The sequence below is a fragment of the Rissa tridactyla genome, chromosome 3, assembly GCF_028500815.1.
Source record: "Rissa tridactyla isolate bRisTri1 chromosome 3, bRisTri1.patW.cur.20221130, whole genome shotgun sequence".
Lineage (NCBI taxonomy): Eukaryota > Metazoa > Chordata > Aves > Charadriiformes > Laridae > Rissa > Rissa tridactyla.
Genome location: NC_071468.1, coordinates 45,203,110 through 45,347,288, shown reverse-complemented (window position 1 = coordinate 45,347,288; position 144,179 = coordinate 45,203,110). Strand labels below are relative to the sequence as shown.

At 41.9% G+C, this 144,179-nt stretch overlaps 1 protein-coding gene and 1 long non-coding RNA gene across 3 annotated transcripts; both read left to right on the top strand.

Annotated features, from left to right (window-relative positions):
* The first annotated feature begins 29,162 nt into the window (after positions 1-29,162).
* On the top strand, positions 29,163-67,074 carry KCNK1 (potassium two pore domain channel subfamily K member 1). The gene is made up of 3 exons (XM_054196704.1): positions 29,163-29,572; positions 58,109-58,504; positions 61,347-67,074. Exons 1-3 carry the CDS (start codon positions 29,218-29,220, stop codon positions 61,604-61,606), a joined length of 1,011 nt encoding a protein of 336 aa, XP_054052679.1. The 5' UTR covers positions 29,163-29,217; the 3' UTR covers positions 61,607-67,074.
* Positions 67,075-76,460: 9,386 nt separating this feature from the next.
* LOC128907702 (uncharacterized) lies at positions 76,461-88,766 on the top strand. 2 transcript variants are annotated; one of them, XR_008465703.1, is made up of 3 exons: positions 76,461-76,521; positions 85,536-85,600; positions 88,478-88,766. It is a non-coding gene; the product is annotated as an uncharacterized LOC128907702 (long non-coding RNA). The 2 variants fall into 2 exon arrangements; XR_008465704.1 differs by having other exon boundaries at positions 85,536-85,659.
* The last annotated feature ends 55,413 nt before the right edge of the window (positions 88,767-144,179 follow it).

Genomic DNA, 144,179 nt, shown 5'->3' with positions numbered 1-144,179 from the left:
GGACTGAGCCCCGTGGATACACTTCTTGGGAGGGGAAAAAGTCACAGGCAGCAGAAGGTACAAAGCACTGGCTGAACAGTCCCCGTTTCCTCCCAGTTGGTGATATTTGAGACGAAAAGCAAATGTGTTATGTGTGCTGAATACTGTGCCTTTGTGCATGCATATGTGCCTTTTCTGGTTTATAATATGCCAAAATTTGGAGGAGCAGAAAATTGTACAAGAGTTTGAAAAGAAAAGGCTGCGACAGTAACTGCAGCGCTCCCAATGTCTGGGTGGTATTATTCTCCACCAAGAGATCAACTCTGTAGCTTGCCTTTACAGTCTTTTCTTATAACAAAAGTCCTGAGGAGGCTGAACACGGATGTGCTTCTCCACATGACTGTGCTGCTGGCTGAGGCCGCAGAGCCCAACCTGTTCGTGGCAGGAGGATGCTGTTGTGGTGACCCTCCTGTCACCCCCTGTCGTGGTGGCTGCTTGAATGCATGTCCTGCTTCCAGCTGTGGCCAGCAACAGGTCTTTAAGGAAGAGCATAAAAAGCACGACAAAGGCAAAGTGGTACCTTCCCAGCTACTGAGCTAGAGGTTGCATCCAGACAGTCACGTTCCCTCGCCACTGGTGGACATTCATGATTACATGAATTTGTCTGATCCCTTTTTTAATTCATTTGTACATTTGGCCTCTGCAACTTCCATGAGCGGTTCGTTTCACAGCTTAATTAGATGTTATGAGAAAAGGTATTTCTTTCTTTTTGTTTTAAACCCGCTGCCTGATAATTGGGGTGCCTTCTAATTCTCATAGTGGGTGGAAGATTGAGTAATTGTCCCCTGTTTACTTCAGTTATCGTTATAAACCTCTATTATCTCCCCTCTCAGCTGTCTCTTCTTTTCAGCTGAAGAGTCCAAGCCTAATTAGTCTGTCCTCATTTCAGCAAGGCTGAAATCCATCTCAAAATAATTGCCAAGTGCAATCCTAGCACACTTGTCCAAATCACACCTACAAACCCTTGGAGGCTATTGTGCTACTTATAAAACCAATGGACATCTTTATAAGACCTGCTATGAACACAAAGGGCACGTACAGGGTACTCAGAGCAGAAGGATAAAACAATAAATATGTAACACTATTTCACATAATGTCACTTTTGATGAGCTACTATGGGAAAATGGTAAAGATTGGGTGCTTTTGTGTATCCAGGAAACTCGCATCTGGCACAGAAATGACTGAGAAGATGCCAAATAAAATATGCTTCAATTCTGATTTCTGCAGAAGGGGAAAAATTAGGAGACAGAGGTCTTTAATTGGCACAGTTCAACAATGGGAATTCTGTGGTGGTCTGTTGTTTTCTGACATGGTTAATTCCAGCTGCCAAGGGATGGGTTGGATCATCGTACATCAAGAGCTAAGATGCTTTGAAAGGCACTTATGAGCACCTGAATGTAATTTAAAGCTGTCAAGATTATATAAAATCGTGTTACTAAATGAACCACGGATAGCAGAATGAGTGGTTTAGATATGCTTCATTTGAATTAGATGAATATCAAAATCCAACCTGGTTTTGGCTAAATCACAAGGAAGAGTGTTCTGTCCTTTCATTATATTCTTCTCCATGTTACAGTATGTGTTCTTTGCAAACTAATCTTCTAATGTTTGCATCCATTACAGTATGTAAAAAAGAGCCAGACTCACTGCACTTACCGTACTCAGACGCTTTAAAATCTATTTATAAACCAGATTAAGAATGAGATTGTGCTGACTACAAAGGATTCTGCAGGCACGAAGCTACCAATCTGCTGAAATATTCTGCACGGATTTCAAATAAGGTGGATTTATTTTACAGTTCATATGTACGCATGGCACTGCAAGGTACTATATATTCAAAATAATCTCAGCAGTCACAACAACTCTTTGATGAATATTATAGACAAAATTCTGTGCAAAACCTGATTAGTGTCTGAACTTCTGTTCAGAAGGCACTTTTCCATCTGACAGTGGTTGACTCCCACCCCCCACAGATACAAACTCTGTTTTCACTTCCCGGACAGCTGTTGGGGATCCAGGAGCTTGTGTTGGTCCGATGACAGGCAGGGCAGTGGCTCTTTGGCCTCCCAGGCTCCACCCCAGCGTAGGCTGTTCCCTTCCAGTTTGTAGAAACGTTGTAAATACCAGGGGACTGTTTGGAACTGGAGGAAAAGCAGATTTTGAAACATCTAAGTCTTCTGTGAAATAAAACTATCTTTCTCTACTCAGCTCTAATTATGAGGCGGATGTCAACTGAGCATTTTATGATGTGCAGAAATTTAATAACCTTTATAAACCAGCGATTTAAGTTCTGTGATGAGTCCCAAAGTTTCAGAAGACTTTTAGAGTTAGAGCATGAATATTGTCAGGGCTGCGTAAGGGGGATGGAGAGAAGTTCCTGGATGGACATGTGGTATCTTAAAAAGATAGAAAATACAAGCTGAACACACAGCTATGTAACGAAGAACAACAGGCAAAGAAAGCCAAAATTAGCAAAAATAGAAGGTGTGCATATAAACCCTGACGAATAATGAACTGTTCAGGTCTTGCTGTTTTACCTATGGAAAAATAGGACTTGAAGATGCAGACAGGCACATGAAGAGTGATGCTCCGCTGGCCTTATCCTTGCTCCTCGTGGGCCTCCTGTGCACAGGCGGAAACCGGGCAGCGAGGAGTAGAGTGGCCCATGTCTGAATGCCTTGACTTTGTTCCCGGAGGTGCTCAGTCCTGGCCACCTGGAGCAAGTAGGCATCTTTCAGGCAATTTAACTTAACCTTGGCTCTTCTGGTTTAAAAAACAAAACAAAAGAAAAAAACTGGTCATACTGCCTTGCCTTGTTTCCCTTTCATGGCCTTGCACAAATCAAGTGCGGCTTCATCCAACTGAGTTATCTCCTAGCTAGTCAGCAGCGCTTGGAAAAATCTTGCTACAGCCAGCATCTTTTGAACTGCTTAGTATTTTCCACATTGTGAAGGTTATTTGACCAGTGACTGCCACCTGCCTCCTCCTTATTCTTTTTCTAAACTAATAAAAATCATAGCTATTAATACATTCAAGGAACCTGGTCCTTCCTAGGTTTTTAAGAGATATCATGCTGCTTGGTTATGGAAAATTGATTCTCAACCTCCTGAAACTGAGAGAAAACTCCCTAGTGCAACAAAACCAATCATCCAAATGTTCATCCAACAACAAACTTAAAATTAATTCAGACTTTGGGACAGAGCCCCACACCACTGTTTTCTTGTCTGCTTTTCTAAAAGCAAAGAAATGTGCTAATTTATCTTAAAGTAACTGTAGTAACCTTCCTGTTCTGGATCTGGGATATATTTCAAGGCACACATTTGAAGAAATCTAAATCCTGATACGTCATGGGTGGTGGCCTTTTCAGTCACCTTTAGGATTCAGAAGGCTGGCACAGAGGGCACCAGTTCTCCATGAGGCCAATCTCTTGAGTAACCTACAGCTGAACACAAAAGCTACCTCTTGCAGGTAGCTGAAAACAAAAATCCTGAGGTTTCTGAAGTGTGGGGCTACGAATGAATGATACTTGATGGCAGATAGAAATGCATTGGTCTCGAGCTTTCATCTGCTTATTACTTATAAGTGCAAAATGGATTTGCAGTGTAGCTCAGGACAAACCAGTTTTACAAACACTGGGCATAGGCGTAAGCGATTACCCAGGCTGGGCGTTAGGAGGAAACAGATACCAACGTGGCAGCAATTTCTTAACCCCTCCCTTCCTTTCTGCTCACCTGGGTATCAAGGAACAAACTGGGATACATCAGTACCCTCCCCAAACTCCATGAAAACACCTTCCATCTTGTACATGCAGTGCTGTATTATGGAGCTGGTGACCTGCTCCCTCAACCTCTATTTTGTTTTGTTTTTCATGTTTGGAATATTAGAGGTGTGTTGCACAGTATAACTACTGAGTAAAGCAATAAGGGAGGAAAGCATTAAAGTCAACATGTAGAAGTAGGAAGCGCATGTGTCAGGGAGTACGCCTTAATCTTCAGCAGGTTGTGCTTGCATTGACGTTTGTCAGCGTGAAGTGTATGTTCTTACATGCATCTGCGTGATTCCTGGTTGTTTTTATTTTATGTGTCTGTACAATGACGTTGTTTTCCCTGCAGCAGTGTGCCCTGGGTAGGTCTGATCCTCCAACAAGGAGCAGAATTAGAGACGGTGGGGCTGTGTCAATATAGCAGCAGACATGCTGGGGTGGCAGGATTGTTATCAGCAACTGCTCATCATGCAGCAGGGCAACTCTCAGAAACGCCTGCCGAGTGCCAGGCCCCGAGAAAGCTGCTTCTAATATAACCTGAAGAAAGCAATAAGGCTTATTTTGGTCAGTCTGTGGCTCTTGTAACTGCAGGTGATTCTGTAATTTTGGAAATCAGATATCCTCTTTATTAAAAAACCACACAACTGTTCATCAAATACATACAAAGGTCTAGAAATGGCAATGTGGAACACAAAGTGCTAGAACATATAACTTTTATATTGTGACAGTTTTGTGTATTAACGATCATGAACTTCTGTGCACTGAGAGGCAGGTTTTCCTTGCTGTGCTTACTGCAGATCTAGCACAAGGAGAAAAATAACATCTATTGATTCACTGATCTGGTAAGTAATAGATTTTTTGGGCAACATCCCCAAAGAGAACAAGAAGAAGAAAATGTAATTTATTGCATGCTAGAGATGCAATGCGGAGACAGTAGATCCAGCAGACATTATTCTATGTCTCTGTTTCTCATTTTTAACAGCTACACATGTATTAGTAATTTAAAAATTGAGGTTTAATGAACTGCATTTGCAGTATCTCACCTTTAACTCAATTACCCACTAATTAGACCTTCCATTAAAATATGATCAAAATCTCAGGAACTCATATAAATTTAAAAAAAGTAAACCAGATTTCACTTTCTATTTACATTATTTCAAACAAGTGTCACAGGATAACTCAGTCACTGGATAGAGTCAGTTGAGTCTTAATATGAAATGCCAAAAACCTGCTGTAATTTATCCACAGATGTGACAGGGGAAACTGGGAAACCTGCCTCACATCCATTTTAAAGGCTCTGTGTAAAGATTCCCACACTGTGGTCCATGTTACAGTCACTGGACACCAGCGCCCCTCCACAGAGCTCACAACCCTGCTCCCACTGTAAGGGGTTTTCTGGCTCATGCAGATCACTAATACGTGGGTCAGTCCTCTGACCCATCGCTTAAGTGAATTGAGGGATCAGTTCCACTGTGGCTGAACTGGTGCTTCCCTTCCTCGTGGTATGCTGGGAAGGTAAAGGTCCTCCATGAGTAGATGGGACACCTCTGCAGGCAGGGAGCATCTATACACACCCCTAAACCAGGCAGGGCAGAAGCTTTGAGGACTGCAGTCTTTCTGCTGCCAGCGTTTGCAGCGGTGGCCACCGCACACCACATTGCAGGGAAGTTCCGTGCAACTGCACGGCCTCTCCTCCCCTGCCTTCCCACCCCAGTCCTCCTCTCCCTCCTTCCATCTCAGCAAAGACCCATCTTCAGAGGAGGCCACTGGGGCTGGTTCACTTCAGTAAGTGAAAGCAGAATTGAGTCACCAGTTTTTCAAGGGACTTACCCATGAAAATTGCTTTGTTCACGTCAAGCTGCTGCTTATGCTCAAAATGTATAAGCTGAAGAGGAGCATTTTTCTGCAGCAAGCTCTGGCCAAGAATATACTTTCTTCCTTTGCAGATCCCCCTGGATCTACTCCATTTCCTCCTGCTCATTGTGCAATTAAGAATTGATCGTTCGACCCAATACTGAGGTCTCTGTGGACGGGCACTTCATTTCTCTCGTATCTGTTGTAATGGCAAGGCCCCACATCTGTTCCCCCGGTGCACCGCCGTACTGCGCTGGTGAGAAAGTCATTACCCTTCTCACGGAATAGCTACGTGGCGTGCAGTTGTCGAAGGCCCGAAAAGACAAAAAGCTGTTACTTTTGAAACAAGAAAAAAAAAGAAATGGGAAAGCAATTTTTGGAAGCTGCAGCAGTTTTCTCAAGGACAGCTGTAAATGGCACTTGCTGCATACAAATAGAAGCCAGCAATGATGACAAGAACGTAACAAATAAACAAGTCAACAACAATGCCAACAAAAAAGTATTCTGCTGCCAAGAAAATACTTTTTCTCATTAGCGTAATTATTGCTTAGAGTTTCAACTCCAAATGCCACAAACAATTTAAAAGTTATGTTATGCTTAAATATTTTGTCATTTTTTGGCAAGAAGGCAGGCTTTGGGAGAGCACAGTATGAATGCCGTTGCTCCCTTGTTCTATAAAGTCATCTCCCTCATTTGAGGAATTATCCTCTTGCATTGCCAGGCTGATGGCAGCTCCAAACCTGATAGAAACCAAGATGACCCCCCTGAAGTAGAGGGAGTTGTGCCAAGTTGCAGCAGTAGAAGCTTTTAGATTTTAAGCCACCTGATGCTGAAAACAGAACCAAGGATTTTCACCAAAGAGAATTTCATAGTAAACATTTCACTCCCAGAGAAAGGTTGGGAGAGGCCTAGGGTTAAGATCTGGTCAAGGAAAAGTCCTTAGACTTTGTTTTTCATAGATATTGCTTCGTCTGCTTCTCAAGCGTTATGGTGTATGTACACACAACCTAGGGACCAAGGTGGACTGCGAGCAGAAGTTTGGTGTCAGTTCGGAAGGAAGACCAAGAGTGAACAGCTGGGATTCCCTCAAGCCAGAGAAAAGAGGGAGGACAGCATCTCACAGTCTTCCCAATGCTCCCCGACGCACTGCGTTCAAGTGTGTATAAAATTATTGCATAACCCTCCAAATGTAAACCTCAGATTTAGGCAGTGAAAAATCTACATGAAGACAGTAATTTTTACCTAGCCTGATCCATTCCCTTTATCTAGGAACGTAGGTACTGCTGTTTTGAGAAGGAATGACTTTCTTGAGTCTTTTAATGAACAGCGTATTTCTACCTAAATACTGCACTTGATGCTCTTAAGGGTAGTCCACACCTTTTCCAACATAAATTTAAGGGAGCTTTGCTGGTAGCTTCCCTGGGATTAAAGTCCTGAAGTTGAGCGAGCCATGTATAATGGATCCACCTTCTCAGAAGTCTCATGACTTAAAAATCAAGGTACGCTGGAGGAAAGTGCTCTGGCAGCGGCTCACCATCTGAAGGACCTTTTGGAGTCAAGTCCACCCTTGTTTTAGGGGGCTGCTGGGGCATTACCTTTGAAAATCAATTCTTAGGCATGACAATTGCTTTCAGCTGAAAGAGCTATGGAGTGTGGTAGGCACCGAATTGCTGCAATGCTGCTGTGGCTTTTGTTGAGTCTGTTGATAGCTGGTGGCTATAATTAGCAGAGCCCTTTATGCAACTGTCATGTCCCTGAGAGAAATCAATGCTGCAGCATTGTTTTACCTTCCTTCCCTTACCTAGACTTCTGTAAATTAAAATGCAAATGCAGCCACGAGCAGCAGACTTTGAACCATATTTTATAGAGCTTCACGAATGTATTACAATGCTTCAGCTGTAGTACAAGATGGTGGGGAATAAAGATGTATGCTCATATAATTGCCTGGGGAGACTTCAGGATTGGAAATCTTTAAGAGGTTAGACAGATGTTTATCAGGTATGGTACAGGATCATTTATCCAGTTGGTTGGTCTTGAAGCTCTCTGGAGGTCCCTGTTTTCCTTATTGTGCAATGATTCTGTCCGTGTGGGATGATCATGTTACTTACGAATAGTTTGGTAAACTGGAGGACCAATAAAGCTTAACTGGGCTCCTGTGTGGATTCCCTTACCTCTAATAAAGTGGATGGTGCTTACAATTCTTTCAGAAAAAGCACGTACAGAAAATTCTCTCTCCATGTAGCTTTCTGTTGTCATAAATCTTATAGGACCAGAATACCTTTGAAACCTCCTCAGATTTGATTGAAATTGGCTGTTTAGTACAATAGTTATTAGACAAGGGCTGACACACCCACATGCAAGCAAGCGCAGAGAGCGGTCATGCAAGCCTTATTACACCATGAGATCAGGTTGAAATGCAAAGCTGATGCAGCAACCTTATCTGGCAATTTAACAAATGACCACTCTGGGGGGGAAGCAGGAAGATGTACATAAGGTTTTAATTATACTAATTATAGAGTGGATTTTTTAGTGCATTGAAGCCATGATTTTGTGATAATCAGGCAATGCAAAGCCAACAGAAGCTCTTCTTGACATTTTCTTATTTATTTTGTGTCTCTGGATTAGAGTAAAGGAACCTGAGTGTACCAGTGTATCTGATTCCTTTATAGTAGGCATCACTTGTAAAACAACTAAGGGATTGTAATATGCACTAAAGGCTTATCAAGCGGGATTAAAATAAGGCATGGATTAGTAGCGTGAATTTTATGTGGAATTGTGTTTTCATATGCTTCAACGCTACCTACACCTGAAGGCAGGATGAGCACTGCAGGTGAAAAACTTGTGCATGAGTTCAGTGCTGATGATTTCTACTTACAGACAGCAGAAGTCTTGGGGTCGTATTTGACCTTCTGTGTAACGATGCAAGAGCATGCCCACTCTAGCATCTCCTGTCAGAAAATCACAGGAGAACATACCAAGAAATGTTAGTTACCTGTGGCAATCTCTCTCTCAATAATGAAAAGTAAATGCAGGAAGCTGAGTAGGAAAGTTCTCGGAATCTCAGAGGTTGTTGCAGACAATCACTAAGAAGTGGGTCTGATCCCTGAAAACATGGAATAGGGATCACATCAGGGAATGCATCCTCATTAGGGCAGACATTAATGCATTTTGCGTCCCGTGGAAGAAGAAACTATGCCTCTTTTCCCACATCTTCTGCTGACGCAAGAGGGAAAGCCAGTAAAGTCCCAGGAATCACACTGAGATCGGGTCAGAGGAGCTAATGGGACACTGTGTGGATCTAGCTAAAGAAATACAAGGTATTAAACCAAAACTAACTGACAGATTCCAGTTTGTCTTTCTGTTGTGGTCCTTGCTTTTCCTAGTTGGTGCACTGATGGTTTTCTCAGTGTGCATATATACAGTTTCATGCAAATCGGCTCCCAGGGTTTCTGAACAAGAAAGGTGTGGATGACCAGCCAGTGTTCATGGCAGAAATAGGTGGAACTATTTTGCTCAGCTATCTTTCATTTGCCTGCAGTAGGTCTTCCCTTCTGACTAAATGCCACAATGCTGCCTGTAAAATAAAAAATGGGATGTACATGGGAGTTCAAGACTGCAAACAGGCTAAGGAAAAAAAAATCTGCCACTGGTGGCTGCTGGAGAATTTTCCGGAGACGCTAAAACTGTTAAAACTGCCACTCAAACTTCTCCTGCCTTCCTTTGCATGCATGCATTAAGAGGAATCAACCAGGGGAAGCCACTGCGATTTGATGTTCTTAGGCTGATTCCAGCTGATTTAATGGGTAGGGTGGAGGCCAGTGGGAGCAGGCCCTGGAAGCAGAACTTAAAAAGATTATTTGCCCATTCAGTGGCTCGGGACCTTCTGTTGTCCCACCTTACCCACTGAGGGCTTTTGCTGGTCTCTGAGATGGGACGTAATGATTCTATATGCATGTTTCCAGATTGAACTGGGTGCCTGAGATCTCTACCCTTGCTCCAGTTCAAAACGGTGAGAGAAATGTGCTGCCTGCCTGCTACCCACCCCTTTGCCCTTTTCTGGGATGTTTCTGAGGAGCTGAAAGGGTGGACACAGAGAGCTCTGTCCCAGCTGGGCGACTTAGGATGGCATGACAGCCAAGCAAATACTTTCTTCTGGGTTTTTTTTTTGGTATGTTTGTTTTTAATTAGCAGTCTATCGCAAAAACTGTATGTAAAATAGGTTTTCCCTTGTTTTCTTAAATTCCCTGGTGCCACCCATTGATAGCACATGGTGTACTAACGCTGGATCCAAGCCCACAGTAGCCAGGGTAGGTAGCATTTTAATATTTCATAGATAGTCTGCTTGTCAGAGCTGTTTTCTCTCTTTTCACACCAGTACACCAGGGCTTTCCTTATGTGGCGACTGGAAAGCTCCCTCCAGACTACCTTGTGAACAGTCACTCTGCACTGCTTTCAGAGCCCAGGCAGGGAATGCAAATGATCAAGTACACGTAAATCTTCAGCAGTGAGGGAAGAAGGCAAGGCTGATACGCCATGGAAGGATGAACCACTGGTCCGTGGATATCTTACTGTCTTGTCCTCCCCTGGCTATTTTAGCAGATTGGTCCTATTTTAGGAGCTTTTTGAGGTATACCAACTATGCAGTTCTCTGCTGGTTCCTGTTAACAAAAGAGATTTTTGCCAGGGATCATTTCTGTCTAAAGGATTAAGGCACAAGGAGAAAATCAAGAGAGAATCACTTTTGATTTCCTAGTCTGTAGATACATGAAATATGTTTTCTTAGCTCTGGAGTCAGGAAAACCATATCCATGCTGATGTGTGTTATGTTTGCTTCATCCAGCTGGTGAAGAAAAGAGGCTTCGCTCCCTTTGAAGTTCACCCTTCTGAGCTTAGTGCTGGTACAAGCAACTGAAGTGGCAGCTTTGCCCTTTGAAGATGCCTCATTTCTGTCTCAGAGTTTCCTTCATTTTTTCCCTTGGAAGCTGATGGAGTTAAGGGAATACAGAGCCAGTGTGAACTCAATATCAGTAAGGCTCTTACGCCCTGGTAATAAGAACACTGTAATAACCTGAGTGGAGCAGTAGCATCAGCAGCGGCAGGTTTCATTACATCCATTGCTGATGGAAAAAGGCTTTATTTCCCCTGGTCTCTCCACAGAGTGTTGCAGTGTGAAACAAAGCAGGACTTTCACATCACCTACATTGAGGCATGAGTTCAGATGCCCAGAGGAATGGGTTGGTTCCCCTCAGAGACTCCAGGATCTTCATTTATACTATTGTCTTCTGGAGTTGACTTCCCCACCATGACTACAGAGGGATGAGTTTTGTAACTTAGTGCTGCCATTAGGTACGTAAAGTCAGATACTGCAAACACCCTGTAGCACCCCATCAAATCCATTCAGACTCCTTAATTCCTCTAGCTCCTTTGAGATATGTATTACTGGAGCCATTACACCATATATTTTACCTTTTCCAATTACTCTTTCTGTATTCTTAATCAGCAATTAATTTTGCAGCATCATTCTGACTTCCTGATTATTCAAACTTCTTTTCTTTATTTAATACACTATAGACAAATGTAAAAAAAAGAAGTTAGCCTCTCCTAGCCATTTGAGTCATGATTAATTTCATCCATTTCTCATTTTTAATTGCACTGTTATCTCTCTACTCCATTCCCACTCCAATATATTAAGAAAAAAAAAATAACCCAAACCAACCTTCTGGTTTCTCCTCGCCCCTTTGGCTAATGATAACTCATTCTGGGGTTTTAATTGCATTTTTAATTAAGGCTGCTACAACCCTATTGGCTCCAAGCCTTCCATCATGCTCAGTATTTTTCAGCATGGAATGCGGTGCAAGCTAGTCGGCAGGGACAGCCTCTCACAGAGGCTATAGGGACAGAGCGGAGCACATAACGCTGTCTGCTTTAAGAACCTGGGCAGGGAATAAAGAGATGTTAGTTAATTTCTTAACGTTTGGGTTTAATTTAGTCACCTCATTGCTCTTTCAGTTCTCTGCCTGTAAGATATCCTCTCTCTCTTATCAGCTAGTTGCGCGATTTACCAAAATCCTTGTGCCTGGGTTTAATCACCCTGCCGTTAACCATCTGCCCTCACAGAAGCACAAAGCAGCCTTCCCCTGCCCCCAGCCCTAGCACTTCTGGCATTTGCAGGAAGCCAGGAGGGCTTCCTTCTCTCATGAGCGTGCCACAAACCCACATCAGCCGCCTGCCCGTACCTGAAACCTGTATCTACCGCACAGAGCCTGGGAACAGATGGAGCGATGTGGCTGCTTGTCCGTACCTAAACCTCCCTCTTCCTCTACACATGTTTGCACATCCTCCATGTGAGCCAGGATGGGAGTACATGTTCTCTCCTGCAAACAGAGAGAAAACCTGTCCTGTCCCAGCTGAGCGTTGCAGTTGTACCACCTTAAGCGGAGCAGGCATACATCATTAACGCCTAGCTAGTCTAAAGGACACCTATTACAGGCGGGTTCAGTGATTCACTGTTACTGCACTGCGTATGACTCATCTCTCTGACCCTGTGTTAACATAAAGTCCAGGAGTTGTGTTTAAACAGTTGTAAGTGAGCACCCCTGACACTGCGGTCATTAGAAATGTCATTATTTCATTTCTAAGAGCACAGAAATTTTGGCTTTCGTATCCTGGCCAAATTCTAACTTGGGCATTTACGTTTTGCATCTCAGAATGGTTTCTGTAATTTTTACTGGCAACTACAGTTTCACTTCCTACCCTAAACCCTATTGAGTTGCTCCTATACTGTATATAGTGCGACATAGAGTGGAGCTTTTAGGTATTTGTATATTCAGAAAATATTTTGAGAAGAAAAGCCAGTGTGTAATGTTCAAATAAAAGAATATTTCTTATTAGTAATTTACATATTCTTCCAACTGTTCTGAGAGGTACTGGCACTTATAAAACGCTCTGCATTTCTCTGATGAAACATGAGCTGTAGGAACAGTCACTGCTTTTAATCACAAATGAACCTGAAGTGTCATAATTACTCTGGCTCCAGATTCAACAGATTTCACAATGCATTAGAAAACCATAACCAGCTATATGACTGCAGGGCAATAAGTTCAGTAAAAGCAAGATGGACCTCTTGTAGAACAAGCTAATATACTTAATTTATTTCAGCTTCCTCAGGAAAATGTATTTGGGAAGAAATTCATTACCTAAGTTTCTCACAGGCAGCCAGGAGCTTCTGACAACCACCGAGCCAGGAGCTGACTCAAGCACAGCATTCAGGGCACTGGTATCACATGAGCCTTTCCCATAGCGAAGCCCCTGGCCAGACTCTGAGGAATGAATGCTCACAAACTGGATCCCACAGGTTTCCCCTGCCCGACGGGGACAATCCCAACAACGAGAAATGGAGCAGCTGCACCGAATAATTCTAGGAATAATTTGTAAATAACTTTCAAAAAATTGTTAGCATTTCAAAGTTCTTTTCCAGAGAAAGCCTACCCGCTCTGATATGGCACCCGGCAAAGTGTATTCCTGTGAATCTAGCTCTCAGAAGATGTTTAGCCAACAGAAGTGTCAGGAACTAGACAAGTCCCAAATACCAAATTTTCAGTGGCTGATGTTATCCCCTGGAGCCGTTAATATTCACAGGCTTTCCCATGAATAAAGGGACATTTTTCTCCAAGCAAGAAATTATATATCAATAACTGTAACATCAGTTCTTTCTCTTTCCCTTAAACACATACAAGATCAGACAGAAAGAGTTTCAAAGCCCAAACAGACTTTCTTCAAGGCAGCAGAATATCAGGATACAAAATGTAAGTGAGGCTTATCCATTCATCATAGCTAGTTTTTCTTAGATTGCATAGACAGCAGGCATTTTATCGTACTTTATACAATCATGCTTTGTAAGAACTTACTCAAGCTACCACCTAGCTCCCTAAGTTCCTCACTGAGAATCACCACAGAAGTACAACCTTTAAAATTTCCTTCCCAACCAAAAAAAAAAATAAATAGTTGGTGCTCTGGGAAAGGATGAGGAATACATAATTATAGGCAAACTGCCCTCTTACCAGAAACCAAGCATTTCTGTACCATGAATAAGGCTCAGAGACTATAAAGCAACAGATGTTCATGGTGTTTTGGCTCATCAGACTTGGTGCTGCAGAGCAGAAACATATGAGGTGAGCTGGTTTCACTTAACATCTCCTACCAGTGCACTTGCAGGTCTTACCAGCTCAGGCACAAAGCCCTCTAAAAATCATTATATTGCTTCTACACCCAAGCTTCACACCTATATACATACTGTTCAGCAGGAACCACAAATCAATCCCTGCACTGTTGTCCAAGATGGCAAATCCAGATGACATACAAAGAGCTTTAGTCTTGGTTGTAAAGAATACTTCTGCCTTCTGAGCTTCTGGGACAGATAAATGGCGGCAGTATTTGTAAGTAAAATTTTTGCCTCTATAGCTTTGGGAGGTAATTGAGACAGTTTAGTGGTATTTCTTAGAACTTCACCAAGCCACTTTTGGAAGCTTTTAATGTGTAATTGTTTGTAGATCCCTGTTGGTGATTCATTAATGTCATTAATTTCTTTATCAATCCTTCAGTTCCACAATATTCACATGTACTGATACACGCATACTAAATTTTCTCAGCTGCCTCCTTTCTACTTTTTCTTGATAGCAAACTTTGCCTTCTAAGTGTTTTTTTTTCTTTTCGTTACTTTTTTCTTTGAAAGATAACTTTAAAAGAACAGTTTGATACAACAATATTTATTAGAAAATGATGACCCTTGCAGGCTTTTGAAGCACCCTGTGGAGTTTAAAGGAGAATTGCATTTTCTGTAGGATGTTAGAGGAAGTCTCAAGAGTATCGCTAAATAATATTCATAACAGTTCAGAGGTTTCAATAGTAATTTTCAGTTGAGCCTTTTGAGTGTGTCTATAATTTTCTCATAACTTTAATAAGACCTCTTGGGACAATCTTAGCTCAGTCTATTTGTCGAAAGATTTGTTTGTGCTCCTTGAAAGTTTATGGTCTGAAGGCTAGATTGTTATATGTCCAAGACCCTTCCCTTTACATTATTTGGACAATATTAATGGTCCTTAGCATGAGCATATAGGCCAAAAAAGGAAATTAGGTACGTCTGTGTTTGAGAAGACACAAATGATGTGTCTGAGAGCACACAGATGAGACTTTCAAAGTCAAGGGATGGAAGCGCTTCCTTGGTTTCAGTGGGTGTTGAGCTAGGCTGTTTCCAGAAGAAGTTTCTTTTCAATTTTTACACCTTTGAGTAATCTCTGTAAACTTCTCTTAGCTGCTTCCTGTCCTTTGGATTTTCTGTGTTCATCTAATTTGAAATAACTGGACAGACACACTATTATAGTTCAATCTGTTCTTCAGTATTGATTTTTTAGGCTGACATATGATTTGCTCCCATGGCTGCTTGCAGCAACGGATCTTTGAAGCCAGGAGTTCTTGACAGAAGAAATGGTGTTGTTTCATCCAGCCGCATCACCTGGGAGCCAGGAGGGCCAGGCAGGCTGGGTCACCTGCCCTGCTCGTGCTGGAAATGATGGCTCTACTTACATGACAATTTAGTGGAAGTCCACTGTATATGTCCTAACTAGACTTGAAATATCTGAACTCGCCATTGTATGGTACAAAATGTGCTAAAATGGGAGATGCTGCCTTATCTACCTAATGTCAAAAATGACAATGTTCTTTTTTCCTTTTTATGCCAGAGTTTGAAGTTAACACTTTAATTACGTTAAAGTTTCAAGTACAGTCAGAATTCATTTGGGCTGAGGTGTGATTTTTACAGTTCATTCCTGGCTAACACGGGGAATCATTTCTTCTGAAAATCAGAGGTCCTGAAGGGAAAATATTTCCAGTGCGTTATATTTCTGTTGGTTTAAACACAAATCCATCAGTAGCTGAGCACCTGAGAACGAGCAGTACAGGGTGTGGGGGGGTGTAAGCTCTGCTCTTCTCAGGGGTGGAGGTACCCACATCTAAAATGCAGGTGAGATAAGCCATCTGCATTGGTCTTGTTTACTCTGATCAATGCTGGCTAATGATCTGACCTTGTGCATCTCTAGTCCGCATCCCCTCCACTCCCTGTCACTGCTCAGAGACCGATTTGAGGCCATATCTGAGCTGATCAGATGTTAGAAGTGGACTGGAAGATGAGGGGGAAAGGATGACGGAGGCTTCCCAGTGCTGTGGCTGCTACTGTAGGAGTGCACATCACCAGGACACATGGCAGAGGGCCGGGGTGGCCAGGGGACGCCACAGCCATCTCCTGTCCCTCCCCTCTCCCTGGCTGTCCACCCTGTTCACACATTACATGCTGTACGTGTACTCAGAAGGCATTAAAGCACAGCAATGTCTTTATAACTAGACGAAGTAGCAATCTGATGTCAACAGTTTCTTTAGGAATCACTTCTCACTCTTCAGTTTCTTTTTTCAAAGCAACAAGCCTCTATTTGGAAACAGCCATCACAAGTGGATGAGTAAAAAACCAAACATTTTAAGTGAGGGCATTATTCTGGTATAACAGATAATGAAAAAAAAACAACAACAGCCGGTCAGTTAGCATCTTTTCTGCAAAAGCACAGCCATATAAATATCTTTCATTCCAAAAATGTTTTTTCTTTATTTGTACAGTACAACCACAAAACACAAGAAAATATTACAATTGCTGAAATTCCACCGTTTAAATGGAGTAAATAGCATTTCATACATACAAGCATCATTTGTAAAATATAAAATACAGACATTTATAATAAAATTCTGTACTATCCTTAGCTACAGATGAATCATTTTCCTCCCAAGCTTACAGGACACAAAAATACATAGAGAAAAGCAAATGATAACAAATTATGCTACTGGAATGAGAGGCAACTAGTCAACAACTGCCATCAACTGTTAGATTATCTTTTATAGCTAATACAAAGACATACTCTCCTTAAAGCATGCCACAGGGTGTAATTTTCATAAGAGGAAGGCTATACTCTAAAACTATATATTTCATAAGGACTATAGTCTGCAGAAATGCTAAAATGCACTGAAAGGAGTGACATTTAAATCTAATTATGGAAAGATTTTCAAACTCAGCAGACAATGTAATTTCCTCTGTAGTTTAGTGAAGCTATATTTAAGATAATTTTCTTGATTATTCTACTTTCACAACCGAAACCATTTCAATATAAAATGATGAGGTGAAAATTCAGTTTTCTGCTTCAACATCAAGCAGAAGAAATATGTCTTAGGGAGTTCATTTGGGGGGCTGGCGGGGAGATCTTTTCCTGCTGCAAAGCATTGTGCCATTTGTCAACAACTTAAGATATTAAGGAAGTACCTTGGGAGCAAAGTCACAAAGGTACATTGCACAATTGTACTTAAAATGCCATGATATATATTTTTCATAAATGTTTAATTCTTTAGGATAGTTAAATCCAGATTTTCTTTCAGTCTGAACTTCTCAGAAGACAGGCAGGATTTATACGATCCTGGGGTAATAGTACATTTTGTTCTCCGGAAATAATGCCTGTCTATCTATCACACAATATGAATGGGAATTTCTAAGCAGACAGAAGCCTGTGGCTAAAAATTTCGGAGTGCCTACCTTCAAGTTTCTGAGTTGGTGTTTAGGAAACTAACCACAAGCCACTTGGCTTCCCTAAGGTGCCATGCTGTTACAGGTCCTTTTGCATAGTACTTCTTCGGGTCTGCTGTCCCCTTTGCCTGGGCAAAGAGTCATACGTGGGCCACAAATTGCCATACGGAGGAGGCAGCATGCCAGCAGCTGGGGTATCCGCGGCATAAGTCTCCCATTTCCACCACAGCCTGGATGCCATGGTAAATCGCTCAGGCCAGTTCTCCCAGAAGCGTTATGCTGGAAAGTAAGAGCTGCACAGCAGAAGGATTTTTCATCCATTGATACTTCCACTGACAACAACTGCTGTTTCTTAGTGGGGGATAGTGGTGGGAGACGCCGCATCATCAGCAGGGGAGGGTGTCACATAGAAAGGGCCAGTAGTGACTGGCAATAGAGCTGCTGGGACACGGATAAGTTTTGGACATGCCTGCGTGCATACAACCATCCAGAAAAGCCTGCAAGAAGTACTAACAAATAAAGAGTGTGGCCCAGAAAAGAAGCAAGGTAAGACCCCATCAGGGGACAAAACTTGCTGGCAGAGGCCAGCCTGGAAATTGGACATCCCTCCCACATGCTGTTGAAAAATACACTTTGCCTGTGCTTTGTACATAGACTTCTTTGCTGGCAGCAAACACCTGCTTCATTGTTTTCTCCTCCAAGCAGTGCCTTGGTGATTAGAGGTTTAGGAGGCAGGAAAGTTCTTCATGAGATTGTAAAAAAGTACTGCTATGAACTGTACATGTCAACTTCCTAATGATTTTAGTAGGTTTTGCTGGCACCCTTGACTATGTTATTAAATGCCTGTCTGCATTTCATGGTGACTGGGCTTCAAAAAGTGATCTTCTGTTTCTATGACTCCATTTTCCAGATATAAAATGAGGAAAACAGAATTTCCTCACTCAAAGGCTGTTGGGAGATTAAAAGCACTGAAACTTTCTCTCTTTTCAGTGCTCAAAATCATTAAGCTGCTCAATAATTATGGCACAATAATAGAATAACTTAGACAAATTTGGTGGCTGAATACATTTGATAATAGCATGAGGACAGAATTATGCGATAACAGGCTGAGGACAAAGTTCTTTGCAACCCTGGACCTAATTGCTACGGTTTTGTGTGGCCAGAATAACCATTTTTCATCATCAACACAATCCCTTCCAACTTCTTCCATTCTGTGATTCTTGTCATTATTATTAGCTGAAAAGTAGTACTTCTCTTCTAGGTGCCTTAAACAGTTTAAGGCAACTTCGCAAGGTCCTTTCACTGGTTTTGGCTAGGGCAGACTTGTATTCACTGGTATTCTGACAGAAGAACATTCAGCCTCTAGCTGCTGGGTGTATGTTCTTCTTGCCTTCTCATGCTTGTTTCCTTTGTGTGACTGGACTGAGAATCCTTTGGGGACTGAGGGGTCTATTCAGCACTAACCTAAATGCTTCGTATCAGTGAAGCTTAACGTTTAATATATATCACCATGCATCATTCCTAGATATATCTTGCTGAAACTTTCTTTTATTACAGTCTGATTCTTCTCTGTTTTGGCTCCTTGGAACGTTCTATGCCTTATGTTTTATCATTGTAATCAAACCTTCAAATTAACTAAAGAACAGTATACAATTCAGTAATGGATTTTGGATGTACTGAATTTGATCAGCAGATTCACTTTTACTCACAAACACTGGTTTGCACTGTTGCAGGTAAATTGTACTCTACAGATAAAGCTTTTTCAAAAAGAAACATTTCATGTGGTGTGGTAGCCACACGGCATATGAAAACCTTTGTATTTTATAGTCAACCTAGACACAGTAAGATCTTAACTGTAGTGAAGTAGAAGACATCAGTACAATGTGAAAGCGATTTATTTGTCCCTATTGACTAGTAATATTACAAGTTATTCTAATACCCAATAATATTAGGGGTTTCTTCTTCCTCTTTCCTTCTCTGTGCACTGCCTGGAGAAATACTTACCTTTACTTAGTAAACACAAATAAGAGTAATTGTCATTGTGGCAATATATCTGATTACTATTAATTATAACTTTAATATTAATTATTAGTATTTTGATTGTTTTATGTTGATGAGGGATCTGATACTGACTTGAAAACAGAGGTCCACCTAAAGCATAAAGCCTATTGGAAAGATTGTTCCTAACACTAAGTTGTATGTGTACGGTCCCAAAATTAATTTAATATCAATTCAGTTTCATTGGAAAAGCTATGCTAATGGTCAATTCTGCAGCCTGGTTTAAGATTTTATTGTTAGTTCTTTACACTGAGGTAATGCTTAGGACTTCATTAATGAAAGGACAGCTTGAGAAATATACATAGTGTTAATTTTATTTCATTTTCCTATTTATGAAAAAATAGTCTGAAATTAACTTCAGGGGTTGTGTAGGAGAAGAGGACTTTAGCTAGGAGTAAGAACAGTCACAGGTATTGTTAGTTTAAACAAAGAAGTGGGGGAAGTAGGGAAAATCATAATGCAGCATAAAACCAGAATCCATAGTTGCAATGTTCAAAAGAGTTGCAAATGTTAGTTCCTAACCCCATCTTCTCAAAGCATTTTGTAGATCCGACTTAAAATCAGGTGTGAGAGATTAGAATAGAAACCGTGGCACTGTGAGAGATGTTTTTTCCCTGGAAACTGGAGTTTTCAGTCTTTTATTCTCTATTCCTGGCAAGGTTAAAGACTTGTTGGAAGGATAGCAGGCTGGATTCTGGGGAAGAGATTTCAAGAGGAAGGAAGGAACAATCTTCTTCTAGCATATGTTGTAATTGTTTCCCATATACGTGTCATGAGCCAGACAGAATAGGATCAGGTCACTGATACTTGTTTTGCCACAACAGCAAGAAAAAGGGGTTGCTGTTGTTGTTTAATCACTTCATGCATTTCTGAAAGTACAGGGGAGAAAACCTGTCAGGTTTTAACTGGGTTTTTTCTGGACAGACCTACAGTTTAAGCCATTTCTTTAACCAACTGTAGGCCAGACAGTTTTTATATTTCTTTCTCAGCACACATTCCCTCATGAACATCTGGTAAATGTTACAAGGGTGTACAGTACACTTTGACAGAATCATAGAATGTGTTGAGTTGGAAGGGACCTTTAAAGGTCATCTAGTCCAACCCCCCTGCAGTAAGCAGGGACATCTTCAACTACATCAGGTTGCTCAGAGCCTCATCCAGCCTGGCCTTGAATGTCTCCAGGGATGGGGCCTCCACCACCTCTCTGGGCAACCTGTTCCGGTGCTTTACCACCCTCATTGTAAAGAAATGGATAAACCAATGATACTATTGTGTTCTATTTAGAATTAATCAACCCAATAGCATCAAATCCCCTCACATTAAAGTTTGCTTACTTCACAGAACCTTTTCTCTCATGTCCTCTGATGTTCTTTCTATACAAGTGTATCTTTTCAGGGGAAAGTGTAGAATTTGGCCTTACTGAAATTGTAATTTTCTTAAACCTTGAAATATCTCACATGACTCAAGATTTGCAAAGGTAACTTGGCCCGAGTGACAAACTTGTCCTTTTGTACTTCTGATAGGTTTGTTAGGTTGATTGAGAGTCAGTGGGTGAAAATAGGACTCAAATTCAGTTTTGATTGATGAGTCAGATGACACAGTTGAGAAAAAGTAGGACACTGCAGCTTGTGTTCCTTCTAAGTGGATAAAAATAAAGGACTAAATTTTCAAAAGATTCAGGTCACTGAAGTAGGCTTTGGTATTCATTATAGCAGGTGCATGTGGCAATAGTACCCATGGGCTGTTCCAGACGTTTCAGCACGGCAATGAATTGCACTTATTAAAATTTAACTCTGCTGAGGCAGAAAGGTTCCCTGGAAAATGAACCTGTCCAAATAGCATAACTAGGTGGGAGTATCAGAGATTGGATGGTTTTGCTTGTACTTCCTCATCTGTGAATAGTAACTCCTGCTTACTTCATTGTAGTAAGGTGGGCCTTCAGCGATGAAGAACAAAGGCCATGGCTGAGGGTTTCTGGTATGGTGTGTTGTTTTGTGCTGCACTCCCCATGCAGAGGTATTAGACCTCAGAACTACCAGGACTGACCACTGGAAGAGGTGGATTTGTTCTGCAGGAATGAAAAGGAAGGGTGCCTGCTTCAACGCTCCCTGCTACCATGTGCTGGCTGTAAAACGTATGCCTAGGGAAGGAGTTTGCCTGGGTTCTCCATCCTGCTAGGACAGTTGTAGGAAAATACTGGAGCTTGTGCCAGCCTACAGATAAACATTAAGCTCCTTCAGGTTGTAGGATCCGTTCAGCACAGGAAATATCCAAGGTCAGACACAGGGATGTTTTCAGGATAGCTGAGGATCTGGGTTAGAGCATTTTTTGTGTATTAGAGACCAGCAATGATCTGTGAGATGGTTCTCTCTTCAGAATTTAAATTCTCTAGGAGTCTAGAGCCCTGAAAAACCAAGTTGCCACACATCCTAGCTATCAGCTATGGCTGCAGCAGGAAAGAGAGATCCTTTCCCAGAGTTTCAACCCTACTCCTTCCAGGATCCCTTACTTCTTGGGCTGCATCTGGGCAGCATCTGAAAGTCATCCAAAGAACCTGCCTTGTGGCCCCTGCATGATCCACACACAGGCAGACACATCTAGGACCGGACTTCCCTACTTTAGCAAAGTAACTTGGCCTGGAGACAATATGTAGTTACCACAAGGTCTTATATGGGCCAGGATGTTTGCAGGCATCCAGTAGTTCACTGTTACAAACAACAACAGCTTCAAAAATGTCTCCAGCCACCTGAGCCCAACTGCCCAATGCAGAGTCCAAGAGCAACCAGGCTTCAGCATGCCGACTCAAGCGCATGAAGAAGTCCAAGTGCGCACACTGTTCAGTCTGAACTCATTACCCAGGTCAGGGAGGCCTCGGAGAGCAGTGGTGCGCTGTGTACACACCCTGGGGCTGAAGCTGAAAGCTATTTTGGCAAGTTAATGTGACCTTTCCATGAATGGGCAAGAGGGTGTGTTAGCTGCCAGTGAATATGTCACCACTGGTGAGTCCGGGTTTACCTCCCTACACCCCGCTGTAACACAAGTCCAACTCAGCCTGTCGCATAAAATTGGTTATATGAGTACACAAACTGTAAGGCAATGCAGACTGAATTAAAACAGGCAAAAGGACCTACCAATATTCCCAATGACTAAGAGACTGGGCCTGGGCCTCAATTAACCAAAACCAGAAATCATGGAAATGCAGCCTAACTACTGAAAAAATTAACTACGAGCAGGCCATTTGGTGAGGAACCCTTTCTGGGGCTGTGTGTTTTGAAAGTGACCCAGAGAAAGCTGGTGAGCTTTGATGGCACCATCATTTTCTGGGTGCCCAAGAACTACCACATCGCTGAGACAAAACCGAGACTGATGCTGGAGGTGAAGAGGAGGCAGGCTTGGGCACCCACAGCTGTTCGAGTCCACCTCAGCTACTACATTCTTTTATTGCCTTCCATAACCATCTTTAACACCAGAAGGGGGGAAGGAGTAGTAAAAATTCTGCAGAGTAGAAAGAAGAGAAAGAAAGTATTTTGTGAACCCTTATTTTCAGTACTAAGTATCTTAACTGGTTCTCCTCTTTTTGGCATCTTGAACAAGAGGTTAAAAAGACTGATTCTGCTGGCTGACTGCCACAGGACTTAGGAGGGCAAGGTCACTTTATTTAAAACACTGAATTTTATTTAATGTAATGCTCTAATAAGGTCACGTTGACATCCTGAGTTCTCTGAGCTATTACATTCCTTCAGCGTTAACACAAACCTACAAATCATGGGTAATTACCTTTCTACCAAGATATGGCACAACTTAGAATATAACAGTGAAAAGTCTGAGGAAGCACACACTATATATAATTACATGCAAACATATATGTATATATATGAATGTGTGTAGTTACGTACATATATGATGCCCTCATCCCTGTTGGACCTATACCTCTTAGAGTGACCAAGCTCCTTTTTGGGTAACGCCATTGGGTAAACCTGACAGCAAGTATACATGAAATTACTTTTTCCATGGCACAAAATGCTTATCTAATTAAAACCGTCATCTATCAGTTATCCCATTTGGACAACGAAATCATTGGGTAAATATGAATACTTATTGCAATGCTAAAGAAAATTACATTTACGCTGAACAAGGCATGAGTCACTCCAGAAAGGAATTGTGCCTGACCATGCATATAAACTTTCTTGATTCTAAACACTACTACTCCGTGACGTAAACCTTCCCCTAAATATAGCCCCGAAACCAGGCACATTCATTCTTTTGGTATCACAGATCAGTGGTCTTAACCTTTGTGGGCAGTGTCGCACCATTAAGTTAACGGCATAAAATGATTTTTTTTTTTTTTTTTTGAGGAAGCCACTAAATCTCAAGCTTTCTCCCCTCCCTCTCAAGGAGAATGCAGCCAGCCAGGATATTGGAAATGGCACGGGCACAGACTTCGCTGACTCTTTTTCTTCCACGACAATATTTCTACTGTCACCAGCTTGCTTGGTGATAAATTTTAAAGACCTAAATATGTCTGTACTCTCCTATCGCATCTCCATCCTCCTGCCACATTAAGATGGGAATGAATCCCCTCTTCAAAGACTACTTTTTCCTATTAAGTCAGGCTGTGTTGTTTCAATTTTTATAGGATTCACATTATTTGACCCAAATCTAGATGACTCCCTTTAGCCAAAACAGAACAGCTTACCCATCCGAAACAGAACACATGGCAACCCATCTGACTGCTTCTTAACTTGACTACGTTTGTGTTGGTGCCTCTGAGGATGTGATTCTTACAACTCCACATCCTGCCCGCCCACGGGGGCACGACATTCAGTCAGAGCCACTCGATGACCTTATATTAACTTTTGCAAAAGCCCACAAATTGAGTGTTCAGAAACAATTGTTCAGATATATTTTATTCTACAGAGGAAATGTGTTATGTTCCAGCCTTCATTTAACAGATATAGCAAATTATGAAGGATTCCACTTGTTCTCAGTTTCATTAAAAAAAATATTCATGGGAAGTTAAACGTGGCAGAATCCTTAATGCAAGTGAATTCAGAGAATCTTACATTTATGGCTATGTTTCCTCATGTACGCATAATTTAGGACAGATCAGTCAGGCTTTAGACTTACTATAACTGCTGAATTTATACTCATGCCAAATACGAAGAAAAATCCTGAAGGACAAATCAGTTCCCTATTGCTGTGCAATATTCAGCTGTCAGGGTGACACAGCGTTGATATTACTTCATGTTCTCCGCACGTAACTGTTTACTGGCTCCCACGCTGTCCTGGTTCATCCCACTCTTGCCCAGCACCACCACCTCCTCTGTTCACTGTACTGTGAGCTCAGGCTATAGATATGCCAGAGCAGAACAGGTTTGGCAGGACGAGTATTACCTAGTAACTGATTTTATTTCCCCTGCTTCTCAGGACTTAAGGTTCTTCAGCATAATTATTTATACTTTTTTTGAGAGGAACGACATTTTCTTCTAAGACTGATGTCAAAATGTTTGTGAATTTGCCATGAGACTACTCTTTCAAAAAAAAAAAAAATCCTTTCAGTCAACTTCAAACTTTCCGTGTATTTGAGCCACTTTCAGTTATTTCTTTTTGGTCATGAAAATATTTTATAGTCTTGATATTAGTAACAGTGCCAAATGTGGGTGTTTCGCCAGACTCATTCTCCCCTGAGGGTCTAGAGCTCAGTGATTAGGGCAGCAGAGCCCCAGCACCAAGCCTCCTCTTTGCCATATGCTGTTCAGGAGAGGCCAGTCTCTGGGCGCTGGAGCACTGTTGTGAGCTATTCTTGCGTTTCACTGAAGCTACTATTTTTGTCTAATGTCATTTACATCTTCTGGAAAAAAGACTAGAGTACTGTGGTCCCCCTCTCTGGTCACTGTCTGCCACCAGGCTGTCATCTCCCTCCAGCCTGCCACCATCTCCTTCTCTTCCAGTGTTTGGAGCGCTTCAGCGTTTCACTGGAAATAATGTGTTGGTAACAAAAGATTTTTCTAGTTAACCAAAAAGCTCAGATAAGAATAGGCTGCCATTAACACAAACCCTCTTTATTTCAATTTCACCTCTCCTAACAGAAAGTGTGATTCTCACGGCTCTGAGAGGGCCTTACATTTTTTATGTACGGGAGAGGATTTTCTCAGCCTCTGGACAATACTAGAGAAGCTGCTAACCCAGGGATGTGACAAGGGAACTGTCCTATCTCCCGAAGCAGCAGAGTTAGAGAGTACTAACTTCCTCTATGGTTTTATAGCACCCCAGGACACAAACATGATTTCTGTCTCAGTTCTATGGGTGAATTAGCATGTCTGTCTTCTACCCTTGTAGACAGGCAGCTTGTACGTGCATTTTGTGTACCCCAGAAGGGAGTTTGGTGCAATAGAGAGCACCAGTATCTACCAATAGTGGGTTTCTTCTCCCTGCTAGCAGCTGGACTTCTGTGGCAGCAAGGAGCCCAGTCCTCACTGGGCGTAGCTAGTGGATGAGTGATGTGATGATGTGGTACGCTTTATTAACTAGATTCATGTTTTATTAAGAGGGATCATCACAGCAGAATGAAACTTCTTCTCGAAAAAGACTGTTCTGTAACAGCCTGCTCCAGAATTTCAGTCAATCCTTGCCGAAGTGTGTTGTGACTTTCTGTTATACAGTACATAACCCTGAATTCAGTACACTCCATCCGTGACTAGCTTGATCCTTGACTAGCAAAACAATGTGACAATGGAGCATACTCCGGAATGACATAATTGCATTCATATGTAATGTTATCATGGTAAATACAACCACTTGAAGTCAGAAAACTGAACATTATGACACCTTTCTGTACATCTATCCCAATGAAATCTGTAATTTAATTATCAGGTATATTAAGGGCTTTGAGTTAAAACAGGAACATAAACAATGGTGGCTGAAACTCAGACTGTTCAGGTGTTTGCTTTGGAAACAAGAATGTGAACACTTCCGTGACACAGCTGCACTGCTCTGCCGTTGTTCCCCCCAGCCCACGCCTCCAAAAACCTGTGGGGGAAAAATTGAGTTATAAAAGCAGTGCGGGTTCTGTTCAGCAGAGTCCTCCTTTTCTCTCTAGCCCAGCAAGCCTCCAAGTGTGAGAGACTTCTAAAAATGGAGAATGAGTGATTCATAAAAATGGAAAACTGAAGGAGGCCAGTAAATAAAACTGTCCAGCTACCCAGCCACCGTTTCCTATCACTGCTGAAGAGAGGTGTGTTCTTAGGCAAGTATTTTCTAACCTTTAAACAAATATTTGGCTTGTAGGTTGGGAAAATACTGTTTTATAGCAAAGACATGCCCATTCCCTATCACGACGAATGCAACTCTACCTAGCAGATGTTGCCACAAATTAGATCGTATTATGAAACTTATTGTATCTGGCAAGCCAAGTACACTCGATCAAAATAGAGCCCAGTATATCACACGTATTGTTTTAAATGGCTTTTCTATTGAAGATGGGGGATACTCAGTCATTTGGAATTTGAGGGGACAAGTGATTAAGTAATTGGATGGAGTTAGCCAAGCATACCAAATTGGTCAATGAGGTTGCTTGACCTCTTTTTCTCTAACAATGCTTAAATGCATGCTGTCTTAGTGCGATGCAATAAAACATTTGTTTGGAATACTCCCTTCAAAAGCCTGTCTGCATGACCATCTTCCAGACGGTATCCGTTATTAATTGTCATTGCTATTGATTTAGACCGCCTTTTTCCTACACATCCTGGTTTACAGCAAAACCATACATTTTAAAGATACACTGATGCTGATGAAAGGTGCTGAAGTGGTGGTGTAGGGATGCGACAGCTCTGTCTTTGTCCTTCTGTCAATTAACTTCTGGATATACAGCATAGATTTTCTTCAGTCATTCATTTCAAACCCTTCCCCTAATTTAATTATGCTGCACCTCTGTACGGTGCTACAATTAATATATACGAAAAAGGCACTTTGGAAGCATTTACCTTGCAACATTTCAGGAGTTCAGCTGTGGGGGAAAAGTTTATCTTCCTACCAAAACACCCCAGTGCCCATGGTGCCCCCCCTCCCCAGTTGTATGGTCGAATGTGTATGCAAGAGGTGCACACACACGCACACCACAGACACACACGTTCGTAGGCCAGAACACGTGTGCTGCACGCCTGGCATGGCATCAAGGGGCTGCTTGCTGGGCCTGTCAGGCGTGTACCTACCACAACCCCCAAGTGTGCTATTAGACCATGCCTTCAGGCACCTGCTTTTTGCATGCGTGAACACATTTGCATTTTGACCACCCAACAAGAGGAGGGGAGTGGGGAGGGCCTTAAGCCTCTGGAACAACTCAGCTGTAGCTGGCAGTGAGGAATGGGGCCAGGAACTGGATGCGCCGTTCTGCCAGGCCAGATTCATTCCACAGCCCAGTGTAGCTTTTGTATAAAAGGAAATGTTGACACATCGTTTTAAGTTTCCAGCATGAAAACTTTTTTCGTGCCTTTCATTTCTGTACTTTTTTCCCATTTTAGTCCTTACAGCTTAGAGGGGTACCTCACAACTTAAGATACGTTGCCGGATTTGATAAACTCTGTCCGAACTCATTGGCTCAGCCCCAGGAAGTTTCTAATTTACAAGCTACCACTGTGTTTCTGTGACTGTACAAGTCGCCATCAGCCGAGACGTGAAAGGGAAGCGGCAGAGCCCCACAGGATGTGACCAGGGAATCTCCTCTCTCTCGTTTTCCAGAAGCTGCCTTTAGTCACCTTAAGGGACACTCTGAGAAACTACAATTTTCACTGCTCCCTTTCGTGGGGTGGGGAACTTCTTTGCGGGTTAACTGTACGACTGCTGGCTAGAGTTTGAGACGGATGATGAATGAAGTGTTTGAAGCGAAACGTTGAGAAGGCTGGTGGTTGGGACCACGCAGGGGGCATTTGTATTCACCGTGGGCACTGCTCTGAGCATTAGCCGGCCACTTTGTACCATTAAAATGTAAGTATCTCCAGGAGCGCAGGCCTGGAATGAGTAAAACTAAATAAGTGAAGATAACTAAGTAACGAGTAAAGACTCATTCCGCTTGGATGGGGCTTCTGGAGGTTACCTGCTTCAAACCGCACCCCCCGCAGGACCGATTTTGAAGTTATGTCCCAGTGGAGCTGAGAGGGAACGCAAACGCCTGCCGTCAGGGTTCCTCCCGGAACACATCCCACCCCCGAACCCCGAAATTCAGCCCCCTGCTTCGCGCTGCTCCGTCTCCCGCGTTATTGCCTTCCTCTGCTTTGGCCAGCGCCCTTTCAAACGTGAAAAAAACACAACAAACAAAACCACCGGAAAAAAAAAAAAACCCAAAAACAAAAAAAAGCCCCTAAAACCACCAAAAGCAGCGGAAAGAATTGCAGTTTGGGGGGGTTTCTCACCGAGGGGGACGGGGGAGGGGGCAGCGAGGGGAGGAAATCTCCAGGCACTTTTGCCTGACAAGGGGAAGAAACCCCGGCGGGAGGCCGGGCCGCCGAGGAGGGAGCGTGGGGGTGGCTCTCGGTCGGCTTCACCCAGCGTCAGCCGGGGGCCCCCACGCGTGACTCGGTGAGGAGAAAGAAAGAGACAAAGCGCCGTTTGGCCCGGCGGCAGAGGCGTGAGGCGGACGGGCCGGGCCGTGGGGGCGCTGCGCCGGCGGCAGCAGGCCGCCCCTCAGCCGCGCTACCTGCGCCGCCCGCCCACGTGAGCGCCACATCACCGCCGCTCCGCGCCTTCAAAGTCAGTGCCCGCAGAGAGAGACAGGACACAGAGGGCAGGCGGCGGCCGTACCGGCCCTCCCCACCCCCGTTACCTCCCCATCCCCGTCCCCTTTCCCCTTCCTCAACCCCCTTCGGCGGCCCGGCCCGGGCGCCGTCTCGGGAAGATGCTGCAGTCGCTGGCGGGCAGTTCCTGCGTGCGGCTGGTGGAGCAGCACCGCTCCGCTTGGTGCTTCGCCTTGCTGGCGCTGGGTTACCTGCTCTACCTGGTGTTCGGCGCCGTGGTCTTCTCCTCGGTGGAGCTGCCTTACGAGGACCTGCTGCGCCAGGAGCTGAGCAAGCTGAAGCAGCGCTTCCTGGAGGAGCACGCCTGCCTCTCGGAGCGGCAGCTGGAGGAGTTCCTCATGCGGGTGCTGGAGGCCAGCAACTACGGCGTCTCGGTGCTCAGCAACGCCTCGGGCAACTGGAACTGGGACTTCACCTCCTCCCTCTTCTTCGCCAGCACCGTCCTCTCCACCACGGGTAAGGAAAGGAGGGGCGCGGGGGGGGGGGGGGGGAGGCGGCCCGGAGGCCTTCCGGGGAGGCCCGGACCCCACTTCTCCCTCAGGGCCGCGCCGGGGAGGTGGAGGGGTTGGTGTGGGGCTGGCTTCCACGGAGCGTGGGGGCAGAAGGGCCTGTGTGTGTGTGTGTGTACCTTCTGCCCGCCGCCCCCCCCGCCTCACGCCCAGGGCCGCGGGGCTGGGCGTGAGGGGGGGGGGGGCGGCGGTGGCAGTTGGCCTCCAGAGTAATCCTTACTTTCCAAACTCTCTGGTGTGAAGGGAATATTTGATGCAAGAGGCAGCACCCGTGGGTTTTAAGCCCACCCTGTTCATCATTAAGAGCCGGGTTGCGAACTTCCCCCTCCCCACCGCCCTTGAAAATGTGGGTGCTTTTGAAAAGCCCGTGGGTGCCCGCCTCTTTCTGTGAAGTTTTTTTTGTTTTTTTTTTTTTTTTTTTTTTTTTAAATGGTTTTAGGGGTGTCTCTATTAAGCTCTTGGCCTCCTTTGCGCTTTTTTCAATCTGAAGGGGGGGGGGGGCTGCTAACCTGGGTATAATAGTCAAATTTCGGTTTTTCAGTTTTGTATTTCACCTTCAGTTTCTGCTTAGTACTTGGCACGTGAAAGACTGAAAGATAAGTCAAATTTGCTTCCCCCGTAGCAATTTTCATTGGTGTGTTGAAAAGCTGGAGGACGCATCCCCTTGGCCATAGTTTTTTATAAGCACTTATTTTTCCCACAGCCGCGGTTTCCCATAAGATTGTGGCGGACAGCCCTCTTGCAAAGGATGAGTGCGGGCATTTGCGCTGGGCTGTGGTGATTTGAATGTGGCTCACTGCGATACATAACAAAGGCTTCTCGAATAAGAAAAGCTTTAAAAAAAATAAAAATCGCCTTAAAATTAGTCCAATCAGAGGGCTGCGAGTCTTGGCAGTACATTGATGCAACTATGAAAGATGCAGTGCTTCCCCCCCGTAAGCATTCTTTCTATTGTGGGAAATATAATCAGCTGATATCAATAATGACATTGAATAATTTACTTACTTGATCTTATTTTGGTGCTTCCTGACTGATTTCAAACAGGCAGCGCCTGTCCTAAAAATAGTTGTCACTGAGTTTAGAGATCAGGTTGTCTGCTTGTTGTAAGGAGTTGTGGGTTTTTTTTAAGAAGTGAAATAGGGTTATGGGTGTCCCTGTAATACCTCCCCTCTTGTTTTAATAACTAGGATTTGTAAGAAGAGAGAAAGTGACATGCTTGTGACAATTAAATGCTTGTAGTGAATAAATACCTAAGCTTTAGTCAATGTATAGTAATAATGTTGGTGAGAAAAGCGTGAAATTTAAATTCGGCGTTTAAATCTTTTTTAATTTTTTTATTTTTCCCTTCAGTAAAACTGTAATGGACCTTAAGGTGCTGAATTGACCTTATGATGCCTGTTTCCATTTGACCTTATGATGTCTGTTTCCATTCCTTATCAGTTATACTTGTACTATAAGATGTAAATTATTTTGTCCAAGAGCTATTTTTGTATTCAAGTTACTTTTTCTATACAGTAATAACCTGCACTTTGAAAAAAAGGATATTAAAAAAGGTCCTGCTTTTCTATTTGGTCTTATACAGCATGGTGTATGTAATTCCTCATTTTTTTCATCAGACAAAAATCTAATTCACAATCCCTGTAGTTTATTATTTTAAAATTTGGCAATATGCATTTCAGAGATGAATCAATCAAAAAATGGGAATGGGACTGAGTTGGTAACGCTTTAGTACTGCCTGTTAAAGCATAGGTACAGGATATTTGTATTTGGTGGTACAGTTCAGGCACAAACATCTCTTTCCCACTGCACATCTGCTAAAGGGCAAGGCATAACCTGGCCCTGCATGCATAGCTGATTTGATCATAGAGGCCCTACAAGGAAAGTACTGAAAAGACAAAATACCATTGTCAAATTGAAAACCTTTTAGAAAACTCCACTTAAAAGGCATATGCTTAGAAAACACAGAGGTCTGAAATGCACGTGATATCATTATTTCTGTGAATTTCAGAAACTGAAGTTCATCTAGTCATCACTGACGTAATAGACCACGCATTGAATGATGGTACTTCCTTCTATGTCTGATAGTCCTTTGGGTTGGGCCTCTTTCAAAGAAAAAAAAAAAATCCATCAGTTTCTTGGTTTGTGCAGTGGCCTTTAGCTTTACTTGTTTCCTATTTAATATAAATAATAACTTGTGCAAGTAGACAAGTGTAAATCCAGACCAATATAGTATGTCCAACACTTGTTCAAACTCTTCCCAGAGAGCACAGATTTCTTGAGGTGTGTTTTTTTGCCCCCCAATTTACTCTGCACCTGTGCAAGAAATTTTTCAAATCTTTTGACATGATCATTAAAGTGAAAGACAAGCAAGAAACAGAACCTGCCTCGTCATCTCAAACAGCTGTCTGGAAGTGTTTGAACATTCAAACAATGCTGGATTATTACAAACTGTACACCTGAAACACGCTCTCTCTGCCAAGTACGGTAAGGACAAATGCAGAAAAGAGAACCCTGGTGCTGATGGTACCAGCTGAGGCTTGCTTCTCTGCTAGGATAAGTGCAATGAAATTGCAGGGAGCACTGGGATGTTCCTTGTGTTCAGCTGACTGAATTTGTCATTCATCATCTAAATAAACGCACACCTACCCTTTGCACAGAGGACAAGGCTTATTTCACAGCCTTTTAGTTTTCTATATAAGGAAAGTGTTTAATTTTAGCATCCCCAACTCCACTTCTTCCCCTCCTCCCCCACCCCAATCCTTATTATATTCTTTGGCTTCTTACTAACTAGAGAAAATCCTCGAAGAAAATGATAAAGCCAGTTAAGAATTTGGAAAAAATTCTTAAATGGAGGGATCTGGCTGAATAAACATAGTAAGACAAACTGTTAATTGAAAGCAATTTATATTGCTGCACACATGGACTGTCACAGGACAGTCACAAGCTGCTTGAAGGACAGGCAAACAAAGGGCAGTGAAATGGACTGGGGCTGAGGCTTCAGCAGATAATAGCAGTGGCTAACAGCAGGTTTCTCTTCTAACAACTTTATTCCTCCCTGTGCAACTTAAGCAGTCGTGCCATATGAGCAGGTTGCCATATGAGCAGTGTGCAAGAGGAAGCAATTTGGTCATTAATCATTGACAACGTAAACAGTAAGAATGTACAGTTGTGTGCATTTAAATAGCATCTGCCTTGGAAACTCTGTAATTATGACCTTATGCACATCTGTGGTCATAGCTTGTCTCAGTGCTAGATGTCATGAATGAGCTTGCTGAAGCAATCATTTCTGGTTGGCTTTGTTGTGGGGCCATCTGTACAAATATGTGTTTTATTTCTAACAATAAAAATTAAGTAATTCTTGTGCTAGCTTTCCCAGGTAGTGTTTTCACTGTTCTTGGTGTGCTGTTAGGCTCACAGGTCTTATCCCATAATGGTGCAATATGGCAATACTGCACTACAGGAATTGTAAGCAGAATGGAGTAAAAAAAGGGATTTATATTGGTTGTGTTGCAAGATATGAAGGAAGAGTAAAGGGGCTTCCATTTGTTGAAGGAAAGGAGATGCCAATTTATGAACTTAGAGCCTGTATTTTTACACTTGTTTTTGGAAAGGGTCGTCTCACTGTAAGGATATCCCACGGCCTTTTATGCAAAAGGACCGTAAGTCGAATTCTGACTGTCCAGCTTTGAGTATTTTTGCCTCCATCACAAACATGACTGTTGGTTTTATTTAACACTTGGATACCAGAGGGATGCTAAGAGCTTGGATCCTTCTCTGTTGTGATAGAGTTGGCAAGACACACGTTACAAGGAAGCTAGGATAGACTTGTCCCGATTAGGGATTTACAGAGGAAGAGTGAGGAGAGTTTGCATCTTCTATGATGGCAATGCATGTTTTTCATTTTTTGGTTAAGAACAGGCTGGACTCTCAACTGAGCCACAGGAGTCAAGACAGTAAGAGAAGGGAGGAGAGGGCTGTTAGTATGCCACTGCTTCTGAAGCCCATAATGTGGTTATCTGCAACGTGGTTAGTGAATATCAGCATCTTCTCCAGAACTTAGCCTGTACCAGTTTCAGTGTTGGTGCTGAGAATGGGTATATTTTGCTGCGTTACAAGGAATGATGCCCAAGATCCATGATGTACGGAATTCCGAGTTCTGCTTGATGGATTCTGAAGAGAGTAATGAACATCTATGCAGTAGTTGTAGCTAAATGCTGACAGTGGATGTTACCTTGGAACTGTTTGGTTGAAGGACTAGTAAAGAAACAATATGGCTTTCAGGAAAGTTTTGCATTCAAGTTAAATTGCTTATGTGAGTCTCCCTGCCAAGCAGTATGAGGAGTTAACGTTAATGCATATACAAATTGATTTGTAAGGGCATTCTCTGTTAGGTCTGATTCTCATGAGCATTGTTACTGATGATTTGCAAGAGAAACTAAACTATATCTTTATGAAAGACAGCAGGCTGGGAGATTGTGCTGGAGTCAGTGGATGTACTGCAAAAGAAGGTGCAGCCTGTATGGAGAGACTGGGGAGAGAGAAACCTGCCAGTCTCCATCACTTTCTCCATGTTCTTCTGTCAAGAAGTGGTCTTTTTAGCTTTTCTTCCCCCTCAGGGGAACAGACTCCCCATCCAGTGCATATTTAGTGTGCAGTACAGATCCTAACATATCCGTGGAAGATTAAGAAATGCCGTGAAAGCATCGTGATGTCTTTGTAATGCTCCCTTGTAAGATTCATATGCTCTTACAATAGAGCCCTTCTGGTGGAAGAGGCTACTCGGGTCTTTCATACCTCATGGAAGAATGTGAATTTAACTTGATTAGAAAGAGGATAGTTCACAGAGGCTTTAAGGAAAGCAGAATTTTTTGTCCTATACTTGAATTTAATGTAAAAAGCATATTTTATTTTGGTGGCACCAGAATATGTGGCCTGCGTCCCTGAGGTTGCCTGTGTTAGCTCATTAATACACACTGAAGTGTATTATGAAATACACATTTCATAATTCATACCAAATGTATGTCTAGAGACCTGTCGTAAGATTCTCTGTTGCCTCTTGTATGAAAACATACAAGCTTTGTGATGGTTTAAAGTCGCATCAGTCTCGCTAGTTGTCACCTCTGACTCCAGCAGAAAACTAAACTTCATTGTACTACTGCTCTGCCTGTAGCACTCATGGATCATTTAAATAGGAGTGACAAATCGCAGCTATTCACCAGGGTGGGGATGCCAAACTTTGGGAAGGGGCTTTGTTTCTCTTTCCAGAGTTGTTTGTTACTTAGCAACGACATGGACAGGAAAAGGTGATTTGCTGGGGATGATCTAGGAGACAAAGCGAGACTGTGCCGAGCTCTGCAACAGAGTGGTTTTTATACTGGAGTGCTCCTAAGAAAAGGAAAGGAAATGAAGAGGTAAGTTTAGAAAGATGCCAGAGGAGAAGGATTACATTCAATAGGCCAACTGTTTGGGCACTGACTTAGTATGTGAGAAACCACATTCTTCTCCCTCCCTTGCTTGGAGGGATTTGAACCTGTGCCCCAGTAGAGTGGTTGAATGCTACAGGGTAGTCATAGCGACTGTCCCTGAGACTGTCCCCTTCCATATAGATCAGTAGACTGTCCTGGAACTGGGCGTCCCACCTCTCAGATTAAGCAATATAAACACAAAGTGAAAGAGTCATTCTGTCTGCCTGTGTGTCTGCTTTCCTCTCAGGGAAATTCCTATATTTTATACACTGTAGAACAGCTCCAGACTTGCTGCTGTCATATTCTAGTCTGGCCCCAGGGTTAATATGCTGTCTCCTGGGATGAGGGAGGTTTCAGTTGAGTTCGGCTTAATGCCATTCTCAGGATGAGGATTTGAACTAAGGTTTTCTAGCTGTCTTTAGGAAGAGGAGATAAAAAGACTACCATGTTACAAGGAAGCCTGTAAGAGGAGGCAAGATGAAAATCTGTAGGCAAGTACTGAGAGAGTAGGTTGGATGCTTCTGGTCTCCCTGTCTTAGAACACAAAAACATGGGAATATTAAATTAAATTAAAAGAAAAAATAAAATTTAAAACCAGAAAAGAAGGGACTTAACAAGTTTTTAAAAAAAAACCAAACCACAAACAAACCCACCAAAAATCTCTTGTATGAATATCTCCAAAATACCTGTACTTGTCAAAATCAATGACAGTAAACTTTTGGGGAAGTATATTAGGCTCTGTGCTTCAGGATGCAAGTCACTCTTTAGTTGCCAGAGATGACAGTTACAGCCAGCAGACCAGTCGGTCACATTCTCTCTTGTGTGTCCAGGACAAAGGGACGAAGTTCTTGTTTTCCCTGCTGAAGTAGGTGGTAGCAGAAGGGGAATCTGTGTCTGTCCTGTCATGTGTTCCAGGCAGGGTGGCAGTTGCTGGTTTCTTATGTGAGTACAGCAATTAGCTGTGCCAAACTCCTGCTTGTGCTTGCTGAAACAAAGGGTGGCAAGAGTAGCTCTGATCCAATGTTTATGATTAACAGGCCAATGAGTAGTAAAAACCATCTCCTGGCAGAAATTGGAGAAGCCATACAGTAGCATGACCGTATTATTGTTTGGAGAGGTGCTGGCTGCTGATGGATGGAGTGTCTCTCTTACAAGCTCTGCCCTCACTCCTGTCTCGCTGTTCCACCTGCCTTGCAAAATCCCCAGTGACGAGGAGCCAGCGCAGCAGCTCTCCACAGGTGAAGGCCTGCAACCACTGCCTCTGTAGTCCTTCTATGTCAGATCTAGGGTCATTGTTCCTCTGCTGAAATACACATGCAAAAAAAATTAAAAAAAAAAATAAATCACAAACCCAGTCCATTGAACTCTGTGTGATACACAGAGTGTAAGTGGGGTCAGGACTGACTTAATGGTGTTTTGCCCTAGGCTTATTGACTCGCTTTTTGTAAGTGTTAACTTTGCTGTTTCTCTGCGTTTTTTTTTCTAATTTAGCTATGTTGAAATTATTTGCTGTTTGTCACAGGTGGATTCCATGGCCTCCTGTTACTCTGTTATTATTTTTAATTATGACTCTGGCTTTATTTTGTTCTGTGATATTTACATCTTTATTGAAAGGAAGAGAGTAGTCTCTCAAAAAGTTGCCTTTCATTAAAAAGTTTCTATTTGTAATCCTTTTGCAAAGCTGGATTTTTTATTACCATTCTACTGACATCTCCAAGTCAAATCCTAAGCTAAAAGTTATATGCGCTTTCAGAGCAGGACTTCTAAAACTTAACAATTAAATCCTGCAGTTACTGACCATTGCTAAGTAGGATTTTCACTTCTATGTGAATGTAATTTAAAATAAGTCTTCTTTCAAATCCATAGTTTCTCCTGTTTTCATTTATTTGTTAGCTGTTTTTTGTTCTTTCTTTGTTTTACTTTGGCCCACTGCATCATCATTTTAATAATCTGTGGGGTTTTTGGATGGAAGAATGTCATAATGGAGAAAAGTCTACTTTAGCCGCTACTCCAGGTTAATTATAAAGTAGGCTACAGACTGCTAAACTATATGAAGACCAGGCTATTTCTCGCCATGTGCAGAAGTGGAATTTTAGCAATTTGTGAAAAATTGGGATACCTGTGAGAGTTTTGATGCCTTCAGGATTAAAGAATAGCAATAAAAAGTTTCTTGGGAATTGGCTATCTAAATTCCTCTGTGTTTCTCTGGATCTGATGTCAGCTGCTTGATGGTTATGATATTTGTACAAAATTCAACCAAAGTCCTAGAGTAGTCACTGATGATGACCCAGAAGGCCTGAGGAGAAATGTGTCAGTTTGTTTTTCAGTTAAGAACCTAGCTGAAACCTTACATAGATTGTGTTTCTTATGAGGACAAAACAGTGAAGTGGTCCTAGTTAAGACCAGGACTGAAAGGAATGAATGAAGCAAAGCTTTTCAAGTGGCTGTGCTTCAGAAAAATATCAGGGTGGCTTTTGCAAGAACAGATGGATTTTCTCTCCCCTGGAAAGAAAAAGATACACATTCATCTCTGAAAACAGAGTATGAAAACTTCCTTGCAGGAAAAGCACATATGAATCTAAATGGTACACCAGCTGTCACCAGACCCCAAACATTTAATAACTGATGCTTCTTCCTAGGTATTACCATAGTCTGTACTCTAAGCTGATTCTGTGCCAGTAGCTAAAGCAGCTTCAGAAGGTATCACAGCATCTGTGAGGAACTGGGGGCATGCAGATGCAGAAGCAACCATGTCGCTTAGGCAATATTCCCCAGCAGCGGCTGGGGGGGGAGGAGGTTGGTCTGGGAAACAGGTTTTGCCAGCTGAACAAGCCAACCCAGTAGTCTTCTGAGTACTGCTGTGCTTGTGTGTGAGAAAGTGAGGCTGTGCCCTCTGACAAAGTTACATACTATTTACCAGTAGAAACTTTAACATCATTTTTCCATCTTTCTTCTGAAAATTGTGAGTCCAGACTGTTGTACACTAACAGGGTGCAAAGGCTTTCTGTGTCTTTTTACTTCTGAAGTAAAAAGTGAAAACTTCTGGAGTAACCAGAACTTTACAGAATGTTTTCAAGCATAATTTAATATTGTCTCAAATGCGGCTTTTGAGAGAACTAGTACCATGAGAAATGGGGTTTTGTCATCTCTCTTGCTCCTTGAGCATTTCATGTTCCACACACTGAATGTATTTTCTGAAGGTGTTAAAAATAACTCCAGAATCCAAAATGAAAGGTTAAAACCTACCTCCGAATTTCATGCTATATGTAGTATCCGAGTACCTCCTTCTGTGTCTTTCAATTAGTTAAAGACTTTTAAAATCAAATCAGCTAAATAACCTTAAAGTATTTAGCAGTAGCTACTTCACAGATGGTTTCTAAGAGTAGAAACATGAGTTGGTTGAAGGGTGGGGGGGACCAACCAGAATTAAATATTGAAATGCTAGGGTTAAGACATACACTGTACTGTTCTTTACCCTTTAATTTTTTTATAAGCAGAAGCTTAATTCTAATGATAGATGAATCTAGCTTCAGAATTCTGGCTTTTGCAAAAGAAAATTCATTCCAGGCAGCACTTAGATTTTTGGGACTTAGTTTCTTTGTTGTACTGGCTGTATGATATTGCTAGTTGTAGTATGCTGAAACGACTGTAAAAGAAATCCTTTTTCCCACTTTACTGAAAGTATTTTATTTAGAGGTTAAATATTCTTCATTCAGTGTTTACAGTAAAGGCACTGCATTTAGTTGATACAACTATAAGCGATTGAAATAGCAAGTAAGTTACACATTTGTTTCAGCGTGTTTCCCGCAATGTTCATAAAAGCTGTATACCAGGCTTTTCATATAGAAACATGCAGTGAGAGTAAAAGTCTGAGCACGTGATCTGTTGGGAAAAAGAAAAATAGTCTGCCCTACAGAAAAACATATAACTCTAAAGCCTGCTGGGAATTCTGGCACAAGTGCACATCTGCTTTTGCATCTTCTTGTCTGTAAAAGGTGACACGAGTATCCTGAAGCTAAACTAAACACAGAACTGCAGGGAAAAGGTCTCCTGCATCAAGAGAAAAGGAGGCAGCCAACTCAACAAGGATTGTAAAATTTACTGTTGTTTCAGAAACTTCTTCTCCCTTTTTGTTACACACACGAGTTAAATACATACTAAAACTACAATTATTTCAAAATGTGAGAAGATTTCTCAGCATTACGATGCAACGGTAATCCTTCAGAAGACCTCAAGTGATGGCAGCACTAGAACACGGAATGGGGCTTATGCATGTTTTTATTTTAAAGCCCATACTGAATTGTCTCTTATGTGACGCTTGGTCTTTTACTTTCATTGTTATTTTAAACCTACGTGGCACAGTATGGACACATATTTCGCTTGGTCATGCTTTTAAAATGTGATTGGCAGGCTTAGACATTGCAACATGCAGTAGTAGTGCCAAAGTCCAGAGGCAAGCTAGAGTAGGTATCCATCCTCCTTTGTTTACAATATAGTTTGAAAAGGGATTTGTTACTTCAGAGTCATCAAAGGCAAAGCAAACATCCTGATTTCACCTCTTCTCCCATAGGCTGTGATCATACTAAAGAAGGCTGTAGTGAAAAACACCCTTGTGTTCAGAAAGTAGCAATGTGTTCAGAGATCTGCTAAAAAATTAAGTAGCTTGGATGTTTAACTCTTGGGGACTTCATTGTACAATCTTGTACATCTCGCTTCATAAAAGGAGGACAGAAAAAAAAGCCCTAAAAACTGCTTGTTGTATTTCAGATTAATGTGAGAAGGCCATGAAATCTCTACTCTGTATATTATTTAAGTTGCTATTTTCCCACCTGCGTGCTGTACAAGAATGGCATAGATCTTTCCCTTTGAAGCCTATAGCCTACAGGAAATGAGAAAACCCTAAAGCAAACCGCAGAACTTCCATCTCTTGTATAGTTTTGGAATCCCTAGGCTGTATGATTTACTAATGGGCAATTAATTTTTAAACACTTCATAGCATGTCTTGTTACTTATTTTCATGGCTGTATTTTTATTTAGTACTGGAATGCTGACTCAGCAGTATAGCAAAAATGACTAAGGCTCAAAGACCCATCATTGTGTTACTCTTTGAAAGTCCTAGCTACTGTAAACTGTAGGAGTGATGCACAGAAATGAATGTAAAATGCTGTAAATCATTTGAATGGTTAATAGTTGGCAACGAAGCGCTCTCATGTGAGGGTAAGAGATTGTTTAATTTACCTATGTGCATTTGCACGTCTGTAGAGAAGTCCAGGCCCCCAGCCTGGCTTCTGGTCCACTGCTGCAAGTCCAGTTGGGCAAGCAAAGAACTGTGAACAGTACATGATGTTACATTGCGTGAATTAACAATTCCTGTCAATAAGAAAAGAGTAAATCTAAGGGCAAACTTCTGCCTTAGTTCATTATTGGAGTTATTATGCATTTACATTTTGCCTATCTGTAGTGCAAAGATAAAGATTTATCTTTCAGTCATGTCTTTTAGTGCAGCTATTTGTGCTAAAGGAAGCCAGCTGAATGTTCAGATCATGCTTTCAGGGGGTAATTGCCACCTGACAGAATTTTGGACACTGCTTCGAGGAAAGTGTGCTTTACACTAGAAGTTATTATTATCCATGAATCTCAACCAAAGCAAAAGACAGAAACTCTCTCAATATCTCAAACAGAAGTTTCCTTGCATTATACCGTGTCCTGAGATGCCATGAGGGAGAAGGTGATAATCTCTCCCATTTCTGTAACACCTCATATCAGTAGATCCTGAAGCAGGCGCATACCAGGAACTTCTTTACTGATTACAGCGCTTTTATTATCTCCTGCATGTTGTGAGATTAGAGTGATATTTCCATATGTATTTTTGCAAAAGGATGAACTAAGACAAAGAGAAAAAACAGTTGTGAAAGATCATGTAAGAATCATTAGAATGGTTAAGAACAGGAACCTGTGAATTTTGTCTTGCGGTTCTCCCCTCACGCTGCTAGGCTGCGTTCCCATGCAGTAAGCTGATTTCCCATCCTGTGGATGTGCTTCAGCAGGCTTTCATTTTCTTTCATTGAATATTCTTTTTTCTTTTCCTTTAGTAGTAGTTTTTCGGCTCAGCAATATTAGAGGAAATTGCAGCTGCTTGAATAGGTACTTGCAGAAGCCATATCAAAGTGTGCAATACACACTTCTGTATCTTTCCTTCAATGGAGACTCCAGAAATATTGCCACTCCCTTCTTAAGGTATTGTTTCATTGTGTATTCTGTGTAGAAAACAAACCAAACATCAGTTAATACAGGCCCCATAATTTACCAAATGCGTGAGTAGCCTTTGTGGGAAGGCAGTGTTTGCTCTGCTTTAGCGTGCTGGTTGCCTCTCCTTATACCTAGTGAAATGTTTGCTCAGGGTGATGTTAAACAAAATGGGCTGAGCCTACCTAACAGCTCTGTCAGTGAAAGGAAGATGTCTCCGACTCCTGATTGCCACCCTATGGTCCAGTCTTACTCACTGTGCTAGGACTGTTACCTGCTGGACCACAACAGTAAGCCAAGTCAATTTATCAGACTAGAAGAAAAGTATTGCTGCTGGATTGGTTTGGTCTGAATTATTGCAGCCAGAAAAACAATCAGTGCGAGAGGGGGTAGACCCAGACCGAGAAAAGGATCTTCTTTCCCAGCAGTAACTCCAGGATTAGGTTAGACGTTTCATGTAACAACTTGGTGAAAGCATGGAAAGAATCAAAAATGCATGGCCAAATTAACAACAAATGTAAGAAAGGAGCTGGCAACGTAAGAACATGTTTCCTGTAATGATAATGTATCCGACAATTGCTCGTTGCCCCTTGTAAAGGAGCATTGTTACAAGTAGGAATAAAATGACAGCTAGCAAAGCTGAAAACAACAGGTCTTCTCTTCGTTAATACAGATGCCACCACTAATCTGTCCAGTATACCTCAGGTAAACACATCTCAAGGAGAACTTTATTTTTTCCCACTAGGTAACTAGTGTTATGTGATAAATTGCATCATCTTTGAAGCTAGTAAGGAATTAACGCAGTCATGTTGTTGTGTTTAGTTACTGTAACTAGCTTACAGATTCTGATCATTGACAATTACAAGAAATTGGATGCGTTCATAGGGACAGATACTTGCAAAGATGTGTTAATTATCAATTTACACATTGCTGCTCCAGGCTATTCAGTGCTAAGCCTTTATTTTGGAATTACCAACCATTTTACATTCCCCTTCCTTTTATATTGAGGTCTAAGAGGTGCCACTTACAGCATCCCACTTTCCCTGGAGAGTCACAGGTTGCATCCATCCAGACTTTTTCACGTTGGTCACAGTTCTCAAACGCAAGCACTGACGACAGGAGGGTGCTGAACATGAGAAACCTTAGTATGATTCAGTCTTCAGCCTGAATGATTGCTAAGCGTTTCTGATATGTGTGCTACCTTAACATAATGGGATTTAAGGAAATGGACTCAAAATCATTGGTGAGTGTTGACGGTGCTTGACTGATATGTTGGGTCCGGAATTGTGACTGAGCAGTTGGTATGTTTTTGGTGAATCGTCCTACTGATTTAATGCTGCCTGCTTTCATTATATGCAGGGCTATCTTATTCTGTCCCTGAGAGGTTAGAATTATATATTTTCACTAGGAAAATCATCCTATAGCTGTAAGAATTTGTGGAAACATCAAATACCCCACCAAGAGATATTTCTCTAACAAACTGAAGAGAGGTTCACCATTTTAAAATAAATTATCATTCATCTAAACAGATAATAGTGTTTGAAAACCGCACATCATTTAAGTTGCCCTGTATCTTTACATTGCTGGCTAAATATCTTGTATCTGTAGTTTGCCTTTCTAAATGCTACATTGCTATTTCTAAATAATTCCTAGATAAGCAAAACCATCTACGGTTCATCCTCTTATGAACAGAAATAGTATGTCCAACTACAGAGCTGTTCCTTTCTTTTCTTTTCCTTTCCCTTTATTTATTGGCAGGACATATAGTTGTGATTATCCTGGGCGTCCTGATTCCAGTGTAACTAATCAAATTTATGGTTCCCACTATTAGTGTTCGCTATGTGGATGTCCTAAACATGCGAATGATTCCATAGGACTAGTGTATCTATAAAATTTGCTTATGGTTCAGTAACAACAGTTGAAGTATTTCCCCGTTGGGCCTTGCAAATTAATGTTCTATTTTGAGCATGAAACTGTGAGTGTATTTAGATGGCGGAGTACCATCAAGCATCATATTTAGGACTGTGATTTAGAGTTTAGAATAAGTCATCGCATCAGAAAAAGTGTCTCACTTTGGCCCTTGTGTAAATATTGTCTCTTAATTTCGCTTAATTATTATTTTTAAGTTAGAAATGAATATTCCAGATGGAATGTGTCGCGTGTAAAAGTGGAGACTGATGCACTTCAATTCTGTGTGTTTTTGTTAGTTGCTTTAGTTATTTTTGTTAATTGTGTTAAATTGATTTGCTCCTATTTTGCCTTTACGCTGTTGAATTCTTCATGTTTCTGAGAAATAGCTGTTAGAAGACAGAACTAGGATTTATTTGTATGCAAATGCATTATGATGTTTGTTTGATTTACATATGAAATATTGAAGTATCTTACAAAGATAGGTAAGGACTATGTATCTTCCTCTGCCAAACAAGGGAGCTGATGCTAGTAATTTCCCTGAGTTCCACATGTTAAATCAATAACAAGATTAGAAGTATAAATTCCTATTCCCCTGCTGTATCTAGTAGATAACACTTTCTTCTATGTGAGGTTGCATTTTAGTGCAAAGATGCTGCTTACAGATTTGATTTTAACTCCACACCATGAAATGGTCTAATTTCTTAATGTCGTGTGATGATTCCTTACTGCCCACAATACCAGTTCATTCACTGTTTTCATGCTCTGTTCTTTCTGATGGTGAAATAAAGCAACTTTTATTTCAGAACTGGAGGTGGGGAGCGTACTAATTTGCAGCTGGCTGTTTCTTTTTATTCCCAGATGGTAGGAAGAACAACTGTGGCTCATTTCAGTGCAAGAAATGATAACTTAGCAAGACTAGATAGGTATTCTTCCCTAATTGGATACGTGATTAAAGCATTGCGGTAAGTGCCACTGCAACACATTCAAAGCTTTTGACACATCCCAAGGTGCATTTGGGATGGTAACAGGTGCAAATTATAAATTTTTTAGAAACCTCTTTGCAATAAACCCACACCAGACTTCAAGTGGAGTACCATACTGCACAGGTGCTGGGCTCAGCAGAGGCAGCTGGCACATCCCTGTGGTACACCATGCATAAACAAGGTCTTTCAAGTGGTGGAAGCCGAAGTAATTGATAGAACTTCAAAATCTGTTGCAGGAATGTTAGGGGAGGCGGGGAGAGAGAAAGTTGCAGCATGACATGAAACCATGGTTCCAGGCTTTTTCTGGGAGGAAAAAGCTCCATCCAGTCTCTTCAGAACGTGTGTGTCCTCTCAGCTTCACTGCCAGTTAGGTGCTAAATGCAATTTACCTGCTAAATGAATTTTCCCATAGGTGCAGACTGTCATATCTAAAGACAAAATCTGAAAGTTATTGCTGTTTTGTAAGACATATCACCTTTATTCTGCGGTCAATAAAGTCTCATCAAGCTTTAGCAAATTAACAAAAGAAATGAGAAGATCACTATCATGGAGAATCTACTGGCTGAATTTAGTTGATAATGTTATTTTTCTCTTTCCTGATCTCTCTGCCAAAATACCTTTCAGGTTAAGATTTTTTTTCCTACATTGAATATTTAAGGATGTGAATCCCGGGAAAAACTGCAGAAGGGCTTTTACCCCTTTCAATACCTTGAAGTTGGTTTTGAGTTTCATAAAAAGGTTTTTAATGAACCTGTTTTATTGATTGCATGTTCATCTTTGTGATCAGTGGCTTTAAAAATCTGTTATAGTGTGAATGTTGCTAAACATAATGGTGCAAAAACCCATAACAAAAGACCAGCACAAAACCTTGTATTGTTTTCTAATGCTTCAGAGGACTACAAGTAAAGCTTTCCTAATAAAGCTCATTCGTATTTCTCTTTTATCAAATCTAAGTTTTTGAGACTTACAGAGTTTGTTCTATCAGGAAACATTCATAATAAAATAGTCCGATGCTGCAGCCCCTACTTTGATACAGATTTTTGACCATCTGTTGCCTAGCGGGCAGTTAAACCAATAAAGGAATAATTGGAATGTTCCTGGCTGAATTCTCAGAGGAGCCCTCAGGAGGTCTCACCTTGCTTTTGACCTGTTGGGTGGATTTTATTCAGCAGACTTCTTCATTTTCATTTTTTCCATTGAAAAATGAATCTGAGATAGCAGGGAAAATAACTGTTGAAACAAGATACGTGTTTACTTATGCTAAATCTTTGCTAGAGGCAGATCTAAAGATGTGATGTTTTTGTTTTGGAGTTTTGGATAGGTATTTCTAGAGATGTGTTGTTATTGAGAGGTTTGTGGGGGGGAGGAAAAAAAAAACCCAATACCCAGTCCTGTTTTGATTGCAGTTTAACCCTTAAATCCAGGATAACACTAAAAGGAATCAAGTTCTAATATAAAGACTTCAGGTTTAAAAAAAATATACATAGTGCTGTTAATTTTGAAAAACAACAAGAAACCCAAACAGCAAACTCAGAAATGCATGCATATCTCTTGACTATCATCTGTGATAGAAGTAAAACCTGAATGCGTTGCCACAGAGGTTTAGCAGACCTGTGTCTGCTGAATGCGCTGTCATGTTCAGTCTTTGCTCCCACCTCAAGCACAGTGTGAAGCCATGCAAACGCAGGGCACGAAGTCTTTAATGGCACAACGCTTCAAAAAAAAACATGACTGAAGTTGTCATGGCTCTGTGGGAGCAGAGGTCCAGCCCACGTGAACCTCATGTCAGGCTGGAGGTTTAGCGTGTCACAACAAAAAGGAGTTTCTCAATGGACAGTTTGGTAGGAGCTGTGTAGCTTACAGCTAGGGTTTGAAAAGTCTGCTCTTGCAGGGTAAGTGGGAAAGCTTTGCCAGCTGAGTGCCTGGAGAACCCAAGCTCTTCCTGCAGAGAGCATGCCTTTTCTAAAGACACGTTTACTAGCCCTGGAATGGAGTATGTGCCTCACCTGAAGTCCTGCCACTCTTGTCTTGCACATGGTAGGTCCCTTTTTGGTGGCGAGCAATGCGTGCTTTCGTGTAGACTGTGCTGGAAGGGTCTAACAGTTCTGTTGGGTTGGTAATATCTGCTTTACTCATATATAACGTATCCAGGCAGCATTAGCAAGATCCAGTGTCAGGCAGTGGCATGGAAGAACGCTCTCGTTTTCCACTAAACGCGATTCTCTCTTCAGTTGTATTTCTCTCTGATACAGAAAAGATAGTATTTTACCAAACACTTGCTGATAATCATCTCGGATGTGGGAGGGACATACTAATTTCCGTACTTCTTTATCTGTGTTTGATTCCCGTGCAGTGGATTCCATCTACCGTTGTGCTGCTCTAGTACAACACATCCTTCTACTATGCAGAATCTGTACTGAGTATTCCTACTTGCCTCCTTCCCCCCCTCCAAGACATGGATCTTAAATGCTGGTATGGTATGGTATGACTTCATCATTAGCATCACTGCTATACGGTTGTAATGTTTTTCACTTCCTTCGTTAACTAGTAACTATGGGTAAATACTGGCTAAAACAGCAGTCACTATAAATGGTCAAAATGTTACTGCTTGCTAGCCATTCAGTATGCCCGTCAGACGATAGTCTTTGCATCTGGCGTGCATTGCTTTGCATGGCGGTGTGAGCGAGACATGGATGAACTTTCTGATGAAAGGAAGAGTATAATATCTGGGTCAGAATTAGAAAATATTAGCATTTTTTTGGTTTGGCCCTGAGTTATGTCTAGTTTCCTTTCCCTTCATGAAGCATCTTTGTATGTTCTTGCGTTACCTGTGGTTCAGGTAGCCTCACAGACTGTTAATACTGTCATCACTCATCTTACTGAGTCATGGCAATTCAGAAACTACAAGTGAAAGTCTTTCCTACAAAAAATCTGGAGCCTGTCAGGAAGAGGAAACACTTCATGTATGGGGACCTGCAGTTTTAAGGCACTCTGGCATGGCCCTGCTTGAACGTGAGTGCAGGAGCTGATGCTAGAGAAATGTTGTTGACTTCTATTTCGGACTCTGAAGGCTGCCAGATTTCTTGGTCCTGCAGTAGTGTTTTAGTTCAGATCAAAAGTGCACTGCTGAAACAGATCTCCATATCATTCCCAATTCTGGCTCACACTTTTCAAGCATATTTGGAGTGTGCCGACTGGACTTCTTTTCTTGGAGAGCAGTGAAGCACACCTCAGCTATGGCTGGGCATCCAGTCTTTGAGAACAGAGTGGAGCAAATCTGAAGTAAACCCTGGCTTCCCTAAATATAACAATGAGTTTAGGTCCGTGCTGCCAAGTATTCTATTTTATGGATCCACATTTACTATGCTGTAATACTACTGTAAACAAGGTGACTATGCAATCCTTTTTTTTTTTCTTAAATTTTCATTTATTTTTTTCTGTTGCTATACTTTATATTCCAATAGTCAAAATAATTGTTTCTGGGCAGGAATTGGAAGATACTTGATCCTTTAAGTAATATGATCAAATGTTGCTTTTTTTCATTACATTCAGATGAGGTTTTCAGAATGACATCTCAGTTCCTGTTGCAACCAAACTATTTTCATATTTTAAAGGACTAGTTTTGCTGACAAGTCCAACAACACAAAACCTTTTCTTTTTTTTTAATGACATCTTGTAATATCTCCTACTGCCTCTGTGGGACGTGAAGATTATTGAAAATGATCGTGTTTCTTAAATGGAAAATTACCATCTATAAATATATAATTTCCAGGGGTCCCCCTTCACTGACTGCATTTTTTTTCTCTTCCTGATTGAAATGACAACAGAGTACTTGTACTGCTTTATGTTTTGTCACTCCAATTGTATTGAAAAGTGTTTTTAACATGCATTTTTATATTAGTGCTTTTGTATCACAAGAGCAGCAAACTCATAGGTGGAAATAGGGGGAAACAAAACAAAGCTATTCTTCATAATTCTTCATGAACGTGTGTTGGGTTTTTTCCTAGTTTGAAAAGACCTGCCTATATTTTCATCTCTACATGAGAGAAAATATTTATAATAATTCATATGAAAATCTGTCAGAATTTGAAGACAGAAATAAAAGGTTATTTGTGCTTTATTGTCATTTGTCTCGAATATTTAAAGTGACAACAGTTCCTCCTGATGCATAATTGGTACATTAAAAAAAAAAAAGGAATTATAAAGACATGTCCAGCCACAACGTCAATATTCTCACCTCCTATATCTCACGTTTATATATAAAGATGCATAGCAATCTTAATATAGTACCAGGATACACAAATTTCTCCTTGAACAGACAATTCTCCAGTATCGGCAGCTAGGTTGGAGCAAAGGCAACAACCATCTTAACACATTTCCTAGCTGGAAAGAAAAAAGAATATTCCATGGAGATCTTAGAAATGGGTTAATGGTAAACATGAATAATGTAAGGATTTCTGTGTCATAATTTTTGAATTAAAAAATGTTTTTTGGAACTTGGGAGTTCCCAGAACTACTGCGCTGCAGAAGGGGACGGCATGTATTACTCTAGAAAATTGTAAGTGGACTTATAATAGCAAAAAGGATACAGGAGTTCTTGTTATAAACAAATGGCACTGTAATCTGTCTATAGTTAAGAAAATAAATAGATACACAATATATGGTTTTATTCTGGTCCTGATTGTTAAACTCATCTGAAAAGACCTAATGCACTTTCCATTTTCCTTGCATAATTGATGGCCAAAGGAGAGCCAGCAACGTGACCTAGTGGCAAAGAGGGCTAATGGCATCCTGGGCTGTATTAGGAGCGCTGCCAGCAGGTCAAAGGAGGTGATCCTCCCCCCCTACTTAGTACTGGTGAGGCCACACCTGGAGTGCTGGGTCCAGTTCAGGGCTCCCCAGTACAAAAAAAGATATGGAGCTACTGGAGAGAGTCCAGCGAAGGGCCACTGAGGTGATGAAGGGACTGGAGTGTCTCTCCTATGAGGAGTGGGAGACACTGGGACTGCTGAGCCTGGAGAAGAGAAGGCTCGGGGGGAACTCATCAATTTCTATAAATATCTGAAAGGGTAGGTTAAGTATTGATGATGCAGGTGGCATATGGCTGCTGTTGTGTCGCACGCTGCCTGGTGTCATCTCGTTCTTTTCCATCTTTCCATTCGTGTTCACTGGTTGCCTTATATTTTATATTGAAGTTACATGTTTTGAGGGCAAGGAAATAATTTTATTCTGTTTTGGTAGCACAATAAGTGTACAATAACTTAAAAGAATATAAACAGTAGTGATATTTATTGTGGGATATATGAAATACTTCCATACGAGTTTTAATTTAGTTTTACATATTCATGTATTAAGTTCTAAATCTTTATTACATTTATTTTTAAACAGTATTATATACACAAAACATTTGTTAAATACTGAATTTTAATGTATTTTTATATGGGTAATTATTTATTTTATTTCTATAGAAGTGATTTTTCCACCAGAAGTGCCACCCCATGCATAGGTCCAGATCAGTAAGAGCTTTTGCTCTCTCTTCATGTGGGACTCACGAGAAGGCATGGAGTTGGGATTGGGTTTATTGCAGGAAAGGGGAGATAACTTCTCAGAGGCCTAAGAACATACTCACTAGGAAACTGGAATCATTACTACTACTGCTCCCAGCATGAGATGTTTGGTTTATTTATACAGTTAGTTAGTTTTGATTAACAGTTGCTATGCTTTCTGAAAGTGGATGTGTTGCATGTCAGTACGTAGCTGTATCCACTGTCACACTGGTAGTTTAGGCTGACCCAGATCACATGAGTCAAACAGGAACTGAACATCAGTGTTTGCCCAAGGATTTGTACCAGTGCTGGCAAGTTTAAACAATACCAAATATAAGACCATAAAGCAAGCTGTTTATCTCAATGTATTCACGTAAATAGTGTGTCAGTATCCCTTGTACTCATACAAACATTTTCCACAGTTTCCTTTATCAGCGTCCCCTTTTCCCAGTGGCTGTGGATGCAGTTTCTAGCTTGGTTCCTTTGGGCAGGTAAAATATTGCTTCCTATGCAGGAATGGATGTAGCAGACTTTATATGCTTTGCAAGATATAAATGTTCCAATGTACAGCTGTTCTGGTAGAAACTGGTTTTGAAATTGGCTTTGAATGCAGAAGCCAATATATCCATGCCATTGGCTTGTTTCTTGGGTTCAGATGTTGCTGACAGCCAGCCAAATTACTCATACAACCTTATTGCTAAACCGACTGTGTTCAAAGCCATTTCAGTCTTTCTTGGTGCAGCAGGTGACACTTGTGAGCTGATTATATGAACCTGTTCCTTTTCAAGGCAACTCAAAACCTAGCTAGCAGGACATAGTCTGAGGAATTGGCAGTCTTTGATAACTAGTGGCAGCAAAGGGCAGTCTCAGAAGGAACTGAAACCATGTACCGTTAGTAGCTACACACAAATCAATGTTTTGGGAATACGTCGTCTTTTTTTTTTTTTTTCTTTGGAAGTCCCTTGACATTAGAAATTGGTAAACCAAAACAATTCTATTTTGAGAAGTGATTAGGTGAGAGATTGTTACGGGGAAGACCTAATCCCCATGGTTAATTTAATTGTTTAATTGTGATTTTAGCACTTTTATTCTAGTGAGGTTTAAGGGATATATTGTTATTGAAGGGAGCTGGAATAGTACCATACTAAATCACCTCAGCTGGAAGTTTAAATCACCCTTACTGGTGCTGTGTGAGGATGGACCTAATGAATGTTTTCTTCAGTGGGAAAGCTGGTTTAAGAGGTTTCTGCCACACCCTTTGTCGCCTCCCTAATTATCCCCATGCAACTCTTTGAGGACTGCCTGTAACCTTTAATTAGTGAAAGGAACTAAGTTTCAAACAAATCTCCTCCTCACTTTCCCTCCTTTTTTTTTTTCTTTTAAATCCAGATAACTTCATCAGTTCAGTTTACAGCACCTCCTTATCTTCCTCCGATGCACACAAAACCGGTTCCATTAGCTCAACTGAGGAGGCAGCAAAACATAACATCTGAATAGATTTCTTCTGCTTAAAAGTGGAATTTTTCCTCCTCTTTTCTGCCATACAGGGTAGCTTATCTCAGCCTGGTTGGAAATCAAAGTCCTCAGGTTTGTTTAACAGAACCATGTTGGTAAACTTTTAATTTTTACCCCTTTTTAACACATAACTCTAGTTTAATGTCTGGTTTTAATGGTATTGCTGTGTCTCAAACCTCTGAGTAAGAGCTCTGAAAAGTCTTTTCTAGCAGCACAGTGTGCACGTTTTTAGCTATGGACCAGTTGTCATGCCTGTTTATAGTCCTTTATGTTCTTTTTTCTATCTATATTGCAGGAAAGAAGGACTTGCGTGCAATGATGTGCTAAAAGGCTGCTTAACTACCTGCCTATCAGCCATCTTTAAACCTGGTCCTCCCCAGTGCACACCCTGCAGGAATAGAAAAAGCAAAATACTTTTTCTGAAAGAATTTGATTCTGAGCAGATCCTTTGGCACTTGTAGATAGGCTGCATAATATAGCACATCTTATTCTAATTCCTTTCATTCTGTATGGTAGGTGACCTTTGCCTGCAAATTTATGGCCCCATCAGCTGCTGTACTTTACATAAACTTCCTAATCAGCTACTTCAATCATGATTATGTTGGTTTGAACTCTGTAGGGTAAGTTTCTGATCACTTTGGTTACTGCTGTGCTCTTCCTTGCAATAGAAAAAATACTTGAGACTTGTAATCTTTCTTGCCACATGGATCCACCATCACCTGACATTTTATTTTTAGAAGATAAAATGTCTCCAGCTCTTGAGACATTCAAAACCCGCCTGGACGTGTTCCTGTGCAACCTGCTGTAGGTGAACCTGCTCTGGCAGGGGGGTTGGGCTAGATGATCTGCATAGGTCCCTTCCAACCCCTACCATTCTATGTGTGAAGATAATAGACTGGTTATGAAGAAGGATGCATTTCACTGTTAAACCCAGTGGAAAATGTCAAAGGTTTATAAAAATAACAGTGTAGAAATTATGTAAATAATATCATTGACCTTCATCATCATCATATTCCAGTGAGTCATGTTACGCCTGGGATGAATGAAAGATTTTTGCATAACTTTAATATATAGCACATGCTTCATTTCATCTCTTGGGACATTTTGAGACTATGAGCAGACTTAAAGGGCTGGCTTCTCCTCAGGGACGCTGAGTCAAACCAGCAAAGGGATAAGCACGCTTATCGAGTTGTGCTGCCACATTGATTGTGTGTTATGACTCTGCCATCTGAAGGGGTGGGTCGGGGAGGACACTGGATATGCCAAAGATAACCCCCTCCCTGCCCTGAGAAGCTCCGTGTTGCCACATAGGGCTGGTGGTGTTGCAACAGGTCACCTGGGGCTACGGGGACCTGAGGGAACAGTGGCTTGACATATGGATAATGGTTCCCCTTCAGGGGACCAGCCCACGAGAGCAATCACGGACACCCGATGCCCTGGGAGCGTAACAGAGGGGTAAGAGGGGCAGCCAGTTCTGCAGCCTGCATATACACCTCCCAGGCTTCACCACCATAGCTTGGGAGAGGCTGTCTGTGGGGAAACTTTCCCAGGGCTGTGGCACCTCTGTTTGCCTGTTGCTTGTCTCACCTGATGTCAGATCCATTTATGACATTCAGACATCTGCTCTGGGGACTTCCGTGTGGAACCGGGCTGGGTTATCACAACACAGAATTGCAGCACCTCTGCACTCTGGCATTAAATGCTGGATTCAGGGTCCCAAAAGACCTGTAGGAAGGCCACTCTTTCCTAAGAGGGAAGACCAATTAATGAGCTGCAGGAGGGACTGAACTATGAAGAGACAAAGCAGTGATGATACAGAACTGCTTAGATTGCTCAAAGCAGTATCTGAGAAGGATGAAAGGAGCAAACACCCAGTGCCACGCTAACACAGGGTGGAGTAGCGTGCGCAATGCTGGGTTTCGCAAGGGCTGTTTTGAGCTGGTCATTGTTGTAAGCTACCTAGAGACTCTAGAAAACAAAGTGTGATGGTATATAAAAATGGAGGGAGAAAATATATCTTACCTGGAATACAATGATCAATTCTGCATGTCTGTACAAAATGATCTAACAGAAACAATTAGACACAGGTAAGACAGAAGAGTAAATAATAATAACTTGCACAAGAGGGATACAAACTACTGAAAAGTATAGAAAAGTCATGACCAAGCCTTTTTCGAAGGACTTAAGAGCAAAAGACTAAATTGAAAGACAGCAAATGGAAGAGTAAATATTTTATAGAACACATAATTGACCTGTATAACTCACAGCACCAAGATCAATGTAGAAAGATTTAAGAGTTTTAAATGATTTCAAAAATAAGCACTTTAGTAGACTATGATGACATTCAAAATTACATCAGAACGGATAAAGACATTTTGTATATTTATGTAAACTTATAACAGTAGAAGTCCTCCAAGTTATAAGAGAGTAAATGACCTTTAAGGAAAAAATCCCCATATGTGAACAGAACTGTAAAAACTTTTACAAAAAGAAAGCTAGATGGAGTATTCATCTTATTTAATTTGGCAAATCCTAGGCGTCTCTTTCTGTGAACTTTTTTGAAGGAATAGCACCTCTAAGCTATGAGTAGACAATGGAAGGGATTATATGTGAGTAATATCCTTTGATCTCTGGTGTCACTTTGTTTCTGAGTTGTGGGCAGGTTATCTGAGGGTTTGGTTTTTCAAAGGTCACTGCTCTTAAACGGGTGATTGTTATCTGATATTTGCGTTATAGATATGAAAATACAGCATTCAGTAAATCTTGTCTGTCTTCATAATCAGTAATACAGTTATTGGATATGCTACATGGGTAATTTAATTCTAGTCATCCATAACAAGTCTCCTTGATAGAATAAAGAAATGTCTTCATAAGTAGTCCCTTTCTTGTGAGGATCCTTGTCTCATAACAAAAAGAATTTCTTAGGATGGCAGGGATTGCTTCTGGACACGGTAGTTTCCACTGGAAAGGGCAAATCGGCATACGTTTTATTATCTATTATTTATGTAGAACTAGCATGTGCTAGGCACTTTATGGAGGATTATAGAAGGGCATTTCCCTGAAGAGGTTACAGTGCAAAGAAGCCATGAACAAGGTGCAGAGATAGGAGGCAATAGAGCGTAAGGGTCTGAAAGGAGGCATGAGTATCTCCTGCCTCAGATCTATAATTTCCTCTCTTTTAATGTCACTGCTCTAGCTCAAGCTTCTCAATATAACTATTCCCAAGCAGTGACTCTGTATCCTGAGTAGCAAGCAAACATTGATTGCTTATCCATTGCTTTTGGAAGATGTCACCATCTTACTGCTGGTGGTTGAGTGGAGCATATATTCTCTCCTCGGTCTGAAACTGTCAACACTCTCTAGCATTATAGTTCCTGTAATTGTAAGCAGCTGAGGAGCAGATACACAGTCCGCTCATCTACCCCTTAGTGATGTGACAACCTCACTAGAACGGCAGAGCAGACCTTAAAGGTAGCATCTGCTTCAGGCACCTCAGCTATAATTCTGCGAATTAGGACAATTTCTGTAAGGGTTAACCAGGCAAGCTAGGCTGAGCACCCAGTTTAATAATAACCTTGTTGCAAATGTTCCTGTAGTAAAGTCTTTCTCATTCTGTACTTTCCTCTGTGTCTGGGTACATACTGTGTAGCACCTCTAGGGATAATGTCTGTCCTTCAGAAGGAATTATGAGAGAAGTATTGGGGAGGTAACACAGAACCCCTCCTCACCAAGGAATGAGCCGATTGCTGCCTGGGTCAGTGCAGAGGCTGGAATTAAATCACCATCAACCTGCTCTGTGCCTAAACTGACAAGTGTGTCAGATTTTTTTTTTTTTTGTACACGATACGTATGTTTGGGTCCAAATTAGTGAAAGCATGGATTAACTGTACAATGCAAGCATATGTTAAATTTAGGAACCTGGAGCTTGCAAGGGGGTTTCTACGTCTGCAAGCTCAATTTCTGCTTGTCGTGTATGGCCTTGTGATATTGCACCATCCGTAAAGTTACCAAGCTTCGTCAGGCTCTATTTAAAACATAAAAAACTGGGTTCTTTCCCCAGTGATGACAGTGGATGGCTGCTCCAAAACTCTTCTCTGAAGCTTAGAAACCTCTTTCTAATTCTTAGGCTAAACTTATTCGTGCTACATCAAAGCTATTTGTTTGTGTGGCAGTATTATTCTTCATCTAAAGCATTTCTTCTCCCTTGGTAGTACTCATATGCTGATGCATTAACATGGAGATGATACTATATCACTTTTCAGCCTCCATTCAGCTGTGCTGAAGAAGCCAAGCACTTTTATCTTCCCCTCATAAAATAGTCTCTATTCCCCTGATGGTTTTGTAACTTTCTCTGCTCTTTTTCCAGTGTGAATTTGTTCTGTAAGTGTGGATATACAGAATGAGGTAGATCAGTCCAGAAAAGGTCTGATCTGCATCTTACTCAAATAACACACCTCTAGTTCTGCTTTACTGAAGACACCTTGATGTGACGCAGTGTTGCAGTTGCTTTTTTTTTTGTTTGTGTCATGTGGGTCAGTTTTAGACACCCTATAATTTACTCAAAACACACATCTTTCTTCTCTTCCAAACTTTGAGTTGATTTTCTGTCATAAAATGCTTTCAGGAAAACTAAGCAACTGGGGTTGGTCCTCATATGGATGTGAGATTGCGGAAGATAGAAAAACAGAGTAGGAGAAAATGGTTAGTTTTTGAAGTAGTGATGTGTCACAAGGGTTGTTCCTTGGAGGCCTGTGATGGGGCTTGTGTTGTTCAACCTAATTAATAAATGACCTGAAAGAGGGAGGTAATGGATACAAACTTACTTAAGGCAGTAAAGGTGATGGAAGATCTGCAGGGCAACTAGGCAATAAAATGGCACTTGAAAATGAGTGCAGATAAAATGTTAGGTGATACACACAGCGAAACCAGTCATAGTTTCTCATATGAAGTGATGGGAACTGCACTAGTGGATTCCCAGATACCTCTGAGGGGCAAGATCCTGGGGTTCTGGTAGTCAGAGCCAAGAAAGCGTCAGCTCAGTGGTAGTCAGAAATGCCAGTCAAATGTCCAGTGTTACTAGGGACAGAGTAGAACACAGGGTGAGAAACCTTCTCTGCAGCTTCATAAATCTGATCCAGCTGCATCTGGTGTGCTCTGTGCAGTTCTGGTTCTCTTCTCTCAAAACGGATTAACAGAAGGTGAACAAGGAAAAAAGCCATTAATTAATATGATTTTCTGGGGCTCAAAAGACTGAGCTTGGGTAAATTATGCATAAGGTCATTAAAATTCAAATACAACTGAAGTTTCCTGTCAGGTTAACTAACATGGAAAACTACACCTTAGGCATTTCTTCTTTAAGACTTTGTACATTGTAATGATAAGACATTTTGCCCGTCTTTCATTTTCTGGAAGTGTCTCTATGCATCTTAAATAAAAAGAACATTTCCTTTTCTTACTTCACTGGAAAACTTAGAAGAGCAATGCTTCTACTATCAAATTCATTAATGTAGAGGGGAAATCTCTCGTGTCCATGTAAAACCCGAAGGGGCTTGCAGAGCAGCAGGTTTCACAGGGGAGCGGGTGGGGTGTTGGGGAACGTCTGCCTGGTGCAGTGCTGCAGAGTAAGCCCAATTCAGAGATGAGAAGCAGCGTTGCCCTGTACACACTGAGCTCTGCCTGGGCTCCTCAAGATAGCTAGTTGATAGATAAGATCGATAGCTCTGGAAAACGCCTCGTTGTACAGCACTAACATAACCTGAATGAGTTGGCAGATTTGGGGCTGGAGAATTACTAGCGCCTGTCTGCGCTTGCTTGGTTTGATATCAGTGTAAAGACTGCCCAAACTAGATTTCAAGAGATTTCCTCTTCTCTGCTGCAATGAAAACAAAATACTTTTTTTTTCTTTTTTATTTCTTTTTTTTTTTTTTTTTTTTTTTTTTTTGGTTGGCAAACAGAAGAAAGCATTCCTGGTTTATGCTGGATTTACTGTTCTTTTCTGTGCCTCTGATTTACATTTAGAACCAGGCTGTCTGGCAGAGTGTGCTTTTGGCAGCATAGCTGCCTGCACTAGGTACAAGTGTAATTGCACACATTTGTGGAATTGAGATTGCTGGCCATGGTCAGCCTGTACAACGGTGGATACATTCCTGCACTCTAAACAGATCACTACTGATAATTCTAATACATAAATGGCTAGGCAAAAATCCAGCCGCGGTGGTTAGATCCCAGGAGTTTTGCTGTGAAACTGTTTGTTCTGCTTTTAGATATCTTGGATGGATTATCGTCTAAACACCTTGCGGAAGCATAGAGGTATATTGCGTGGAAATGTGATTATAATACTTCTATATAATTTAAATGATTTTCACTAAAGGTCTTAGAGTATTTTACTACAAAGTAGATCTAGGAACATTTTTCTGAAGTATGGATTATTCCACTTGACAAGGTGGGTAGAAGTAGTTACATCACTTTGTAAAACTAAAGGAAAAAGGTCAGCAGGAAAACCCAGAATAAAACACAGTGGGCATAAGTTCCCCCTCCTGACTAGGCATTACTTCCTTCTTCAAAATAAGCATTTATACAATTACATTCACAATTTTGAAATATAAAACTATTTATTTCTTTTTACTTGCTTATTGCTAGTACGTAGGCTTTGTTTGCCTCCTTGAAACAGACCTTTGAAAAACATTTGTCAAGAATAGCAGAATTAAGAATTAGCAATAGTGAAGCAGTTCTTTATCTCCCACAATACATCCAATATCGAATTGGTACGTGAGCTCCCAGCTTTAGCTCAATCCATGCCTCCTCTGCTTTGTTGCAGGTTATGGACACACAGTGCCTTTATCTGATGGAGGAAAGGCCTTCTGCGTCATCTACTCAGTCATCGGGATCCCATTTACACTGCTTTTCCTGACAGCGGTGGTACAGCGCATCATTGTATATGTCACCAGGCGGCCTGTACTTTATTTCCACATTCGCTGGGGCTTCTCCAAGCAGATTGTTGCAATCATCCACGCTATAGTCCTTGGGTTCATCACTGTCTCATTCTTCTTCTTAATCCCAGCAGCAATATTTTCTGTTCTGGAAGATGACTGGAATTTTTTGGAATCTTTTTACTTTTGTTTCATTTCCCTGAGCACCATTGGCCTCGGAGACTACGTGCCAGGAGAAGGCTACAATCAAAAATTCCGAGAGCTGTATAAAATTGGAATTACATGTAAGTGTCAAACTAACCAGCTAAATAAAATGCATTTTATTAAAAAAAAAAAAATCAACTTTCCCTCTCCATTCTGTGGATATTGATTGCTTTGTGAGCTGTCAGCTAGCAAACTGGGCATTGTAGGTAGTTGTGCAAAGAGGAGGAAACCTTTCTTAGTTAAGAAAGAAAAGGCTAAAACCAGAATTCCATTGTGCTAAACCATAGCTATGCACTCTCTTAGTAATAGTGGAAAAAATTGCTCACAGTACTATTATGAAAATGGTTATGAGCATTTTGGGCTAAGATTTCAGTGTATCACAGATCCAGGAAGATGATCCTTATAACCTAAGGTCATCCGGTAAGGTGAGATGACAGGTGGACAGAGATGAATCAAGGAGCAACAGGAAATGGGGCAGAACAGGAAAGTTTCTGACTCCAGTCGTAGCAGAAGGTAGCTGAAGCTGGCTCTGGGACTGTCAAAGAGAGGCAAGTAGACTGAGATGATAGCAAAATAAGACCACGAATGTTAAATTTAAATGGTTTAATTATGTTTGACACAGAAGAGAGGCCCAGTGATCAGTGATTCGACCAAAGAAGAGATGGGAAAATTATCCTTGTCTTGGCATTCTTAATAAATGTATGCTGAGGGCAGTATTCTCCAATGGCAGTGTTTTAAAGCATCCTGGTTTCTGATAGAGCTTCACGCTGGGTCATCAGATGCACCGGTTAAAAGATCTGAACGGCCAAACCAAACTTCCCATCAGGTCCATTTCTTCAGCTGGTATGCATTTGTCTGTGCTCCTGTGCGTGATCCAGCAATCTTTACCTTCATTAAGTGTCCGTTAACTTGGTTCTGTATTTTACCTAAAGAAAGCTTGGGCCTTGAATGTTCATTCCTTGAAGCAGAGCCTTGAACTACCCAACAATACACTTCATTTTATTCTCCTGTCAGGCCTGTTGTCACTGCAGAAGATTTCCCCCTCTACCCCATCGTGTTTATGTTACCAGCAGTAGCTTTTAATTATTACCCCGCTGATCTGCAGGGGATGCTAAATGATGAAGTGAATGGAAAAAGTCACGCATAGTAAAGGTCTTGTAAAAATTCTAGCTGGTCTGAAAACTCAAAAGCAGAAGAAAGCATTATGGCTCAAATTATCCTTTTTCAAACTTTAGAATGCTTAGGAAATAAATTGCAGAAAATACTAAAAGGAAAAAGTAGCTTTTAAACAAAGTTATGATCTTAGAATATTTAATTTCAACAGTTTTTAAGGTCATAACTTTTAAATTGTTCTTTTTCCTTTCACGTGAACAATTCAAGGAACCAAACAGGAATTATAAAATGTTTTCTCTTGCTGAACCTAAATTTTCTTCAAGAGAAGTTTTAGAGTTCTACATCAGAAAATGCTTCATGAGTGCTACAGGCTTGTTGAGAATTTTTAGGAGAACACAAGTCCTGTTTTAAATCAATTGGTGATCAGCTGGGCTGAGTTTCAGAGGTAATTACAAAATTCTTAGTGCAGATTTATAGATGCCTTTTAATTGGCATAGCTTTGCCACTTCCACTTTGTGTTGAGGCATAGCTCCCATTTGATGTCATGAGATAAAGCTTAAAAACAATCCATAAATTTTAGCTGTAGTGCTGATTTAGATCTGTACCTGGTGTTGCAATATTGATTTCATGCTGCTCCTGGAAGGAAAAGGAGAGTGTTATTGCCAGTGAATAATCTGTAACTACAAGTGAAATATTTATGCCTTTAGGTAACAGAACAGTGACCACAGGTAGATTATAATAATTAATCTGTGTTGATCTTTCAGCACATTTAATGTTCAGCCTTTGGATGAATATGTTATACTGATAATTATACACTTAGCTTCTGCTTGATTTACTCGTTGAAATGAAATAATATGCAAGTAGTCAATGCTCCTTGTTAAATTGTAGCAGTACCAGGGATCTAATGAAACACTGAGATTAAGAAACGCTCATTTTAATACCTTCCCTCAAATGCATATGAAGAGGAAAAAAAAAAAAGGGTATAGTGAGCTGTTAACCATACAAAGCTCCATTTCCAAAAGTCTTAGTCTGTGACAGTTGACTATTACCTTTAATAATCAGAGTCAGTACACCACCAAAGTCATCAGTAATATCGTTTACATAACACTTCAAGTTTGGATACTTTATGTATATTAGTAAAACACTCCAAATAATCTTTAAGGTGTCATCAGATATAGCAACTTTGTCGGGTTTTTAAAGTATCAGCAATAATTTTACAGTAAATTTTCACTTTGATTTTATCATTTTTGTACAGATTTCTAGCTGCTTTTTTTTTTCTACTTACTTCAGGGTGTTGGATGTCATCTTGTAATTTTAAAGGAAAAATACTTCAAAAGTTTTCAGGAAACATAAGTGATTTCTCCTGCTAAACTGTTACAAACAACGAATAACCATAATTAGCTGCCATATTTTCACCTCTATTTGTAACATATAGGAACATTAAGGGAAAAAATCTTTTGAAGAGCACTTAATCTTGAAGGTCATAAGTAAGTGGGGGAGTGCGCATGTGGTAAATTTTAGTGTTCTGTTTCATTTAATGCCTTTACATATTTTTCTTTTGTACAGTTGTAACAGAATTAGAGCCACTAGGGTTACGTTTTTGATTATGTGGGATCTTGTTGACTGTAGAATGAAAAAGGAAAAAAAGGATTTGACAGTCCGAAGTGGGTTACAGAGCTCTGAAACTGGGTCATAAAGAAAAAACTGTTTTTTCTGATGACAGGTGGGAAAAGTTACAGGGTTAAAACTGTGCTAGGCCCACTTAAATTGCTAATAATTAAGCACTTTTTTTTTTTTTTTTGTACCCAGGTTATCTGTTGCTGGGCCTTATCGCAATGTTGGTAGTTCTCGAGACTTTTTGTGAACTCCATGAGCTCAAAAAGTTTAGGAAGTTGTTTTATGTGAAGAAGGACAAGGAAGACGACCAAGTGCATATAATGGAACATGACCAGCTCTCCTTCTCTTCCATCTCAGACCAAGCAGCCTCCATGAAGGACGATCAGAAGGCAAACGAGCCTTTTGTGACTTCCCAGTCCCCAACTTCCAATGACAGCTCTTTAAACAATTAATACAGGGGTATCCATACTGTTGTTTTGGTGCATTTATGCTACTTACCATAAGAAATAGAACGCCTCATATTTTTTTTCTGAAAATATAAAACCTGGAAGACTGTGCTACTTTAACAAGGATTCATCACTTTTGACATAGAAAAGACTTCTGGGAAAAATGTGGGAGCCACCCTGGGAAAAGGGAAAAAACGTAGGGTATGGCTGGGAATATTAGGCCATTTTGCTTGAGGGATAAGGAGTTAGGTGTTCCACTTTCAGATGTGCCAGAGAGAAAGGCTTGCACAAGCAACAGATATTGTAGGAGAGCAGGCCTTCACTGGCGTCCATCTCATTTAGTTGCACGCCCCATCTTGCGACTGGGTGACAGAGCAAATTTTGGGATGTGCACTTTTGACTGTCAGAAGCGTAGTCACAGGTTTAATCCAAACACACCAAACATCTTAATCTGGAAAACATCTATAGATCTGCTGGAGCAGGGGGTATCTAGATCATCCCAGTGATTTGCAGGTGCAAGTAATAATTCTAGGAATGAAAAAACAAGGCTCCAGTCCTTCCTTTGCCCGTGCCGTTTACACTCAAGTTTCCTACTTCCTTAAAATGTCCCTCAATCACAAGAAAAATGTTGTCCTGAAGAGAGTGTGCCTTGAGTCTTCCATGCTGTTTGTCTTTGCATGAGATACTTTTGTAAACTCTGAGAGGTAGCGAGACCAATTTAAAGTGCTGGGTGAGATGGGGCTATAGGGAAGGGAGACAGCTGCATTTCTGTCCTCCGAAATGGGTAGGAGTGGGTTTTTAGCTATGGCGTGGAGGGGAATGAAAAAGAGAACTGAAATTCGGCAGATGCCATGATTGATATAGTCATGTGCTTATGGCATTCTTCTAGTAGATGGTTGAAATCTGTTCAGCAGAAGGATTCAGTGCTGTTTCTTCCACAGTCCAACCCAATGTGTGCTCTCTGCTGAGCTGATTGATAGGTAAGCGGAGGAACAGAAATAGTGTCACCTTTGAAGGTAGCCCCTTTTTCTTTTGCTTTTCTAACTAGTAGTCAGAGCATTTTGGAGGAGAAGGGAATGTTTCAGGGCAAAACAATTTTTCAGTTTTTCATATGGCAAGAAAAAAGGAAAAATGTCACATTTGGTTCGGATGGAACCGAAATTTTTTCCCCTTGGGAAAAGTCACTAAAAAGTGGAGATCTCGCTCAACTTCTGAAGCTGGAACCTCTGTGGCTGTAACAGGAGAGGTGTTTTAGTCCAGCTACCAGTCACTGTGCTGAATGCAGGGACCTCGGAGTGAATTTCAGTGAGCAGGAGATGAGGCTTAAGTGGTTGCAGTACTCTCTCTTCTGGCCTTAAGAATCTACGATATGGGAATTTTGATAATGCTTTGCAATGAACAAAAGATCTGGAGCACAAATAGCCATATTAGGACAGCCTCCCACATAGGAATAGTGTAGAGGAGAGCCTTTTCCCTGCAGCGCAAGCATGCCAGATTGCCTGTAATTTGGCTTTTAGTGTTTAGAGCTGAATAATATTTTACTGTAACAGAAAAAAATGCAGTGTGTCTAGATTTAGCGCACATGGGAAAAATACTTGAAAGTAAATAACCCAAAATATACTGTGTTTGAGCTTAATTACAGTTCGCATCAAACAGATTTTATATCTTTACTGGAAAAACTGACTTTATGGTTAAATCAGCTGAAAGTCTTCAATTAAAATTTATATTTATAGAAAACCAGAGGTTGTTTCAGATTTTATAGATTAGGTGAGAGCATACTGTGTTTGCATGTTCCCAGGAAAGTGGCTATTTTTATACTGCTTAACTTAACACAGTTCTATTTATAATGAATGTTAACCAATGTATATGTACATATATACATAAATATATTTATATACTGTACATATATCATAAATCACCAGAGTTTAACAGACTTAGGAATGGCATTTTAGATAATTTTTTTCCCTAGGCTTCTCTTTATACAGTCAATAATTGAAAACTATGGCATTAAAATGACACTGACATAAAATTAAGAGTACTGTACTACAAGAAACATTTATACTGGCTTTTTTTCAGTGGAATTTTATTGATTGTTTTCAGTACCTTAAAATTCAAGATTTCTTTTAATTTCAGTGTAACATTGAGCTCTAAAGAATATGCACAGATGCTAAATGATTTACAAAGTTAATTTTGCAGCGTGTACACAATTGCAAAATGTAGACACGTTAAATGAAAGCACAGAATTAAAAGCAGAAGCGATAAACTAAGCAGTGTACTGTGATGTAGGTGAGTATTTGTTATTTTAAACTTAAATAAAAAGTCTGGCTTTTGCTTGCCTGCACTATGAAATGGGGAGTATTTTCTTTAGTGGTGCGTGTGTGCGCACATACTGTGCAAAAATCCTGCCTGCCTTTGTCAAGATTGTGCATCCTTTAGTTAGCCTTCCTCAACTCGAAGAGGGGCAATTATTGCCAGATTGTGTTACTTAACTTTTCTGTTAATTGTAGCTTAGTGTTGCATTGATGATTCCTATAGAAAAAAGCATTCCGACGTGTGTTTGTTTCAGATGCTGACTGATTGTAGCAAATAAAAAATAGTGGCATGACATTTATCTGGTCTTTATAACCAATACTTGAGGAAATCTGAAAAACTGTCATTGCAGGTTATCGGAACCACTGATGAAAATAATGGCCTTCATTTCCTACAGCTTTTACATCTTCATGTGAAGCTAACACACAAGATCAAATAGTTAAAACTGGAATCCAGATTAGGAGAAAGATTGTCGTCCAAGAACCTTAGTATAAAGTGTGTATCTTTCCCAGAGATGAACTGTGAAGTGGGTGCACATAAACCCAAATGGAGAGCATGGATCGTAAAACAACAGTGCTGCAACAGAAGTGGCAAGAGAGAGTTAGAAATGTGAGCAAATGATTTGTACGCAGAAGAGAAGTGCCTGGGTCCTGTCCTCACTCTCCTGTCTTCGATTGATCCAGGCATATATCCCATTAACAGCTTTATTCCTGTGCTACGTCTGACATTTGCTGTCTTCTCTTTGTCTTTCAGTCATTAAATATAAATGTGTTTTATTATTATTTCAAGGGAAAGAACTGGCAGGCCATTCAGTTGTGTTGGGGGAAGGAACCTGCTTGAGTTTTGATCTTGGAGCTGAGCAACAGCCACGTTTGTCCCTTTGAGAACATGTCCTCTTCCCTAAGAGTTTCTTCCGAAGGTTCACCAATCACACTAAGTAGGTAGCTTCAGAGACTTGGGTGGTTTGCAGCTTTAATGCCAGTCCTACAAAAGTTGCCTAGTTGGGTGTATCTAGGAGGTATGGAAGGTCGGTGTAGCTGTGCTGCGTAGAAGGTGTGGTACACGGATGTGCGTGCTCTGTCGTGGTCAGTCCTGTCCTGCACCGGATCAAATGAAGATGACCTCTTTCTTTCCCACAAAGCAGTTTCAAGTTAAGTGCTTTGCAGTAAGCAGGCCGGGTAGCACTAACACTGTCACTGCATGGGATGGTCTCCTGAAAAAGGGAAGAAAAGAAGGGGAAGTCCTTTTATGTGCTGTTACTTGGAGATGGTTGTCCTCTGGGTGGACCAAACCTGTTTGCTGATGCTAAATCTTGCAACTCCACGTTACCGTTTGCTTTGTAAATAGTAGTCAGAAGTATGCTGAGATGAACCATAAATTGCTAAAATCATTACTGCCCTAATGCTATTCTGTTTTATTCATTCTTCTAGATTCTGCTTTCTGCTGAAGCAAAAGAAAGTTACTATAGCTGGAAGCAGTGTTATTCCAGGTGCGCACTGGTACAAACGAACAGGGTTTCTGTTCTCTGCAGAGAGTTCCGCTAGTAACCGCTATTATCATAATAGGTATCGTGAAGCTCCTAGATAGCCAAAAAAGTGTGCATCTTCATATTGTTTCTTTCAAAGAGAAACAGTAATTTTTGAAATCACCGTGACTAGCTCTGCAAATTCACATGCTCGTTAATGCGTATTAAGCACTTGATGTGTGTTTTAATGCCTACAGTGTTAGTCACATCGCTTCCTAAGTTACCATTCTACTTGCTTTTTACCATGGATTTCTTGTCCCAATCACCTTCAAAGGTCATCGTGTTACCACTGATCATGGGTGCTGTGATGCAGAGTTACTTTGCTGGTGGTGATGCCGGTTTCTCAGAGCCATTGCCTTAGCTGACAACAGGACTACCTCACGTGTGGCAATTGGGGCCAAATGACAGATTTAGGTAACGAGGAGGGACAGTGTGGCTGGGAGCAGGTGCACGGGCTGACAGCCAACGTCAGGACAAAATCATCCTGGCAGACTGCTAAGTGACAACATAGTTTTCACCAGGATTTGCTGCCTGTCGCTAGGAGTAAAAGGAAAATGCTTCCAGAGGAAGGAAGGAAGGACATTGCCAAAAGTCATCTGAAATGAAGTTCAGTGGAATTATGCTTTTTGACAATTTGTCTATAATCTGTGGCTCTCAATTACTTCAGTTGCACTGTACGTACCATGAATCAGGAAAGCAGTTTGGCATTTCCCTAGCGTAGATGGTCCCTGTGCTCCCTGAAGCAAGTTATACTTGTCATCATAACAAGTTTTTCTGTATTAAGGTCACTAAGTGTTCAGGCCCATGAGCAGGAGCGTAAATCAGCATCACCGCTGACACTTTCCAGGGGCAAATGTGGCTCAGGGCACTGCCTGGCCCTGGGGTTACCTCCCTTTTTTAAAGGCCAGGCTGTCTGGAAAGCGAAAAGTGAAACCTCTATCTTAAAAAGTGAGAAACCCACTCTGCTGGGAGGCTCAAGGCTCCTCAGACCCATTTTGTGCTAATCCCAGAGGTCTTGTAGTTTTGCACATAGAGTATATATCTGCAAGCATCCAGCGTAGCACATAGAATTGGGACTTAAGTTTCTCTATGCCTAATTTTTTGAGACTGATCAACCCGCTCAACCTTCTGAATTTATCTTCCCCATTTAAGAATGTGGCTCTCAATATTCACTGATACCTTGCTGGGCCGCTTCAGCAGGGGGTGAGGTGAGACCAAAAGGGACTCAAATACCACCTGCCCTAAGGAGGAGCGGTGATGGGAATAGGCGAGGGGACAGCTGGTCACTGGGAGAGCCCCATCCCTGCCCATGAGGATACGTGGGCTTCAGCTGCCGCCACCACTAGGTGCACCAGTTCTTTATATCTAAACCGTGTTCCACCGTCTGGCATATAAGGACTGTACGATTCACTCGGCTGCACTCTCTGTACGTCAGCCAAAGTTCATGCTGCTGGTAACGTAATGACCGTAAAAACTAATAGCTCATCTAGAAGAATTAAATTATTTTATTTTTCTTTTTAAGTGCATCATGGCTGTGCTTCTGGGCGTTATTTAGACTCTAATTTTATTCTGGCCTGCAATGCCGCATTATCCTACAACTGTAAAGCTCCTGTCTCAGTCACACATGGGCAAAAATTAATTGGCATGCTGGCATAAACAGAAAACAGCAAACTGTAGTATCAGTTTAAATGGAAATTAGCAAATCCTAATTCTGCATTCGTGGGCTGGTTTCCTGATTATGGGCAAAGATCTGTTAAATTTGTTTAGGAATTGGCAGTTGTGATTTGAGGCATGCTTTCTGAACGGAGATGCAAAAAACATTGATGTCCAGTAATAAAGTACAATATCACCTTTGGGATTAAGTCTCCCAAATGTTTAGTTAGCTGCTTTTGCAGATTAATCCTATTTGCATGGGGTAATAAGGCCTTGTTTGAAATTTATTGTGCAAAAATTAAAATCCACACTCCGTTTGACTCAAGCTTCCTACTGCATGTTCAGAGAAAAGAAAAAAAAATCAATGCAGAAGAAGAAGATGGCCTTATTTCATACGCCGCCTCCCAGGAAGCTTGACCTGGTGCTGCTGAACCGTGACAGTCCCCTGGCTCCCAGGCCCGTGCAGGCAACCTTCGCTCCAGGAAGGCTTGCAGGCAACATCCCCAGCCTTGAGACGATGGGGCAGTCCAGGATAGCGGCAAGGGGAGAGCAGCATCCCTGGGATGCAAGAGGAGAGACTGCAGCTGCTCCGAGGCTGAAGGTAAATAGCAAAGACGGACAGTAAAGGAGGGGACACAGCGGGACTTGGAGGGGGCAGGGGCAGAAGCCTGCCCAAGCCCCTGGGGAAGGACCTGCGCCTGCTGCAACGCGAAGGAAGGAGGAAATAATTTGATGTATCAGGATTATCAAAGGGAGCGGTGTTGCTTTTTGAAGTTACTTAACTTCTAATCGTCCACTTTGAGTTGTGGGGGGCTTTGAAGTGTACTGCAAAGAAACAGAGAAGTAGAAACTAGTGAACCCGTAAAAATTAGGAGGTGTTGAGAAAAAAGATGCACTTCTGCCTTTTAAAGGCAGAAATGACCCTTGTGATGCCCTTCCCTGACCCCTTACAGGACCCAAGACACATCGGCAGTAGCTGTGTTAGGACAGATCAGATGTCCAAGTCTGATAGAGACTCTGCCCAGCTCTTGTCCCCTGTCCCAGAAGCTAATTACCTTCTCTGTTAAAAATTTCCTGCTTCCTTTGTCTGGCTGCACGATTTCTGATGAATCATTCCAAAAGCAGCATTTATATAGGGCTTTGTTATGTTTTTGTCTGCTAGGTGACAGACCACATCACATTAGCTATCAGCTTGCCCTGAGAAGAATGAACATCCCTCAGTGTCCTCCTTAATAGGTGAAGCAGGCTGAGCTCCTCTGGGTGCTGAACACCAGCATCTTGTCAAAAGCTCGGCTCATTCCTGGTTCAGTTTTTCAACATGCATTTTTCGGCGCAGGCTCTGAAAGCAGGGTGCCACACTCCTGCCAGTATCCAGGGTGGTCCCTCTGCAGAGGGGCTGGGCTGTGGCCATGGAGCAGAAAGGGGAGATGGCCATGGCTGTGGCCATGGAGCAGAAAGGGGGAGATGGCATTAGCCACCATGCCCCCACCACCCTGCTTTCCATCTCCCTGTTGACCCCAGGTTTCCCGTCATCCCCTCTCAGCTGGCACAGCTCGGGCTGCGGTTCAGGAGATACTTGTCCCTACCCCTGCTAATCCTGGGGGAGATGCATGGGGATAGGAGAGAGGCTACGGCAGGATCAAGTCCTCTCTGGCCCAGATGCTCCTAAGTGTCTGAAACAGAGACATTGATTTTAAACACTATTTGCTGCACCCTATGAGAGCCAGGAGCTTGGTAACCCCCTCCCAGCCCATCTGCCCAGCCTGCTGGGCAGGAGCTGTTTGTGTCTTGTGTTGAACCTCAGGATGCCAGAGGTTGCCGGAGCTCAGAGAAACATCGGCTGACCTGCCGGAAGGGGGAATTACACATTTGTTTCAGGCAGTCTCAGAGCACTAGTTTCAGGCAATAGGGGTAACTCGTCAACCCTCCTGCCCTCCTGGCAGCACCTCGGGCATCAACAAGGTGCTGAGCAGGCGCATCTGAGAGTATACACTCTCCCTTGGTAGGCAGTGAAGCACCTTGCCGGCAGGGCACTGCAGAGACAGGGGAGATGTGTTTTTATTAACTTCAGGGTACAGCTCAAAAAAATAGTCTCTTGCGTTCGCTGGAGCTGCTCTAGGGCTGTACCGTGCCCCTGTGATGCGCACTGGAGACGCTCGTGCTGCGACCCCCCTAGTGAGGGCTGGCTTTGATTAAAGTGCAGCTGAGGCTGCAATTTCCTTTTAGAGATGAGGCAAGAGCCCTAATTCTGGGATACCGAGGTGGGTAAGGCAATGTCCCGAGTCAGACACCGAGAACCCACCTCCAAACAATCCAAAAACTTGTGAGTATCTGCCAAGTTAGTGGTTATTTTGATGTTGCAAGTATTGCTATTTCATCTTCTCACAAAGGAGGCTAAATAAGGTTTACGTTTTTTTCTTTGCATGTTATGCATTGAAACGAAAGCTAATCTAAAAACGTCAATAGTTTTTCCAATGGTTTTAGTCCTGAATGCCCGTAAACGTGGATTTGGTGACTAAACAGAATGATGTATTGATCTGCACACAGACAGGAGACTGACGCTGAATGCTTGACCAAAAATAGATCCGCTGGGCAAACGGTTACCCAGGACTTTCTTCCCCAGCTGCAAAATCTAAGCCTGTGGGAAACTCCCAGAGATGACAGCCGGAGCAGAGAAGCAGGAATAAGTAGAAAGCACACAACGCCAGTTCAGCAAGACCCCGGGAAGGTCCCTTTGCCGCATCCCAAGAAAGAAGGGGATGCATGTGCACCAAACTGACCAAGCGGGATAGTTAACACAGCCATTTGCTTCTGCTATTTTTCTACCTTGTTATCGCTGTTACGCTTTGCAGTCATCCTGTAATCCAGGAGGTACCACCCTTCTTGAACGCAGTCCAAGTTTATTTTGAAATTATTTCTAGAGGCATTGCATCAGCAACATGGTGGCGTCCCAAAGCCGGCATGCTGGTGGCTCCATGAGGCATTCCCCGAGGCCACGTGGTCAATCTAGCATTTTAATAGCCCCTCACGTCTTGTGAGATATAAAATCAGTAGAAAACCCATGTGTGGAATAATACAAGGAATTATCGCTCCAATTTCAGCCAGTAGTTTTGCACCTCTCTCAAAAGGAACGAAGTTTATCTCATTTATTGATTTTACAAACCAGGCTGCTGATAGATCATGGCTCTATCTTGCCCCAGAAATGCAGGCAGATTCTGTCCCCTTCACATTTGTGCTACTATTTTACCAGAGATTAATGTATTGACACACAGAGTTTATCCGAGAATCAGAAATGTGTGTGAGACCTGGGACTTTTCCCTCAATCCCAAGAGCCCAAATTCAGCTCCTTAACAGGTCTCTGAAGGACTGTGAGGAAGCAGGAATGGGCATTCAGCTGGGATGTGAATTTCTGCTCCTCTCTTGCTTAAATTCAATTCGTATTCTCGGCCCCACGCAGCAGCCACGGTACACGCTCCCATGGGAGCTTAGCAGTTTTAATGTAAATTTTGCCTGTTTCGCATCCAAACTTTAATGCTGCGCACGAGGCGTAGCATTAATAGCTCTTCTTCTATATGAAACTGTTTAATCTGAAGCTCAGCTAAATGGATTACAGGAAAATATTTGTGACAGGCTGGGAGGTGCTGGATAAATATTTATCATCTAGAGGGGGACAAACTCAAAACAAATAGAGACTTAGGCTTCATATCGGCTGTAGGCATGTATTAAAGCCACGGCAGAGCTGCATATGTTTTTAACAGGTTTAAGTCTTACTCAGTTATTGGACCTCTGAGAGATGCTGCTGTCAAATGGTTTAGTCTAAATACATCCAGTGTGGTGTATTTGATGGCACTGGTTCTGAAGGAGGTTTGGGGTGAACAGTACTCCTGCTGAGCTAAAAAGGCTTCGTGCCCATTTACGCTGCTGATTAGCGGCTGGGAAATATTCCTGGGTGAAAAATATGCACTTTAAATAACAGCTCCTTTGGCTGTGTTTAAATGGGTTGTTACCTCTTAGGGAATTTATATGCAATGTTTTCTATTTGGTGTCACTTCATAGGTGTTCTAATAAAATAAGAAAGCCTGGATGAGCGTTCAGCCTGGGAAGGGTACAGGTTGAAAGCCCTACTTTACAAATACTCGTGGTTTCCGTAGGTAAATTTCCCCCAAAATCAGAGGGCCTCTCCCAAGCCAGATGTACTTATGTGTGGAAATGTTTGCAGGACTGGACTGAGCCCAGGTCAGAGGAAAAATTCCATCAGTTGCAAGGATTTCTCAGTTGCAGATGGCAATGCCTTTCTTGATTATATTCTTTCCTTCAGTTTCATACTCTGTCAGCTGCCAAACATGAGAGTCTTCCCCCATCGTTTCTAATGCAACTCAAAATTTCATGGAAAAAAAACAAGCAAAATTGTCTCAGCTGACCTGGACCACTCTGGGGCCAGGGGGGACACCAGCTGGTGGGGTGCCTCAAAATGGTCTCTGTGCCACTGAGGCATCCACACACCTGGACCAACACCCTGTTGCTGCCCGCAACAGCTGTAGTGCCCTAAGGAAGAGTAAAAATCAAAATCAAAATGAACAACATCAAGCAAGAAGGAGAAAATCTATCCTGGAGCCTGAGGATAACCAGGAAACTGGCCTAGCATGGGATCGAATGGTTAGACCTAGTGTCACAAACACACGTGACTGTCTCCTTTCAACTGGAACTCTGAATAACACTAAAGGAATTGAAACCCCATCTCTTACACCATCATTTCCAAAAACCGAGAACCATCCCTGTGTTCACACAATCTCTTCCGTAACCTAATCCAATGTTATCTTGTAACAGCCAGATACCTTCTCCCAGCATCCCTGTTCAAAGGCTGCTCCGGCACTTTATTTCTGAATGTTAAATCTCTTCTTCCTCTTTTCTACTCAAATTCTTTCAGGGTCAGTGTACAACTGGTTGATCTTGTAGCAGCTTTTATCTGAATGGAAATAATTCCCCTCCCTTCCCGTATGTATTTCTTAAATGTAATCCAACCCTCTCCCAGTCTTCTGTTAACACAGCTACACAAGACAGGCTATTTAATCTACCCTTAGGAAACAGAGCCAATCATCTCTTCTTTCTCAGTACCTCTTTTCCCATTTGTCTGTGTAAAAAAAATCATCTTTTTGAAAGGCAGGCGATGAGAAGGGCACACCAACAGCTCAATGAGGCTGTTGCGGTGCCTTAGCCAGTACCGGAGCCTTCCCTGCCATGGTGGAAAACGTTTCACCTGCCCCCTCTGGGATCTGCTACCGCATCCTCCCTGGCTGTTGGAGCAGGAGGCGAAGCAGCAGCAGTGGATGGTTTTGCAGTGCACGCACATCACCCTCCTCCCCAGCATCCCTTCACACCACCTCAGCCCGCAGCAGCAGACCTTCTTCTTTGACCCCAGGTGAATTATCCTACACTTTTTTCCCCACCGCATTTCACACTCCTACCCAACTCTTCCTATGAAATAACCCAGTCATCCATTGTAAACACAGGCCTTGTCTTGCACCATAGGCTTGAAGGGAAATGGGCTAATTTGCAATTGGAGATATGTGCTGGTAACACCCCTACCAATGGATCTTCTTATACTGTCCCCTTCACCCAGGTCCTTACGCTGTTTATAATTCTTGTGGTACATCCCAGCTTTACAAACAAATCCTTGTGAGTCGCTGTACTAAATTCTTCTGTAGAGGCGAGGCCAGCCAATCTGTGCTATCGACTGGAATAACCTTTTTTTTAGCACTCTCCATCTGTATGCATTTGTACATAATAGCCAGCCATTTCTATGATCACATTTTCTAATTCTCTTCAGTGAACATGATGGGGTTTGTTATCTGCTTAACTTTACCCCTGCTCATCGACAAAAGGTAACAAAGGAGACGAAAAATACTTGCTACGTGTGCTTGAAAGAAATAGGAAATGGCTTGATGGATGCAGAAACACAGGCTCTATATATCATGAAATACAAGATCTGACATAGTTTAACCTATTGGCTGTTTCTCCTTGTTATCCTCCCCTTTCTCCTAGTAAGAGAGAGGCCTGATAAGGCCGCCTCCTGGCCACACAGAGCCCGGACATGCTGCTCGCCGGGTGAACAGTGCCTTTTGTTGGCACGACAACTTCCAACAGGTCCCCAAATCCAAATGCCGGTGCTCAAAAGTTAAATGAGACCCTCCTGCATGGGACAACTGCAGATGAGCAGGCCTCCCCTTGCCTGTAAGAAGGGACGCTGTCCTGGGCCAGGGCTGGCCGGTGGCCGCCAGCCTTACCGTCGCTTGGCAGGCAGGACGGCAGATGGTCTGGAAATCAAAGCTCCTTCCACGCCGGCCCATCTCCTCGCCATGGTCATTAATAAAAGCGCTTATGCCCCTTTTCTCAGCAAGGTCAAACATATGCTGGCTAACGGGTAACACCGATTCATTTTCCCCCCAGTAATTTAACGTTGCCATTTGCTGGCTTTCCAGGTCTGCCAGCTCGCCGCAGAATTTGCTCCCCACAGAAGGCAGCTGCGGCTCCCTGCTTGTGCCGCTTTAATTATTTCCTCCTTGGGGTAGGGGGTTGTTTGTTTGTTTGTTTAATCATCTCCTGCTCTGTTGTGCCGAGCTCTTTCTCAGTGCCTCGCGCTCCCCCACTCTGTTCCAGTGCCTGCTGTTATTCTTGGCATCCAAATCAATGCTAACTGGTATATAATCAGCCCGTGTTTTACCGACCAACATTTGTTCCACTGTCAGCTTTCATTTCGGCTTCTGCTCTGATGCCAGTTACTGTTCTGCTCTCCGGTGTGCAGCTCCGATTGCGTTGCTGGGTGCTGTACACCACTCTTTGGGACACTTCTAATTATTTCCATGTCCGTGTCAGCGCAGCTTGTTGCCCAGTGTCACATTCTCTCTTCTCACTAATCTGTGTACTTGGTCCTCTTCTACCCTGCATCTGCGTGTCTAAGCTTTTACCTGCCCTCTTGTATTTGCAGGTTCATGTGATTGTAATTCTGTACAGAATATTTCTTAATTTTAAGACTAATATGATAAAATATTAAATAAATGTCTCCCGAGAGGCACACTCCTACATTATAAGATGCCAATTTGAGTGGTAAGGCACAGAGCTACTTCATTACATTCTGCCTGTGATAATCAAAATGCTAAAAACCTATTTCACTCAGTCCCCGCTTTTCCAAATTTGTATTTTATTGATCACTAGAAGCATGTGTTGTGCTGAACAAATAGAACTGTAGCTACCCAGGTTTATCTACATTTTGTCCCTGCTATAGTGGGACTAGATTGTATAGATCAGGCTTTGATTTTTGTGAATAAGAGCCCACAATCAAAATAATCTTAAAGAAAAGCTGGCTTCTAAGTGTCACAATTCCACCTCTCCCACCCAGAGCTCTATCAGTCTAGACCACCTGCCTGTTTTCTAAAGAAGCGCCTACACGCCAAAGTCACCTTTGAAAATAGCCCTCAGCCCCCCCAGACAGCTCCACCAGATGGTGCAGGTTTCTCCTCTCCCAGGCCACAATAGTGACCAGTGAGTGGCTGCTGCTGGCTGGCCCTAACACAGCGACCACACGGGGCCCACCATGTCACAGATGGGGATAGCAGGTGAAAGCCCTGGAGATCTAAGAATATTTAGATACCAAAGGGTTAGGAAGGCTCATATGGACATCTCACAAACACTTGAAACGTCGAAAAAAGGTTTGCAGTCTCTTCATGCCACTCACAGCAAGAGTTCTTAAAATTTTATACTAAATGGCAGTCCCTTTGGTGTTTGTCCCGACCCTCCAGACCATATCCAAGCCTCGTGACAGGGACGTTCACTGATGGGTATATTCATGTACACTGATAGGCATATTCTTCTTAGGAAGAAATTCTTTACTGTGAGGGTGGTGAGGCACTGGAACAGGTTGCCCAGGGAAGTTGTGGATGCCCCATCCCTGGAAGTGTTCAAGGCCAGGCTGGATGGGGCTTTGAGCAGCCTGATCTAGTGGGAGGTGTCCCTGCCCAGGGCAGGGGGGTTGGAACTAGATGATCTTTATGGTCCCTTTCAACCCAAACTGTTCAGTGATTCTATGATTCTATAGTCACTCCTTCCTGCAGAGCAGGGTACAATTGTGAAATACTATATTTCTTTGGTATGAAGTTCAGCCTGGAGACTGCAAACTCCGTGCAGAAATGCATTGTGCCTAAACAGATAGTAGTTATTAACAAAAGCTGTGTCAAGCAGGGTGGAAAGGGCCATGGCGTTAGCGCTGGCAGGGAGGGGCGTAGTGGTCACAATGTTAGACCTGCAGTTAATGCGGCAGGAGAAGTGGAGTAATGCAGATAAAGCAAGCGGGTTTGTGTATCACCTCTTCTAGTCTCTAGGAGTCCTTCTGCTCCAACATCACGTAGCTGATACACGCCAGGCAAGCTGGAGGACATGGTGTTTCATCATCCAGCACATGAGAAAAGTCTGCTGGAATGAGCTGAGCAGCCAGGAAGGAGAGAACCAGAATAGGAGAGCTGGGTATAAATTGGTTTTTTAAAAGTTTTCCCAATTTAAGAAGCAATGAGCTAAAACACTAATCATCAAAGAAGAAGAATCACAATTCTTGCCTTTTAATGTTGTGAATAAGGAAGAGATACAAGAGTGAACAGAGGACAAAATATTCTAAAAGAGATAAGATGCGGCAGTTCATTTAAAAATAATTAAAGATGACAGCCTGGATCCCAAGATAAGGAAAACAAGGATACAAAAGGAATCATCATCAGCTCAGTAAGAATCTGGCAGCTCTTTTGTGTGGCCTGATGTGTTTTCAAAACTAGACAATATTGTCTGTTGGGCAAATACCAATGAAGAGTAAACATAGCTGTATTTTTTTCCAACAGATAAAGTAGATATTACCTTAAAGGGGGAGTCATTATTCCCCAATGGACCAAATCCTGCCCCCAAATCACACTCAATGCTGTCTTTAAAATGTTGTCATTTTCTTTTAGCTAAACACGTTTGCTACCTTTACTGCATTAAATGGGATCGAAGAGGCACAGAGTGATCTGCTGAGCTCCTTAAAGAAAAAAAGCGTATTCTCTGGGATTCAGGCAGCTCTCCCTTTAACCGAGGCCAGGCAGCTGGTGTAGGTGATGGTAATCAGTGGCTGGGTGGGGAAAGGTCTGTGCTTTGAAGGGCAGGAACTTCCCCTCTGCAGAGGGTCAGGCTAGCTAAAAAGGAATATCACAACAATCTAAGCAACGTGCAGAGGCAAAACACCTGGTAAAATGAGCCCTGGCAGCTTTAGCTATGGGGTGAGGACTTGCAGCAGAGAGTGATGGCGGCTTTTATCGGTGCTGGCGGGTGCAGGAGGTGTTGGCAGCCTCGCAGGCAGCCTATCTAGGTCAGTGCATCCATCTATGTGCAACGGCTCTGGACTCGCTCCTGGAGAAGGGTAAGACCCAAGCGTGCGTCTCCTTTCTCTAGCCCAGGGACAGAGCTGTGGAGCATCCTGGCCTGTTCTGGGGGTGCAGGGGCTGGTGGGGGGGATGTAACTGCTGCTTGGGGTGGGTGCAGCTGTAAAGGACTGAGGGTGGCGCTGGGGAGCGAGAAGCTGAGACTGGAGAGAAATCAGGGAGCTGTGCTGGGAGATCAGTTTTCCTCTTAGACTCTCATAAATGCTGTTTGGAGACCTAGAGAAAAAGGCTGAACTGCCCTGGGACTTGAGGATGAGTTTCCTATCTGAGGGGAAATAGCAAGGCAAGGATAAAGCCCTTGTTATGAGAATAGCCAAATATATTCCTTTGATCTAGCTGGGTTTAAACCTCATCCATATGTTTATTAGCCTCCTCTTATCTGAGCCATATGCCTTCTTGCAGCTGCATTTCCCTTATCACACAGCAGCGGAAAAGGCTCAAAATGCCTAAAAAGCGTGTCACACTTTCATATGCTTCATAAAATCCCAGCTGCCACCCATATCTCTGTCGCAAGTCCATAACTGCCATGAGGCCTCCCTAATTTCCACTTGATTGCCCACTCCTTTCTCCTCCCAGTCTTTCCTTCACCCTTGTTCTCCCTCTCCTCCAACCACTCCTGCCGCACCATCCCCTTTGGGGACCCCAAGCTCTTGTTTCCTCTCTCCCTGCTCAGTTCGCCAAATGTTCGGCTGCTTTAAAACCCATTGGCATGAGAAAGTCTCTTCCCTGGCACCTTTAGCTCAAGGGAAGGAATCACCCCATTGTGATGCCAAGCAAATGCCAGACAGCTGACTGCTGCAGGAGGGTCAGAGGTTAGGGATGAATGCTGATAAAGTTCCAAAAACTGAAGCAACCTGCAGTAAAACGTAGGTTGTCAGAGACTGGAAGTCTGCTATGACCCTACTAGGCTTATTTGGAAGAGATTTTTACATGGCAGAGGAGTCAGGGAGTTAGTTTCTTTTTTTTTTACTTTCACGCCAAACTTCACTGAGGGAATCGCCTGAGACATGCAGAATTGCAGCTTTTGTGTGTTTGATTTGTCAAACCACCCTTCGCGTGACGGGATTGGGAAAGGATCGCACTGCGTGGCTGCAGCCTGACAGAGCTTTTGCTTCTAAGTTTATCCTTAGCTGGCTGTCAGCTACAAATGCATCACTTTTATTTTTTTTTTCCCCATCTAATAGATTTTTTTTTTTCCTCCCAAACTTTCTTTGTGGGTGAATTGGCAGAGTGATGCACCGGCTCAAGTAGAGACTGATCGTTGCGTGCACCCCCAGGAGCTCTCTGTATTGCTGAAGTTTCCTTTCTGGGCTGCTAACCAGGGAAAGTATTTGACAGGGAATACTGTGGAGAGGAGCACGCGCGTGTGGACAGAGGACAAGGGCACAGGCACAAGACAGACTGACACAAGCTCCTGTGTACCGCTTTACTGAGGGAAACGCCTCCAGAAAGTGCCCGGTTTTAGCAAGTCCCTCAACCTTCCCTGAGCAGTAGATTAATGAAGAAAAACAAGTGGGACAAGGTACAGAACACCAAGGTGTTTCTGGAGCACAGCCATCGTCCCCATGGCTACAGTCAGCAAAGGGCTGCTACAAAGGCAATGCGGCAGAAGAGCGTGAACAGGCTTAGGCCAATAGTCTGCAATAACGTGAACTACTTCTAAACACTTCTTCTTATACCAAATCTTAATTAAAATGAAAATAAATAAACAAAATAAAGTTGGGTGTATAGTAGGAAGACTAATTAGGACCACTGATGTTAAAGTGGCGTTCAGCCCATCCTCCAACCCCTTCCAGTTTGGCATTCAAGGACACCCTCTGGACCCCTCTGAGAAGGGAAGCAGGCCAGATGCACACGGTATGGTTACAAAAACAGGTTTATTGTCCTGCTCCAGGCTGTGTTGGTCACCTGCTGATGGTAACCCACAGAGCCCCAGTCGCAGGAGTTGTTTTACCTAGCAATCCCCTTTCACACCTTTTCCTTTCCCAAATAACCGACCTGCCTGTATTTAATCTTTCCCCATGGGCCCCAGCTTTGCTGACATGGCCTCAGTGACAGCCAATAAATGAGCATCTCCCTATCTCTTGAGGTTTCACCTAAAGGGAGTTCCCAATCCTCCTGTTTCACTCTCTGAAATGCCTGGTAGTTTTTTCCAGTTCCAGTTTGATTAGTGCAATCCCAGGTGTGGCCGGCCAGCTGCTTTCCCACTTCCATCCTCTGTGATGTTTGGCTCTTTTCCACATTGTTTTCCTAGTAGATCAGCCTTGGGGATGGCCACCTGTATGCAGACCTTAACATCCAATACTTCCTTCTAAAGACTGAAGAATATAAACCCTTCATGGCTGTATTCAGGTTTGATGCTTTCAAGAATGGTGTTTTCCATCCTCTCTTCTCCCAAAAAGTAAGGCTGAGCGAAAGGAAAAAAGGCAAAGAAATTCTGAATACTCTGAATTTCAGACGTATTATTCCAGTCTCTTGCAAGCTGTTCAGCTGGCATGAACAGTACACCCGGCTTCAAGGTTCCACACATTTGTAATTTTCTTGGCTAAAAAATACTTGCCTTCAAACCCAGACCAGGCTTCATAATAAATAATCTGGTGTTCATTGGAAGAAGTAAGGCCTTTTCAGGTACTATCAACTGTAAGCTTTCATCACATCAGTGGTTGGGCTATTAGCTTTTTGTGCCCTGTGTGGCTTCACTTGTTCTCCGTGCCCTGTGTTTGCTGTGGGACTAATTGTACCTTGCCTTATCAGAGAGATCACCTGCGCTCCGAGATGCCATTCGCAGCAGAATCAATTGTTTTGAGTTTTGACCTTGGAGATGGTAGGAGAGAAACCACTCTCTCTAGGCTCTCTGCCCAAGCCTGTAGCAACGCGAAGTGTTAATTTACTTTCTAATGTGTTTGGGCACGGGTGTTGCGCCAAGTGTTGGCAGAGCTGAGGTGAGGTCCTGCGGGAGCACACAGCGGAGCAGGAGCCTTCAAACGCTGAGCATGTGTCCGAGGGAAGCAGGAGAGGAGAAGGATAGGACAGGGTGGGTCACCAAGGGAGGAAAGACTGGAGACGGGGACTATGCCAAAATGGGCCACAGAAGAGAAGTAAGACATGTAGACAAGGGGCATTGTTTTGACCTTTTGTAACTGACATGGAAAGAGAGACTTTTATCCTCTAGAATTCACTGTTGCCAGTGACAGCTTCTGGAAGAAAAGTCCATAAATTTTGTTGCTTTTCTTAGTGGGAAGACGCAGTTTTGAGGGGGAAATCTTGCAAAACCCGTGTTCTGAGCCTCTGTGAGAGGGAGCTCTCTGGCAATGAAAGGCTGACGTCAGGCAAGCAGCTGCCTCCACACACTGAGCTCCCACCTGAATCACTGCTTGGAGACTGTGACGGCCCGGAGGAACTGACGAAGAGGGGCCTCATTTTAGAATTACCATACATAACAGCTTAGCAATTGTGGTGTATTTGCTCCTGCAAGCCATAAACAGAGCCATAAATAAAAAGCTTTGCCTGTGCGTGTGGGCCATAACTAGCAAGCATCCACCGTCACCTGGGTCCTTCCCCAGGTGACATATTGCAGAGCCTGCTTGAGCCTTCTTCACCCATGGCATTAGCTGTACTACCTTGTCTGTGCGAAAGCTGACACACCTCATTTTGCCGTGCAGACAAATCCTTTAATTTATACCCCCTGTTTTCTGATGTAAGACTTACAAAAGCACTTAACGCTCAAACACATCACTTTTAAAGAGCTGGAAACCGGGCTTCAAAGTCAGTGGTCATGCCTAGATGATGTGGCACTGGACTGTGAAAAGGATGGCACTCACTTGCATAACACAAATAGTGCAATCCTTTGTGGCTCTCCCAGTGCTACTAGCTTGCCTGGAATATCTGGAAAATTAGTTCAAGTGTCACCATGTCCCTGGCACATCTGTTGTTATAGAACTCCATAATTATCACGTATTACAAGTTTGTACAATGTAAGTGCTATAAAAGGTGAAATCCTACCTCTCTGAAGCTGACCATACAATGAATGGGTGGTCTGACGGTTTAATTTCTCTTGATGCTCCACCTGTAAAAAGGGAGAGAGAAAGTGAAAGTCCCCCAACACCAGAGTGCTATGGCAGTAAATGTACACCTATTTATTATGTATTCAGACAATTCAGAGCGCACAGAAAAGTGCAGGAGAAACAACAATTCTTCTGTCACGAAAGAACAGAAATACTGTGCAGTTAGACAAGACAATGAAGGTGAGATAAAACACTGAAGAACTGTATTAAGCAAGCTCCTACTTCCTTCAGTATATAAATGGGTCCTGCAGAGAAAAGCAAAACAAAAAGCAAAAAGAATCCTGTAATCCAAAACATTATTTGAACAAATGACCTCAGTTGCGGTGTCTCCTAGCATCCAAATAGTTCAACCAATATTACCAGACCATTACCGTCATAGGCTGTGTTTTATTATACTCATAATCCAAGAAAGGGAAGGAGAAAAGAGATTTGTCACAGGTGTGTTCGGTACAAATTCTCTACAAAGGTAAAAGTCTGGCGGGCCAGGAGATGGCCCCTCTTAAATTTACGGCGCTCCCCCTAGGCCTGTAGGACCAAATAGTGTCTGCACTGCCAATGCTGTGCAGTATGCTACATATTCGGCATGATGGTTAAAAGAAAGGCTGTAAATAAAAGTGGTACTGCTGAAGCAACAGCTAAACAGCATTTTGGAAACCGCTTTTGGTGTGAGAAAGCGTGTCATTTGAGCAGCAGCACCTGATCGACCGAAAGGATAGGGGAAGAGGCAAGGAAGAGTTGGGTGTGGGTCTGGTTTGTCTATTCATCGCTCGCCTCCTCTTTGCAGTCAGCATCACCCAAGGCAGACGTTCTCATTCAAGGCGTCATCATCTGCTGCCTACCATCTGGGTGGAATTGATAAAGGATTGGGGTTCTTCCTCCTGGTTTGATGACTGAACAAAAAAAAAATGAAAAAAGTACTTGAATCTAAAGGAAAAGTTCAGGGTTGTGGGTTCTTGGAAAGACTGGTATGAAAAGTAATCCTGTTGTGAGGGGGAGCTCTTAACCGCTCTTTTCTTTATCGAGTATAAGCACATATTAAGACAGTTATAAATTTGATCTTTTAAAATGAATTGAAGGTTTTTTAAAAAATATATACTTTTAAAAAGTAACCATTTCTGAAACAAATCATGTTCTTAATCCTATTTATATTTTTTTAATGCGTTCAAACACAGCCACTTGATTTGACCAAAATTAATAGATGAAATTCTCCTGGAGCTTCTTTGAACACTGTGAGGGATATAGGAGATATCAAAAAGCAGTTGCAACCTCCATTGCTATGATATTAGCCCACCTGACTCAAAAAATCATTATGAACGCCTCTTGCACGGATACAGAGACTTCTTTTTCCATCTTTGCAGTAAGAGCAAGGAAGCGCATTAATTGGGCACCGCCACGCTCTTGAGGGAGGGTGGTGTCACCATTCTCATTTCTTCTTCCAGCTTTTCACTGCACCAATGTCAGCAGATATCACCCATGTCTCACTTGATCACTTTGGGCACTTTGCTGTTCCCTGCCCTTGTCCTCAAAATGTGACACATGCAGCGGGTAGAGACTCGTTTCTGCATCTTACCTGAATGCTTTTTTTCTCCAGCAGGTCCTCAGTACTAGTCTGGAACCAGTGCCTTCACGCCTTGACTTCTCTCATTTAGTTGAGCATATACGATGCCATAACTTCCTTCCCAGGCAGATGTTTTTACTTATTTATGAAAAAAATAGCTATGCTGTCCTCATCGCTTTGGAGGGAAGATGTCTGTCCACCTTCGCTTAGTCCGAGTGGTGTGTTTTGCACGTGTCTTCACGTAATCGATAGGCTGAAGTTTTCAGATGCTCTTATCCTGTTGCTCTTCACCAGTCAAGTGTGTTTCCTTTTAGTTTAAACTTCAGAAGGATGATTCTTGTCAAAATTATGGCTGTCGGCTCACCGTTTGCCCTAAAAATCACTGGAAGATCACTGTCCTGGTTTCACCATCATAGGCCCCCCGTTCTGCTGCTCAGATCATGTATCTCAGTGCTCCTTGTCAGTTTTAACAGGATTTTGCATTCGGTTTGACCTGCTAGCAGATATTTCTATCCTTTAGTCGCAGCTAAGAGACTCTCCTTCTCTGGTTGAGGTTTTCTGGTACACAAACAAAATCCCCCACCACTACCTGTTGCTTATAGACAGGCTGAGTAGCCGCCTTCATTTTCTTTTTCCAGAAGAGCGTGGCTCAAAGTCTGTGGAATATGGAAGCAGTATAAGGCACTAGATTTGATGGAGACCAGTGGAAGTCAAATATTATCTCTACTTGTTTTCTGCCTTATGTTATACTCATAGATGAGCTGCATCTACTTAATAGGCATGGAGAAGTTCTTCTACTGGGGGAAAAAAAAGGAGATGAAAACATACAGCTGATGTAAAAAGCTGTAAATAAATAGTCAGAAACTGCGCTCATGTGTATCTAGTGATAATGTGAAAATAGGATTTATAAATCCCATTAGCTCTTGAAAGGAAGATCTTCTGGGATTGCAGTTTCCATTGCTAACTTCATTATATATATCACATATACAAGTTTTCAAGTGCCTCAAGTGAGAAAGTAGCCTGGGGTTCAAAAGCTGCACAACACTTGTGGTTTTCAGAACTCTAAATTAGCTGTTGAGTGCCTAATGAAGATTTTGAATAACAAACTCCAATAAACAAGTTGCTCTGTATAATTATAAGAGGAAACTCTTTCATAAGCCTCCCTTCCACTGATATTGAAAAAGAAATCCAGGAAAAATTGCATGCAAATAGTTTCCATAAAGTCATAGCATGCTGGGATATCATCTTCAGTTTGACTTAAATATGGATCTATTAAAGTGTTGGAATGTCTTTTTTTCTAATATACACTCTCCAAGCAAAAAAGGAAAAAAATGGGCTTCCAGTGAACCACTGACTGGTGAAAGGCGGAAGGGACTGGCACCTTGCACAGGGTGTGATGTTATCTGCTGTAATTATTGACAAATTGAAAGGGGAGGGTAGAGCACCCTTGGTTCAGAGATGAGACTCGCTGCCAGGGAGTCTGCAAGGGTTCCCAAATCAGAGGCAGGACCTAGATAAGCAGCTCCTTCATATGTAAGAAAGGATCTGCATTATAATGGGTAATTTAAAGTCTAAAAACCTATACCATAGGGCTAGCCCTGCCAATGGCAAAATACCTGTCAAGTTTCTAAATATGGTTTTTCCAAACGAGGTATTGCCATCGGCTCAGGCTTATTCTGGGTCTGCTAGATAGCATTATCTCTAAAAAATGTTTCTAGTTTAACGATTAATTCCTGCAGCTACCTATGAGCAAGGCATGATCACAATACAGCTTCGTGGAGGAAAAGAATGTGGTTCTGGAACAAATAAGAAAAGCTTAGCGCTAATGCTCAAAAGGCAAACGCGCTTCAGGGAAACTGGGTGGGAGAGGATTATGCCACAAAATATCTATGTTGATAAAGATTTTTTTAATTATTCTTTTGTTATGTAAAAAGTGTAATTAATTTGGATTGATCTTATGACTACAAGTACATATTTAGCATATATCTATGTACCTATTAACATACATATTTTTATATATGTGTATGAATATATACGTCATTGCTATTTTTCGCTTCCATCTTAAAGACATTTGCATAATGGAAGTATGAACAGAGGGAGTATTGATTCAACATATTAAACTGACAGGTACAACTATGGACCTCTCTTGCATTCTGTAAATAGTATTTATTGAAAAAAAAAACCCAACAACAAAAGTCTATGGTCAATCAATATTAAAGACAAGAAGTGGGACTGAAATCTGATTAATTAGTAGATTTGTATTTTGCCTCCCGAGCAAAAGGAGATCACGCAGTACGCTGCTCTGTTGTGCACTGTAGCACTACCCAAATACCTACTTGTGACAACGAAGAATCTGCCTGGCGCTGTGTCAAAGGATAGATAAGCAAGGGAATATCCCATGGGCAGAAACAGCGCGTTGTTTCTGTACAGGATAATGGTACCACCACTGCAGGAATATAACAACCCGCCCTAGGGTCTTTCTTAGCACGCCTTGTGCAAAAGGATTCAAGAAAAATTTTAAAACGGGAGGAAAAGGATATAAAAAAATCGATCTCTCTGCTTATTGCAGTTGAAGGTTAAGAGGTGATTTGACCATGATCCACATGTATGCGAATAAGAGAGGGATTTGATGTTTAGGGAGAAAATCACAAAGAAGAAATCTTCGTTGGTTTAATGACAAATTGTCACATCTCTCTATTCCCTGATCGGTTTGAATTCAGAGCACTTCTGCAACTAGCCTGTAATCTACTAATACAGATGAGAAGCGATTCTGAAATCCTCTTCTTATCTCATGATTGTTCAAAGAAATATTAAGCTGTTAAACTAAAGACATCATGAGTTAAGTAAACAGAAGCATCCAAATATAAAAATAATTTATCCGCTCGGTTTAGAGCATGGTCTCCAAAGACCATGCTTTAATTCTTGGTCTTGTTCAGGCATCATAAATCAGGTTCAGTTCTGGCCAAAGCTAAGCTGTGATCCCCCTGGCTGAAGTGTTTCCCTGTACTCTTAAAAGCTCTGTTTCAGGGATCGATGAGAAATATCTGAGGCAGGGGGAAATACTGGTGTAGAAAAGGCGCAAGTAAATTTGTCAGCTCCATCAACAAGTAGGATTTTCAGAAATCTCTTTGGGTCACTAAGAGCTCTGGTTTCAAGTCTGTTTTGGAGTTCTACAGGTAAATGAACAACATACAGTTGACAATCTGAATTTTTTTGTTGTCCTCTTGTGGCGAACTACTGAATCTTGCTCCCTGTAGAATCAGTGTTTGCAGTGTGGAACAAAGACAGAAATTAGAGTAAAGTAAAAGAAGCATAATAATAGGAAACATTATTTTTAAACACTCCGGTACTATTTTCTGTCTGATTGCAGGGCCACGGAAGGAAGGAGTAGTGTTCAGAGCTACACTCTGCTGTGCTGTGTGAAGAACCATACTGGTAAACGCAGGATTATTTCCCACGACGGACTGGTAGATGAAGGATTATTTCCGATGGTGGTAGGGAAAAAATAGCAGAGTGATCTGTGAGCAAACTGGGGGACCAGTGACAGGTTTGGCTGAGCCCTGGTTGTCCTGGCTGTGCAGCAGGAACCACAGCAACATGGGGAAAGCAAGGAAGGGGGAGGCATTGCAGGAAATAATACTCTTCTGGCAGATACTGAAACCACGACAGAGCAAGACAGGTAACTCCGCAGTGCTCTGAAAGACCAAGCGCCTGAGAGTTAAGGAAGCCTCAAGTTTTTTTTTTACTGTAAACATATACTTGCCCAGAGTGGGTCTGCAGAGGCAGCTTGGAGAAGCAGGGGACAGCCAGATTGTCATACAGTATTATCACCAGAGCAGCAATTAGCAGGACTCTGCAAGTAGAAGACTTTTCCAAGGAAAAGGGGGAGAAACTTGAAACAAGTTATTAAGTTGAGAGGGAATGGTTATTAAAGGTGGGTCTGCGTGGCCAGGCCTGCAGGCTGGAGGCTGAAGAGAGGTCCCTAGAGACATGCTGGTAAATTCTGTAACATCTGGATGAAGAAGTAATGCAAACCCAACCGGTGACTCAATTTGTCTGGAAATGGGATTACTTTTACATTTATCTCTCCCTGACACTGCCAGCTTCCCTGTGCAGTGTTCGACCCCTTCACTCTCTTTTTAGTCATCTTAAAGTAACTTTAAAGCCTATAGCAGTTAATACAGCTGTACAAAATTGTCCAAAAAATGTACAAGTATAGATTCTAAACATGACACATACTTCGTCTAAGTCAGATGCAAAGAAAATAAATCCAAGCAACACAAAAGATTGCTGTGGGTTGTTTTCGATAAAGGTAAACTGTACATCTCTGATGCGGCTTGACCTGGCAGAAAGTTCTGTTTTCGGCCATATAAACTACAGGGTCATTGAATATACTTTTTAAGGTTCATTTTCAGGTGTTTTAGGCTCAGATTTATCCTTTTAGCAGGTCTACAGCAGTCAGTGTGATTATTTGTGGCCGGGATCATTTCTCTCCATAGATAAATGTTTTCAGAGAGAACAGAGCAGATTATCAGCCTTGTCTCCTGTGAAACTGCCAGCTATTCATTACACATTTTCAGTCTGATACATATGATCCAATGCTAATTAAGCCCCTGCTACCTGTGCTTCTGTGAAAAGTGACTCCCTGATGTTTCTTGCTGTCTTTCATTTGCAGTTATGTGAGCTCAAAAGGAAATGTTTTTTTTTCTTTCTTTTATATCATACAATTTATGTTCTTAACTTGCACAATGGTTATCTGCAGAACTGACACAATTGCTCTGAAAATTGCACCTAGCTGATGAAAGCTACAATTCATTTTAAAACGGTGCCTATTCTCACTTCCCGTGATCTTGGAGGCGGCTTGAATACACTAAACTTTGTCTAAATTTGCTGGGCATCTCTGTAGAAGTATTCATTCGCGGGAAGCTATGGTTTTCATTTGCAAATTCTAATGGGTCTGTGACCTCCCGTGATATCAGCTTGGATCTCCTACTGAAACTAATGGGAGTTGCTTCGAGAGAGTAATGGCTTCCTAAGAGTACCTGTATGCAAAGACATTAATGCAGCTTGTGAGTTGTATTAACACCCACAGTGCACAAATAAATACCGTTCAGATAGAGTGTTTCTGTACAAATTGTCGCTAACCTGCACCAGAGGCAGACGTGGTTGCCTACCGTATTTCAGATCTTCAGTCTCCTTTCTCCTATTTTGTCCGTTCTCCCTAGGCTCAGCAGCTATAAACAGCTGTGAGCGAGTAAAATGTGTTAATCTAAGCCCACCTGGATGTGTGACTCTCGAACAGTTTTGCAGAAGAGCTCAGGCCACACATGCAGTAACTCAACATGGCTCTGGGATGCCTTGTAGAAAAACCTTACCAGCTGAGTGAAATCCACCTGCCAGGAAGCCCTGTGAAGTCTTCTCGTCATGTTAGATCCTGCGCTTTTGGACCCCAAACTGGGGGCCAGGGAGTAATTAAAAACCTAGCAACTGGGCTCATTGCTCAGTCAACACAGACACTGATTCACTTGATCAAAACCCCCCGGCAAGCCCAGCTTTGCTGTATTTTTCCCCCTATCAATGCATGGCAACATGACGTCTCTGTACTTTAGCTTTGCCTCAGGCTTAGTGTGTCTCTGGTAAACGTTGTGCTGCCGTTGTTGCCTGAGTTGCAAATACATTGCTGTTCTGCTATAGCTGAGGTATTTCTCCTCTAGTGACTTGCACTGATATTTTGATGCGGTGTTCAAACGTGCAGTGTCATGCTGGTTGCTGTCTTCTTGCTGGTTCTATGTCTTCTGGGATGGTTTGAGGTTTTTTTTGGCCAGCCCTTTCATGAAGGTCCAAATTGCTTTTTTCACACTCCCTGCAGAGCTTGCTATGGCACTGTTGCAACAGCCATCTACATCAACGCTCTCTTTGCAGTGAATGATCCTTTGCTTGACAGCCCAGATTAGATGCAAACTGTTGGCAATGGGCATTTGGTGTTTGCTAGATCAAATTCCAGGTATGCTTGTAATGGATGTATCTGGAAAGATCTGTCCCCTTTAATCATAATTACAGCTGCACTGTACAGTCTCGTATGTTAATTTGCTGCAGCAGGCTCCAAACAATATATTGATGGGACCAAATGACAACAGGTAACTCCCTTCCTGCAATGTAGGTAACATGGGAGGTCGCCCCATAGAAATGTGGGGTGATCCAGATAGGCAGGTGATACCAGGACATCCAGAGAAGCAAAACGATTGCTGCAATGAGAACTTTTGCACTGCATTTGGTCAAGGAAACTTGTCTTAATCTCTGCTTGCCTTTCAGAATCTCGACCAGGCAAAAAGGCCGAGTTCAACACAGAAGGGCTCTTCTGACACCTGGGTGTAAAGAGCTTCTAATTCGCCAGAGACTGTCTTATCTCCTGCTACCAGACGTAGTGCTCTGAGACCACCAGGCTCCGGTCTCAGCTCTGTGTGCCAGACAACGCACTCTGACCAGCATTTTCTATCCCTTTTGTGACTTGAGAAACGACAAAGAGACTGCACTGGCCATAGCCTTGAGTGGTTGGTAGGTTCAAGGAAAACACTAAAGATTTATCATCTTAGGATCTACACAGGAGGAGAAAAAAATTTTGGAATAAAACTCACGTTAAAATACCCTGTACTACTGTATTTATTTTAAGAATCTGAAGGAGCTTTGCTGTTGCTTTTTTGTTATACTGCAGGATTATCAAACATACACTGAGCGGACAACCGAGGTACTGCGTGAGCTTAAAGAAGAAACAGCTTACCTCGTACATGAATTTACCAGGAGCGTTAATTGTTTGCAACGCACAGGACCGGGTTGCCTGGTAAATCCGCACCTTCCAAAACAAAAGCCTATTGAAAGTTAGCCAAATGTCTGTGAAGGTTTCTATTAATGTTATACGTATAATATTCTGCAAGAATTACGTAGCTATAGGATAAATAGTATTTTTCAAAACATTTATCACATGAAAGTGTTTGCAATTGAAAATAACTTTAAAGTCAGAATAGAATTTCTAGCTTTCCTGCACATACTGGAGTGAAACCAATGATGCAGCTTAGATTTCTGCTCTTCCCATGAACAAATATTATTGGTACATCTTTCACAAGTTGTAGGCTGCAACATACATGGGTTTTAAAGCTCCGTCTCTGAAGTCACTCTGAAGTGAAGTGTCTCTGAAGTCTCACTGAGGTCGGCGGAGGTTGGAACAGAGCTAGCATGGATCAGGGGATCGTGGAAGAAAAAGCAGTGTCTGGCATGAGTTTGCCAGGTGAACAGTACAGATCTCACTTGAAAATGTGGGTGTAATTTGTTATTGCACAGCCCCCCCATTTTCCCCCCAAAGTATCATTTAAATAAAGCCTACATAAAGGTGTCTGCAGGCAACACAACAGTATCACAATTTCACAGTCTGTCACCATGCCAAGCCTTCCTATATTGTTGGTGTTTGGCTTGCAAAAGTAACGCTATCCGAATGGATTTTTCTAGCAGCGCAGAAGCTACTGATGCTGGAAAACACCTGAAGGAAATGAACGAAGAGCTACCGTAAGGGTAATTTTCGGTACACTGCTGGTCCCAGGCTAGATTAGAAAGTGTTGCTTGAGCAAAACAAAATAGCTGGCAGCTATAGAAGCTCCTCCATACTGCTCACATCAGTGCCTTCAAAATGGAAATTCATATTTTTGTGGCATTAGAGAGCTCTGATTCACAAGCTCTGTGTTCTTCATGTTCATAATATTAGCCCGATGAAACATGTGGAAGGGCAATCCTGACTATAGAGGGACCTCTGCACATTACTACAGGGTTTTTCTGGTTTTAAGGGGTGCCTAGCTAGTATGACTAGCCTGGCTTTTTGAGAACACTTGGCGCCATGGGTGCTAACTCCATTTGCAGCTCAGCACTTGGACAAATCGACCCCTGGATCACATCAAGCGCGACTTATTAGCACATGCAAAGAGTTACACTGAGTGACTTGGGGCACTTCACAGAGTCCCCTGTGGCTGAGGCAGCGATAGAAAAATTGTACCCTGGGCAGCATTAATCTGCCTCAACCATGAGCTCACCCTTTCTGACTCATCCCCTGCCTGCTTTCCAGTTCCTACAACAGGCACGGGGGTTGTTTTTAGTTCTTTTCCTTGCACAGCCTTGATTCAGTCCAGGAGCAGCTCCATCCTGTGCTCTGAAGGAGGAAGGTCCTGTGCAGAGCGCTGCCTATGAACACATGTCACAGCCCACGATAAAGTGTGTATATAAGCACACCACGGTAAGGCTGCAAGGGCAATATTAGTTCTCCCACTTCTTGATTTCCAAACACTTTTCTTTCCAAACCTCTATTGTTGTATACTCTCTGGTGTATAATTATTTTAAGCGCAATGTCTCACGTTCCCATGCTAAACAGTCACTGCTGCATAAGTAGTCCAAAAATGAATTAAATTGTGCTTAGACAAAAAAAAAATGAAACCTGCACTGTCCAGGATATGCAAGTCAACTGCTTCATCTATTCTATTTCTTGCCTGGAGGACTTACTGTGTCTCCAAATTCTTCTTGCTGCTTCAGAATACCATGCATCCAGGTATAATATTCTATGCGATAGGCATATGATTACAATTATACTTTTAAACATCTTTATACAGAACACATTACACTCAAAATTAAGTATTATTTTTATGTGATGAAAATTAGTGAAAACATGTGATGCAAGTATGGGCTTATACACGCATGAAATAACTGAATGAGTCACACAGGACTCCTTTTGATAATATGACTTTTTTTTTTTTTCCTTCACTCTGTCACAGCTCTTTAACTTCATCCTCCCTCGGATAATGCTATTTGAATAACGGGTTGTTTTCATGAAAAGTCTTGTGACAAGGAAGAGTTATATTAAAATGACACAGGTAACAGAAAGGCAGCATAGTCCTTTATTTTGCATGTGATGTTGGCAGTTCAAAACCCTGGAGCTGGTCATATTCTTTGGAACTGTTTTGCTTCATGGCTTAAAACTCCCAGCGTTTTGCTTTCTAATGCTTTGAAATAAACAGGATAGCTTAACTTCCTGCTCCCTCGGAGGCTGGTGAGAATTCAGCTAGATCCCAAAAGATTTCAGGAGAAAGTGGCTTGGGGCGTTCTCTATTTGGAGAGCAGTCAGGATATCTTTCCAAAGCCTTTGCTTGACCCAGCACTCGGGCAGGATAGTCTTGAGGGGAAAAAACATGACTTTTCACAAAGTTGCAAATGGACCTGTAGAAGAGAAGCGCTGAACAGCAGGACTCTCCTGCCTGAAGCAGCCAGAATTTGGTCTAAGCAGAAGTGGGGACGCTGCATAAAAAGATTTTTACTGCCCACATCAATTCTGATTCGTCCCATAGAAATGCGTAGCGATATTTTAACAGGTATTATCAACACTTTGTCTCGGTTTGCACGCCTAATCACAACCCATCCATTTGGAGAGCACTGGTTTTATTTCAGGCAGTAAGAGGAACTCGACAGAAAAGATAGAGAACATGCATATTGATCAGCGAATGCTTAAATACTCTTACGAACACTAGTAAAAGCAAATTGCAGTCTTTAAATAAAAATAGACTATTTTCTTAGGAAGAAATCTGATCTCTACCTTCTTCCCAGGATTTCACTGATACTTGAGGTTTTTATTCATAGCAGTATGAATACCGTATTATGCACAGTCATTGCAAAGTTGTCCCTCCACTTCTCCAACTTACTTTTATTACCCAAAATAAAATATAGCTAGAGTGGTGTTTCTTACATATGGAAAAATAACACACATCTTCTACAGCGCCTTTCTTTTAGGAGATGAGAAAATTTCACTTGTATTCCAATTCAGTGAAAATGCTGAGATGAAATGTAATTCTTCAACCTATTTTATGGACACAAAAGACGCGGAAGCGGGAAAATCCAAAGCCTTAGGACATACAGCTCAAATTCTGTAAAGAAACAGATGGAAGCTGTAGGCTTCAGTCTTTATAACAGTTGTCAACTGATCTTCAGTCTTCATCACAGTTTTCAACTGGTACATACCTGGCATGGATCTGAAAGGAAGAAAATAGTTTATTAGGCTGAAATCTTGCACACTGCCAGCTTAGAAACAAGTAGTACATAGACTATTGGGCATATTTGCAAGTAATAATCAAAATCACGGCAGAAATTCTGTTTTCTGTGAGGTGATATGTGTGATCGGCAGTCTCTGAATGTTATGCTGAAAACTCTACAGAGAAAAACACTTAAACCCAGGACCAATTTAGTACAAACAAATAGTTCCAAGTTCTCTTACACAGAGTTATTTCCAAGTTTATATGGCTGCAAAACCACCCCTGCAGATATTTGGCTCCTTGTGTTTGAGCCATGACATTGACATCTGTCATATCCACAGGTGCTCCCATGCGGAGAATTACTTTTTTTTTTTTTTCGCTTTCCCAGGTTACTAGTTTCTTAACGCTCATTGTGACAGTATTTGCTTGCCCTGATTGACACTGTTGTCAGAGCGTAAGTGAAAGTATTTGCAGAGTACAAAATGCAGAAGATCATAGAGTACATTGCGTTTGTAGTGGCTCCTTTCCCATGGTTCAGGATCTCTCCGCGTTCAGGCACTACTGCTTGCTGTCTGTGTTCAGAAACGTCACCTTTCTGACTGCTTTGTGTCTCTTTGCAAGCTTAATACGCTTGATTAGTAATAACGAAAAGGGTGTGGGTGATACTGTTCCATTAGGTCATTTAGTAACGCTTATTCCTAGGTTTTATGCAACAGTGTGACTGTATTTTTTTCAAGTTGGTAAAATGAGTATGTTTCTCTGTGTATGTATCTGTTTAGGTGTATCAACCAGCAGCTATGTGATACTGAAAACTGGAGATGGAGAAGAGCTCAATAGGGTTTTGGGGGGATCTAGGATATCAGAGGATTCTGCACCTTACCGGCAGACCTCCTAAACCCACCCGCTGAGCCACCTCAGCCTATCCTCTCTCTGTTTCTGATTCCTGCAGGAGCAGAAGATGGCACGAGAGCCCCAGGGCCACCTGGAGAGCAGGCGTGAAGTCCCATGGCAGCACACAGCACATCTGCCAGAGCTCCGCTGCTCACCTTGCAGCCTGCTGCGTGTTACCTCCTCCCAGGTAATGAGAAGGGTTGTGTTTTCCCTGGTGACTTCTGCACATCCTCTGTAGTGTCTTTATGCGTCTCTCCTTGCTTCTCGCTAGCTGACAAGCTTCTGTCCCCTGTGGCCAGCGTAGCACAAAATGAGCATGTGTTAGAAGAGGTCTTGGGCCTGGTCTTACACCTTGAGCAGCTGGCAAGGCAGAAAATAAAACAGAATAGTTGAGGTGGGAAGGCACCTCTGAAGATCACCTCATCCAACCACCCTGCTCAATCAGGGCCAGCTAGGTCATGCACAGGACCATGTCCAGAGTTGGTAAAGCTTTTAAAACAAAGGTCAGAATAGCCTCCAACAACTTTCAGAATAGCTTTTCTATTATTATTATTATTTTCATGGCTAAACCACTTCAAAATTCTGCAGGTTTTAGGGAGCCTCTCCTACTTGTATTCTCAGGGCCGGGCCAGAGGCCCCAAGCGTGCACTGACCTTGCCTTGCAAGGGCACAGGGTGTCGCATAGATCGAACTCATACATTCTGGGTAGGTAAACCGCACTGACCCTTGATGTTCATAGCCAAAGTACTGGAGGGAGCCTTAGCATACAACTCACCTGAAAATAGGATGGTTTAATGCACTTTCTGCCCTAAAGATGTCTTAAAACAGGGAGAAAAGCCGTGGAGCTCATATTTAGAAAAATAAGTCTTTAGTCTTTTAAAATATAATAAAAGAGACTGAAAGAATTAACCCTCTGCTGCACAAAATAATTTTAGCACAATGCAGATACTGACTCTGAAACACATCGATCCTTTCTGAAAGTGTGGAGGACCCCTTGAAAACAGCCAGTGTGAAGGAACTGCATTGTGTGATTTTTCTGTTGTCAGGGCAATGCCAAAGAATGTCAAAGTGTTTCTGGAAATCCAAGCAGTTTCTATATCACATTGACATAAAAAAACTTGCTCCTAAACGTCTGTACAAATGCACCTGCAAACGAGAAGAGTGTAAAAATATGCATCCTGTAAAAGAAATATTATATGGTATTCTGGAATGTACAGAATGGTTTAATTATGAACTAAACCAACTGCTTTTTAGAAAAACCACTTTTTTTCTTGTCATACCCTTCCCCCATTTTTATAGGCATATTACAGAAGTATTTCTCTCATGCTTGCTTATTTTGGGGTGGAGCGGTCTGGTTTGGGGTGTTTGTTGGCATTACAAAATTGTAAAAATGCCTATTTTAGTAATATTAAATGTCAGTCAAAATGTTCTTTATGAGGGAAACAATGACGTGCTTTCAGTGGAGCAGAAAGATGCTTTAAATTCCAAATATTGTAAGACTCCATAGAATTAATCCAGGAGATAAACCAACAAATTCTTCTGAAGACATTATTGTTACTATAGAAACATGCCTAAATCCAGAACGTCATTGTGAGGTAAAAAAAGGGAGAATTTGCTTCATTAATCACTTTCACTCTCCTGTTGCTACTCGGTTGATGGGGACCCTGGTAACCACAGTGTAGAGAGTCGTAGAGTGGTGTCTCCTGCCGTCTCCAGAGAAATAGAGGCCCACAGAGACACAAGATATTCTTCAGAGCTGGGGTTGAGAGGGCCTTTCCTTCAGCCACCATGTTGTGTGTTACAGAAACCAAACACCAAAACTTTGTAGTTGTTGCTTCAAGATTAAAAATGTCCTGAACCTCTTGTGAACCTGCAACACTGTCACAGCCCTGTCTTCTTGCATTCTCAGTCCAAAAGAGGCATTTTTTTTTATTTGCTGTTTCTTTATGCAGTTTTTCATTAATTGGTGTGTTGTGCTGCTGCAGCAGGTCACTGGGGCAAGCACTGCAGTACAAATTTTAAAAGTGGACGGACAATATTATTACTGAAGTTTTATATAATATGGGAGCACAGGCAAAGCTGTAACTAAATCCCAGGCTTCAGAGAGTATGGATGCTTTCCTCTGCCACTCCACCCCTGCTGTCTTTTAGGTTTTTAACAGCATTGCACATATGCTTCCACCTTGCCCGTTGTCATTTTCCCAAAATCCATCAAAGGTGGTCCTCTACATAGACAAAACACCTCCAGGAGCCAGAGCTCGTCTCTTGTCTTCCTTACATAGCATTTCAGTGTTTTTATTACAAAACAACAGGTTATGAGCCAGGCTGTTGGTCAAACAGCACAGAAAGTCAGATCAAGGATGTGCCTGGGGTGGCATGGAGACCTGCAGCATTTTTGCTTCTATCTCTCCATGGCAGCTTCCAGAAGCAGGGTCATGCCAAGATGAACGTTGATAGTGTTGGCAGCCATGGCATCCCTTGCAGGGAGCAAAGGCTGGCTTGCTGAGGTGACAGTCATGCTCTCTGGCAAGTGCATTCACTTGGCCAGAGTTTGTTGGATTTAGAAGTCAGGGAGGAGCTAGGAGCACCCAAAAACATGTCTGTTGAACTCCCCATTAAACTTTTTACATGCTCCCTGCAACGTAATACAGAAAATCTTGTGTGAAGGCAGGAAAGGACCTTTTGGTCCAGCTCCTTGGGACTAAGTTAGAAAGGAGAGGGCACTTGCAATGGCTGTTTCTAACCTGGGGATCTCTCAGCTTTTCCAAGTACCCAGGCCTACCACCCAGCCATATCCTCACACTCATGTCTTCACTCATGCCACACTCAAAGACAAAAACACACCAGCATGTTGCCTGGAAGATATCTGCACTGTGCTCCATCCTGCCGTTCCTCTACCTGGCTGTGCAGGAAGCCAGGGCTCACCACGGATCTGCTCCGTCAAGACACATCACCTTCCCTGGTGTCACCTGTGCATCGACATACAGTGCGCTGTTCCAGAGGGAGGCAAATTGAGCTGCAGACTCCTCTCATGCCACATCATGAAGAAGGTAAAATTACATAAAATCATGCAGAAGCTGACACGATTTCAACCATAGTTAAGCTCTCTTGAAAAAAATCTTTACAGGGTTAAATAACGATTAAACCAGTAGACTGCTGGAGAAACCATTGTCATAACTACAGAAGTTAATACAGAATACCCTCTCTATTGAGCTGTTTCAAGAACATGAATTTAAAAATACAGTTGGAAGGATGATTTAAGTTCCCCATGGATATTCAGTAGATTTTCTAAGGAGATCTGCCAAGGAGAAAATCCATTAACTTTTTTATCGGACTCTCTAGAAATCTCCCATAAATTGATTAACATCCAAAACAGAAAGTACATTGCTTTATTTCCTCTGAGAAGCAGCTTATTTGTAGCCTTAGCCCACCTCTTAGTCCTAAAATCTCTTTTGAAACTTATGGTCCTTTCTAGAAAATATATTAAAAATTAGGTTTCTGCCAAAGTCGTAATTAATAGTCAAGTAACCAGGAGTCACATATTTGCCTCATTTTTCTGTGTTTAATAAAATTTTACCGTATCAATATCCTAATATTTGTAATTTTAGATAATAATTTTTATTGATGCCACAGAGGTATATTGATTTTTATATGAATAAAAAAAAATAAAGTGCTACCAAGTTATAATACCTGAAATAATGAAGATGAAAACTGAAAAAAGGAATACATTAATTTTCTTCATGGGTGGTTCCTTGAAAATTACATTTCATACGAAGTTAATACATAAGCCTTCTCATTTGAATTTTTTTATGCTTCTGGATTACAGAGATCATTAATACCATTTTTTTTTTTTTGTTTCCATGCAGACAGTTACTTACTGTAGTCAATGTTCCTCTCAGGCTCTTTGTTGACAAAATAAATAAACTACCTCCTAAAGTCTTTCATTGTGGGGAATTTCCTCCAGCCCTTGAATCACTTCACAACGGTTCTTTGCATTTTTTGCAACATTCTTTAAAAAAATGAGAGTAGCAGAGCTGAATACTGTATTGCCATGTCAGCCTCACCAGCCCACGGAGAAGTTCTCCTGCCTTTTGTTTGCTTTACCCCAGCAGTCAGACCAACCCACTTTGCAATACGATTACAATAACAGTTTCAGTTTGGCACATAACAACCCATGTAGAGGTAAAAACACCCCTTTCTTCACCCTGTAGCAGACTGGAAAGGGTTAAAAGGAGTCTGCCTTCTCCTCTTGCCCAAATTGCCAATTAGGCACAACTGCTCTAAAAGGGAGCCCTCAAGGCACAGGTGAGCAGTAGGTGGAAGAGATGGAGGTCTCTCTGAAGAGCCAGCAGTGAGAGGCAGCTGGGATTGTGCTTGGGGGAAGGCTATTGGATATGGAAGGTAGGAAAGCAGCCTTGGAGAAGGGTGGGAAACGAGAAGGCTTCATATGAGATCTGCATGTAGGAAATGATTCATAGAATGGTTTGGGTTGGAAGGGACCTTAAAGATCATCTAGTTCCAACCCCCCTGCCATGGGAAGAAATGCCTCCCACTAGACCAGGCTGCTCAAAGCCCCATCCAGCCTGGCCTTGGACACTTCCAGGGATGGGACATTGACAACTTCCCTGGGCAACCTGTTCTAGTGCCTCACCATCCTCACAATAAAGAATTTCTTACTAATATCTAATCTAAATCTCACCTTTTTCAGTTTAAAGCTGTTACCCCTTGTCCTATTGTTCCACTCCCTGACAAAGAGTCCCTCCCCATCTTTCCTGTAGGCCCCCTTTTAGGTACTGGAAGGCTGCTATAAGGTGTAACATGACCTGTTGCAGGCTTTCATGGGAGAGGCAAGTGATCTTATTTTAAGCAAAACTGGTCTTGCTCACCCATGGTCTCCCATACATGTATGTATTGCCTATGTTTTCACACCCATGTACTGTAAGCAGAGAGAAGGTTGCACAAGTAATTGGTGGCCAGAAGTAATGGTGTGCAGTATGGAGGACAAGGGATGCAGGCCATACAGTCTTTTGTCTTTCTTGTCTCCCACCCATACTTGGGAGATCAACAGGCCTGAGCTACAGCAAAGTACTTTTTTTTTTGTTCTCAAGGACGTTGATGTGCATATCTGGTATTGGGAGTTGGAGTCTCAAAGCTGGAGCTTATAAAACCTACTCCCTGTGTACCGCATACCAACAAAAAGGAGGTTCAGAGCTTTAGCCAAGCGGCATGGAGATGGCAGAGACTGCTGTTCTTTTGCAGCAGCGGTCTGCCTGCCTAAACTCGCGTTTTGGTTGTTTGAGGGGTAGTGAGCAAGTTTTTGATCCGTGTAAACATTTTGGGATGGAGCTGTGGGGCTCATGGGAGCTACAGGGCTGCCAAACCTAACAGAGCTAAGGGCTGCAGCTTCCAGAAGTCCAACCGCTGGTGTGAAACTCCCATGCACTCTTGCTCTGGTGCCTACCAGTGTCTTGTGGTGCTAACTTGTGGCCTCTTATTTAGGACTAGGTGGTGGGATGATGTGTATCTGTGCCCCAGAAAAGCTGTGGGAGACTGAACCCCAAATAGCTCTTGTTTGGGGCTTCTGCAAGTGGCTATGGGAAAAGTGAGTTGCTTACGCTCATGCTCGGTAGCACAGCGGGTGGAGGCTCCTGGAGGAGGTGCAGTGTGACCACTGGTGGGAGGTTTCGGCTCTGAGTCCCTCCTCAGAAGCAGCATAATCAGCAGAATTGTGTTTTGGGAAGATGCCAGATGCTAACCTACTGATAACTGATGGGAATAGAATACGTAATTGCTTCTGTGGGTCCTTCAGCCTACCCTTTCATGTGATCTCCTCTGGTTTAGTCTAGTAGTCCACAGCAACTCCCTACCCCATCTCCTCACAAAACTTGGTAGTTGGCACATTGTTGTTCATTATGTGGGGGACTGTTGTTTCCTTGCTCTAGTTTGCCTCATTAAAATGTACAAAATAAACTTTGTTTCTTGGGTTTTTGGATATTAGGTGAAATGGTGAAAGGTTGGCTGAATTGACTCGCAACAATTATCAGTTGAAGCTAATGCTTTGTTATGAATCCCTGCTTCCTATGCAATCTTAGTATTGCAACGTTCCTGCACTAATTGTAATTGCAACATAAAGATTTTTAAATAATCAGGCTAAACAATTTCTCAAACTGCCTTTTAAAGAAATATTACATTATTTGTTTTATAGATTTTTTTTTTTCTAATAAGGAGATGTAAAAAAAAAAAATAATCATTGAGTGAAGCCTTGTTTTCACCCAGGAGGCTGTCTTTTGTCAGAGACAATTGTGCTTCTGGCAGTTTTAGGCTGTGAAATTTGTAGAAAGTGCTTGCATGGATCCCAGAGACCTAAATTCACTTGTTGGGTCATGGCTTATGTTGTGTAAAGTGTTATGCTTTGCTTTTTTCTTGTGTCTTTCATAAAGCTCTAATAACGGTCCAGGTTACAAAGAATTGCACAGATGTAGGAACAAAGACATAATTGATTCTCTCATGATGAAGCAGCAAATTGTATCAAGATATCTCACATCCTTCTTATTTCCCTACCCTCCACCTAACATTCTCTTGAGTATTGTTCAAATTGTTTTGAGTAAAGTATATTCCCATTGGCTAGCTTGGAGAACGCCAACCACTCTTGCTAAGTGTCTTAATGCTCTATCACTCTGTTAGTCATACCAGAGGTAAAAAAAAAAAAAAAGAGATGTATCTGCCAGTGAAGAACGTGTCTATAAACTCACTTAGACTAAGAGAAGACAGTAAGCCAAAAGTTGTGAGGGAACTGGAAAGGGAATAACTAAGTTGTGCCTGTCTGGACTGTATAAGACCCAGAGTTTCAGGCTCCGCCTTCTAGTGGTTCACAGAATCACATAATGGTTTGGGTTGAAAGGGACCTTAAAGATCATCTAGTTCCAACCCCCCTGCCATGGGCAGGGACACCTCCCACTAGACCAGGCTGCTCAAAGCCCCATCCAGCCTGGCCTTGAACACTTCCAGGGATGGGGCATCCACAGCTTCCCTGGGCAACCTGTTCCAGTGCCTCACCACCCTGACAGTAAAGAATTTCTTCCTGATATCCAATCTAAATCTACCCTCTTTCAGTTTGAGGCCATTACCCCGTGTCCTATCACTACAATCCCTGATAAAGAGTCCCTCCCCATCTCTCCTGTAGGCCCCCTTTTAGGTACTGGAAGGCCACTATAAGGTCTCCTTGGAGCCTTTTTTTCTCCAGGCTGAACAACCCCAATTCTCTCATCCTGTCCTCATAGGAGAGGTGCTCCAGCCCTCTGATGATCTTCGTGGCCCTCCGCTGGACCCTTTCCAACAGGTCCATGTCCTTCTTGTGTTGAGGACTCCAGAGCTGGACACAGTACTCCAGGTGGGGTCTCACCAGAGCAGAATAGAGGGGGAGAATCACCTCCCTCGACCTGCTAGCTACATTTCTTTTGAGGCAGTCCAGGATGCAGTTGGCTTTCTGGGCTGCAAGTGCACATTGCCTGCTCATGTTGAGCTTCTTGTCTACCAGCACCCTCAAGTCCTTCTCCTCAGGGCTGCTCTCAAGCCATACTCTGCCCAACCTGTATTTGTGCCTGGGGTTGCCATGACCCAGGTGCAGGACCTTGCACGTGGCCTGGTTGAACTTCATGAGGTTTGCACAGGCCCACCTCTCAAGCCTGTCAAGGTCCCTCTGGATGGCATCCCTTCCCTCCAGTGTGCTGACTGTGCCACACAGCTTGTTGTTGTTGGCAAACTTGCTGACGGTGCACTCAATCCTACTGGCCATGTCACTGACAAAGATGTTAAACAGTTACAGCTCCCTTGCATAGCAGGAACAAATGGAGTGAAATTTTGAAATACTGTGAATAAAAGAATTGATCTGATGGGGTTTGAGGGAGACAACTGCGTGTACTGGGGCAGTAAAGAATAAATATTGTTGCCTGGGTGTATGTTTCAGGAGAAGCAAAGGTCATATCTGAGGCAGATGCTGCTGGTGGAGTGATGTGGGTAGGATGCATGGCTAATCATGTGTTGAAGCTGAGTGTGTATTCAAGGCTTTGCCTGCATTCTGTGTGTATGATCTCCACAGTCCTCTGCTTCTGTTAAACTGGTTTGCTAGTCAGGCATTTTCTGAATAGTCTGTCAGACCACAGGCAGCATGTTCTTCTTCTGAAAGTTAGACTAGAGGTGGCTAGAACTTCATGGCCTTATGTTGAACAGTCTGTAGACCCAGGACACCTGCAGATGGGGATTCTGGATGTGCAGAGCACCACTGTTGGTCCCTGCTGTTCCGGGGTGAAATGAAGAGAAAGCCATCCCTGGAATTGCACCCAACTGACTCCCTGGAGAAGAGGCTTTTATCCGTATGCCCCGCTTTCCCCGCTCTGTTTACTGAGGTGCACACAAAACATTATTTACGAGGAGTCCACAACTCTTAGAAGCTCTTGTCAGTGTAAGTAAATTGGCATGCACTTCCTGTCCTACCCTATTCTGTAGTTCCTTATTATCTCTTTGGGTATATAATAGAGATTTGTATTAAGATTTGCCTTTGAGATTTGTGTCAAATGCTTCCGCAATGGTTTTAAGCTTGATTTTTTTAATTCCCTAAATGTGTTAACAGCTAACAACCATTGAGTTTGTTTCCTAATGCAACTCATTTAATGCACACTGTAAAATACAGTAAGGATTGAATTACGTGGGTATGCGATTATGCTTGCAAAAATGTATTGCAATGAGCTTTTCAATTTATAGGCAGGAAATGAAGCTCTGCAATTATGGGACAACATAAAATCAGAGCAGTGAAATTGGAATTTAGTCCTTTCTTTTGCTGGGTCTAATGTAAGTAAACATGATCGTGGCCCATTCGCTCTTCCATGTAGCTATTAAAAGATTTCTGGTGAGAAACTGGTAATTTAGAGACTTCTGTAAAGTGCGGCACAGAGTCCAGTTGGAGGCCTGTAACGAGTGGTGTCCCTCAGGGGTCAATACTTGGACCAATTTTGTTCAATATATTCATTAATGACCTAGACGAGGGGACAGAGTGTATCCTCAGCAAGTTTGCTGATGATACCAAGCTGGGAGGGGTGGCCGACACTCCAGAGGGCCGTGCTGCCATCCAGCGTGACCTGGACAGGCTGGAGAGCTGGGCAGAGAAGAACCTAATGAGGTTCAACAAAAGCAAGTGTAGGGTCCTGCACCTGGGAAGGAAGAATGCCAAACACCAGTATATGTTAGGGGCGGACATGCTGGGAAGCAGCTCTGAGGAGAAGGACCTGGGGGTCCTAGTAGACAGCAAATTATCCATGAGCCAGCAGTGTGCCCTTGTCGCCAAGAAGGCCAATGGCATCCTGGGCTGCATAGGGAAGACTGCGGCCAGTAGGTCGAGGGAGGTCATTCTCCCCCTCTACTCTGCACTGGTGAGGCCACAACTGGAGTACTGTGTCCAGTTTTGGGCTCCCCAGTTCAAGAGGGACAGGGAACTACTGGAGCGAGTCCAGCGTAGGGCAACCAAGATGATTATGGGACTGGAGCACCTCCCTTATGAGGAAAGGCTGAAAGAGCTGGGACTCTTTAGCCTGGAGAAGAGAAGGTTGAGGGGGGACCTGATTAATGTTTACAAGTATCTAAAGGGTGGGTTTAAGGAGGACGGAGCCAGGCTCTTTTCAATGGTTCCCAGCGACAGGACAAGGGGCAATGGGCACAAGCTAGAACATAGGAAGTTCCGTTCAAATACACGGAAAAACTTCTTTACAGTGAGGGTGACAGAGCACTGGAACAGGCTGCCCAGGGAGGTTGTGGAGTCCCCTACTCTGGAGATTTTCAAGACCCGCCTGGATGCAGCCCTGAGGGATGTGCTTTAGGCAATCCTGCTCTAGCAGGGGAGTTGGACTAGATGATCTCTAGAGGTCCCTTCCAACTCTGAAGATTCCGTGATTCCGTGCATCATAGCCCAGAGTGTGCGCAGGGATATCTGGCTACAGTGCTGGTGAACAACAGGGCAATGCCTGACGGTACCTCAGCTCCCTCAGGCAAACGTATGGTCTCCTAGGACACAAGCACATATTTTAATCACAGTAAAACACCCCTCAACATAGATAGACCATTTTAAGCTAGCCTTGGATTCTGGCCTCTTCTGAGGTGCCATTGTGCCATAAGATATACCCGTGAGAGGGGAAAGGACAAACTCCACAACCCTCCCTCTCCCACACCAGCCATTATCTCAAGACTTCAAATTGTAACCTAGAGAGGCTGAATGTGTTGAACCTTTTACGCTGCTTAATTATTATGAAAGTGTGGTTTACAAAATACAGTACTGATACCAAGGGGACATGATGATACCAGTTTCTTATAAAGCTTTTTGATGAAATAATTTATAGAAAAATAAGGTTTAAAGAAAATCAAATTTATACTTAATTAGTAATGCAGTAATTCTTATTTTGCAGAAAATACATTTAATAAGAATTGTATAATTTGGTATAATGTGCTCGTCATTCTGAAGTATAGTTTCTTTTAAAGAATAATGGTTAGCTTCATGTTTCCACAGAATGTGCTCTGGATTTATTGCATCTGTATGAACACTTCCTATCAAAGGGTATGGCCTTCAGAGTAGGAAGAGCTGTGCCTGGATACTCTCACTAAGAGTTCTGCTTCAGCTGAAGTAATCCATGGCTACCTTTGCGATCATCTAACTGTGCACAGAGATTGGAAAATAAAGGAAACAAATGGAAAAATGTCTTTGCCGGTGATGCTGGAGCTCCAGCCTGCACGGGGCTGCAAAGGGGTTGCTGGAGGAAAGGCCAGTTTGACAGAGGCACTATTCCCTGAAAATGTCTGCATTGGGCTTTGGCTGGGGATCTTGTGCCAAAGCTCTCTTAGGGGTACGCTGAGAAATACTGATAATGAATCTCGGACAGGGATTTCTCGTGGAAAGTACAGAAACACAGTTAATTGCCAGCAAAACCACAACCCCCAAGTCCTCATTTTAAAGCAGCCCTTGTGAAAAGAAACTTTTACTGACCTCTCCCCTCAGAAGCTGACACACTTTGGGCACACTTCTAGCTCTCTGGAAGATGTTTTGCGTAACCTCTGGGTATTAACTGGTTTCTACTCTTTCTACTGCAGTACTTAATCATTAGGTAGATTAATCCTGATTCCTATTTTCAGTTACATAATTTTTATATGAAATTTCTTTGTACTTGTATAATTGTTTTCAGTAATATGAGAATAGAGGGTATTTGTGGTCCAAACACTTAATCTTGATTAAGATGGAAGTGGAAGTCACTTATCACATTCATAATGCATAACTGAGCTATAAAAGCTTTTGAATCGGTGATCTCTAACAGGTATATTCCGTGTAACACTGCTGCTAGTGTTACGGTCTATCTGGTTTAATAGGAGGAATATATTAACAAATTTTTTAACTGTCTTAACAAGAAATATAAATATCTTATTTTTTCTTTTCATGGAACCTAAAACTAGTTGCTACTGGAATACAAATATTCATTGTATTAGCAAGACGTAGGATATGTATCTTTATAATACAGAATATTGAAGCACAGATGTTTAATGTGGAAAACAAATGGCATAATCTGTGTTAGTAATGAGGAACCTTCCAGATGTCTCAAACTCTATTGCAAAAGAGAAGAGACTGCAGGTCCCAAGCTCTTGCTTACTCCAAAGTCCTTCTTTCCTCTTTGTGTGAGAGAACTTGATATTCAAAGAGGAAAAGTGGGACTGAGAGAGTGATGTATATCTCGCTAACACCGGCAGCTGACTGTTGAAGCTTTTACTCCTACCTGGAGTGAGAAGGAGGAGTAACGTAAGGCTTGCTTGGGCATGCTGTCTGCGTGTTCAACATTGGCTGCAGATGCTCTAGGTTGCCGTCATCATTGTTGAGGGAACCATTTGAGCTGTAACCCATTCTACTTAAAGCTGTCTGTTTGGGTAAGCGGCGTTTGATCCTTTGGTTGGAAACTTAAGAGTTGTGCTGCATCTTACAAGCTGCAGGATGAAGTCAGTGAGATTGCTGCAGTAAACGCTGACCTGATGGAACTGCAGTATTAAGAGATCTCTCTTGTGGAGCTAAGAAAGCTTTAAAAAAGGGAACCTCTCTAAGCAGTCTGCCTTTATTTTCCTGTACATGCTGGTTTCTCTGATTGTCCTCTTTTCTTGTGCTTCAAGAAAAGAAAAGTAGGAGATAAAATTGCCAGACTCCTTTGATGTCACTTTAATGTTTTTTTTGTTTTTTTTTTTTTCCTCACTCCTGAGGACAGATAATCTATAGAAAAGTATTCTGAAAGCCCTGCGAAGCCTGTTGAATGAGTCAGGGCTGAATTATCTTCTCGAGGATCTCAGAGGATATGCCTGACTTCAAATCCCAGCAATTCTTTCTCTCTGTCACTGGGTATGCTTACTGGGGGCTGCAACACCCTCAGCCAGCTCAGGACTCCAGGTAACATCCAAAGCATGATGATGGAGCATGGAGCTCTTCCCTATGTCCCTTTCTGAATGATGAACTGCAGTAAGGTGAACTGCTGAATATAGTAATTCATCTTTTAAAGTAGGCCTAAATTGTCAGTAGTAGATTTACACACACAAAAAAGCAGCTGACTTTATATTTTCTGAACTTCCTATCTTGGGAAAAGATATATTAGGGTATCTATAAATACATTATTTCTGAAAGATTTGGGCAAACACCCCTTGTTGTAACTGATTGAACTTTTCCAAAAACTACTTAAGACCTAAACAAGCTCAAATATTAACTTTTATGTAACTGCAGCACTGCCTAAATTCTTCTCCATATTTGTGCACCTTCTGTTTAATATAAAGAGTAGATAAACACTTTAATACAAGAATAGTTTGATTGTACTGCACTGTAATAGAGCTTTTTAATTAAAATTAACAACTGAGCAGCTAAGAATTAGTAAAACAAAGTTTTGCCTTTTAAATCTATTTTTAAGCTAAAATGCTTTGGAAATCAAAACTTGGATGCAATCTTTTTAGCTCCAGAGTGATGATATTTGAGTTTTCAGTCCAGTGAAAAGCTATGTGGTCCTGCCAAGAAAAACAATTCTCTGTAGGCTGCATTTTGTACATGAGAAAAAATTTTTCTACTTAATGTCTCTGACATTTATTGATATTTATAAATTCCAACTATAAAAACACCCTTACTCTGAGAAAGATATTGTGGACTCTATGAACGGCCAAGTAAATGCTTTCAGAGGTGTTAATTGCACCATTCATCTCAATAGGATTTTAGGGCTAAAGCCAAACAGCAACAGCCTTTTTAATTTTCTCACAGCTGATCAAAACATGCAAGAAGAGAGAAATTCTGCCCTCTTTTAAAGATCTTGATAAAACCTCATTTAGCTTAGGCAAGCCTGTGGTATTTTGGGAAGTATTGCAAAGTCAGATCTGCTTTCCCTGCTGTTTGAATGAATCTTCTCCCTATCAATGAAACCATGCCTGTGCCAATGTCAGCCTTGACATTGTGTCAAGTAAAGAAATTCTAAGCATTCAGGTAGCTCAATACTTTTCAATACTGAAATTATTTTGTGTTGATGGCCGAGTAGATGAGCATACACTTACATTTCTCTCAAAGATAAAGTTTGAGTTAATTGCAAGAAACTTTGGAATTGGATGTTTGGCTTCTAACAGGACACGTAAGGTCAGATGAGTTGTGCGATTGACTTATTTATTAGTGGAAGCAGTGTGTGTAGTGCTGTCTGTAAGTGCAGAACACAAATACCAACAGAATATGACTCAGAGTGCATGATGCGAATGAACCAAGAGCTGGGAAACCTCTGTGCTTGCACCTTCTCTATGGTGGAGCAGCAGGTCACACCAGTGACGTGTTTTTCCTACTCTATGCTCTCTCTGATGAAGACTCATCCTTAAGACTTGTTTCTGGCTTCACTGAGCCAGTCAACTAGGAGAAATGGAAGTGAAACGTCAGAGAGAGAGAGCAGACTTCAAAAGTCACTGAAGGACTGGAAGGGTTTGTGCAAGCACTTCTCACAAGACTGTTTTGTGCTCTGAGTGAGGGTATGCTAACTTCAGAGAGAAAGCAGTCATGATAGAACAAGACTCACATCTTCGCTACTCATGGTGCTGCTTTTATTTCTTAAGCCAACTGTAAAGTGTCCTAAAAAAGATGCTACAAATGTATGAACTCAGAATCATACAGTTAAGTATGCAAAGATAAGAGCATCTTCTTCATGTTCTCCTTCATGTAAAATCCTTTGGTACTTGTTTATTATAGGTTCAAGGACTTTCATTTAATGTATTTAGAGATATCTAGAGTTTATCTTTAATATAATGTTTTTCAACCGGATGATCCTTAAACATTGCTTCATAGTGTTGAAAACTTTGGATCAGATGTTGATTAAAGTGCTTAAAGTAGGACTGCAAGTGCTGGGGAAAATAATACTACAGTGTTTTCACATGTCTGTCCATAGTAGGCCTTGAGATAAACAAGTGCAAGTTCACTCGCCACAGAAAATGGATTACTGCTCACATTGACTTTAGCTCTATAATCTGATCAAGGATCAGTTCTGAAGCTCTTATTGAATTTCTGTGATGGATAAAGATGATGATTAAAGTGTTGAATATGCCAGAAAAACAGATGCTGAACTGTAATATTCTAGAAACAGCCTTTATTGAGCTGGTGCATGTTCCTTTGGTCAGAAATCTCATCTGTGCAACTCTGCCTCTAGCTCATATCAAAGTCTCCTTGGAATCCAGAAGAAATCTTGGTCTTCCAAGGGGGGCAGTAGCCAATTTTCAGCACCTGGGTAGCAGACCCCAGTCCCTCCAGAAAATGCGGGTCTGGCCACTAATTTTTTTAAATGTGAGGACTGAGCTGTTGTGATAAAAGCAGCCCAAGTGGGAGATCTGTCTTTATACCCAATGTCTGCTGGAAGATGTTCAATCTCATTTTTTCCCTAGGACAGTGCTATAGCCATCAGTCTAAGATGTTTAGGAAGAGCAAAGCTCATCCAAGCAAGGTTAGGTTCTTTTATTCAGGAACAGTCAGTGAGCTGTTGGGGGCAAGAAGTGAAAGGAGAACACATAATCATGAAACTCTAAACTGTCTCATTAGTGATTAGGCTACTCTCCAGTGAATGGACAGGTGGACACCTGTGTCCTGTTATTTTAAAATGTGAAATGTTGAAAAAGTCAAAGGTACAGACAGGAACACGAGAAAAGGGGCTAAATATAGCTCACTGCTCTGATACATAAATGCAAAGCACTGATTAAAGGCATATTCAGCACACCTTAAAAGCACTGCCTTCATGCCAGAATGGAAGTGTGAAGTATTCTGCTCTATTACGTTGGGTTTTTTTATTGCTTTGAGTATAGAGCGTTAACATAAAACTGTCTCTGTCACAAGCACTCAAGAAACAGAAGATCTAATGTTTACACCGTCATGTCCATAAGAAGGCTCCAGTGAGATTTTTTCCTAGTAGTGCTGGAGGTATGACATGAACCAGACAGCATGATGAACAATGCACGATAGTCACAGCCAGCCTGGCACTTCCAGAGACTTGTCTGTCTTCTGCAATCCTTGCCTTCCTTTCTTAGGGCTTTTATCCGTCATCTTTGTTCTGGTTCTTTGTTTGTATGCTTAGAATTTACTTTTCTCTGTCCTCTTTGAACTATTTTGCCCTCAGATGATAATGCCTGCAATGAACTCTCTGCAATTAGTGATCGAAAGCCCCGAAGTACAGAGTTCATATTCCATGAAGTACAAAAGTTACACCTACTGCACTACGTAGGCCAAAGGGCCTACTATGTCAGGCCAAAGGATTTTTGCTGGTTGAGGAAATTATTCTGATGAAAGGCTGTCTACTGGGATGCCCAAGTACACTGTTTTGTCATCTTACTCCAACGTTCTTGCTCTGAGGCTCATGATTCCTACAAATTAGATTGGAGATTAGGAAAAACTTCTTCACTGAAAGGGTTGTCAAGCACTGGAACAGGCTCCCCAGGGAAGTGGTTGAGTCACCATCCCTGGAGGTATTTAAAAGATGTATAGATGCGGCACTTAGGGACATGGTTTAGTGGTGGACTTGGCAGTGTTAGGTAAATAGTTGGGCTCAATGATCTTAATGGTCTCCTCCAATGTAAATGATTTTATGATTCTAAGTTTTTCACAGCAGTGGAGGGAGGTAGAAATCGCAGACAAAGAATTAGCGAGCTCAGAGTTTGCTTTGGTGTAAGCACGCACTGCTGGCTTTTACAGTTGATTGAGTTACTTGATCTAAATCTCTATTTGGTCTAACAGCCTCTGTCATCTTTCTAATTTACTTTAAAATGAAGGATCCCTTTCTTTTAGCTCTAAGTAGAGACTAGTGCCCACAAGCACCCCCTTGATATTCCAGCTAGGATATTAGTATGTGTGTTTTGCTACTGCAGAGCTCTTTTGCAGAGTTTTGTATGCATGCACATGAGAAGATGGATACACTCATTATAATCTGCAAAGCAGTGAAAAACCATAGATGCACGTACAATGGAAAACCTAAAGTAGGTATTTTTCTAACAAACGTGTACCTGATGGAGTGAAGAGGTTTGTGTGAGAGTGGTATTCGTTCTAACACCAAAACTTACAGATACGTTTAGCTAAGCCAATAACATTATGAACAAATGAATTTAATTCATTATACAGACAATAAGAAACATATTTGCACAAAAACATAGTAATTTATCCTATCTTTAAGCTTGTATAAACAATAAAAAAATGTTATGAGGAAGGAAAAAGAGGACAAATAGTAGAGCCACCAGGGGAAGTAGCTGAAAGTGCCAGTAATTTAGTGTGGCAAAGTGTGGCAGCAGCGTAACCTTCTGCATGGAGCTCGGTGCTAAATTCACCTGTTCAAAGCCTTGCTTTTGCACCACCTGGAGGCTGTAGGCTTCTTTGAAATGAACCTCTCCAAACTGAATGAAATGGGGTTTTTCACTTATGTCTGTTGAGACAGCTAGTGAGTTGGTGCCATTTAGCACCAAAACTCATTCCACTGGGATTCTGTTTGCCACCTGTACCCACTCTCACTAGAAATGATGTTTTAAAGAAACTCAGCATAACATTGCCCTCTATTATGGTGAGCAAGTCCTAAGTTAAGGTCCTCTTCTATTTTCCCCTCTGTTGTTTCTGACAGCAAACTCTTGTGTTATTGTTTGAATGTCAAACTATTCTTACCTGCTAGTCCTCAACGTTAGGTGAGCTCCTCTGAGAAGACTGTTACTTATGAATTTTGAGTGTGGTTTTTTTGTTTGGACAAGTTACACAAGGTGATCCTATAGCAAAGTGGACAGGATTAGTGTTGGCTCCAGTGAAAAGTGCGTGTTTGGAGCTTCACTATCATTCATCGGGTGTCATGGTTTAGGTGCCAGCACTAGGAACTGGTCTTTCGCTTCTGTGTCCACCACATGCTGTGCTGTCACCATATAAAAGATAGAGTTGAAGCTACCTACAGCACAGAAGAAATGCTGTTTTCATAGAGGCAATTATGGGATAGAAAGTATCATAGAAGTACCAGTGATGTGCAGGTCACTGCCAATTCTCACCACCTTCTGACATGAAGCATCCAGTATCCCACCTCAGAGCTCTCTTATTGTTTTTCTTCAAATGGGATAGAAATTTAGGAATCACCTGAACACATATTCCAAGCCACTCTCTTTTGCAGTTTTAACCAGGTCCTTAATTACCCATGTATGTTGCCTGCCAGTCTAGAACTAAGCAATCAATATGAAAGGAGATTGTTGTACTTCACAGTGAAGGAGTTGCGCCTAGGATGGATTTAGGACTTTAATGAGTCTCATGAGGTGTTATCTTGTTGCAGATAATCTAGGACTGTTAATTCACGTGGATGATGCTTGTAGTTGCCTAGAAAACATTTAAACATAGTTTAAACACCTGGTTTCTAGAGAAAAAGGAAACGCTTCATGTATTACTTCTCAGCCACCACCTTCCACGGATACTATGTTTATAAAAGGAAAATCTAACACAAGTGTTTATGCATAAAAGACTCTCGAATTTTGAACGGAGCTCATTACCCTTGCATCTAATGATGGTCCACAGAGTTTGAGGGCTGGAGGGGAGAAGTGGGAGAAGGGCACCTTTTTCAGAAGCATCTCTACAGGTTGACAATTAGAGCAGGAACTGAAAACTAGCCAGAACTAGAAGTTGCACAATGAATTACCAAAGATTGCAAAGCTTCATCTTTTCTCATGAGATGAGCAGAGCTTAAAGTCCCAATTGTTTCATGAAGCACGGAGACTCCTCAGCCTCTTGTCCAGAAGGAACAGGTCCTTCTCCAGGTTCTCAGCTCACTGCTGGAGAGAACAGCCTCAAAATGAAAGCTGTGTCACCTACCCACAACTCTGCAGCATTTGTTGGTCTCATTTCAAATGATGGTAGCTCAGCATCCCTACTAAATGTTGTTATGGTGACAGTGGAAATCTAACACTGAGCACTACATCTGTCTGCTTACCTACCACTAATGATCCTGCTGTGTGCAACTTCAAAAGGAATGGAGCCAATGGGTTGTTTTTTAAAACCTCCTCAATGATCAAAGAGCAGAGAGACTACAAAACTACCCCTCTATTAAAAATTTAATGCTCAAGTTTGATCCCAGGTAAAGGAAGGGAGGGAAGACAAGTCTCTCTATACATCTCTACAGATAGATTCTTTGTCTATTTGGAGCCTGGTCATGTTTCTGCAGAAGATAGCAAAAATGCCCTAGCCCCAAGCGAGCAGCCTCCAGCGGGGCCCACAGCTGGTACAGCAGCTTGCAGAATGAGTGGATCAATGCCGTGGTCTCGAGGGGTGTGTGTGTGCGCAGAGACACGCGCCCTGTTGGGAAGGCACTAGACGATTTCTTACCCACTACCAGAGGGTAAGGACACATATATGCTGGCGCTAGGCAGTTTCACACCCCGGAATTGCACAGTTCACTCAGGGGTATTTTCCCATCCCGCCCTTCAGGTCTTACTGCCCTTCACTTAACATTGGCAGCAATTGTGTCTGTGTAGATAAATACCTTAAAAATAAACAAAAGTAACTGCTGCCTAGGAAAAGTACAGAAGTAAAGAGGGGTGTGTACTTTTTTAAACTCTAGTTAAAATATAGTTGGTATGCTTAGTGTAGGTGAATGTAATTGCATATTAGCTCTTCTTTCCTCAGTAAAAAAAAAAAAAATGGTCACAGCCATAGGAGAGATCTCGCTTCTCCGCTCTGGTGGGGGTACATTTTCTGTAAATCAGTTTAGCTGGTATCTTGTGGAATTCTCTGCTATATATGTGCTTGTCTTTTTGGTTTATATCATGCAATGCCACAACACAGGTGGTGCTAGATGAAAACCCCTGGCTACGTTTGCAGCCAGACGGACCTCAAGGTGACAAGAGGGTGGTCTGCAGTCACCCTACCTTCCACAGCAAGGTAACAGAGGCCAGGCTGAACTATGGAAGAAAATGGTGTGCTGTTACTGCTGGTAGGTAACTATAGCCCTTCTTGTCAGATACTCAGCAATTTAGATTCCATGGTACTCCAACTTCTTACAAACGTTCAGCGTTGGTTGGGGTTTTCTTTCTCACAAAGCTTCCTGTCCTGCTTCTGAGTGGTGGGAGAAGATCCGGTGTCTGTCTTGGTTATTTCTACTTACATTAGGGGCTGATGAAGAAATCATGGCCACCCTTCATCCTTTATCCAGGTACTGTTCCTTTGCCACTTGGCTGCTTCTGTCATTTTGATGACTGCCTCTTGCATGGGGTGAAATGGGAGCCAGGGAAGTGGGCAAGCAGCGCTCCCCCCGCCGCCCCCTGAGTTGCAGGCTGCGGGGAAAGCTCTGTCGTGCTTTGCTTGTATCTTTACAAAATGTCACCAAAGAATCCCTTCAAAAGTTAGTGCTGCAAACTGCCTTTATGAAAGGCACAACACAGATAATACTCTATGGAGCTCTGAGCTGGCTCTTACATGGCAGAGGTGATGACCGTCCATGGTTAAGGCATGAGAATCAGGAGTAACTTAATTTTATCAGGTGAAAAGATAGCTTAGCTCTGGAGGGGGGTAGAAAAAGGGTTAATTCTTAACCAGAGAATGAGCATTGAGAATAGGGAAAACAAGTCATTATCCTAAACTCCAGGATGTATTTCTTTTCAATCTTGTTTGACAACTGAAATGTGATAAAATGAAAAAAACAAGGAGGCTGCAAATAATGAGGTAGCTATTGACTAATGCAATACAAAACATTAAATGGAATAATAGGAGCAACTGCAGCAACACTTCTCTAGAAATCTAATGTTGAGTCTGTGTTTTTTTCTGGCATGATTTTGGCCTGGCACATGAAATGGCTGCTGCCAGTGAGCAATGGAGAACGGAAAAGGACAAGGCAGGATTCCTCCCTTGACAGATGTGTGTCTAGCTGCTTACATACTGGAGATGGAGGCTCCAGCAAAGTTCCCAAGTGAGGCCCTTCTCTACTGGTAACCCTCCTTACCAAAACAATATATCTAAACTGTATTTAAAGTATCTAAACTGTAAGTTTTTTGCTGAGATGTAAGCCCCTTACTTCTCCTGTCCCAGGCAGACAGGAAACACAATGCATTGTCTTTCTCACAACAAATCACTTTAAAGGATTTGTATTAGTATCTTTTTTTTTTCCCCTGCCCAGTCTTTCAACTATAGGACAGTGAGACTGTGTAAATATGGTGTCTTCTTGCTGTATCCTATCTGTTTATAATCCGACCTGCTAACCTAAGTATAGTACGTGTTACCTTGTGCAGTCCTATTGCCCCTGAGGGAATAAAATAGGTGAGAAAGTGGAAAAAAAATAAAAAAATCCCCTTTTTCTCCTTCCTTGAAGTGGTAAGTATCTCCTAAATGGTGAACCTTTGTTCGTGCTGCTGATGCACAAGCCTGAAAAGTAGCTTTCCTCCCCAGGTTACCTCATGGGGGAGTGTGTGGGGTTTTTTTTTCCCCCACAAACCTCTGCATATGATCTGGTGGTGTGCTGTCATGATAGATGCAGGTTCCCTTAATGCCAAGGAGATTTTCTCTTTGGAGCGTAAGTGCACTTGGGAAGAATTAGGAGGCAGATAGATAGAATTTGTGCATATTGTCTCCTACTGCAGATGTTCTTGTTTCTGTCGTTTTCTGTTTTGCAAGGTCTAGTCACTACCTGTAGAACGGTCTAATAAAGTCACCACTTGCATTTACTAACTGGTGAAGCTGTTAGATAAGCACAAACATTGCTTATCAGCTTAATCTGAAGATCCTGTTTCAGTCAATGGAAACTTCTAATCAGTTGTTTTGTAGAATTTTTTTACTTGTCCTGCTGTCACAAAATACCTTAATGCTAAAAAAAACCATGTGCTAGAAAACCTACTAATCACAGAAGAAAGATGAATTTTTAATCTTTAGTGGGAGACAAACCAGAGCCTAGAATTAGCCCGATAGCCCACAAATTATTACAATGTCAGAAAAATTGCTGTTAATAACTTGCATGTTTATTGTATACCTCCTCAATTTCATGAGCAGAGCTGTATATTTCTGTTGAGGTGTTTTAATCTGACTGTTAAGATTGGGCTTAAAAAAAAGTGCCTGTACTTTACAATATCTCTGGTTGTGCATAATATTAAGGAGGCTTATACCTGATAAAGCAGAGAACATCCACAGCTACTGGAGGAGAGAGAGAAGGGAGCTCTTGCTTGGCTCTGCAAGGACAAGGTAGCGTTTTATGGACTAATGCAGCATGAAGTGAACTTCGTGGGTGGGGTGCAGAGCAACATGACCACCTCAGTAACTGCATGGTGTGAGTGGGCTTTTGGCTCAAATGCTATCGCAGTAACCGACAATAGAGCAGGTGCGAGGAGTAGCCACCAAAAAGGCCCTTTTCAAAAGGAATAAATACAATTTCTGATCTACAATTGGTGCCAAAAGACAGGCTAAAACCTGTTGTGATGAGGATTTATTTTATTTTAGTAGAGAATCACCACATTTAAGGCTATGAGACATTAATTTTAGTAGCGGTTCAGAGCTAAAACTCTTGGTGTATATGTATGTGAGTACTGGAGGATGTCAAAACACTACCTGCAGCTCAGTGTTCAGGCAGTAATGACGACTGTGTTTTATAGGGGCTATTTTAATTCCCTTTCAATGTTTACAAAAATACACTGAAGGCAATATAAAATCCCATGTGAGATACAAAGGGTTCAAATTACCTCTTCACTGCACAGGAAAGCATGAAATGTTGCTATTTTTCAACTTTTAAATGTGTGAAATCTCAACTGCTTCACTCATACATTGTGTAGCAGGAGAAAAAAAAATAAAATTAAATTAATTATTCTCATTTTTCTTTCTTTAGCTATTTGATTCAACTAAAATCCATATTTCTGGCAGGCATTAAAAAAAAATCTTATTAGGGAAGTGTGCAATATCTTTTTTTTTTTCTATTTACTACAGATTCTAACAAAAGAATATCAAGGCTAGCATTTTTCCTTGTCTTTATAGCCAAATACTCAAGTAAAAAACCCATGTTGGCCTGAAGAATGTTTCTCTCCTGCAGTCTTTCTCACAAGTCCTCAAACAGCAGTGTCATTCCTGAACTGCCATGGAGTCCTACGGCCTAGGAAAACTTTTTGTCATTTTTATCTCTGGATTACTATTTCAAGGACAGTACTTGTATTTCAAGACACTCAAGGTGAGTGTCCCTTTCCTAGTTAAGGTATCTAAGCCTAATGAGATCTCTTCCTTACCTTCATACATGGTTTTAGTTTGCCTTCCATGTACTGCCTCATGTTTATCAGGTTGCTAATATGGCTTAATTTCTCTTTCTCTCACATTCCCCTATTTTGACTTGAATAGGAATTTTGCATGGGTCAACAAAGGAAAACTTATATGTAAAGGAAAACCTTTAGCTCAATAAAGGTAGCCAAGAAAAGGAATATAAAAATGCACTTTAGAAGAAATGTTACCAACAAAAGCACACAAGAACCTACTGATTTTAAAGAAGTTTTTATGTGCTTAGCTTAAGCAAAATTAGAAGTAAAGATACTTGCAATAAAATTTTCTTGCAGTCATTTTTTTTTTTTTAAATATGATAAAGTGATTGATCACAAAAATCATGCCACTCCTCAAAACGAGAGCCTACCTGTGAATTCAGAAGCTATACACTGCAGACAACTCCATTACACTGGTGAAGTTTCACCAGCATGAAATAAATTAGATTAATTGATCCTGGTGGGTAACTTTCCCTTAAATTTTAATGACTTGAAACTAGTTTGCTTGAGCACTTCTCATTTCTGTTGAGAAATGCAGCTGCTTGTGTCTATATACAAAAAACTGTTTCCATCTGGACAGCCAGTTGTAAAGAATGTCTTAATTACCTGGGACGTTCACCCTACACCTCTAAGTAAATCTAAACGGTGTTTCCAAAAGAGAAGTTTGAGATCTATCTTATAGGCTGTTGTGTATGAGAATTATAATACAATTTACTCAACAATATAATTTTCTGTAGTTATGTCTGCCATAGATGCATGATTTTAAACAGCAATGATGACATTAATCTTGATCTTTGTTTTGATAGGCATAATTATGCACAACTGGTGCTTTTCATCCACTTCCTCCATGCCATTCTGAGCTGCAATGGCTTATACAGAATGTGAGGCATTGGTGAAAGTGGTATGGGGGGTCTATGTCAATTGCTGTAAATGAAAGTTTACCTTTAGACCATCAGGTGATGCTACTGTCCTTTCGGCTACTAAAAAAAAATGCTAGAGGATGCTAGCGCACACAGCTTTTTTTCAAACTCAGCTTTTGTATCTAGCTTCCCAATCAGCATGCAGAGCAAAATCAAGCTTGATGCATTGAATTACACAAGGAGAAGCCATATTACTTAACATATTGTTCTGTGCAGTAAGCAGCTCTCTCATGAATGGGCTGGGGGGGAGGGAATCTGGACAGTTCAGGACTGCAGCTTTTGCAAGGTCATCTTCTCCTGACTCAACCTTTAAGAATATGATTTAAAAGCTTTCTGACTCTCCTCAACAAATGCCCTTTGGCACGATTAAACTGCACCGCTGCCAATCCAGCTCAATACCAAGCATGTTAATGAGGTGTCTTGGCCTTTTTATTAATTCTACAAGCAGGGTAGTCCATTCAGCAGTGACTGAGAAAGTTTAATCAAATAATCTCATTGTTCCAAATTTATGACCACAATAAAAGAATCTACTAAAGAAATACAAGATGAAAGAACTCGTTTTTTAATGCTATATCATCTCATACTAAGAAGCAGTGCAGCCTTGAGACTCACAGTAGTGCTAACATCTGCCCCTAACAGAAGTGTTGCTGTCTACAGGAGGGACCTGCATAGCACCTCTGCATATTCTCTGCTCATGGTTCTTACTGTTACTCACTAAAAATTTATACTGTTAATGGATTTTTTTTAATGAAGTCTTTTAACTTCAAAAAACAGCAGGAGAAAAGTGCAGTGAGATGCTGTCTTTATGATATGATGAAATATATCTATTGTAGGTGACAAAAGGTGAAGAGAAGACACCTTTTTGTATATTGTGGGGAGAATTGGAGTCTGGGTTGGTGTAGCAGGATATTTACAGTAGCTCGCAAAATTATTTACAGAAGATCTGGAAAAGTAAGTATGACTAACTTACGAATAGGGTTCAAAATGCATACATGGAAGCAAGTGGCTATGCCCCACTTGATAGAACCATATGGCAACAGTGTAATGCTCCTTGATTTTCTCTGCTCCCAGATCAAAAATTCAGCTGTGGGATTTTTAATGTTTTGAACACGTGACCAGCTTCAAACAGCTGCCATTAATTTTATACAGTAAAAATTGCCTGTCAAATTGCTCTCCAAGTGTTCCTTTCTCTTCAGAAATTTCTCCTGCTGAGAAAGCTGCACAGTCCAAGGCTAGTGACACATTTTCTTCATCAAAAAAATGTCAACTTTAAAAACCACCTTCAAAACTAGAAAAACAAAAGTTTATCTGAAGGGTGAGAATTATCAGATTTTTCTTGGGGCTAGCACACCTTCCAGATAAGCAACTTTAAACATAATATGAATGCCGTGCTCTGATTCACTGAAGCAACTGCCTTCCCTGAGCACAAATTCATTAGAAGTTTTCTTTGAAGTTCTCTCCAGAGTCCTTCATTTTCTCCCCTATACCTTCGTGGCTGTTGTGCCTGTTTCCCGCCCTGCCCCCACACCCCACCCTGTGGGTTTTCATAGAATGGTTTGGGTTGGAAGGGACCTTAAAGATCATCTAGTTCCAACCCCCCTGCCATGGGCAGGGACACCTCCCACTAGACCAGGCTGCTCAAAGCCCCATCCAGCCTGGCCTTGAACACTTCCAGGGATGGGGCATCCACAGCTTCCCTGGGCAACCTGTTCCAGTGCCTCACCACCCTGACAGTAAAGAATTTCTTCCTAATGTCTAATCTAAATCTACCCTCTTTCAGTTTGAAACCATTACCCCTCATCCTATCACTCCCCTCCCTGAGAGAGTCCCTCCCCGTCTTTCCTCTTTTCCTTATACCCTGATTGTTTGCTTCACACCTCAGCCAAACTCTTACTGTGGTCAACAATGTGAAAAGAACAAACTAGGAATGATACACAGATAAAGATAGAAAACTTAAATGACAATATCTAGTCTTTCCTTAACCTCTGTTTTGTAGCCCATTATTTCTGATACAAATTACTTGAAATGGCAGAACATGAAGGGATACCAAGGCTATGTAGAATGCCCTCTCAAATGAGATTTGAGCCTCTGGTGTTTCTCAAAATGAGATATTGAAGAGGTCTGCTGTTCTGTATTTTCTGTCATTGACACTTAGAGTCCCTTTGGGGCCTCTTGCTCAAGGAAGGAAATGTTACTATTTTTCTGCTCTTTGCATTTCAATTTTTGATTTGAACTAGGAAGAGAGGCAATGGCAGGGCTCATATACCACCAAGACACGATGAGATGTCCTAAAATAATTTTTTCTGCACCCAGCAATGAATAGTAAAACAACCAACAGGACTATTTTCTATTACAAATACAAAGGACTTCTGTTTTCCACCGCATCTGGCAAAGAAGAAACTGAACTGTTTATATTCCGTAGCTTCCAGGTAGCAGATTAAAATCAGCTTTCTATAAAGCCGCATATCTCCCAGGAAACGGGACACTGACTCTCTATGTCCCTTCCTGACTACAACAGGCAGCTACATCATAATTTTTTAGAACTTTCCAGTTGCTTTCAGCAAGGAGTCACATTGGAAATTCTGATGCTTGTTTAGTTTTGCCCGTGCATTGCAGGGGTCTTGGAACAATGTGGGAGCTCCCATGAAAAATGTGTTGCAACATGCCTTGAATTCATCTGACTGCTCTCTCAAACAGTCTCCCTCTCTCTACTTGAGAGAGCAAGTGTGAGTCTGTTGAAAGTGGTCGGGCTGATTTTGCTTATTGAATAATAGGACTGAATTTGGCCATTCTCTGTCTGCTCTATCAGTTTTCCTTGGTTCCCTATGTTTATTTAAACCATTTAAAGGTGGTACTAAATATTTTAAAACATGAATGCAAACAAGATTATGCAGGATAGACTAGAAAGCTTCCAGCTATGTATATTTTTTGTTGCTTATTCAAAATACTTTGTGTGTGAAATAGATTATGTTCAAAATTGCACTCCTGTCCAGCCTGAATAACACAGTAAAATTAGTCCCACTGATTCAGCTGGAGCCACTTTGGATATACATTATATTCCTGTGGATGTCAAATTTGACCCCAGCTAGAGAAAATTAATAGTTTTGCTGTACAAGCATTTACATATATCATATAGGACTTTTATAATGTATATGGTATTTCTGTCTAACACCCAAAACCCCTTGGGGTGGGAACATCTGATTAATGGCTTGGGTACATACCCTCAGTGGTAAGCATAAAAATACTAAGAAGGAGGAACGTACATCAGCTACAGAAGATTCAGTTAGAAAAGTACTTGCTTAAGGAGGGAGTTGGGTTGTTTTCTAACGACTCAGTTCCCAGGGGTGATTTTTTTGAACTAGAGAGGGAGCACGTCAACTTCACGCGGTAGTTTCTGCAGTTGTGATTTTGTTGCCCAATGAAATATCTCTGCTATCTTATCCTACTAATGTCACTGTATCCTGTAACTGTATCCTTTAAATGTAAAACTCTATCTTGGGGGGGAATACAAAAACTCACTGACCTTTCTCATGAAATCAGTAATATTTTTGATAAGTGTAAACTTCCATCCCAGAGAAACATTTGCCAAGCTAGTATTGATGGGAGGTGAAAATAAATACAGTTTAAATTATATTTTCCTCTGATCTGGCATCACATTGTAGACCACATAATGCTAATATATCTTAATGGCTGTGCCTTTTAAGAGCTGACTATCAGTCAAGCATATAATTTCACGTTGTCTGGAAAAAAATAAAAAGGTGTACCTAGGAGGACAAAGTAAGTCACCACACTCTGGAATATGTACTAATTGTTCCCTTGATATAGTGCTCTGCCATTTTAAAAATTACAGTATTTCCTAACTAATCTGTGTTTGGATGATTGTTGGTGTTTTATTGAAGTAATGCACTAGTAAGAGGTTCAGAAAAGCAGTTTACAGTGGCTCCAGCTCGGTGTTGCATACCATGCTAGGTGGCTCCAACCTAAACTCCGAGTCAAATCCCGCTCCATTTTGCCCATTGTTACTTAAATAGGTATATACTGTTTAGCAAATTTCTCTTTTTAACTGGTTTATGTTAACTCTTGGTAGCATTGCTAGTATACTACAATATTTTTTCTCTCCTAATATTAAAAATCTTAAGTAGTTACATAAATCTACAAATTCCAAATCATGTGGGATCTTTTAATGTCCAATGCCATATTGTCATGTTTCAGTTTAGCTACAATGCTTAAACATAACTAAAATAATATACACAATTTTTGCCTGCGTGTCTCCAGCAGCTGCTACTTTTCAAGAGGAAGCATTGCTTACAGAAAGGTTTGATAAGATCCTAAGAGCTAGCTGTGTTGATGTTGCCTCTTAATATAATTTTGAAGTGTCATCTTTATTAAGCATTTCAGTGAACTTTAAAATTTTCACTCCTGTGCATGCTTTTTCTCTCACAAGATGCACGCTCACTTCAAGTTTGTCAGCACTGCCACGCAAGCTCTCCGAAGTCACTTGCCTGCATGACAGAAAAAAGTATTAACACCCATCCATCATTTAATCTACCCCTTGAAGTGACAGCAGCTGGGAAAAGAAAAAAATGGCAGAAAAACAATCTTTACTGGGCAGAGGAATGAGAGGGTTCTGGCATACTAAAGTGGAGATGTGTGTAATAGGGCCTCCGACTTACGTGGCTCCTCTCTGGAGCTACAGAAAATGGCCAGCTAAATACTTCAGTGACGGAGGCAAAATGCCCAGCAGGGCTGACCAAGCCTCTGCTCCTCTGCACCAGCCCATGGCGAGAGGCAGGCGAGTGAGTGCTCGGCAGGTGTCACTACTTGGCTGGTCAACAGTGTCACTTGCTTGGTTGTTGGAACTTTTGCTTGCTCTGGGACTCTGAGGTTCACACTAACTGTTTTCTCATGCCAGTGTGAACTAGCCCTGTACTGAGCGCAGCCAGTCCAGACTTACATTTCTGGACCTCTATTACGATATTTTTAGTACACGTTGAGAATCTCGTGCCTACAATGATGGAGGAATTTGACCCTAGACACATGCAGCATTACAGGCAACTCTCAGATGAAATCCTATCCTTGTCCATCGCGTAAAGCCAGAGAGAGCATAGGCTCTGCATACGGAATGATGCCGGATTTAGGAGGCCTGATTGAAATGCTTAATCCCATTAATGCCTGTTATCACTGCTCCTGCTCTGAATGCCCTGAAGAGACTTAAACCAAGCCAGTTATGGGTATCTGTAGATTTAGCGAGCACTGTGTTTTCATCCTCTCATCTTAACCTAAGTCAAACTTCTGCATTCGTTTGTGTACCTTGCGAGGAGGTCTGCCACACTGCAGGATGGCAGCATCAAACGCCTGCACAGTTGCTGGCACTGCTGGGTCACTGATGTTCACCCATATTGGATTTTGGAACTGGCCTCCACAGCAACAAGTATTTTCACTTTCACAGGCTCAAAATAAGGGTTGCATAGGAAATAAAATAAACTTAGCACATTATTTAGTACATGTGTATTTAAGATGGTAATTAGCTTGGCTTTCATCTGCTGGAGATCTTTTTACTTTCTGATAATGGTGCAGTGATCCTTTGATAATGAAAGGTTGCATTTAACTGATACCAGCTTGCTTACACATTCAGTACCTTGGTGTTTTAATGTTAGAAGTAAACTGAGCTTGTGCAGTGGTGAAAGGGAGCAATCTTTTCTCCTTGGACTTCATTATTTTTCACATGAGACACATAACGCAAAAAATTCTTCAAGTGTCTCTACTTGTAGGTGATCAAATTTTGTCTGAGTATCTATTATTGGATTTTAAGCTTTTGTTTGTGAATAAAGTGTTGTCTCTCCCCTTTACTCAGCCCTGGTGAGTCACAGCTGGAGAACTATGTCCAGTTCTGGGCTCCCGAGTTCAAGAAGGATGGGGATCTACTGGAGAGACTCCAGTGGAGGGCTATGAAGATGATCAAGGGACTGGAACATCTCTCTTATGAGGAAAGGCTGAGAGACCTGTATCTGTTTAGCCCGGAGAACAGAAGACTGAGGGGTACCTCATTAATGCTTACAAATATCTAAAGGGTATCAAGAGGACAGGACCAGAGTCTTCTCAGTGGTGCCTGGTGACAGGACAAGGGTCAACAGACACAAATTGGAATACAGGAAATTCTGCCTGAATACAAGGAAAAACCCCTTTGAGGGTGGCAGAGCACTGGAACAGGCGGCCCAGAGAGGTGGTGGAGTCTCCTTCTCTGGAGACATTCAAAATGCTCCTGGATGTGTTCCTGTCCAACCTGCTCTAGGTGACCCTGCTTTGGACTAGATGATCTCCAAAGGCCCCTTCCAGCCCCTGCCATTCTGGCTTAGGTACGCATGTATGCTCAGGCATTTACTTAAGCTTAACTATATGTGTTAAAAAAAAAAGTTGCTTGGTCAAAGCTCGTGTGTCGATGGTAGTGCTCCACCAGCGCCCTGGGGAAATCAGGCGGGTGCTCCTGTGGCCTCAGGACCGTGGCTGCCACAGCCCGCCCGCGCTGTCCCTAGCTCGGCCTCACTGAGGAGCACAGGGCCACCCTCGGCCCCAGGGCTGCGGCCCACGGCCTCGCGCAGGGGCGCCCTTTCTGCCGGGGAACCCAGCAGCCGCCCCACGGGAGGCCAGCTCCGCCCGCCGCGGGCCGCGGCTCCCTCGCATCGCGCTCTCCGTCGCTCCCTCCTAACGGGCGCCGGATGAGGAGGCACCGACACCGCCCTTTGCTACTGCTCGGCTCCCTCAGCGCCGCGGCCGCGCTCCGGCCGGCGATGCGGGAGGAGCTGGGGAACGAGCACGGTGCTCGCCCCTGCCGCCACCCGCCTCGCTCCTCGGCTTGGGCCTGCCCGAGGGAGGCCAGGCCGCCCCCAGCCCGCCTCACGGCCGTCCGCCAGGGGGCGAGCGGGGCGGGCGGTTGTCGGCGGCGGCGGGGCTCCCCCAGCTGGCGGCCGGCGGCAGCGCGCCGGGTTGGGGGCGCGGAGCGCGCCCTGCCCTACCCGGCCCCCGCCGCCGGTGCTCCGCAATTGGCAGCGCCTCGCAGGCGGCAGCGGCGGTCCGCCCGGCTTCCCCGCCTGCCTGCCTCTCCCACCGGCGGACAGCGCCAGCCCGGTGGACCCTCCGCCGCCTGCCCGGCTCCCTCCCCTCCTTCCTTCCCGCCTCTCGCCCGGCCGGTGAGCGCCGCCGGCTCGCCCCGCCGTGAAGTCTGGGCGCCCCCCAGCCACTGCTGCTGCTCCCCATGGGGATCCGCGAGTTCCCCAACGGCTCCGCGCGGGGCAAAGCCGCCACCCTGTGAGTACTGCTGCGGCGGGCGCCGGGCGGGCGGGCGGGCGGGCGGGGAGGGACGGGGACACCCCACCTCACCCCACCTCACCCCACCTCACCTCACCTCACCTCAGCCGGCGGCGCCGCCCGCCCCCCGTTGAGGGTCGAGTCGCTGCGGCGGAGGGCGGCGAGGAAAGTTTGCGGCGGCGGCGGTCCCGCTTCACCTGCCGGCGGAGGTCCCGCCGCCCGCCGCCAACTTCGCCTCGGGCCGGCGGAGGGCGGCGGCCCCCGCGGCGGCGCTGCCAGCCGCCCCCCTCCCCGGCCCTCCATCCCCCGCTGACGCCCCTCTCCCGGCCCCCAGCGGCATGCGGCGCTCCCCCGATGTCAGCCCCCGGCGGCTGTCCGACATCAGCCCCCAGCTGCGGCAGCTGAAGTACCTGGTGGTGGACGAGGCCATCAAAGAGGACTTGAAGTGGTCGCGCTCCGTGGAGGACCTCACCAGCGCTTCCGTGGGGCTCACCTCCATCGAGGAGCGGATCCTCCGCATCACCGGCTACTACGGCTACCAGCCCTGGGCCGCCAGCTACAAACGTGAGTCCCCCGGTGGCGGCCGGGCGTGGGGGGCTGCGAGGAGCGGGGGGGGGGCAAGCGCCGGGGCTTTGCGTGGGGGACCACCCAGAGTGCGGGGGCGGGGGGCCCGAGCGCTTTACCCGTGGGAAAAACTCGCCCCGTGGAAGCGCTCTCACTCCGTGCGAAGAATTCTGTGCCCGTGTTAGTCCTTAGGCAGTTGCTGGCTCGCAGGAGCGTGGTGCTAAGGATCACGACAGCTACATTCTGCTAAGAAAATAGGTCAAATATTTGTCTTAATGTTGCAGACACACTTAGTGATGCTGATTACCGTGTTTGTGGCAGCTGTGTAAAAGGCCCGGCGCTTTCATGCACATACTGTTTTCACAAGTAATACGTTATCAGTGCGTCTTTCCATTGTTTTAGGGGTCTGTCAGATTTTCACAGCCCTTGATCTGAATGTAAAGCCTTTTCCTATGTCAAGTGGAACTGTTTCTTCCATACGCCTGCACTTGAGAATGAAAGTTCCTATGATATCAATATGAAGAGTGACATAGCTGTATTCCTCCACATATGTATTTACAAAGAAAGAGATTACCTTGAGTGGTTGTAGTCTATCAGCTAGTATTTTTTGTATGTAACACCCTATTTCTTGTCCATCTTTCATCACCACGGTGGCAATTGCATGAATTAACAAGTTCTAAGAATAATTTACCCGAAGTCACAAAAATATTTTGGTTATCTTAATGTCGTTTGTAACATCATAGGGGTTTTTGTTGTAAAAAGGATTCTGTTGTAACAGAAATCATTGCTTTGCTTGGAGGACTGGCTCTGATAAAGTGATTGTTTTCATGTTGTCCTTTCCTAAGTATTAAGTGTAAACGTTCTGAAATGTTTACTCGTGGATTATCTGTGTGGCAGCGTGCTTAATAATGGAAGAGAATGATACAAGAAAGTGTGGTACGCAGTACTAGTTCAGCTTTTCCAAGGAAGAGCCACTCCTGATTGCCTGGTAATAGGACTTTACTAATAAATATTCTAAGACTTCTTCTGTAAGAGCCTTTTTCTTGGTTGCGATTATGACAGAAATATCTGATATTTGCTACTTTACTCACAGGGAGTATGAGATTTCTCTAAGAGCAATTCCATTGCCTGGATCAGGACCACTTGAGAGTAAAAGCTTATTCAGGTCAGTTTTCAGGATCAGATCATATGCTGATGCCAGACTGAGTTGGATGTTTGTGCTTCTAGTGACTAATAGTCCAGCTGAAGTCGCACTGAGCTGCTATGGCTGAACCTTCTGATATAATAAAAGTCATGCTGGCTCCTCAATTATAATGTATTTGTTGAAATTTATAACTGAAAAAGTTAATGGCAAGCCTAAGCCTGCTATTCTAGTTATATTTTCTCTCGTAACTTGTTCTGAATAACAAAATGACATACTTGAGTTGCAGTGGTGGGGGATAAATATACGGAGTGTGTCTGAGTTTCATAAATGTATGTCTAAAAATAATAGGTTACGTGAAGTCACTGCCAATTTAAAATCTGAGTTGCTAGGGATGTAGGAGAACACGCAGAAGAAAAGACCCATCTCTCTAGCTGGTATAATGTGGCATGGCTGAAGCAGAGCTGTGTTGATCTGCATCAGCTGAATAGCTGACTGAGTGTGTGTAAATGGGGTTGATCATCAAAAGTGGGAAGTTGACCTTGTAACAACTACTTTGACACCTCTTTGAATACTCCTTCAAGCTGGGCTTATGCCCAGTTTTGGGATATGGACTTTCCTTGTGACTTTTCAGTTAGAAAGTTTAACTGGCCCAAGAACTGTGAACGAGTGATTTTTATTAAGTTCACATTGCACCCTGTGTACTTTTTGTCATCTCATTCTGCATGCTTGTAGACATTTAGGTGCTGTTGGCTCTATGTGTATAATTATGGAGTACATTAAGAATGGACCTGCTTTCTGGAAAATAAGTCTATAATCTAGTCTGATCTAGATTTGGTCTATCTTTCTTAGTAACATTCTTTTTTATTGTAACTGAATCACCTGCAGGGACAGATCTGTTTTTTTTTTGCACTGGAGTGTATTCCTCTCATACTTTATTTAGACTGTTTGTGTGTAGATACATATATTTATGTATAAAATCGTTTGAGATGTTCAGAAAGCTTTTCCTAGTTTTTTTTTTTTAACAAAACTCCACAAGGGAAAACTACCAGAGATAATCAGAGATAGTGTTGCCACGACCCCAGAACTTCCTTGGAGAGTAGTTTTGTTGTAGTGAAAAACTGAGCGTTTAAAACATACTGGGATACCTCAAGGTTATGTACCAACTTCAGTTTTTAATATACTTATAAATTAGATGGAAAGAGGGGAGGAAGAAGTGAAAATCTGGTGAAGACACAAACTGATATGGATTGGACAGAATGAGAAAGGACTCGTCATTACTCTAGGGAGACCTGACCCAGCCGTGTGAATAGCCAAACGTCAACTAATGACATTCAGTTATAACAAACATAAGACTCATGTTTCCTGAAAATGCTAAAATTACTTGCAAAATTTTACATCATTACATCAGCTGGTGAGAGGGAATAGCTCTAGCCTGTACATGGCTCAGGGAAGACCTCTGCTGTTTGACTGCACTTGCAAACTTGATTTTAGGAACTGGAATAATGTAATGTACTTCTGTGTTATGATGCCTTCAGAGAATTTAGTGGTTCAGCCCAGTGAACTAGTGAAATACAGTGTAATATTGGCTATCTCCTCTCAAAAAAGATTACAGAAGGCTCTGAGCTGAGTAAGGAGAAGGAGCACAGACAATCTATAAAATGTCTCAAGAGTTTTGGCTGTTTACCTTGAAGAGGTCGAAACAAAAGCATGGAAAGTATCGGCACATGTTGCTCAGGCAGATAGATAATTTTTCTTCTTATTGTGTAATAAGAGAGAAGCAGGTGGACACTCAATGAAGCTGAAAAGCCATCAACTAAAAACTGATAGAAAAAGAAATAATTTTTAAGAAAAAACATAATTTGTTTTTGAGATCATGAATTCAGGGGCTTGTTATTGATAGCAGTGACAAGATGTAGAATTGTAATAAGTTGGGGAAAATATCAGAGAGAATATCAAACTGCATTATTCAGAATTCAAATTAGCCCCTTGCAGGCTGGGAGGGGGGCTGCTTCTTGAGGTTTTCTTGCACTTCCCTCCGTAGTGTCTGCCCACCTTCAGAAAGAGGATAGGAGTGTGTCCTGATCCAATCTGGCCGTTCTTATTTTTCTGAAATTCTCACTATTGATTTTCAGGGTAACTAATTATGTGAATAACTGCTCTCCAGTTTAAACCAAGTATTCAAATTTGTCCCATGGGGACTATTTTGGAGCATCTGATTTGATTCCTTAAATGCAAAGGCAGAGGGGAAGAAACACACGTAAGATGCAGGCAGATTGTAGAATCATACTCTGATGCAGCTACATCAATAACAGAGCTTGATATTTGTGGAATCCTAGTTAGCAACAAGGGTATGTTAATTGACTTTTAAATGCCTCTAATTAACACATAGGGATCAAAGAATTTATTTTAAAAAAACCAAACCCAACAAAACACCACAACATGTATAGATCCCAGTGACTGCGTTTTTGTTGTATGGCGATCAAACCGTTGTTAGGGCTGTGTTAGCAGTGCTGTTCTCTTCCATGAAGGTTAAGTAAGTTACCATGATTTCTGCCTCTAAAAGCCTGTAACTTCAGTTTAATAGCAGAGACAAGTTTGGAGGTGAACAGGCATATTTTGAGTTTCCATTTCATGCCATTATCAGTAGGAATTTGAGAAATACAGGTGTCACTGAACTCTCGAACTGTCTTGCTGATCTGTATGGAAGACTATGTCTGTATGTCTATTTTAATTATTGTAGCAATTGGCAGGGTGCTTGTTTCCACCTGAAATGTGCACAGTTAGCACCTTTGCCAAACATTCATTTTTCTCTACATTAGCTAGGTCTATTTTGTGGCAATTCAATATCACAGTCTGTCATTATGTGATTAGTATTTTAAATACATTCATGTGGGCTTGAGCCAGCTATCCCTATTTTGCAGTCTTTGCCTCTTCCTACAGAGCACCCGCTTCTATTCCTTGTTTAAGATTAGGTTCTTCTAAAGCAGGGGCTTTCAAGTATCCCTAACATGTGTTCCTAAATACAGACTTGTTATGGACAAATCAGGATTATATGGGTTGCTCCCTCCTTTTAGATGCCCAAGAGACCACCTGACCTCCCACTTTTATTCACTTACCTTCTTTATGTGCTTACAGATGTTACTCTACCCACAGAAAGAATATTAAGAGAATAGTATGTATTTTTAACTCCTCTCAGTTCTATTTAGTGGTAATTGACTGCAGTCTGTGGTTCATTGCTTATGAACATATATTTCTATGAGACTTCGACCTTGTGAATAATTCCAGGTTGTTCCAGTGACAACATTTAAGTGGTATGCTGTTGTTCAGGTGTAAGGGAAAGATTGTGTCCAGTAACTGAAGTTCTCTGGCTTTACTCCTCTCTGCTACTTTAGCTTCCTATTTTTAATGTTTCTTCATAGTTATTTCAACAATAACAAAATAAACCATACAGTTTTAATGCCCAGAATTTCAATGTAGTACTCATCCAGCATGTAGCACAGTAGGTCTTGACCTGGATATTGAATTTAAATGCTATCACTAATGTAAGTAGCATATTGGAACACATTGGCTTACAAATGTCCTGAACATTGCTCAAAAAGCATAATTTTCTGTGTATGAAAATGTCTCAGTTACTGAACTTTGATAGCCTTTCAAGGTAGTAGTTTAGTGTTGGTTTCAGCTAATTAAAAGTATGAGCATTGTACCCTTATAAATATTTGAGCATGAGTTGTACAGATAAAGACCAGTGTTTCCAGCATATCCCCAACATTCCTCCTTCTGATCTGCTTTTCATGTGCCATTGAGTGCTGCAACTATCACACTTGCTAAAAGCAAATCCAGTGGGGATATGAATCAGGGAATCAGGATAAAAATATTAATGCTTGAAATTTGTGCAAATACTGTTTTCACATATTTGCATCTGAGCGAGAATTTAACTGTTTTTTTGAGGTGATATACAGGAATGTCCAGAAGTTCAAAGACAGAAGTTGAAGAGTTTTGTTTGCTCTGGGGAAAGCCATTTTTAGGCCAGCTGTAAGTGATTCATTTAAAACTGATTACTTGCTTTCCAATACATAAATACTGAATGCAGTGCTCTTTCAACTAATGCAAGACTTGGTGGTATCATTCGTGTCGCTGTTCCTGACGTCAAATGATTATGTGAGAATGGCGCTTTTCAGGTGAAAACATGTAGAGTAACCTCTAGATGTCTTGCTCTGGGAGAGAAACTTGGATAGCAGCCCCAGGGTCAATCTATAGGTCAAGTCTCCCCCCCCGCCCCAAGCTTAGAAGACAAGTGAAAATATGTGCTTTATCTCCTTGCTCTAAGCCAGGCTATGGTCTCTGAGGCCTGATTCATTTTTTTTCTAATGCTCTTTATTGGCAATACTAACACAACTAATTGTTATGCTAGCAAGAAAAGCTAAGAACACATGGTAACTCCTACCGGTGAAAGAAAGCAATGATAATGAATTGCATTGCAGATTTAAAAGTATTGTAGCATTGTTGTTTCAAAGGTCAGCAGTAGTTGTCTGCTGCAAGCTAAACCTACATGTGGTTGTACACAAACCAGGGATATTCCTCATTTATATCCACATGACAGCTCACACAAAACCTCCTAAAGCCATTTTCCCATGCGTATTGTACACATTGTAACTGAGAATAACTGTCCCCAGAGACAGCCTCTTAAAATATTTCAGAGACCCAATCATAAGCCTGCAATGGATATCCCAGAATATTACAAGACACGTTCCATGTTGGAAGGGGAACCCATTGGCCCCTGTGGACTTTAACTCTTTGTGTGGTCTTGCAACTGAGAATGAGTATGGAATAGCACAGGAGTACAGGTGATGAATACTCGGCAGCTGCAGAGATACCTCATGAAAAAAGGGGATCGAAATAGAGCCAGCCTTTCAAAAGTTTCCTTTTCAAGACGATTCCGATGGAGAAGAGACATGAGGGTTCTTTGGCTTTTGACAGGTGGTAAGAAAAGTGGTTTTTTGGCCAATGCTGAGCAGAAAACTGGTTCCTGTTACAGTATAGAGCTTCATTAATCAAGATTTTAAGTTTGAAATTGCTTGCTGACAAGCCAAGCAAATGGTAATTTGAAATGTTTTACTAAACATTTTGAATTGTTTAGTAAATATTTAGTAAATTGAAAATGTTTAGTGAACATTTAGCAACTTGTTTACTAAACAATTTTAATTGTATAGTGTTAAGTAACCATCATTTTTATCTAGTCAGCTGGATAAATATTTTATATTTTGTATCTAGTTTTCACAGTGAAGAAACTAAAAATTACCACCTACAAAATGGCCCCTCTTTTTTTTGTTTGTTTGCTGTTTAAACAAACTAATTGGTTGCTTTCAACTTTTTTTTTCAGTGCAGCTTTAATTACATGTCATCTACAGTATGCCATTTATGCAAAACAGTCCATGAGACAGCAATTAGAGGTCTGTTGGCTTCCAGCATTCATTTTATACCCTTAACGAATGTTATCATTGAATGCTGTTATTTCGATAGAATATACCACTGAAGTCTCCATCATGAAAACCTACTACTAAAGCTAGTTATATGTCTTTGTAAAGTCAGTTACATGTTAGCAGTTTTGAAGAGTGCTATCTGGCATTTGAGAGTCCTTTCATTGGTGAACTGTATTTTTTTCAAATAGAAATGTGAATGTGTTGAATCCATAACAATGGATTGTTGCTAAAAACACAAACTACTCTGTATTGATATGTAATAGTGAGGGAGCAAGCTAATTTGTTAAAAAAGAGTTTGGAAGCGATCAAGAATTATGAACAAATGCTTCTTTTTGGAACTGTCTTTATCAAGGTAAATTTCTGTAAGAGTTCTGCAGTGTACTGTGTGGTATATATTTGCAACTTAAATCAATGATTTGTTTAATAAAAGCAATTAGTTGCGTAAGATAATGGCATTGGAATCTGGCTGCAAAGTCTGTGATGATCTACCATAATATTAGGTACCATTGTGTAACTGGAAACACAAAGCCACAAAAGGACAAAGGCCCTTGGTCCCAGATGTTTGTCCCTCTTGAAATTGCTTAGTGCATCACCAGTGATGCTCATTAGCCTAATAGCTAATTTTACCAGATTCTGGCTCATGTCAGGGCTGTCTTCAAGGTGAGTTTTTGTGCCTTAATCTCTCTTTAATGTAATGAGGTGTTTGTGTTTCATATTCCTAGTGTAAATCAGAAGCTGCTGGTAATTGCTGCCTTTTACTAGAGGTCAAATAAGCCTCAGGATAAAGAGAGGGTTGGAGAAGTTATATAAAGGCAACTTTGGCCCTCTGGCAAAGTGCCCTGCCTGGAGCATTTGAGGGCATAGTTCTGTCCCTCTCTGTTTTGGAAGCTGATGCTGTAGACTTTCCACTATTGCTAGTGAACGATGGCTACTCTGAGAACAGTAATACGACCATCATTTATGTTTGGAGAAAGAAATTTATCTGCAGGTCATGGTTCTTATCTAGGGAATAGCAAGCCTTCGTGCAATATATCTTGTTGTAGTACCTGCTTCCCTGAGCATTTTTGATTCTCTGATTATCTTCACTCGACATGTGTTAATTCATTCCTCAGCACATCTATGGAAGAAGAAAGATGCTGTGATTGCATGGAAGGCCATAGAGAACTATTTGCTTTGTGAACCACTCCATGAAAAATGCCATAGATAGAAGGGATGCAGGGGTGGTATTCCCTGATTTCATTTTCTTTAAACTTTGGCAAGCTTGTGCTGCATTCAGCTAGCTCCCCTTATTAAAAAAGTGCATTTAAGTGGTTTCAGGCACCTCTATTTTTCTCTTGAACTTGAGGGCCTCACGAGGTTCTTTTTTGACTTTTACATTGGAAATAGCACAGATTTGATGCTTTTCTTCACTATCTCTTCTTCACACCGGCTAAGATACCAAAGTAGCATGGAAGTTGAGCTTGTTGGCCTGCTGTGCATACATAGACAGTGGACAAGTCATTTGACTCAAACTTGCTGGCAGTTGTGCTGTTTGTGAGCCCTGTGGCAGTCTGGAGACTCCGCCTCATCCAGGGCATCTTGCTTTGGCTTTGCCAGATCCATGAAGTTGTGTGAACAGAGCACAAGCTTGTGCTCAGGTGAGACGTGAACTGAGGACCTGCCCCTTCAGAGATGTCATGCTTTCATGAGGATGATGATGGTGTCTTCATGGTTATGTCCTGAAAGCCTGGAGTTGGCTTTCCTTTTTCAAACAGTAACCTGTATCCAGACAATGCTGTTTATCAGGGGTTCAGTAGGGATTATCTGCTTAAAATTTTTGCCCTAGCTGAAATACTTAGTGCCAGGATTAATATCAACCAAGCGGTGTTTGCACCGCGAAACAGGAAATACCTCTTCATGGCTTTGAGATTCTGTTGGCTCTCCTGGTTGCTTTACGCAATGTCTTTTGAAAGCTTTGAGACTGATTTAATAACATATGTAGCCATTTGTACTAGTATTTGTTCAGGCAAACTAGCATGGTAATAGTCTTATGGTAATCATATTTACTTTTTCAGTTTAGACACTAGCTACTATGTATGTTTTTGGGTAGTACTTCCCATGGAACAGAAATGAATAACAGAAAACATTGTTTCTTGTACTTTTGCTGAAATTATTTTTTTCTGTTTAGCATTTAGTTTTACAGCGTCCCACTGGCCTGGTAACTTCTTAGTTGTGGATCTTTCTTCCTTTCAGAAACAAGACATTTATAATGTAAAGAAATATGTTTAGGTTTGATTTTCAGAGAATAGTTAAAGAAATTACAAAATAATGTAAAAGTAGAAAAAGGCAGGCAAGAAAGAAACCCCTAAACGTCAGTAGAGCCATAGAAAATGTCTGTAATCAAAGTTAGGAATTTGGATCACTTTCAAGTTGAGGAAGAGCGTGAGAAAAGAGCAGAAAAGGCTTTTTTTTTCTTACAGATTCATCATCCTGACACTTCTACATCACATGTTGTGACTAGAGGCCTCTGTTATATTTCAGCTATTTCTTACATTCATTACAAGTGTATTCTGTGGTCCTGAATTTGGGAGCTCATGTTTCATACAAGCCAGAGATTTGCCCTGACAAGGCAAATTATGGTGCATCCAGGAGTTCAAAATCAATTTAAGCTGTCTGTGTAGTCATGGGAATGACAGGTGGGTCTTGACTTGAAAATGAATGTAAGCCCACATTTAGTTATTATTGTGGGTATGTCATGGGACTCCTGCATCCAGCCACACGAACTTTCTCCCAATATATAGGGAGTGAAGCCCTTTTTCAAAAGATTCTCTTTTTCAGTCTGGGAAAATACACGAGTTGGAATGAAAACTAGATTAACATGGAGGAATAGAGCTGCTGTATGCATGACTTCAGGGATTTCAGGTGGTTATCTGACTCCTGGGTGGTTTCTCCAGCTTGCCAGGTTATCCTGGGAGAATATGAGTACACAAAGACATCTTAAGTCACTGCATTCCTGCAGTTGCCTTGTAAGGCTTACCTCTAGAGGGTGCCACGTAGAATCTCACCTCTGGTTCCTGCTCATAAAATTACTTCACAGTCTTTGGGAAGAATTATTTAATAAATGACTTGTTTAATAAGAAACTTCTTTATTTGCTTTTCTTGTTTCAAAGACAGAAAGTAAATATAGTATCCTTTGCTATTTCAAACTTTACATCTTAGTAATGTGTAGTTCAATATCTGTAGGAAAATCGTTGTCTTTTGCAAATGGTGATATCAAGAGGTAGAGGGCTGCATATGCATTCTGACTTCATCCAGGGTGAGACGTTGTGTTGTGTTTTATAGTATTTCTCCAAATGGAAACAGAAATGGGCAGTAAGTCATAGAAACATGAACAAGTACATTCTCTGTAGAGAAATGCATGGACAAGAAACACGTCTTGAATCTTGTACTGGGAGCAGTACCTTGGACTTTCTGTTTCTGGCATGTGCATAGTAGAAGTTGAGTCTCACTGGAAGTCATTCTGGCACACAATATTAGGTGTTCTGTATTTTTTTTTCTAGAAAACTCAGAAAATGAAAAGATTTTTGCATGGCATCTTTATAGGAATCTTTGCTGTTAATATTACTTTAAAATGATACTCGTATACCAGACAGTGTTTTCTTTCTGCATGTCAAATTCTTTTACATCCTACAATAACTCTTCTCTAAAAGCACAGTATCTCTTTTCTACATAATAAAAATACATTGGAAGTGGTAATGTTATCAGAATCTCTAGAGTGTAAACCTAGACTCTCTTATGACTCCCTAGGTACTTTTCATTTATTGATGAACTTATTGCACAAAGGAAACTGTGAAATTCACCTCCAGTAAAGCACTTCTGGCTCAAAGTAATATGTTATTCAGCTCTGCAAGTGTAATGATATTGCAAATATGAGAGAATTAGAAAAGCTATTGTGATGAATCCCTCAATCCAATCAAGCTCATGGCACTTTTGTCAGTAAATTCAGTCAAGACAGGTTTCACCCACCAGGCTTAAGTCTTTGCGTTTGCCTTTTAAGCAGGGTTCCTGCTTTATATGCTGAACATCTGTTCCTAAGGCAACTGCATCCAATTACACCTACCCATACATGGTCTTTATTATATGTTCCAGAGCACAATTGAGGAGCTCTATTTAAATTATAGAATAATTATTTCTTTTAATAGATGTGCAGTTTTAATTTCCTTTAATCTTGAAATTGGTATTTAATTAGTACTTAATAGCTTGTCCCAACATGGGTAGAAAGCATGTACAGCAATTAAGAAGAGACCACTCTTTCTTCCCATTGCCTAGAAAGCTGACTACCCAGAGCCCAAGTGCTGAAAAGAGAAAGAACATATATAGTCATTTGAGCTTTTAGGTTAGGAGTTAAGGATTGAGACCTCTAACAGGGCATGCTATGGAAACACTGGGGTAGGAGAAGAAGGTCCTAAAACAGGTCTGTTACTGGTATTTCATATATAATATATATATGATATATATAAAATTCATATTTCCCCAAGCGCAAACTCCCTCATTTTTGCTAAATGCTAGATTGTTGTTCATGTCTTTCCACTTCAGATGAGGACAAAGAATCCACCTGTACTAGCGTGGGGGACACTGAATGGGTCTGAGGCAGGAGCCTTTTAAAACAGTAACAGAAGGCATTCTAGTTCAGCGCTTGTATAAGCTATAACTTGGAAGCCAGTTAGGCTTTGATTCACCTGACTTAGTCAGCTGGTCCGTGAGAACATATAAAAGCATAACTCTTTGCAAATGTAGACAAAGGACAGTGTGCAGTGGGATGGAATTACAGTGTTCCTGGAGAAATTTGAAATGCTAAAGATAACAAAATATTGTACATGCAGCTTAGTTTTTTTGGTTAAACTATCCGACCACAAAGCTATAGGAGTGATGTTCAGGATGTAGCTTGGAGAAACTCCTAGGTAAAGTTTAAAATCCATCTAATGAAGCTAGTTGATTGGGTTAGTGCATTAGCCTCCTATCTCTTTATTTTCCCAGACCAAAATCATTCAGCCTTCACGTTGGTAGAACTCCGATAGAAGCTAAGAGGAATTTTGCCTGACTAAAACCAGCAACTAATGGTGTGAAGGAATAGTGTGGTCCTGAAGGGAAATGAGGGTTCTGGTCTAACTGTGGTTGTAATAAGTCTGTGAAGGCTGTGCTGTTTGGCAGGCTTGGACACTCATAAACCTCCAGTAAGTCCCAGGAGTAAACTAGCCAAAGTATTTTTACAGACACAACATGCTATAACAAAGCCAGAGTCTCTTTTCCTATTCTAATGCCTTCTGCATTTTTCAGATGGAAGTGCAGAGTGGCTGGATCTTGTCCCAGCTTCCAGCTGAGCGCATTCCTGTTGTAGCTATCTGTTGAGGTAAACATGTATAGTAAATTCACTTCCAGCTAAGAGCATTCCCCTTGTAAATGTGTAGTGAATTCATTTGTTTTCTTCACTTTGTTTCCATGCAGAAGGCAATTAGACCGCAGGTATTTGTGATCCTCCAATTATTTATAAGAAAATGATTCTTCTTATTTATGCTGGGTGAGGACAGCATGAGAGCAATGAAACTGCCTTTCTACCTGGAGTAGTTCAAAACAGGAAGAGGTAACACAATCTCAAATGTTGAGACAATTTGGATCTTGAAAGAGTTATTTGGAGAGAGGATTGTAGAACCTTAGCCAAAGTTGCATGTCCAGTTGTAGAAATTGTTCTGGAGGAATAAGAGAGATCTAGATCAAGAGATTTAATATACCTTGGATATTGACTGCTCTAGCTGAATTACTGTGCATTGGAGAAAAATTGGAAGGTACAAGAACATCAACACATTGCAGAAAAGCTTCTTTCACTTGAGATGCATAGATCTCAGCTAGTACAAGGTTAAACCAGCTGCACTGTAATCTGCTTTGTGCAACAGCAGCTAATTTTACTAAAAGAAAATTCATTATATAAGTCTGGATTTAGTGTTGAAGCTGGATGATTTCTCTGACAATAACCAACCTTGCAAGTCCTGATCTTTCTTGCTTTTTTGTTGCTGTTGATTTATTTCTAATAGTCTGAATTCTTCTGTCATCTCATAAGGATGATTTCATTATATTTGCGTTTTTTTAGGGTTAAAATTAGAGCAATTCTGAACCATTACTCACTTTAAATTGTATTTCTCAAATAGTTTAGCATTTATAAGCTTCTGGGACTAACTAATGAATGAAGTTTAAACCTTATAGTAGTTACTATAAGGTAATGCCCCAAGCCTGTCAGTGTTAAAGAGGCATTTGGACAATACGCTTAATAATATTCTTTAACTTTTGGTCACCCCTGAAGTGGTCAGGCAGTTGGACTAGATGATGACTGTAGGTCCTTTCCAACTGAAACTATTCTATTTTATTCTACTCTTCATCTCTCTCATATTTTTGTTGTGTTAATACTACACCATTAAAATATTAAGGACTTTATCCAGTAACCAAAGTAATAGCTGAAAATACCCATGGGTGTAAGTACAGGGTCATGCATCTGCTTTATATTTAGAAAAATAGGTCTTCAGTGTTTTTTATTCAGTTAAATAACGAGGGAGTTTTATTTCCTTGGAGCTACTGAGTTCCAAGGTACTGTAATGTCCCTGCAACTATTTGATACACAATTTTCAAGCCTGCAAAATTATATATGAGTACCTTAAGCTGTTCAGCAGCTATGTGACTAAAATTATTTGTTTGTATATATTGACTTTTAGGATGTTAATTATTTGTATTGCCCCAAATAGCTGTTTTCTACTGACTGTGAATGTAAAACTTTATTGAAAATAGCAATTTAATTTTCTTCACAACATAAAATATACTTTTTGCATGTATATGCTAATTATAGTGATCTAGAAGTTTTCATCATATATACGATGTAAGTGAATTTGTTTGTGAATAAACTAAATAATTTTTCTGTGCAAACAGAAATAATTCCATTCAGTGTTAAAATACTTCAGTTCTCTTAATCCTTTTGTCCTTTCCAACATAATAATTTATTTATCTTTTAATTTTTTTCATCAATCTGATCTTGTAGTTTTTCCAGATTGTAATATAATCCAAAGTAATTCACGTGTGCTGAGCAATTAAGTTTGACACAATGGTCTGTCTATAAGGAAAAATCCTTGTGACAGTGTTTCTTCGCAGTTTATTTAATGCAAATTAAAAACTGCATAAATTAGTGTTTTGATGGATGTTTGAACTATTTGAGAAAAATCTATTTGTCCTGGTAATATTTCTGAGTGAGCAATTAAACATTATAGTACCATGTTGTGAAATTAGGTCTTTGATATCTTGTTTGCAAGAAGCACTAGTTCCTTAAGCATAAAACCCTTTTCAAACCAAGTACGTCATTCATTTTATTTAAACTGGTTCTCTGTTGATTTCAGTGGAGTAAAGTACTACTTAAGCAGCACAAGGTTGTAGAATCCAGCTTAAAATAAGTAGCCTGAAAAAGACTAATAAAGACAATTATCAGTTGTAGAGTTTGGGGAAAACAGCATTAAATTTTCAAATATCTAGCTGAGAAAAGTAATAATTCAGATAGCCTGGATCCCAAATGTGGCATATGACAAGAAAATACAGTTATGAAACTTTTTGTGATCAAATTTAACTCTGGGTCAGGTTTGTGGAAAAAGAAAAATTTTGTCACGCACATACAGACTTGTAGACTGTAAGAGACTTATAGTCTCTTATACAGAACACAAGTCTTCATGTTCTATGTAATCCTCACCTAAGGGACTGTTATCTTTAAGGATCCACTTTATTTGCACATGATTATCTGTGATTTGAACAAGTGAAATGGGGGGAGAGGGAGAGAAATGCATCTTAGCTACTGGGAGGTGAGTCCTGGGGCCTACAGGATAGATGGGAAGGGACTCTTTGTCAGGGTGTCTAGTGATAGGACGAGGTTTTAAACTGAAAGAGGGTAGATTTAGATTAGATATTAGGAAGGGATTCTCTACTATGAGGGTGGTGAGGCACTGGAACAGGTTGCCCAGGGAAGCTGTGGAAGTGTTCAAGGCCAGGCTGGATGGGGCTTTGAGCCACCTGGTCTAGTGGGAGGTGTCCCTGCGCATGGCAGGGGGGTTGTAACTAGATGTTCTTTAAAGTCCTTTCCAACCCAACGCATTCTATGTGGGAATTTGTACTGTCGCTTTCTCTTCTTGGCTGCTAGATTTATCCACTTTGCATGGGAAGTGAAGAGCAACGGAGGGTTCTGTGATGAAAATCATGCAAAAGTTTGGACAAAGACTCCCATGAACATCAGTACAAAACACTCCATACGGTTTTCTTTTTTCTTTTTCCTTCCTAAAAGACAAGTAACTTCATTGATGTGATATACAGTTGCAAGTCCTCTGCGGATATGTTAGCCGATTGTAATATACAACTGCAGGCAAGTAAGCAAGTAAGAATCAGTCTTCCTAATTGAATTGCGCTGCAGTGTGGCTTGGGTAGCCATCTAATGCCCTTCCTGGTACAGACTTTTGCAAGGAGAGGAAATTGACAAAGACAAGAAAAGGAAGGGTACCAGCTTTTATTCTTAGATCAAACACACCAGTTTATCAGTGTTTCAGCTAAGTGCCAGCCAGCAGCAGCCTGGAAAGCCAGAAATAATTAAGCTTGAATTACCTAGACTAATTTTCAGGTTCTGCGTGGTTGGCCAGAAGACTGAACCCCCCCAAAGTTTTGGTGAATCCAAGTTCAGTTAACTTCAGTGAGATTTAGAAGCTCAAATATAAGGATCTGTGCCTTAGATTAATCCTGCTGCCTTGGTCTTCGTTCTCATGGTAGTGGAGTTTCTCTAGGGTGTAGCCTGGGATCTGTGACTACCTGCATGTCATTCTTCTTTGAGAGGGACTTTGTTGCCTGATTTGGCACCATGTTTGATCCATGGTTCATGGATCCATGGTCATGGAATGACCATGCTTGTAGGTCATTCTTTCACCCTGGGCACTCAACTTCTTCATTTCTGTTGTCTCTATCCTATTAACCACTTCACCTGTCACTGCACCTTAAGCAGTTCACTCTTAACTGCTGATGAATTTTTTTCCTCATCTATTTAGGTTTCTGATCTGTCACTGTTGGGTCTCTTTCTTTCTTCTGACAGCCAGCCTGCACTACTAGCTTCGGTACTAGTCATGGATAGGAAAAGATCAGACCTAAAAGAAAAAGACACTTAGAAAGGCTAACAACATGCTGGGCACTGATATCCTAAAAAGAAAACTGAATTTTCTATAGGAAACCCAGAGAGACAAGGTGGCCAGTGCTGGAAAGACAATTCTCAAAGCGGTTTGGGGAAAATGTCAAGGGGGGAGGCTGGGAAATCATGAGTTTTACCAGTTAATTTTAACACTTAAAATGAGTGAAGATAATAGGTTTGTAAATGACAAAAGGGGGTTTCAAGTTGGTATCAAGCTGAAAGTCAGATTTGTTTTTATGCTTTAGGACAGGATCTGTGCAAAGTAGTATCTGTCCTGCAGAGGAATATATTTCCCAATCTGTTTGCATGCAGTCAGTAATCTCTAAGAATGAAATGTGGTAAATTATATTGAAGCCCTCTGCCTCCTTTAAGCCAGCCTTTTCTGAAGAGTCTGGGCAAGCTGTTTGGCCTTTCCTCAGCTTCTGCAGGTGTAATGAGAAATGTCAGTTCACAAAGCGAATGTCACATAACTCACCTGAGTTCTGGTTTTGATAGTTATGTTGTGCTGGAGTATCTAACAAAAAAGATTTTGGCAGTAACAGAACAACAGGGATAAAATACGGAAATATAAGGAAAACATTCTGAATAAATTTAGTAAATAAAAAAAAATACAAATCAAAATAAAACACAAAGTAAGAGATTGTTATGGAAGTGTAAGAGTACGTGGGTGAGAATGCCATATGGAGCATTGGATTGCAGGCAGCCAAATTCACGTCTGATGTGAGCTCTGCAAAAACTTGTAAGGAAATAAATAGTATAAGAAAGACATTGAAGAATAGCAAAGGCATAGGACAGGTCATGAAAGCTTCAAACAGGTCTGAAGAGCTAGAACTAGGAAGAAAACTGGGTTTCTCTTCTCTAAAAAAATCTAAGAAGTGTCAGGTTTTATGTTATCTTTATACATTTCTCGTACTCTTATTTAAATAGATTATGAGCTCAAACATTAACACATGAACTGACTGTACCCCCAGCATGTTTTGCTAAGAGGTGAGTGCTAGCTGGGCTACGTTGCAGTTATTGTATTGTTTTGTTTTGTAGGTATGCAGAGAGGAGAAAGCAACTTATTTGAAATAACCAAACTAAAAAACCACACAGCCTAGTATCAATCAGAAATTACCTTTGCTTATAGCCATATAAATGCTAAAGAAGAATGTCAAGATGATTCCTTCAAATTAAACATTTCCTTCTTTCTATGCAATATCCTAAGCACCTATAATTAAAGAAAAATAGTGGCTGGATCTTGGTTATGCTTTTTGCTTACCTAATAGTAATGGGCTTTAAATTGTTGTTTGAGTATTTCCCTGACTTGGAGATTCTTTGGCCAGCTGTTCCTGATAAGGGACAGAGAAGAGACAGCTCTTCCAAGGAAAGTAGATTTTGGGGGCAGGAAAATGAGATACAATCGGATGATCTTTGTACAAGCAGCGAGTCCCTACATGTTATTTTCTACTGACATTGTTTGGACTTGCCTAGTCCTGTATCAGTCCAGGACCACAGCAATGGAGAGGATGGAGTAAATTATTAATGTGATCCGTGCCAGCTCCAGATGTGCTACATACTGGGAATTTGGCTGAGAAAGGTGCCCTTTTTTTCCCACCCCCTCCTTTCCAGATAAACTGTTCTTGACAAGGTAACACTGGCATCCACAGTCCTTTTGCCTTCCTTTGCCTAGTGGCTGAGCCTATACGTGCGCAAAATCACACATATCCGAATCAAGATTGTAACCCTGATGGTACAGTGCTCTGTACTTTTTCATTGTCTTAAATATAAACACATGATTCGAACATGTGCAAACCAAATGCATGTGTGTGCAGTGTTGTATGCAGTGTTAGCCAATGCAGTTGCGATTTAACTGTTACCTTGGTGAAAACTGTGTCCCTGAACAGAAACAGTTGCGTTTTCCCATAACAAGTACCCTGAGAGCACATTATGTAATGATCTGCACTGACATGTTTGGATGGTTTCTTTATGTTGACTGATTGTTCTTACAGCTCATTTTCCCCGTCTCTTTCTAATAATTTAATCCATTCACTTGTATAAAGCCCATTAGTTTTGCACTGAATTTATTGTCTGTATTGCAGCTAGGGTTTTGTTCATCTGTAGCATTTTGCAGAAGTCTTAATTTAGCCTTTTCTACAGTTGCAGCAATGAATATCGTAGTTTGACAACCAGTTATTTCAGACTGCATACAGCACTCCTTGAGTGGTGTTTGTAGAGAAATGGAAAAATGAGTAAGGGAGTTTGAAAGAAAAGTGTATGTACTATGCTTTTTACCTGGGCAGAAGAAATAAGGTAAACCTGTCTAGGGAAAAACAGAGGGAATGCATCAGAAAAGAAATTAGTGCTATTTTCCTATGACTAAACCTAGTCTGTTTTAGCTGCTGTGCTAAGAACTCTGTAAGCACCCAGAATGTATTAAGATCATTGGCTTGGGTACTCGGTAGAATTCAGAAGCAGGTTTTTTTAATGCAGAAATTGGAACGTGCATTGAAAAATTATTTCAAAACACTGCGGAATTTTTTGTGACATTCATAATGCATAATGTTGAGCAGGTGATAGATAAAAGTGCAAGCTGAAATACACTTAGAATGAGAATACAATGCACTTAGAATCAGACAATACACTTAGAATGAGAAAGTTGGAGTTTTTTAAATGACTACTTATTCAGTAAGATCCGGGATCCGCAGACGGGATGCTGTAACTGAAAGGCACCACTTCAACTAGTACATTTGCCAAACCCCAAATGAGACATGCCGGTACTCCTGCTAATTCAGACTTTCTAACACAAAGCCATAGCCCATTACCACTTACAGCACTCCTTGCAGTGGTGTTACTTGTGGATAAAAACATAGGAATTGCCATGATTGCTATGAGTTGTGATCCATCTAATTGTTATTCACCCTTCAAGAGAATGCAGGGTTAGGCAACTCTGAGAAGGTGTTATCATAGAATCACAGAATGGTTAAAGTTGGAAGGGACCTTAAAGATCACCTAGTTCCAACCCCCTCCCATGGGGAGGGGCACCTTCCACTAGACCAGGTGGCTCAAAGCCCCATCCAGCCTGGCCTTGAACACTTCCAGGGATGGGGCATCCACAGCTTCCCTGGGCAACCTGTTCCAGTGTCTCACCACCCTCATAGTAGAGAATGTCTTCCTAATATCTAATCTAAAGCTACCCTTTTTCAGTTTAAAACTGTTACCCCTTGTCCTATCAATAGACTGCCTGATAAAGAGTCCCTTCCCATCTATCCTGTAGGCCCCTTTAGGTATTGGAAGGCCGCTATAAGGTCTCCCTGGAGCCTTCTCTTCTCCAGGCTGAACAAACTCAACTCTCTCATCCTGTCCTCATAGGAGAGGTGCTCCAGTCCTCTGATGATCTTCGTGGCCCTCTGCAAGACCCTTTCCAACAGGTCCATGTCCTTCTTATGTTGGGGGCCCCAGAGTTGGACGCAGTACTCCAGGTGGGGTCTCACGAGAGCGGAGTAGAGGGGCAGAATCGCCTCCCTCGTCCTGCTGGCCATGCTGCTTTTGAGGCGGCCCAGGATACAGTTGGCTTTCTAGGCTGCGAGTGCACGTTGCTGGCTCATGTTGAGCTTCTCATCAACCAAAGCCCCCACGTCCTTCTCCTCAGGGCTGCTCTCAATC

Coding starts and splice junctions, on each gene's coding strand:
- KCNK1 (XM_054196704.1), top strand. CDS start 29,218: ATGCTGCAGTCGCTGGCGGGCAGTTCCTGCGTGCGGCTGGTGGAGCAG. Junction 29,573..58,108: donor CACCGTCCTCTCCACCACGG/GTAAGGAAAGGA, acceptor GCTTTGTTGCAG/GTTATGGACACACAGTGCCT. Junction 58,505..61,346: donor GTATAAAATTGGAATTACAT/GTAAGTGTCAAA, acceptor TTTTGTACCCAG/GTTATCTGTTGCTGGGCCTT.